The sequence below is a fragment of the Papio anubis genome, chromosome 10 (assembly GCF_008728515.1).
Source record: "Papio anubis isolate 15944 chromosome 10, Panubis1.0, whole genome shotgun sequence".
Classification (NCBI taxonomy): Eukaryota; Metazoa; Chordata; class Mammalia; order Primates; family Cercopithecidae; genus Papio; species Papio anubis.
Window position 1 is genome coordinate 70,154,589 of NC_044985.1, and position 144,179 is coordinate 70,298,767.

Here is a 144,179-nt window from a genome sequence, read left to right on the forward strand (position 1 = left end):
TAAATTCAGTATAGTCAGACCTTGAAATCTATCTTTGTCACTAATTAGCAGTATGACTTTGATCTTGGCCTTATAGGTATATGAAGATTAAGTAGGATAATATATTAACAGTACCTAGTAGACTGCATAGAGCATAATGCTTGTTAACCATGTTAATTTTGTTGCTTCCTCCTTTCTCCCTTTTCAAGTTTATACAACCTTGCTACATACAACATCAAAATTTCATTTATTTTAAAAAATATTTATTGATTACACACTATATACCAGTTTCTCTGCAAGGCCTTTGGCATAGAGCTGTATACAAACCCAATGAAGTCCCTGTTTTCATGGCATTTACACTTTAGTGGGAGACAAGAGTCGTGTTTTACCTTCAGTGTATTGGTCAGGAAAGGCTTCTGTAATGAGGTAAAGCTAAGAGTCGTGTGGAATTCTGGAAAGGAGCTTTCCAAAGAGAATGGCTAATGCATAGGCCTGAAGAGCACATTGGAGCATCAGAACTTAATACTAAGTACGGTAGTGTATTAGTCAGGGCTTTCTAGAGGAACAAAACTAGTAAGATAGATAGGTTATATAAAGGAGAGTTTATTAAGTAGTATTAACTCACACAATCATAAGGTCCCACAATACACCATCTGCAAGCTGAGGGGCAAGGAAGCCAGCCCAAGTCCCAATGCTGAAGAACTTGGAGTCCAATGTTTGAGGGCAGGAATCATCCAGCATGGTAGAAAGATGTAAGCTAGGAGGCTAAGCCAGTCTAGGCTTTTTACATTTTTCTGCCTGCTTTACATCCTGGCCATGTTGGCATCTGATTAAATGGTGCCCAACCAGATTAAGGGTGGGTCTGCCTTTCCCAGCCTACTTACTCAAATGTTAATCTCCCTTGGCAACACTCTCACAGACACACCCAGGATCAATACTTTGAATCCTTCAATCCAATCAAGTTGACAGTCAGTATTAACTATCACAAGTCCACCCCTTGTCAGCTTGAACCCATACACATCTCCTGAGATCATACATGATCTTCAAATATAGATAGTATATAATTATGCCTAATATAATACAACTATCCTTTGTACAACCAGAAATGCACCAATCCCCAACCCAAATGCTATTACATAAAGTTCACCATACTTAAATGCTGATGTGAAGTCAATAAATCTTACATCGCATGATAAAGGCAAAAGGAAATAAAATGAAGATATTTTCTTAGTACAAGTGTATACATGCACAAACATGTTTTTAACAAAAGAAAGGGGAAATACACATAACAATTACAGTCCTCATTTCTGCAACTGGCCACATGGTCACAGCTGGTATTGATGACTACCTCCTTCTACTACCAATTCTGTACTCCCTTTGCCTTCACCAAGCACCTCAGTAGTTGTGGGTTTTTTCTTGGTGGAGTGACCCAAACCTTCATTCCTGAAGGGTCTGGGCCATTTGTCATCCTGCCTGGATTGGGCTGTTGCAGTTTCCCGTTGACCTTAATCACAGGGCATGGTAATACTAAGAGATGCCCTAATGGATATCCTGTATTTCACACATACTCTTCCTTAACCTCCACTGTGGCATAGTAGACTGATTTCATCTTGATAGTCTGGGTCAATCTCTCCACCCAGCACTGTAAGTCTCTTCCTAGTCTGTTGACTTAAAGGCAGGAGAAGCCCAGTGTCTTGGGTGGCAATCTTAACTTCCAGTTTAATGGAATCGTTGTTGTGTCTCCTGGTGGCAGTGTTCCTTCCTCTGAAACTAAGACCTCTAGGCCAGCAGAACATAATGTCAAGGGAACAACAGGATGCAAAAATTTTGCTGGTGGATCACTAGGGGCGATGGTGAGTGGTGCCACTTCCACTTCCACATTTTGATTCCTGGACCTGTGAATCCTGGTTGTGGGAGAAACAGTACCACATATTGGATGCTGATTCAGAGCATACATGGCCTTCTGGAGAACTCTGCCCCAGCCCTGCAAACTATTGCCTAGTTGGCATTGTAATCATCACTTCAAAAAGCCATTCTACTGTTCTATCAAGCCAGCTGCTTCAGGATGATGGGGAACATGGTAAGACCAGAAAATTCCAAGAGCATGAGCCCACTGCTGCCCTTGTTGAGCAATAAAGTGAGTGCCTTGGTCAGAGGCAATGCTGTGTGGAATACCGTCATGGTAGATAACGCATTCCATGAGTCCACAAACGGTAATCTTGGCAGAAGCACTGCATGCAGGATAAGCAACTCATATCTGGAGTAAGTGTCTATTTCAGTGAGGACAAACCTCTGCACGTTCCATGATGGAAGAGGACCAATATAATCAACTTGCCACTAGGTAGTTTGCTGATCACCCCAAGGAACGGTGCCATATCAAAGGCTCACTGTTGGTCTCTGCTGTTGACAAATTGGGTACTCAGCAGTGGCTGTAGCTTAACCAAGTGGTTAACCAAGGTCAGCTAACCAAGTAGCTAACCAAGGTCAGCCTTGGTGAGTGGAAGTCCATGTTGCTGAGCCTATGCGTAACCTCCATCCCTGCCACTATGGTCAATTTGTTCATGCGCCCATTGGGCGATGACAGTGGTGGCTGGGGAAAGAGGCTGAACGGTATCCACAGAATGGGTCATCCTATCCACTTGATTATTAAAATCTTCCTCTGCTGAGGTCACTCATTGGTGAGCACACACATGGGATACAAATATCTTCACAGTTTTTGACCAGAGAGGTCCACCCACATACCTCTTCCCCAAATTTCTTTGTCACCGATTTTCCAATCATGCTTCTGCCAAGTCCCTGATCACCCAGCCAAACCATTGGCTACAGCTCATGAATCAGTATATAATCACATATCTGGCCATTTCTCCTTCCATGCAAAGTGCACAACTAGGTGCAGTGCTCGAAGTTCTGCCCACTGCGAAGATTTCCCTTCACCACTGTCCTTCAGGGATGTCCAAGAAAGAGAATACAGTGCTGTAGCTATCCAATTTAGGGTGGTGCCTGAATATCGTGCAGAACCATCTGTGAACCAGGCCCTAGTCTCTCTTCCTCTATCAACTGATCATAGGGAACTCCCCGTGAGGTCACTGGTGCAGGCTCAGGGAGAGAAGGCAGGGTGGCAGGCATGGAGACAATGGGCATTTGAGCCACTTCCTCATGTAACTCACTTGTGCCTATAGCACCTGCTCAAGCCCAATCACTTATATACCCCTTGCAGTTGATGATGGAATGCTCCTATGCATGACCCATTTTATCGCTAGATGGGTCAGAAAGCACGCAGTTCATGATAGGCAATTCAGGTCACACAGTGACTTGAGGAACCACAGTCAAACGTTCAGTTTCCACCAAAGCCCAGTGACAGGCCAAGAGCTGTCTCTCAAACCTCTGAGGTAGGACAGTAAAGGTATATTGCTGCCCTTGCCAGCTGAAGACAAATTGCTTCTGGTGGGCCTCATGGACAGGAATGCAGAAAAAGGCATCGGCCAAGTCAATGGCTGCATACCAGGTACCAGGAGATGTGTTAATTTGCTTAAGCAATGAAACCACATCTGGTACAGCAGCTGCAATTGTAGTCACCACTTGGTTAAGCTTATGATAATCCACCATCATTCTCCAAGATCCATCTGCCATCTGCACAGGCTAAATAGGAGAGTTGAATGGGGATGTGGTGGGAATCACCACCCCTGTGTCTTTCAAGTCCTTGACGGTGGCACTAATCTCTGCAATCCCTCCAGGGATGTGATACTGATTTTGATTTATGATTTTGCTAGGTAGAAGCATCTCTAATGGTTTCTATTTGGCCTTTCCCACCACAGTAGCCCTCACCCTACCAGTCAAGGAGCCAATGTGGGGGTTCTGCCAGCTGCTAAGTATGTCTATGCCAACTATACATTCTGGCATTGGAGAAATGACCAGAGGATGAGTCTGGGGATCAACTGTAGGTAGGACCTGAGCTAAAACTCCATTAATTGCCTGACCTCCATAAGCCCCAACTTTAACTGGAGGACCACAATGATGTTTTGGGTCCTCTGGAATCAATGTCAGCTCAGAGCCCGTATCCAGTAGTCTCCCAAATATCGGATCATTTCCCTTTCTCCATTGCACGGTTACCCTGGTAAAAGGCCAGAGGTCTCCTTGGGGAAGGCTGTAAAAGAGATTAATAGCATAAATTGTCAGTAGTAGAATGTGATCCTTCCTTGAGGGGACCTGACCTCCCCTTCTTTCAAGGGGTTCTGAGTCTATAAACTGTCTCAAGTCTGGAAATTGATGGAGGGGCTGTAATTCTCTGTTTTTATAATTCAAATTAGTCTTTTGTCTATTTGACTTGGAAGTTTTCTGCTTATATAAGTAGGAATGCAACATGCCTCCTATCAATTTCACTTCTAGGAACACTGTGATTAGCCAATGCCAGAGCTCTACATGAGTCAGACTATTTTGATTGCTGCTTTGCCTCTGGTGTCCATTACAGTAGTTATGCCCACCTTGCCTTTGACAGTTGAGCGCTGCCACTTGGCCATTGCCACCTTGGGATCCAATTATTCCCATTGTATTTAAATTTTATAGTTGAATGACTGTGGTTCCCACTGTTAGATCTGACATACAGTGAAGAACAATTACAGAGCTCTTCAAAAATGCAGGTGCTGCCCTTACAAATCTACTTCACAAAACACTGGTCAGAGTATATGTTCTTCACCCTCCCAGCTGGGATGAGTAGTTCTAAAGTGACTAAGCCACTCCACCATCCCAATCTCCCTAAGCCTTTGGGTTCCTTCCTCTACATTAAACCAAGGGAGAGCAGGTATTTCCAGCTAGCTCACAGTGGGCCATCTTTCAATCCATATTTCAGCTAACCAAACAAATTAGAACCTTTAACTCCTCAAGCTGCAACATTAAATGCAGAGTCCCTACTTCGTGAGCTCAAATCAATAAATTCAGCCTGATTCAACTTCAGGTTCCTTCCACCATTATCCCACACCTTTAATACCCATTTCTACGCCTGTTACCCAGATTTCTGCTTATTGAAATAGAAAAATCAAGCAGTTCTTTTCAAGTGTAGCACATCTCCTCATGGGTCACACTGTGAACCTTATCTCTAAGGGCCTGCCAGGACTTTAGTCTAGTTATAGTTCTAGAAGCAAACAGGGGTACTGGTGGTGTCTCTTGAGGAGAACCAACATTAACTTGCCTGGCAACTGCCTCAGGGGAGGCCATCACTGTTGCCTCAGGCAGCGCAGGGACAAAGGTGGAAAGGCTGATGGCAACGTGGGTCACTGAGGGGATATTACCACTACTGGGGATGGGGAAACTGTTTCTTCTGGGAAAAATAAAAAAAAAAAAAAATTCATCAGAATTTACAAACTCAGTGTCCCAGCTTCATCAGGGTCCTCCCACACATTCCCATTCCAAGTTGCAGGGTCCCATTCTTTTCCAATCAATACCACCACTTTAACAGTAGACACCTGGCGAGGCTGTGCATGCTTCTTTCGTTGCAGGTCAACCACTCACCTGATGAGAGCTTGTGCCTGTTTTTCTACAATTTCAGCTCTTTCTCTACAGGAGATAAGACTCCTGCTTAGGGAAATCTTAGCAGATTCGAGGCTCAGGATCTGCTTCTGATGTCAAGAGTTACAATCCCTGAGTTCATCATTTTCTTTTATCACTTTGTCCAGTGAACTTAGGAGCAACCAACCAACTTCATCACGTTTCTAGGTTCTCCAACTTGGCCAACGTTATTATGTATGGAGTCACTAAACTCCTTGCCTCTCATAAGCAGTGAATCCGGAGTGTCAAATGCATTTATTTTGCATAACTCTCTCAACAGTTCATGTCGAGGACTATCAGTGCTCTCCATAATATTAGAAGTAGAATCCTTAAGATTTTGGGGTCAGTTATATTAAGCAGCCAACTCCAGAAACCCCAAAGCCAATGAAAGAACTCCATCCTAAATATTCTGTTCCTCTAGAACCACTTCTCTTACCAAAATCTGTATTAGGGTTCTCTAGAGGGACATAACTAATTGGAGGGACATAATACACACACACATATATATGAGTTTATATATGGGATATATATATATATTATATATGGGAGTTTATTAAGTAGTATAACTCATGCAATCACAAGGTCTTACAATAGGCCATCTGCAAGCTGAGGACAAGGAAGCCAGTCCCAAAGCTGAAAAACTTGGAGTCTGATGTTCAAGGGCAGGAAGCATCCAGCACAGGAGAAAGATGTAGGCTGGGAGGCTAAGCCAGTCTAGCGTTTTCACATTTTTCTGCCTGCTTTATATTCTAACCACGCTGGCAGTTGACTAAATGGTGCCCACCCAAATTAAGGGTGGGTCTGCCTTTCCCAGCTCACTGACTCAAATGTTAATCTCCTTTGGCAACACCTTCACAGACACACACAGGATCAATACTTTGCATCCTTCAATCCAATCAAGTTGACACTCAGTATTAACCATCATTGGTAGTATAACCAAAATCCCCAGTGGAAGACAGAGACTTAGATGAGAATTCCTTATTCATAAAACAAAACTTCAAAAACTTGCTTTAAATTACTGACTGAACCTATGCCTTACAAGACACTGTTGGCTTAGGATGAGGATTGCCTAGTGACTACTGGTACGTCAAGCCCCTCACCCGTTGTGTGACTGATTTGCAATCCCCAATGTTATAACAGAAAAGTAGCTAGAGCTACTGCTATATCAGCCTGCTAATATCAGTCTCCTTCTTTTGGGCTTTAGGATGCAGGGAGAAGCATTTCCAAACCTCTCTGCAAAAAGTTGGTGAACACATAGGAAAAAATAGAGAAAGTCCAGGCACGGTGGCTCACGCCTGTAATCCCAGCACTTTGGGAGGCTGTTGGGGGTGGATCACAAGATCCAGGAGATCAAGACCATCCTGGCCTACATGGTGAAACCCCGTCTCTACTAAAAATACAAAAATTAGCCAGGCATGGCAGTGCATGCCTGTAGTCCTGGATACTTGGGAGGCTGAGGCAGGAGAATTGCTTGAACCTGGGAGGCAGAGGCTGCAGTGAGCCCAGATGGTGCATTCCAGCCTGGGCAACAGAACAAAACTCTGTTAAAAAAGCAATACACAAAAAAAAAAAACCCCGAGAAAATATCTTTTAAAATCTCCCATCACCTCTTTCTCAGTTGTTTGTGCTACAGCAGTGAAGGCAGGTTGTGGGGAGCCTGCTGCCACGTTGTGAGACGCCATGTGCAGAGGCTGACATGCTGAGGAGCTAAGATCTCCTGACAACAGGAATGTGAGGGAGCCTTTTTAGAAGCAGACAGGCCAACTTCAGCAAAGCTTTAAAGACTGCAGCCTTGCCACCAGATTCATGACCCTCAGAAACTGTGAACAAAACTCTAAAAGTCTTTCCAGCTGTGGTAGGACTTCTTCTTCTGGCAAAAATATTTCCTCAGGGTTGTAAACACTCACAAGTGAAATATTTTGTCACTCAGTAAAAGGACCAGAGGAGGAACTGCCAGGGGACAAGCAGGAAAGTGAGGTCCTGAGAGAGATGGGTGTGAACTCTAGGACAAAAGATGCTACCACAATCTCCCCACTTCCAGAGTCAGATCATTCTCCCGGACACAGAATAATGGTTAAATTATAAACACCCACCCGTACTTAAAACCCTTCATTGGCCCAGATAAATGACCTTCACCTTCAGTATTCTGGGTGACCCACCTCAAGGCCCTCTTTGACCCTCACCTCAGGTCACACTCTTTCCCTCATGCTTACTCTATCTAAATATTTATAAGTCTAGCAAAAACGACTCTGGGCCCAAAACAAGGTCAAGAACCATAGTCACCACAAACACAAATGTTTATGCAACCACCTTTAGAGGAATGGCCATGCACATCAGACATTTCTTCTCCACCACTAACTGAGTTTTTCTTCCTTGTCTGCCTTCCACAGGGGCTTCCACTTCAGAAAAACATACATCTTTCCACTACCCCTCATATCCATGTCTCAGTCACAACCTCTGTGATACAACACACACACACACACACAAAACAAAAAAAAACTGAGTAAATTACTCTGAGTTGTAAATTTTCACCTGCAAAATGAGAACTTACTAAATTTAAATAGAATAATATTTTTCTCTCTTCTATCTCCTTGATAGTCACTAACATTTAAATAATGCAACTGTCTTTGCAAGCTGTAATTTATTGACAGCAGTGTGCCACACACCACTCTCCTTTTGTGTCTGGAATTGGGTGGTTTTTGGTCTCACTGTCTTCAGGAATGAAGCCACGGACCCTCACGGTGATTATTACAGTTCTTAAAGATGGTGTGTCTGGAGTTTGTTCCTTCTGATGTTCGGACGTGTTCAGTGTTTCTTCCTTCTGGTGGGTTCGTGGTCTCACTGGCTTCCGGAGTGAAGCTGCAGACCTTCCCAGTGATGTTACACCTCTCAAGAAGGCGCGTCTGGAGTTGTTTGTTCCTCCCATCCAGAGTTGTTCATTCCTCCTGGTGGTTTTGTGGTCTCACTGGCCTCAAGAGTGAAGCTGCAGACCTTCCCAGTGAGTGTTACTGCTCATAAAGGCCACGTGGACTCAAGGAGTGAGCAGCAGAAAGATTTATTGCAAAGGGCCATACAACAAGGCTTCCACGGTGCAGAAGGGGAGGCCACACACTTGCCGCTGACTGGCTTGGGCAGTCTGCTTTTATTCCCTTATCTGACCCCACCCACATCCTGATGATTGGTCCATTTTACAGAGAGCTGATTGGTCTATTTTACAGAGAGCTGATTGGTCCATTTTACAGAGAGCTGATTGGTCCATTTTGACAGAGTGCTGACTGGTGCATTTACAATCCTTTAGCATAGACACAGTGCTAGACAGAAAAGTTCACCAAGTCACCACTAGGTTAGCTAGATACAGAGTACTGATTGGTGTAATTTACAAACCTTGAGCTAGACACAGGGTGCTGATTGGTGTATTTACAATCCCTTAGCTAGACATAAAGGTTCTCCAAGTCCCTGCTAGACTGAGAAGCCCAGCTGGCTTCACCTAGTGGATCCCACACAGGGGCTGCAAGCTGAGCTGCCCGCCAGTCCTGAGCCGCCACAGGCACTCCTCAGCCCTTGCGCGGTGGATGGGACCTGGCGCGGTGGATGGGACCTGGCGCCACTGCACAGGGGGCGGGGCTCACCAGGGAGGCTCACCGTGCAGGAGCCCACGGCTGCGGGGAGGCTTGGGCATGGTGGGCTGCAGGTCCTGAGCCCTGCCCCGCGGGGAAGCAGCTGAGGCCTGGCAAGAATTCAAGCACAGTGCTGGCTGGCCGGCACTGCTGGGGGACCTGGCACACTCTGCAGCTGCTGGCCCAGGTGTTAAGCCCCACACTGTCCCGGGCCAGCGGCATTGGCCAGCTGTTCTGAGTAAGGGGCCCGCCAAGGCCGCGCCTCTGCCCATGGGAACTCGCGCTGGCCTGTGAGCACTACGTGCAGCCCCGGTCCCGCCCATGCGGCTCCCTCCACACCTCCCTGAAAGCAAAAGGAGCCGGCTCTGGCCTTGGCCAGCCCAGAGAGGGACTCCCACAGTGCAGTGGCGAGCTGAAGAGCTCCTCAAGTGCTCCCAGAGTGGACACCAAGGTTGAGGAGGCACTGAGAGTGAGGGCTGCTAGCACATTGTCACCTCTCACTTTCACCTCATGACATCTCTCTGAGGTAGCTTCATTATCACCATTTTAAGGATGGAGAAACTGAACCTAAGAGAGGTTAAGTACTTAGCCCTAAATAATACAGCTACTAAATGATAAAGGTGGTATTTGAATTCACAACTCTCTAACCCCAAGCTTCTAAGCTGAGACTCTTTTCTACAAGCTTAGTAGCCAAGATCATTCCAGCCATGACTTCAGCCCACTTGCTCTCTACTGCACTTCCAATTACAAAACAAAGCACAGAGCAGGAACAAAAAGTTAAACTTTGGATAATGATGTAAATTGGTTCACTATGATGACCATAACAGCTACCATTTTTAAAGCTATGTGCTGGCCCTATGTTGAAAACTTTGCTAACTTTATCTTATTCCATCCCAGCCATAACATGTGGAGGAAGGTACCACTAGACTCTTCTCAGTAAAAAGAAACTTAGACTCTTTGAAATGAACTAGGAATACAGGTTTCTGTTGAATTAGAACTAAAGCTTGAAACAGCACCAAAGCAGGCAGGTAATCCAAGATCACCGTGTTCTACAAAATTCTTCATGGCATTAACAATTGTTACATACTTCACAATGGCCACCTTTTCTGCCAGTGCAGTTAGTTAGACAATCTGTTAAAAGCGCAAAGAAAGACAATGAGCCCAAAGGAGCCCTTTGAAAGTGAAATCTCACTCTAGCTACTCTGGCTCTGCCAGTGAGAAACCAGCTTGATGTGAAGCCTGGCCAGGCAGCTGTCCAACACCTGGCACAGCTCTGTACAGCACTTCACGGCAAGGCAATGTCCAGCAGCCCCCCAAAGCAGGGCCCTGGCTTCAGGAGCCCAGATGGAGCATTGGCAGTAGTCAATTCATATGCAGTGAGAGACAGAAGAGACATGGATGATTGTTGGAATAAAAGGAAGATAAATAAAGACAGATAGCTACTTCTGGCCTTCTCTCCAAAAAAATTTAAAGTGGCTTAAATTTATAAAACACAGCAAGATAATATGAAATAGAAGAAAGTGAAAAGAAAAAAGAAGAACAACGCTACCAATAGACCAGAATCAGACATCAGAATAATGTAAAACTGCATCAATTTCTGAGCAGTTTTTGCAAGGCCACAGATGTGGCTCTAAGCTTTCTGGAACAAGGCAAAGAAGAAAATCTGATTCATGCCTTAATTAATCATTTCTCAGATAAAAACAGGTGCAGTGCATATGAATAATTTGAGCAACAGAATTAAGTAATATTGGATTATAGCCCAAACTCTAAAATAAATATCCTACTGACATGAGTGATTTAATATAAATGCTTGAATAAATAAATAAATAAATAAGAACAGAGAAAAGCTCCAAATTATTTATATAGATACTCCACAATCCAGGAGATGGAGCACAACTCTTCACTGTGTGGAATGCAGATAGTTACTTCCTTTCAAATTAAAAAACTATTTTAGAAACCTGGCAAAAACTACCACAGCCAGGTGATAAAGGTCAATACCAATGGTAATAATTATGTTGATAATATGCACCCTTGAGATGAATTGATTAAAATGGTGCTTTACCTCTATGATCTTCCTCCCAAAACAAATAACCCCAGGGTAATTATGAACAAAAATCAAACAACTTCCAATTAAGCCAGATAGGGTGGCTCACACCTGTTATCCCAACACTTTGGGAGGCTGAGTCAGGAGTATCACGTGAGCCCAGGAGTTAAAGACCAGCCTGGACAACATAGCAAGACCCTGTCTCTACAAAACAATAAAAAAATTACCTGGGCACAGTGGCATGCTCTTGTAGTTCCAGCTATTTGAGAGGCTGAGGTGGAGAACTGCTTGAGCTCAGGAGTTTGAGGCTGCAGTGAGCTATGACCACACCACTGTATTCCAGCCTAGGCAAAGAGTGAAACCCTGTCTCGAAACAAAACAAAACAAAAATTCCAATTGAAAATCATTCTACAAAATATCTAAACAGTACTCTTCAAAACTGCAATAGACATCAAAAAAGAATTTGAACAACTGTCATAGCTAAAAAGTTAACAAGTACTTTCAAGGGCGTGGAAAAAAGGGAACCTTGGGCACTGTTGTTGGAAATGTAAAATACAGCCATTATGGAAAAGAGTTTGGAATTTTCTCAGAAAACTAAAAATAGAATGATCATGTGATCCGTAATCCCATTTCTGGGTACATATCCAAAGGAATTGAAATCAGTATGCGAAGGAGATATTTCCACTCCCATGTTCACTATAGCAATATTCAAAATAGCTAAGATATAGAAGCAACTAGGTGTCAATCATCAGAAAAATTGATTTTTAAAATGTGATATATATACACAATGGAATACTATTCAACCTTAAAAGGGGGGGAAATCTTGTTATTTGCAACAATGTGGATGAACCTGAAGGACATTATGCTACGTAAAATAAACCAGACACAGAAAGACAAACACCACATGATCTCCCTTATATGTGAAATCTAAAAAAGTTAAACTCACAGGGGTAGAAAGTAGAATGGTGGCTATGAGAGGCTGGGGGAAGAGGTGAATGGGGAAAGGAAAGATGTTGATCAAAGGGTAAAAAGTTTCAGTCGGACAGGAGGAAAAAGCTTTAGTGATTGAATGCACAGAATGGTGACTATAATAAATAATGATGTATATTTGAAATTGCTGAAAGAGGAGGTTTTAAATGTTTTCACCACAAAACGTAAGTATATGAGGTGATGGATTTGTAAATTAGCCTGATTTAACTAGTTCACATTGTAAACATATATTAAAACATCGTATTGTACTCAGTAAATATATGCAATTATTATTTGTCATTTAAAAATAAAATTAAAATGAGGAAATCAATTAATCTTTAAAAAAAAAGACTGCCACAGCCAAGAAGAACCTAAAGGACAGGATGACAAACTATAATGTGGTATATACTGCATGGGATTCTGGAGCAAAGTAAAGGCATTAGGTAAAAACCTAATTAGGACATTTGAAGAAAGTATGGACTTCAGTTTATATGAATATATCAATGTTGTGTCATTAATTGTAACAAATGCACCATAGTAATATAAGATGCTAGTAACCCTGGAAACTGAATATGGCATATATGGGATTCTATCAATCTTCATATATTTTATGTAAATCTAGAACTGTTCTTAAATAACAGTTTATTGCAGGGAAAAACCCTATTATGCCCCACAATTCCACTCCAAGGTTTAAACTAGGTATTTACCCAAGAGAATTGAAAACAGGTACTCAAGTGCATGCACATGTTTATTCACAGAAGCACTATTTGCACTAGCCAAAAGGTGGAAACAGCTCACATGTCCATCATCAGATGAATGAATAAACAAACTGTGGTCTGTACATACAATGGAATACTACCCAGATATAAATAGAAGTACTAGATACATACTATAGCAATGAACCTCAAAAACATAATGCTAAGTGAAAGAAGCCAGACACAAAAGGTCACATACTATAATGCCTTTGTTTACATGAAATATTCAGAATAGCTATATGTACAGAGACAGAATACAAATTGATGATTGTCGGGGACTCAGAGGAGAGGAAATGGGGACAAAATGCTTAATGGATATGAGATTATCTTTTGGAGAGGTAGAAATGTTATATAACTAGATGGAGGTGGTGATTATACAACACGGTGAATGTACTAAATACCATTGGATTGCTCACATTAAAATGGTTGATTTTGTTAGGTGAACTTCACTTCAATGAATTTTAAAAAGAGAGAGGGGAACAAATATTTTCTACCTCAAAAAAAAACCTCAAAATATTCTAAAACATATGAATAAATATTTAAGGAAAACAGAAAACAAAATCCACAATTGCAAAATAAATTATTGCAAGGAAAACAAATTATTAGAACCTTTATCTGTGAAACAATACATTCACAGAGATTAACACAGCAATAATCTCATACAAAAATAACAAATTATGAAACAAAATAAGATATAGCTGAAACAACCAAATAGATATGAAAAAGAATTAATTAAATGTCTTCAAAGTTCAAATATAGTCATTGAAATAAAAAATGCAATCAAACTTAAAAATAAACTTAGATAAAGAGACAATGGGGAATTCACCCAGAACTTGGAAAGATAATGAAAATAAAGAGCAAATAAGGAACAAGAAAAATAGCTCAAAGGACCTCAGGTGTGTTTAGTGAGAGGTTCAGGGAAAAAAAAAAAAAAAAAAAAACAGAAGGAATGGTGAAGAGGCAATGATTAAGAATATTCAAGAATGAAAAACTGAAACTCTCAGATCAAAAATTAAATTTGAATATTATGTTAAAAAATAGATGTATTATAGTGAAATTTCAGAACTTCCTGACAGAGAAAAACCTAGAATAAGTCAAAGAAGAGACTATCTACAAAGGAATGACAGTTCAGCTAAGAGCTGACTTATCCACAGCAATTATAGCCACCAGAAGTTTGTAAAGTAATATCAGCAAAACATTTTAGAAAAATAACTGAATGCTATACATATCATTCAAAGGTAAAGGTGAAATAAAGACATTTTCATATGCAAAAGAGTTTAATGGTGCTTATTATCTACAGACCTTCATATACACACATAATAAACACTGTTAAAAGAGTAGGCACCTCATCCAGATCAGTGATGAGCCCAGAGGGCAAAGTCTTTTAAATAAGGGGCTGGAATAAAACAACACTAAATACAGAAAATAATTTTTAACAATAAGCTAACAAATTGTACCAACTACTGACTATAATATCAAATGACAGCTAATGATGGTTGTTTTTTAAAAATTGGAACTAAAATCTTGATAATAATAAAATCATAGAAATAAGTCTAAGTAAATCTATTAGTAACTTCAAAAATGTAAGTGGATTAAAATACCCAAAAGAAGAGAAAAAACTATTAGATTTGATTTTTAAAATACACCCAGCTATAGCCTAGTTACAAGTCTTAAATAAAACAAAGGGTTGAAAATAATGGAATGATCAAAAAATTATCAGGTAAAATGTGAGGCAAAGGGTTTAATAAGGATAAATTATTAAAGGAACACAATAACATCAGTATAAAATAACATGAACTTGTATTTTTCTACATCAGACAGAATATTGTAGGCTATGGTACAATAAGTTATACTGGCTTCACAAACAAAAGGTTTATTTTTTCACTCACACAAAGTTCTAGCCAAATTTTATACCTCTGCAGACCAGCAGTTTTCCGTGTGGTGACTCAGAAGGCCCTGTTGCGGGAAGTCAAGGACCTGGAACGGAGGGACCAGCTGAAGCCATGGCAGAAGAACATAAATTGTGACGATTTCATGGATATTCATTAGTTCCCCAAATTAATACTTTTATAATTTCTTGCACCTGTCTTTACTGCAATCTCTGAACAAAAATTGTGAAGATTTCATGGACACTTATCACTTCCCCAATCAATACCCTTATGATTTCCTATGCCTGTCTTTACTGTAATCTCTTAATCCCATCATTTTCATAAACTGAGGAGGATGTATGCTGCCTCACAACCTTGTGATGATTGCATTAACTGCACAAATTGTTTGTAGAGCATGGGTGCTTGAACAATATGAAATCTGGGCACCCTGAAAAAAGGAACAGGATAACAGCAATGTTCAGGGAACAAAGGAAATGGCCTTGGACTCTGACTGCCAGTGAGCTGGACAGAACAGAGCCATATTTCTCTTCTTTCAAAAGCAAATAGAAGAAATATCGCTGAATTCTTTTCCTCAGAAAGGAACATTCCTGAGAAAGAGAATGTGCCCCTGAGGGTAGGCCTTTGAACGGCCCCTGTAGGGGCAGCCACCTTTTATGGTCAAAGCCAAAGGGATGAAATAAGCCCCGGTCTCCTGTAGCACTCCCAGGTTTATTAGAACAAGGAAATTCCTGCCTAATAAATTTTGGTCAGATAGGTTGTCTGCTCTCAAACTCTGTATCCTGATAAGATGTTATCAATGACAATGCATGCCCGAAACTTCATTAGTAATTTTAATTTTGCCCCGTCCTGTGGTCCTGTGATCTCGCCCTGCCTCCACTTGCTTTCTGATATTTTATTACCTTGTGAAGCATGTGATATCTGTGACCAACACCCTATTCATGCACTCCCTCCCGTTTTGAAAATCACTAATAAAAACTTGCTCATTTTACAGCTCAGAGAGCATCATGGAACCTGCTGACATGTGATGTCTCCCACAGATACCTAGCTTTAAAATTTCTCTCTTTTGTACTCTTTCCTTTTATTTCTCAGACCAGCCGAGATGCTTAGGGAAATAGAAAAGAACCCATGTTAAATATCGGGGGTGGGGTTTCCCCCAAAAAGCCCCAGCAGTTTCAAACTTGTGGTTCAAACATCTCAACATACAGCTTCCTTGGTTGCCAATTGCCAAGCAGTTGGCCAGAACTTGTCACATGGCATGACTCAACTGTTTAGAGAGCTGGCAGATGTGATGAAGCACATGCTTATTCAGTAATATTAAATGTCTCTGTCACAGCAAGTAACAAAATGTTGTTAAAATTCATAATATAAAACTGGATGATGATACAAAGAAAAATTAACAGGAAGCAATCCTAATGAAAGCGTTTTAATCTATTTCTAGTAGAGGAAAAATCAAACAGAAATAAATGATATGTTGCTTTTAGACGTACACATATATAGCAAAATACTGTTCTAAAAAATGCACATAAATGCTAATCAACACCTTCATTACAGTGGGTTGCTTCTCAGGAAGAATTAAGAAAAGCAGAATTAGAAAAGGCTACACAACAAGTTTCAACATTACTTGTAATACTCTATTTCTTCATAGATATATGTATACATGATACTATTTATACTATTCTGTATTACTTTCTATATATTTGAAATAGTTCATATTAATTTTTAAAATAATAACTACGCAGCTGCAATAGTTGTCTATGATGTAAGAAATTATCCCAAACATAATAGCTTAAAACAACATACATTTATTATCTCACAGTTTCCATGGGTCAGGAGTCAGGGCAAGGCTTAGTTGGATGGTCAGATTCTCACAAGGCTTCAAAGTGCTGGCCAGTCTGAGGCTCAGAAACCTCTTCCACAGTCACCTGATTGTTGACAGAATTCATTTCTTTGCACCTGTTGAATTCATGGTGACTTGCTTTTTCAAGGTCAGCAGGGGAATCTCTGACTTTAGTCAGCTATATTGAGTATAAAGTAACATAATCATTATCTTTGCCATATATTGTAGCCTAATCAAGAGAGTGACTATATCATTATATTCAAAAGTTCTTCTCACACTCAAGGGGAGATTATTTAGAGCATATATACCAGGAAGCAGGAATCCTGGGAGCCATCTAAATTTCTACCTACTACAGTTCCTTAAGAGTCTCATAATACAGTGGAAGACATAGACATAAGGACAAAGGTTTAAAGCAATGTGAGATAAGCTATATTAGATACGTGTCTTCTTTTGGGTCCCCCAAAAGTTGACCTAGATAGAAGACCTTAGGTGCAGTATATTTGACATGATTCCAGGATGTATATGTGAGACAGGGAATGGAGAAAGGCCAATATAAACAGTTCGTTAACGAGCAGGTTACCACTATGGGCACTGGGGCTAAATCCCACTGTGAACCCTCTAAGAACCATATGAAACATGCTTCATATTTATCTCACCGGTAGATGGAAAGCCTCAACCATTTTATCTACTGACTCCGGTCCCCTGTTGGCTGAGGCTCTCTCTCACTCTTCTAGGTTGTCACTGTGCATGGTAAGTTTCTATGGTGCCAGATAAATCCTTCATAAAGTGAAGCACAGAGGAACAGATGCTTAAAATGGGAACTGGTCAGCATGTCAGAAACTCTACCGCACATGCAGGGATCTCAAAGCTGCACATGTAACAATATGGGGTGAGACATTAAAAACATCTATCACAATGTGTATATTAGGTAAATTAAGACTTGCTGCTATAACAAACAAACATACAAATCTCAGTGGCTTAATATGATGACATTTTATTTCTCACATACAATTCAATCAATAGGACCGTGAAGCTTTGGCAGGGTGAAAGAGTGACTGAAGTGCTCCTTGCAAACGTTCAGGAACACTGCTACCTGCATCTTCAATACATGGCCCCCAAAGACTCCTTGTCTGTATAAGCAAACGACTAACAGACAGGAGAAGAGAGAGAAGTAGATTGTGTGGAAGAAAAGTTTGAGATGGCATGGCTTCACTAAAGCACAAGGGAGCTTGGGTAACATAGTCTAGTTGTGTGCCTTTTCGAAAAAGAAATAGATCAGTTGAACAGGTAGCATTTGCTATCCTGTTCACGTATGTCAAAGCATATATGACTTTTAGGTTAAATCTTGAAGAAAGATGTGGTAATTAATTTTGTGTATCAACTTGGCTGAGTCATGGAGTGTCCATATATTTGGTTAAACATTATTCTGTATATGTCTGTGAGAGTAATTCTGAATGAGATTAACATTTTAATTGGTAAACTAAATAAAGCAGATTGCCCTTCCCAATATGGGAGGGCCTTATCCAGCCCACTGAAGGCCCGAGTACAACAAAGAGGTAGAGTAAGAAAGAATTTGCTCTTTACCCAACTATCTTTGAGTTGGGACATTAGTCTTCTCCCTTGGCACTTAACTTAGACTGAAACTTACACTCCATCAGCCCTCCTGGATCTCAAACCTTCAAACTCAGAATACAACTATCACCTGCAATTTGTTGACTGCAGATCCTAGAACTTCTCAGCCTCCAAAACCATGTGAGCCAATTCCTTATAGTAAATATATATATATATCGATATACATAAATCTTACTGATTTTGTTTCTCTGGAGAACCCAGATTAATACAGAAGGTTAAAAATGTGTCATAGAATTAACAAGGAATAAAAGCATTTCAGGCAGAGCAAAAAACAACACGGACAGAAGAACAGCTTAGAAGAACCCAAGCAGGTTCAGAGAACTGAAGTAGATTTGTTTTGACAGGACCCATAGCAGGTGTAGTTATATGAAAGAAGAATCTGGAAATGTGGGCAGGAACCTGACAGTAAGACTCCTGATTTTACACTGTGAAGGAAATGAAAGGCTAGAGAATTTAAAACAGAAGTATACAGCATTTTCTGATACTACTTTAGGAACCTCAAGAAAGATGCTGTGTAAGAGCAAGCAAAAGGATTTTCTGCTAAATATTGTTAAACATCACCTGTCTTGAGCTCTAGGACATTTAACAAGGAAAGATGATGCATTCAGTCAAAAGTGCATGAGCCTGAAGTCAAGCAGGTTTGAGTTTAATGGTACCTGGCAAGTTTGTTATGAGAATCAAAGGGTTTGTATGTAGAGCTTTTAGCACAATGTATGACAAAAAGCATGTGCTCAAGGAAAAAAAAAATAGTTCCTTTCTTCTCTGAGCAACAAAATAAATAGCATGAATTTATCTCAGAACCAGAGGGAAAAAAAAAAAAAACTGAATTAGTGGAAACTCTGACTTTTGGACACTGCTTGATATTGTTAACACTGTTTGTGAATAATTATGCCCTGTAAAAGGAATAACCAAAAAACTTTTAATGTGTAGCCAAGATATGCCGACTCAGTAACCCCAGCCCAAGTGCTTACTGGTGTATACCAATTAGGTGTCAAAAATGTGCAACAGACTATCTAAAGGAGGGTAATAATATTAAGCCCCAACATTAGTATTGAGAAACACTGACAATTCATAATAGTCATAGTAAAACATAGCAAGGAAATACTTTCACATTGAAATTATTTAACTCTACATTAACCGGCTGCCTAAATATATTTCTTATGTTCTATTCACTCTTTAATGAAATGTGTGTCTCTTAATAAGCTTGCATTTCATAATTAGATACATAATATTCATGCCTTGTGATTTCCCCCACAGAGAATTTCCAATGTATTAATTACAATTTTTAAAAAACCCAATTTATTCTGTGTGTTTAGTTTCTAAACATATTTTTAAAAATTTATTTAAGGCATGAACAAAATTCCATACAGTGAAAATCTGTAGGAGAAGATAAACTTTATTTGATAATTCATGACCCAAATGAATAAAGGGTGTTTAAAAAAAAAAGAAAGAAAAGAAATGCTAACTCAAACTTTTAAAATGAATAGCGTCTTTTTGTATAAATCACTTTTGTGTTACTATTATGCCACATTCTTATTTACTTTTACTCTGCTTACAAAATATTAGATAATATAGTTTCTTTAAAAACTTCCAATCCCAGGAGCAGTGGAGCCCTGGTTCTCAATCTTGGCTGCACATTTGGAATCATTAGGGGACCTTTTTAAAAATACTCATTACCTAGGTTTCACCTCAGATCCATTGTTAAAAAAAAAAAAAAAATTGAGAGTGGAACCTAAGCACAAAAATTTAAAAATCTCCAGAGATTATAGGGAAATGTACAGCTTGCATCAATCCCTATTCACACTGCCACTATACCATTCAGGCCTTCAGTATCACATACCTGACTCTTTCAAGAGCCACCTAACAAGTCTTCTCACCATCCTACTTCACCATTGTCAGATTAAAAGTACCCTTAAAATGTACTTATCAAACCTAACATGCTTACTGAGGGTCTTGTTAAGATTTTAAGATGAAGGCTCTAATTAAGCTGATCTTGAGTGGAGGCTGACAGTCTACATTTCTTTCAAGTTCCCAGGTGATGTTTATGCTGCCAAGCCACAAACAACAAACCGTACTGATTTATGTTTTCCAGTCATAAAGAAAACTACTGGTACCACTTCCTAATTCTAGATACTTTTTCAGCTTTTTTTCTTTCTTTTTTTTATTTGACTTGGCATTTTACATTTAAAAAGTAGAATTTTTATCTTGCTTTTTAGTGAATATTCATGTTAGTTAATACGTTTAAGTAAAGACATAACATCCTTGAAGGCTTTAAGCCCTTTGACAGCTCATAGGACAAGTTAGATGTATAGTAAAGAAATCTGTTTCCATATGGACAGACACAGTAAGATTCAGTATTTTGACCCCTAGTAAGTTTATAGTCATATAACTAAATATATGCAGTGTTGGCAAATACCACTAAAATATTTATTTAAAACTACCATTTATGGTGGGTATGGAAAAAAAGGAGCTATTATAGAAATAGAATTGCAAGATTAGAAAAACACATTCTAGTTGACTTAATCTGAATTCTATAATTTTCTAAGCCACCTATAATTTAAATTTTTAAAAGAATTTCTCATAATAGTCTAGAAATTAGCCATGCTATCTAATAATACATTACCAGTATTTTGTACTTATTTTAAACATATAGACTATATTTAACATAGACTATGCTAACTATGGTTAACAATACCGTACAGTACCCTTAAAATGTATTAGGGGGATAGGTCTTCTGTTTTGTGATTTTTACTGCAATAACTAAGTAGGGGTCTTTACCTATAGGCAAAGCCCAAAGAGGAGGCCAATATATTTGAACAATGGCAGAGTCACTGAAATAAGCAGATAAACTCCTAAAATGATACTCTTTTAAAAGACAACACTTACTAGAAACATATAGACTAAAAAAAAATCCTTAAGGAATGATTGATAAAGATTAAACTTAGTATAATGAGAAATTTTCTTCCTTTATGGTTGTCAAAAATTCATAAAAAGAAAATGTTAATAATTTGTGTTCTCAGGCCTTTGAACTCAGACTGAAACTATGCATTAGCTCTCCTGTGTCTCCCGCTAGCCAAAAGCCAATCTTGGAACTTAGCCTCCATAATTGCTGAGCCAATTCCCTGTAATAAATAAATATGTTCCTGTAATCCCAGCACTTTGGGAGGCCGAGACGGGCGGATCACGAGGTCAGGAGATCGAGACCATCCTGGCTAACACGGTGAAACCCCGTCTCCACTAAAAAAATACAAAAAACTAGCCGGGCGAGGTGGCGGGCGCCTGTAGTCCCAGCTACTCGGGAGGCTGAGGCAGGAGAATGGCGTGAACCCGGGAGGCAGAGCTTGCAGTGAGCTGAGATCCCGCCACTGCACTCCAGCCTGGGCGACAGAGCGAGACTGCGTCTCAAAAAAATAATAATAATAAATAAAAAATTTTAAAAATAAATATGTGTGTATATATCTATATATATATATACACACACACATGCTTGCATGACTGAAACTTTATACCCATTGAGCAACATATTAGGGTTCTCCAGAGAAACAGAATCAACAGTACACACACACACACACACACACACACACACACACATAGCTCAATGTATTAGTCAGTTTTGGAGAAATATAGATCATGTTGTGTTCCATTTAAAACCTATTTATTGATGTAGAACATGGAATGTGTCAAAAGTGTTTAATTGCTCCCACTCCCTCCTTTGTATTTTATGTATCATTATTGTGAAGAAGGGGTGGTAGAAAAAAGGAGGAGGAGGAGAAGAACTTTGGGTATATTACAAAGTCAATGTGTATGTGTATACGTGTGTACTATTGGTTCTGTTTGGAGAACCCTAATATGTTGCTCAATGGGTATAAAGTTCCAGTCACGCAAGATGAAACAGTTCTAGAGATCTGCTGTAAAAATTGTGCTTATGGTTAAGAATACTGTACAGTACCCTTAAAATGTATTCAGGGGATAGGTCTCGTGTTTTGTGATTTTTATCACAATAATTAAAAGTAGGAGTCTTTACCCATAGGCAAAGCCCATAGATGAGGCCAATATATTTGAACAATGGCAGAGTCACTGAAATAAGCATAAAAACCCCTAAAATAATATCCTTTTAAAATACAACACTTACTTAAATATAGAAGTTCCAATGTTTCTAGATTATCCTATTACGGTCATGCATTGCTAAATGATAGGGATATGTCCTGAGAAATTAATTATTGGATGATTTCATATTTGTGTGAACATCGTAGAGTGTACTTACACAAACATAGATGGTATAGCCTACTACACACCACACACCTAGGCTATATGGTATACACAATTTTTCCCAGGCTACAAACCTGTACAGCATGTTATTATGTGGCATATGACTATACTTTGCTGGTATTTAAGTTGTACTTTACTATTTGTAGGTTTCATCACTAGAAACTAAGGAGCCTACATGGACTCTAAAAAGTTTTAAGACTGGATTTTTAAAATGGGTATCAACTACTAAACTGCAGAAAGTGTTGTTGTAAGCAGGCAGCTGCCATTCTCTATTTTAGGTAACAGTGCCAGATCCAGTGTAAATATCATGAGAGTTGCAGTTGTAATATTTAGAATTATCACCAAAGTCACAAATACATCATAAGCTGTTACACCTGGGAAACTCTGAAAGTGTAACCTGAGAGTCTTTCCAGCTTGAAATGAATTACATGAAATGAAATAAATTACCAATATATCCCCAGTCTAAGATTAGAAAACTCATGAATTACTACACCAGAAGAACCCTCAAGCCCTAGATATTATTGTAAACATCTATTTTGATATTATGCATAGAACTATTTATAATATCAAAACAATATGATATTTGGAATTTCCCCTCGTAATTCCAGTATTCATAGTAGTTATAATTTGCTTCTCAAACTACCCTTGAGTAAAAACACACATTAACATGATCATAATGAAGTCACTGGAGGACTACGGTTGCTTAGGAACATTAAAAAATCTAGCATAGATTGAGAATTTATTATCATATGAGCCATTGAAATTAGCAATTGGGTGCTTTTCCTTTGATTAGATGTTATATATCAGTCTGGCACCTCTAATACTTCCCAGTTACACTGATAAATGAAATCAATTTTATATTACATTATTCAGTATCTGCTGCTTTGCTGCTTATTTCAGGTGCCCTTATAAACCTGAAAATACAAACTATGGAAATGTAAAGACAACATACCAAGTGATTGGTTTTCTGTTGTAAATATTTTTACTATATTCTAAGCTTTGCTAATTTTTGTATTGTTTTTATTTCTGTATTTCAAATTTTTTCAATTTGAAATAATTACAGCATCACAAAGAGTTGCCAAAGTAGTACAGAGAGGTCTCTTGTACCTATCATCCAGATTTCTCTGATGGCAACATCTTACATTACCCCAGTGCATTTTCAGAACCAGGAAATTGATGGTCCAATACAGTGAACTGGACTACAGATCTTACTCAAGTATCACTAGTTTTTGCATGCATTCATTTTTTTGTTTTTATCTACAATTCTAAGACATTTTATTAAATGTGTTTATTTGTCCAAATGGCCATGTGCTTCCAGTTCTCTTTGTCACATTTCCTCCTTATCAGGGAAAACAAGGAATTGATATATTTTTCAAAGGCTATTGATGCAAGAGCCCATACTCAAAGAAAAATAGCTTGGTGATTTCTGATCACTAACATGATATGTCTGAGCAATTTACATTTACAGTTGTAGAAATAAATGGCTTGCATTTCAGATTTTCATGAAAAAGATAAACCTGCTTACTCGGAATTTTATTATGTGTAGCATTAGTTTGCAACATCTTAATGTGAAAAATAAAAAAAAAAACTATTTCAACTATTTGTTTTGTCAGCTAACCTTCACAGTTGTGTACCACATCATTTTTCTCAGATTAGCTCAATGTATTAGTCAGTTTTAGAGAAATATAGATCATCTTGTGTTCCATTTAAAACCTATTTATTGATGTAGAACATGGAATGTGTCAAAAGTATCTAATTGTTCCCACTCCCTATTTTGTATTTTATGTATCATTATGATAAAGGGGTGGTAGAAAAAAGAAGGAGGAAAAGAAGAACTGTTGGGTATATTACAAATTCAAATTCAAAAAACAAAGAGAAAATAATGTTTCCTATTTGATTTCAAACACAAGATTAATTATTAGAATAAGATAAAGAATAATGTGACATACTGCTTGGAAATTTAAGAGCGCAAATCAAATATAACTCCAGATGTAAGCCTAAAAATGACTTTCTCATATTATACCTTAAAACTTTTATAATAATCCAGAGAATATATCATATTATTATGACATAAAGTGATTCATTCTTATCTCAGGAGGGTATAATGTCATAAACAATTTATTTGCTCAGTGTATTAGTTCGTTTTCATACTGCTAATAAAGACATATCCGAGACTGGGTAATTTAGAAAGGGAAGAGGCTTAATTGACTCACAGTTCAGCATGGCTGGGGACACCTCAGGAAACTTACAAATCATGGCAGAAGGAGAAGCAAACATACCCTTCTTCAAATGGAGGCAGGAAGGAGAAGTGCTGAGCAAAAGGGGGAAAAGCCCCTTATAAAACCATCGTATTTCTTGAGAACTCACTCACTATCACAAGAAAAGCATGAGGGTAACTACCCCCATGATTAACTTACCTCCCACTAGGTCCCTCCCATGATATGTGGGGATTATAGGAACCACCAATTCAAGATGAGATTTGAGTGTGGACACAGCCAAACCAGATCAATGTCCTAAGACTGGATGAAATGACCTGGTGAATAAGTAACTAGAGAAAGAATGAGGGACAATAGAGATGTTAAAACGAAATAGCCAGGTGCGGTGGCTCACGCCTATAATCCCAACACTTTGGGAGGCCAAATCAGGCAGATCACTTGAGGCCAGGAGTTCAGGACCAGCCTGGCCAACATGGCAAAACTCCTTCTCTACTAAAATACAAAAATTAACTGGGTGTGATGTCACATGCCTGTAATCCCAGCTACTCAGGAGGCTGAGGCATGAGAATCACTTGAACCTGGGAAGCAGAGTTTAAGGGAAATGGCTGTGCTTTAGTTAGGAGTAGGCTGAGGCAGCCTTCTGGTGCAGCATGACTCAGCGGGTTTGGAGCACAGGCACACAACCTTGCACATTACGTAATCACACCACGTGAGGCACATAGACAATCATCTACGTGAGCTCATGCTTGGCTCAGAGCCACTATTGTCTGTAAAAGGTATAACTACCCTGCTGATGCTGTACATACACCTTGCTCACACCCAGAGAAAGAGTAAAGCCATGTTGAAACTATCTACAATTCCTCGAATGTTCTTCCAGCTACCCACCACTTGCCTACCAACTTCACTCAGACTTCAGTTAGAATCTGACAATTGGCATCACAAGCAGGATCCTGAGGTGAGTGAGCCTTCAGTCCCTGCTGCCTCTGGGTGGGTCAAGTGGCTGCAACATGAGCTGTGGTACCCAGTGGCAGCTGTGCTGCTCAGATGGGCTCTGGTAGAAACCTGGGCAGTGGTAGATGGGTCCCTCATGAGCATGGAAAAGGCACTGAAGCAGCCAGAAGTGCACAGCACCAAGAAGGAGCGAGCTTTTGCCGGCAGAGTTAGATGGGCATTTTTTACTGTGCTACAAGAAGTATACACCAAGTTCCCGAGGGATGCAGCACAGGTAAGGGCCCTCCAGGTGCAGACATGGAGCCTGGAGGCCTGGCTACACAGCTCAGAAAAAGAGTTAAAAGCTTCCATGAATGGGGACTTCCAGATGCAGGCAGGGCACCTGGAGACCTGGCTACAGAGCTTGGAAAAGGAATTTGAGGCTGCTGTGAATGCAAGCCTGAGTCCCTGGTCTCAACCAGAGATTCCCACTCTGATACGGAGGAGGAAGAACCCCCATTGCGAGTTCACCCAGTGGTCTGTCAGAAGGTAGATCATGAACAGCCATTGGGGCCCCAAGAGCAGGCTCAGGGACCCAACACTGTAATGAAACATACTTCATACACTGCCTTTACCCCAACTGAGTTGTGGGAATTAGGAAAGCAGTGCCTCCAGGGTCTAGGGGAACCTCTGCCTGCATGGATGCTTTGTTTATGTGCAAAGAGAGCAGATAGTATCTTCTGTTCCACCTCTGAGATGGAAAAGCTAACCTCGATTACGATTCACCCGTCCCTCCATCAGCAGTTGCAGGTGAGCAGGAGGTTGGCGCAAGGGCAAGATGACCACACCCTGATTGAGTGACTATGGGAAGCCATACAAACTGTGGAATGACACTGGTAAAATACCCAAAATCGTGACTAAATGGCAGTCATATGCCGATTTTGTGCAAGTCACTGGGGAGATGGGTATGTGGCAGGCTATGTTTGACCTGAATACCCATGGGCCAGATGATGAACATTTTGCCTCCCACATGAGGGATCTCGTGTTGGGTTCCATTCCCCCGCGTGCCTTTTGCTCCCTAGCTGCTGTCCTCACCCCATATGTAGGGTGCTGAATACATGACGTGATCACTGCTATGGAAGCTCTCGGGGAAGCAGAAGGCCATCGGTGGGACCGAGGGATCTGTGCAGTAAAGAAGGGGAAGATGTCCCGCTTGTGGGGCCCCCCCATCCCATGGGAGAAAAGGGAGTCCCAATGAATGGCATGCTCACAGATGTGGATAGATGTGATTCTGGCCAGAGTCGACCAAGAGAAAATCAATAAGCAGCCCAATGAAGTACTCTTAACTTTGTGGAGACAATTGTCCCTGCAGCACCAATTGCAGAAAATGCCCAAGGGGAAGGACATTTCTGTGTGACCCGGTCCCTCCTGGGAGCTTCAGCTCAAAGACTACTTCCTGCAGCCAACCAGAAATGTAGAGCCTTTCCTGTTTGATTATGGAACTGGCCAAGGTGCCCGGCTTGGGAGGACACCAGATGACTAGAGGCCACATGTGGAATTAGCAATCCACTGGTTCCCCACCAATGTACAGTGGGTGCTGTTGCTGGTGGATACTGGCGCAGATCGCAGGCTTGTTTATGAGAAACCAGATAAATTTCTGGGCAAACCTGCTTACATTGACGGTTATGGAGACTGGTTAGTAACAGTGAAACCTGTATCTCTGCACTTTGGTATCTGCCATTTGGCTCCCCATTTAAATACTGTGTATGTCTATCTCATACCAGAATACATTCTGGGGGTGGACCATTTAGATGGCCTGGTGTTACAAACCATGACTGGGGAATTCAGACTCTGAGTGTGTGTGATGAAGTTGGTACTGTGTGGACATACACATCGCCAGCCTCAGGTCTTGCCACAAACCCAACGAGTTACATCCACCCAACAGTATCATTTGCCAGATGGGCATACAGAGATAACTGAGACAATTAAAAAGCTGGAGAAGGTGCAGATAGTGCGAGGAACCCACAGCCCCTATGATTCTCCAGTGTTGCCAGCTAGAAAGACTGACGGAACTTGGCAGATGACGGCAGACTATCGGGAACTGAATAAAATAACACCCCCTTTGCATGCAACTGTACCATCAATCATGGATTTGATGAACCATATGAGAATGGAACTGGGACCATACCACTATGTAGTGGACTTGTGGACTTGGCCAATGCATTTTTCTGCATTGACATTGCTTCAGAGAGCCAGGAACAGTTCACTGTCACATGGGACAGGCAACAATAGACTTTCACAATGTTGCTACGGGGCTCTGTGCATAGCCCCACCATATGTCATGGTCTCATTGTCACAGATTTAGCCACCTGGCAATGTCCAGAAGGGGCCTGCCTATTCTAATATATTGATGATATTGTGTTAATCTCTGATTATCTTGCATCCCTTTTGCAGCAACATTTGGTAGCATGTGGTTGGACTGTTAATGAATCCAAGGTCCAAGGACCTGGATTATCTGCCAAATTTTTGGAAGTTATCCGGTCAGGTAAGACAAAGGCCATCTGAGAGGCTATCATTTATAAGGTTCAGACATATCTCCGGCCCTCTATGGTGAAGCAGCTGCAAACTTTTGTGGGCCTCCTGGGATACTGGTGGACATTTGTGCCCCATTTAGCTCATATGATAAAAACCATTGCATCTGTTAACAAAGAAGGGCTCTACCTGGGATTGGGATGATGTGGCTGAGACCACCTTCCTAGCAGCCAAGTGGGCTATTCAGCAGGCACAAATCCTATGGGTAGTTGACCAGGGGTGCCCGTTTGAGCCGGATGTGCATGTGACCACAGATGGTTTTGGTTGAGGCCTGTGGCAGCACACAGAGTGGCTGAGAATGCAAGTAGGCTTTTGGTCCCAACTATGGAAGGAAGCCGAGCTCTAGTTTTCCTTGACAGAGAAACAGCTAGCAGCTGTATATGCCGCCCTTCAGGCTTATGAGAGTGTGACAGGATGGGCTGCAGTTGTCATGTGGATGACTTACCTGGTAGCGGGATGGGTGCATTCATGGGTAACGACCCCCTGGACTGGGATGGCATAGACATCCACTTTGGTGAAGTGGGCACCTACTTGGAGCAGTGGAGGACAAGTCCCTTAGCAGCAGAGTTGCAACAGATTTTGGGACCTGTAGTCCTAATGCAAGATAAGGCCATGGGACCTGAGCAGCACCTAGACTCTGAGCCTTCACCATTTAAGGAAGGGCGTCCCCCCTTCCTAATAGGGCATGGTACACTAATGGGTCTAGCCAAGGTGCTACTGTTGCTTGGAGTTGCAGTCCAACCAAGTATTGACATCATATGCTTTGAAACCAGGTATGGACAAAGTAGCCAATGAGCTGAACTTAGAGCAGTATGGATGGTGATCACCAAGGGGGTGACACCTATGGTAATCTGTACCAATAGCTGGGTGGTCTGTCAAGGCTTAACCTTGTTGTTAACTACCTGGAAAATACAGAAGTGACTAGTCGGCCACCAACACATCTAGGGCCAAGCCATGTGGCAAGACCTCTGGGAAATGGGCCATCAGAAAGATATAACTATTTATCTTGTGTCAGGCCATATGCCTTTGGCCACCCCCAGCAATGATGAGGCAAATGCCTCAGCCAAGGTACGATGGTTAGAGTCAGTACCTACATGAGATGTGGCCTTGTGGCTACACCGGAAACTTGGACATGCTGAGGGTAAATTGATGCAACAGGTCAATAAACGTTGGGGTCTGTCCCTGCCCACACAATATATTTGGGAGGCTTGTCAGAAATGCCCAGCTCAGGCATACCCTAAATGGAGGCAGATGCTCAGTGTTACACAACAAGTGATGATAGGGAAAGTGCCCTTGACTAGATGGCAAGTATATTACATAGGGCCTCTGCCAAAGTCACAAGGGTATACTCATGACTAACAGCTATGGTCACAGCCACAGGCCTGTTGTTCACCTACCCTTGCAGGGCGGCTGACCAACAGAGCACCATCCAGGCCCTGCAACATTTATGTGCTATGTATGTTCGCCCTCTGGTGGTTGAGAGTGATAGGGGAACACATTTCACTGGACAACAGGTACAACAATGGGCACAACAAACAGACATAAAGTGAGGATTCCATGTGCCATACAACCTGCAAGCTGTGGGTATGACTGAGTGATATAATGAGCTCTTGAAGAATGAGTTGTGCTTGCAAGTCACAACCCTATCTTTGTGGGGCTGGAGTTCCAGACTGGACCCGGTGCTCGAAACCTTGAATGAATGGGCATGGAAAGGCGGCCTGGCCCTGCCCCCATTCAGTTGCAGGTAGGTACCAAGGATGACCTCCTCCGACCAGGTATAGGGACAAATGGTAACCTGTTGTTGACCGTCCCAGTGCCCTGAAGGCAGGAGAACAGAAAACCTGGCTGTGGCCATGGACCCTCCAACCACCCCCTACCCCCGCAGCCAATGCCGGTGGTTGGCCACTGTAGCTCCCTGGAGGAGGACTTACAATATGACTTGCATGTCACTCCTTGGGTGTTCAAAACAAGCCCCACACAGTTGACTGTTCATAGTGGAACGGCCAGGGAAGGAACCCTCCTCCAGGGAATATATGTACTGTCGGTGTGGCATATTATGAGCTCTCCTGTGACTTTGACCCAGATACAGGACTCAAAGGAACCATGGCAAGCTGAGAAGGTGTGGTACCATCGCCCAGGGCAAAAGCCCTGGGTGGTTGCATTGTTATTCAGGGATGAAAGATTAGCCTCTATTTTGCCTGAGAGATGTGATTTACCTCTGTTAGTATCTGTGCCTGCGCTGTGATCTTGACCATAAGTTAACATGCTCCAACTGCATTATGGACTGCGCCCACACCTACACTGAGGTGACCAATGTTTCCAACAGATAGATCTGCACCGCCCTTCCAGCAGCAGCTTCTGTGATGACTTACCTTGGCACATACAATCACAGTCTGCAGATAACACGGCTGGAGACTTGGGGTCCGATGGCCGACACCTGGAACACAACGCAGCAAGGTTTGAACAAAGGATGCCGCAAAACCCATGGTGCACCTGCCCCCCCTTGCTGGCCCATAGTGTTTATGATGGGTGAGGCTGGCTAGTGGGGGAACATGTAGTACCCCTGGCCCAGGCACCATAGTGCATAGAGCAACATTGGGTAATACCACCGTGGGATGGGTACCCATCACAGCCTGTGAAAACATAACACGTATCACCACACGGAAGGTGTGGTAGAACAAGCAGCCTCACTAAGGTCGGTTCCAATGGACTTTATGCCCCCTAGGGGTTTATGGGTCTGTGGGGACACAAGGTGGCCTTACCTATCAGCGGACTGGACTAGACGTTGTATCTGGGGGTGTCCTTATGTACCTGCCACTGTTCTCCCCATATTGTCCAGACACCCACATAACCAGGAAGCACTGCACTCTTGGTTTTTGCAAGTTCGACGAGCACCCTGGTGGTTCTACTCCTTGGCAATGACTATCTCTGGAGTGGGTGTCATAAGCAAAAGTTACTGCTCTTGCAGAGCACACCACTCAGGCTCTGAATTACACCCAAGTGGCCCTCCTCCTGTTAACACTTTACTGGCCAGATCAGAAAGGTGGTGTTGCAAAACCAAATGGTCTTAGACATAATAACTACTGCCCAAGGAGGCCCCTGTTCCCTTTCAGGAACACAATGTTGTACCTTTATCGCTGTCAATTGGCAAACATAATAGCAGTCCTGCAACAGTTCTCACAAGAGATTAATGGAGTCAAGAGCCTTACTGATGACCCTCTGCAGAGATGGTAGGCACCCTTAGGCTCTGGCCTACAATGGACCCTAATAGTCATAAGTAGCATATCTGGTTTCCTAGCAGTGAGCTGTTGCTCTCTGCATTGTTGTTGTGGGTTATGGATTCAGGGCTCTGCCTTATGGGCCCGTGTCCCTGCCCAGAGGATGCCCTCAGCCTAGGGGGTGGAGTGTAAGGGAAATGGCTGCTCTTTAGTCAGGAGTAGACCGAGGCAGCCTTCTGGCGCAGCATGACTCAGCAGGTTTGGAGTACAGGTGCACAACCCCACACATTATGTAACCATGCCACATGAGGTGCATTAGGTGATCACCCACATGAGCTCATGCTTGGCTCGGAACCACTATTGTCTGTAAAAGGTATAACTATGCTGCTGATGCTGTACATACAGCTTGCTCACACCCAGAGAAAGAGTAAAGCCATGTCAAAACTGTCTACTATTCCTCAAGTAGTTTTCCAGCTACCTGCCATTCACCCTGCCAACTCCCCTCAGACGTCAGTTAGAACCTGACACAGAGGTTGCAGTGAGCCAAGATCATATCATTGTACTCCAGTCTGGGTGACAGAGTGGTGGTGTATTTACCAGTACTTGTCTATGGCTAATCAGTTAAATCAGCTCATTCATTCATGAATGAGGGTGTGAGCAATAACCTTCTATGAATAATTGATAGTCTCTTTTACATGGCTACAAACTATATCCCATGTAAGAGAGATGCCCTTTCCAAGTGCAAACCATAGTTCTCATTATGTAATCCTATAAAAGTAGTAAATGGGTCAGTGAGAATCTATCACTATCAATCTCCATATGCCTCCATGTTTGAATAATGAGAGCCTATTCTCTATATGCTCAGCTGTGTCCACTCCCTGAATCACAGAAAGTCTTGTTTAATCAATTGTGTGTAGGAGTTTCTTCTCCAATAGCAAATTGGATTTAGAAATAGGTGTATGGTTCCTCTCCATACTCAGACTGATGTACAGGAGATGTGGGGGAAATGCAGAGTAGAGAGCATGAAGAGATATGGAAACATAGATTTCAATCCCGAGTATTAAAGTGAGCATTAAGTAGCAACCTCACTATCTACTCCTCAGCCCAGGTGAATCTCCATGCCTGAAAACTGAGCCCAGATCCCTCCAGCCAGGTAACAGAGGATATGCACCTTCTTATCTAGTTCCTTCTACCCTCTTTTCCAGCCCCCCAATCCACACCATGGAAGATTCAAAAAATGAAACATTCATTCTACACCTAGTTTCAATACTGAATATCAAACCTGACCTACCTCAATCAAAAATTGTCTTACCCCATTCCCCAACCCATCCCTCTGCCTCTGATCATTTCAGTTTCTGGCTCCTTCCAAAGGGTACTAGCCTATACACTCTGGTTTTACATTTCTTCCTCATAGCCACCCACTTCTACTGTTCCATCTCTATTTTTCTATTCCTTTCTCACTACACTAAACTCACTTCCTTTTTCCCATGCCCATCTTGTTGCTACAACAATCATTTATATTGGAAATAAATAGGTCGAGGTCCGTTAGTATTAGTTTTGTGCCTACCCTTCCCTCAAGCCTTATAACCTTCTATTCACTATCTTTTCTTTTGCCATACTGAATAACTTGTGAGTTGCTAAATTTGTCATGTTGTTTTTCAGTCTTTTGATTCTTTAAAAAGGTATGCTTTCTTCCTATTATGACATTCTCTGCTTCTTCATACTTCTAAAAAAGAAAACCTCAAGTCTCAACTCTCCTGGGAATTCATATTTAAATATCCAGACTGGTGGTTCTCAAACTTGGTCTCACATCGCAATCACTTAGAAAGTTTTAAAAATAATATTGGGTCCTGAGTCCCATCCTCTGAGATTCAGATTTAACTGGTGTTGGGTGGTGCCTGGAGACAGAGATTTTAGCACCTCCCCAGTGATTATAATGTGCGAACAAGATTGAGAACCACCACTGCCCTAAGTGATATGAATGCCCATCTTCTGTAACCTGTATCACTTTACTTGTCATTATCAGTACTTTTTTCCTTGCACATTGAGTTGTCTTGTAGCAGGATGAGCTGCAGACAAAACCCCTCAGACAACGGGTTAAAGAAGGAAGAGGATTTATTTGGACGGGAACATCGGCAGACTTGCATCTCAAGAACCGAGCTCCCTGAAGAAAGAGTTCTTGGTCCTTTTAAGGGCATACAACTCTAAGGGGTCCACGTGACAGGGTCATGATAGATTGAGCAAAGCAAGCATGGGGTATGTGACTAGATGGGGGTGGTGAGCAAGGCAAGTATTTCTCCATACCATTGTCTGTGATCTATAGATAGCACAAGTGGTTAGGGTAGGGGTTAATCTTTAACCTGCAGTCCCGGCCAGTGGCACCAGTCTGTTATTTTTCAGTTTTTACTTCCTCCTTTTCTTTGGAGACAAGGCACAGTAGGAGAAATGGTCACCCTCCCCAGTCTATGCACCATATTTTATTAGGTTTTATTCCCCAGTGCCTGCATTAGAAAATAAAGGAATCGGGTGGATCACGAGGTCAGGAGATGGAGACCATCCTGGCTCACACGGTGAAACCCCGTCTCTACTAAAAAAATACAAAAAACTAGCGGGGCGAGGTGGCGGGCGCCTGTAGTCCCAGCTGCTCGGGGGAGGCTGAGGCAGGAGAATGGAGTAAACCTGGGAGGCGGAGCTTGCAGTGAGCTGAGATCCGGCCACAGCACTCCAGCCTGGGTGACAGAGCAAGACTCCATCTCAAAAAATAAATAAATAAATAAAGGAATCTTCAACACATGGCTTTTGATGAAATGAAGGAACAAAATTATTTCCTGTTTATAGATGAATGTTGTTGCTGCTAAATGAGATAAATACTGAAGTATCTTGAAAAAAGTCACATAAATTGAGAAGAAAGAAAATAGTACAGTTAGAGATAGGCACAAGATGCCAGGCTGATGACGTGATGCTTAGAGCAAGGAAAAACTTGAAATGATACCTGAGCTATACACAAGGAATCAGCAGATCTTTTACAAAAGTAGCAAAATAAGATAACTGACAGCCACACTTTCTCCCTTGTGTCCTAAAAATGTCAACATAAATGAATATCTAGAATGGCTCCAGTACCTGCTGTTTCACAATGCTGATGATTTGGTAACATGTCAGCACTTTTCAACTTTATCTTCCCCATTTGATCTCAAATCACAAACTTTTTATTTTTTAAAGTAGTGGAATGTCCTTTATATTAATGAAGCACCTGGACTCCTCTCATTTTATTATCCGCACTCCATTTTCTTAATCATTTGAAGGCAAACATGAGAAGATTAAAAAGGCAAAAAAAAAAAAAAAAAAAAACAAGTATAGTAAAATAAGCACGAGAATAAATCCTGATGAGCATTGAGAGACTGGATATAATACATAACATTATTTTATTGGGACACTGTCCAATTATGATATGTTTAACCTTGGGTAAAGAGTAAATATAAATTCAATGATCAGATTGTTAGGGAACTTACACCAGTTTTGCAAAAACAAACCAGGACAACCTGAATTTTAGGTTCATACTTAGGTGTTATTATAATAAAATTTAGTTGTCATTAACTGTATGATGGCAATTATAAGAAATCAAAGCATTTGTAGTACATATTATTTTCAAATTGAAGGAAAGGAAAAATTTGTAAGAAAAGCTGGCCCTACCATCAAAGGTACAATCCCCAAAGCTGTCAGTAAGAATTCAGCAGAATTCTATGAGCTTTCAGAAGACCTGGAACTGCAACTGCTGATTTCTAAGATCCCTGTTTTATATGAGTATATGTATATTAGAAAATTGGCCATGTTGCAAATAATGCTATTTATGGTAAGGCTTTAGGAAGTATGCTATCATTCTGAAGCTAAAAAAGAGAAAGGATTATTTTTCTCTATTTAGGTCAAAGTTGATTTGTTTTGCTCTTTTCTGTTTTGGTATAATCAGGTATTATTTTTGTTGTTGTTGCTTTTTCTTTGGGCTTTTGAAAATAGCAGATGAAGACAGGTATATGAATTTGTGTTACTATTGCTGACTCTCTAGCAGGCAATTTCCATTTAGGAAAAGGAAATTATCTTGCCAAAAATAAATCCTGAGGATGGAAGCTTATTCTGATGCTTGAAATCACAGACAACAAATATTTACAGGAACCAATAAGGTAATATAAAGAAGAAAAGCTGGCCACTAAGACAACAGGAAATGCTGGGAGCTGAAGACAACTGCCAATCTCACGTCTCATATAAACGAATTCAGATTTATTATTAATATGATCATTATAATCTTGTTGGCCACCATGTGGATCCTACTTTAAATATTTTATATAAGATTCTTCCATAAAATAAATAATTCTTATAATAAAATTGTTCAAAATATCTCACACGATAAACTTTTGTTTAGTCCTAAGCAAACTACATCTATTGGCAAAATCAGTTCCACAGCTGAAATAACTGAGCACACAATTACACAAAATTTTTTTCTTGTTGCAACATGTTTTCTTAGATTTACCCATTATCTAATATACTTTTCAACTAGAAGGCAAGAATAAAGAAAATTTAGAAACAGAAATAAATATTTATCACATGCTAACATTCCTAGGCTGTATACTAAAATTATTTCATATATTAGCTCATTTAATCCTCACAATAAGATTATACAGTACATTTATTAATCCCAAGACACACAGAATTGAAAGTAAAGATATAAAGTGACTTACTTAAAAAACACACTAATAAATAACGAATTTAGGACTGAAAGTGTTTTTCTTATCGTTTTTATGTCTTATCTCGTCTCTTTCTACAACATCATTTTAAAAAGCTATCCTTAATAAAGTGTTGCAATTTTCATGATGACTTTCACATTGTTTGAAAAAGGTACATAAAAATATTCTAAACTTTATTGCCCAAAATAGTCTTCACTGACATTATATTTGATAATTTCTGTGTAGAAACACTAACCAGTGAAATACTTTTATAATATATCAAAAAACTTCATTTTTCAACTGCATTGACAGAAAGCAAGCCAACTTTAATTAAAAATGTGAAATAATTTTACTGATGGAAAATCATAATGATGTTCTCTTGTGAAAAATAACTAAGAGCAACATTTGGCATCACAGATACTCTGTCATAAAAATTTTGCATTAAAACATTATTCTAGAAAAATGGGTATTTGTCAATCTCATCTAAATATCAAACATAGGAATAATCCTCAAATCAATTAAATGCTGCTGACTTAAAAAAATTATTGTAGCACATTGCCAACTCAGAATAAGATCCCAATGTCATTGCAATTATGCCTGAAAGCATCTGGACAATGTACATTTCAATGTGTTTAAAAGCCTATTAACATTTTTATTGCAGGATGGCATGACCTCAATCATTCAGTTAGGCTTTTGAGCAACCATTAAGAGATGTCTCTAGAACATGTGATATGGTTTGGCTTTGTGTCCCCACCCAAATCTTCTCTTGAATTATGATGCCATAATCCCTAAGTGTTGTGCGAGGGACCTGGTGGGAGGGACCTGGTGGGACGTAACTGATTAATGGGGGCAGGTTTCCCCCAGTGCCGTTCTCGTGACAGTGAGTGAATTCTCACGGGATCTGAAGGTTTTATAAGGGGCTGTCCCCTTCAGTGGGTACTCATTCTCTCTCCTGCTACCCTGTGAAGCGGTGCCTTCCACCATGATTCTAAGTTTCCTGAGGCCTCTCCAGCCATGCAGAACTGTTAGTCAGTTAAAACTCTTTTCTTTATAAATTACCCAGTCTCAGGTATTTCTTCATAGCAGTGTGAAAATGGACTAATACAACATAGGTTCTATTTCACACTTGAAAATAAGTATTTTTAAAAATCTGTTTCATTATTTTCTCTGTGAGAATGACTGAGTGTCCAAGAGGTATTCCTAAATGAGAATTTAAGGGCATGGAAAGAGAAAGTACATACACACACACACACACATACATACAACTGTTAAATGCAGGAGTGAAAACGATCTCCAAATAGCTTTAAATAGATAAAATATGCATGTTAGGAGAGCAAGAGTAAAGAGTGAGCACTATATCACTTGTTTCCTGGATTTTAAATACCTAAAACACATAAGAGGAGTGTTTAAAATACTTCAAGCACGTGCATAAACACATACACATTCTAAAAGCCTAGAATGTCACCTTCATCCTGTCCTTTGCCATAAGAAACTGACCTTTGCACCAATCTAGTTTCCTAGCCCAGAGATAGAAGGGAGAGATATCTCAGCAAAAGATCAAAGCAGCATGTATTTTCCCCCCATCTCGTTAATTGGATGTTACTTAAAATGAACCTCTCTTCCACTTCCTGTGTTCTCTAGGGTTAACAAGCTTTGTGACAATGACAGCAGCCAATCCCATTCTTCCTGCTGCCTGAAGTCCAGACAATAGCTAAATTCACTGCACCTTTCTCACTTGCTAGAAGTTACGGAGGCATTTATTATGCATTCATGAATAGACCAGTGCAATAAGAGCAGTTGCTATTGTGAGTAGCAATTCCTGCCTTTATGAAAGAACTATAGAACTGACTCACACAAAGAGACAGATTGGCATGTTCAGGATAAAGTTGTGGGAGCCAAGCCCCACGACTGCTCCCAATGAACCTCAGTCCTGGAATTCACACCCCTGTGTTTTTCCCTACCACACTGGGTAGAACTGAATTGTGATACCAATAGAATATTGCTGAAATCACAGAGTGTGATGTCTGAGGCCAGGTCACAAAAGCCTTCTTTCTCCTGCATTATTCACTTTAAGAGAAGCTGCTCCTCATGCATTTGGGGGAAACTCCAATAGCCCTATGGAGAGGTCCTTAGAGCAAAGAACCTAAGCTTCTTGCCAATTTCCAGCACCAACTTTTCTGCTATATGATTGAGCCATCTTGAAAGAGAACCCTCTAGCTCCAGTCAAGCTGTTAAATGACTGCAGCTTGGCTGACATGTAACAGCAACCACATGAAGAAACTGAAGCCAGGACCAACCAGCTAAGCTGCTCCTGAATTCCTGCCTCATAGAAAGTGTGTGAGAACATAAAGATTTCTTGTCATTTTAAGTCACTAAATTTAGAGGTCATCATTTTTGCAGCAATAGGTAACTACTTTCAAATTGTATTTTAAATCTATCCTATGCCTTACCCATTTCCCCATCATTTCTTACTCCACTACCTTGCCTATACTATTAATCGTCCCTAATCTATCCTACCCCTAAAGTTATTAATGAAAGTATAAATCTGTTCCTGTTACTACTCTTTTAGAAATATCTCATGGTTGTCAGTAACTTTCAAGGTAAAATTCAAACATTTTTACATTATTGCAACCTGGGCACAATTTAGCTTTTCAGTTTCATCCTCCATGACTCCTTCAACATATTCTTTAAATTTGTTTATACCAAACGACTTCCCTTTTTCCAACCATGCCTTGCACTTCACATCTTTTACATTGCTCCCTCCATTCTTCACCTGAACCATTTTTGCCACATATCTCTCCTTAGAAAGATCATTTTTTAATATTAAGGGACAATTGTTACATCTTCTCTAGAATCTTCCCAGATACTTTCCCCAATATAATTAGTTGTTCACTCATTTGTCTTCCCTCAGTACACTAAATATAATGGTGGTAGAGTAAAAGCTTAATGCATTACATTGTGTTATGGTGATTGGATGTGTTTTTACCTCCTCTATCAGACTGTGACCTTCCTTAGGAAAAAGAATCCTGTTTTAGTCATCTTTCATTCCCAAAGTTTTGACATGCTAAATGAGACATAGTAGAAACTCAATCAATGTTTGTTAAGTAAATGAATAAACAAATAGGTGAAAGTTAGAATGTACTATCCTTCTCTTCTTTCTTTATTCATTTCCTCAACATTAAATCGAGGAAATTTAAAATTCACGAGGTCCTATTTAATTTGGCCACAAGGACCTATTTATTTTACTTTCAGATTGTCTCCTAAACCCATAATCTTCGCTCTCTCATATTTCCCATTCCCTTGCTGGAACCATTGGCTGTAAAGGAGCACAAAATTGTAAATGATCGCAATGAAAAAATGATTTTCAATATTGTTTAACTCTGTATGGGAGTTAGGTCAGAGAGGCAAAGGGTCAATGCCTTAACACTGACACATAGGTGGGTCCATAGTTAGCTGCCAAAACTAAAAAAAGAATAAAATAACCATTAGAATGTCAGAATAATATTTTTGTGGCCCATAGAAGTTCTGGATTATTCAGTAACTCAATAAGCAATTGTAGTTTATGTTTAGTTATTCTAACATATTTAAGTTTCTTTATTTCTCTATCTAAGTTGACAATATTATGATTTCTTTAGAAACTATCAAAAACCACCTTTTTGATCATACTTCAAGCCAAATCAATTGACTTGCCACACTTTAATAAACTTAACATTCGACAGTTCATCATAATTATTTGTGTGTTTTTGTAAATTTGTGTGTGTGTCTCAGACCTTTAAATACATTGTGTATTGATAAAAATAAGGTCATAGGCTGGGCATGATGGCTCATAGGTATAATCCCAGCACTTCAGGAGGCTGAGGTAGGAGGATTGCTTGATGCCAGGAGTTCCAAACCTGCCTGGGCAACATAGCAAGACCTCATCTCTACAAAAATATTTTTAAATTAGCTGAGCATGGTGGCACACACTCATAGTTCTAGCTACTTGGGACACGCTGAAATCCAGCTGGCCCATCCACTACATACTGAAACTGTTGGACTCATTGCATAATGGACTGTTGCAATTGGTACTAAAGACACACAAACACAAAAAAAGAGCATTTATGTAAAGCAGATTTAAAACAGACTTTTCATCAAATGCCACACTCATTTCTAAAGTTTCCCAAAAGAGTTAATTGTCTACCTTTAATTAATTAAGAAAATTAAAGAGAAATTGTTCGACTGACTTAACCTATCTAAGTAGTCAATAAACAAAAAATAAAATCCTGATCATGCAAAACAATATCCATTTATTCAACCAAAAATTTGCTTGATATTTTTAAACTTGTTTTAAATAGCATTTTCTGTTTACATAGTATTATATTATCATAGTTCCAATCTACATTTCTGAACTGTTGAAGAAAAATATAAGAACAGTCATATTTCCTATGTAATATTCTCCTACATTTTGTATAGAATTCTAGGTGTTAAATTCTATGTATACTTTCTGCTTCCAACTATGACTGAACAACTGGCACTGGATTAACTATCCAGCTTGAAACAACTATAAAACTTTGCAAAATATATGAAGCATCAAAGTGAGATGTTTGACAACAGGTAGCAGAGAACTGTAACCTGTGACATTAGGGTAAGTCATGAGGTGAGTCCCACGATCACCTGTGGTTCAGTCTAGAGGCACCTTCCAAATCACTGCACAAAGATGTGAAGCCCCAGCAGAGCACAGCAGTTTCCTTTTTGTGCAAACTGACAAAGCACTTTGTAAAATCTATATGAAAATACAAAGAACTCAAAATAGCCAAAACTATCTTAAAAAATAAGAACAAAATTGGAGTATTCACATTACCTGATTTCAAAACTTATTCTAAAAGTTACAGTATCCAAGACACAATAATGTTGCATAAGGATAGGCTAATAGGTCAATGAAATAGAATTAAGAGTCCAGAAATAGACAACAATTATATAGTCACTTTTTACAAAGACACCAAAAGGAAAGTCATTTCAACAAAAGGTATTGGAACAACTGAACATCCAAATAAGGGGAGAAAACAACTTCAAATATGTCTCTCACAATACTCAAAAATAATTTGAAAAAGACCATAGGTTTAAACACAAAAGCTATTATTGAGTTTTAGAAATTATTTAAATATTTTGATTAAATCATTTTTAAATCTATGTATGGTATATATTTTCTCAAGAGTGTAAATGCCTACTTATTTTCATAATGGTGTTTCTTTGATGAGCATAAGTTTTCAACTTTTATGAAGTCTAACTTATCACTTTATCCTTTTATGGTTTGTGCTTTCTATGCCTTGTGTAAGAAATATTTGACCCCAGAATTGCAAAAATATTTTCCTATATTTTCATTACATTATAGAGGCTCAAAACAGATGGCTATGTATAATGACTTCTCTGGTATCTTCTTAAGAGGGTATTTTTGAAAATGAAGAGTTTATCAAAGGTTGCTGAGAATATTGACCTCCACGTCTAGACCAGACCACATACACAGGGGCACAAAAGACAGTTACAAATATCAGTTTTCTGTTACTTTAAGTATTATGCTTTAAAGTTTAATCCGAAGGGGAAAATAAACTTTGTAGTATCTTGCTCAATTTCTTTATATACCATGAAATAGGCAATATAGAATATTCAAAATAAAAGTAAAAACAATCAAAAACAAAAAAATATATTTGACTCACATGGCATTCTGTTGGCAAAGAAAATTGTGTTAAGGTTTATCAAATTTTCCCACCAATATCGTATTTTCAATCCAGTACCATGCTCAAGTTATGGTAGATCCTTATGTTCCTGATGTGTCCTTTATCTAATTATTTAAATTACATTAAAAATGCCCAAATCTATTCAGTCATACAAACTATATTTTCTATGAGTTTTAAGGAAAGTATAAACATATACAACTTTACGATCACATCAAATTTCAATCAACTAAGATGTAATCAAAAGTATAATTTCAGTTAATCAAAATGACTTGTACTTAAAACCCAAAAAGCCAGGCAGGGTGGCTCAAGCCTGTAATCCCAGCACTTTGGGAGGCCAAGACAGGCAGATCACTTGAGGTCAGGAGTTTGAGACCAGCCTGGCCAACATGGCAAAACACCGTCTCTACAAAAAATACAGAAATTAGCCAGGCATGGTGGCATAAGCCTGTAGGCCCAGCTACTCGGGAGGCTGAGGCAGGAGAATCGCTCAAACCCAGGAGATGGGGGTTGCAGTGAGCCAGGGTTGCGCCACTGCACTCGAGCCTTGACAACAGAGCAAGATGCTGTCACAAAACACACAGACACACACACACACACAAACACAAACAATAAAGTATGTATTTTATTTCCCCAACGAAGAGTGTTTATTAATGACTAGTATCCATAAGAAAAGTTTTCTTTAAAATCATAAACACTAAACTGTTACATATACTATTAATTTACACATGCACACTATTACAAGTACTCATTATACGTATAGTATTACATATGTTTACTAGTAAAAGTATGGAAAATTCATTCTGGTTATAGAATAAAGAACAAAAAGAGTTTGAATTCACTGAACATATACTGTGTGTCTCTTTCAAGTTATGATGTGTTATAGCCTGATTGACACAATAGTGATAGACTAAGGGCACAACTCCATAAGAAACTATGGAAATTTGCAGGAGCTTATTCATTCATGTATATCCATCTAGTGGTATATAACCTTTGTATTCTTGATTGCTGACTCGGCAGAAAATTAGAGTGTTACTTAAGCCAAATTAGAGTCACCATGTGTACCAATCCATAAACTTGGACTGGCCTTTGAAATATGATCCAGCTAGTAAGCATCCAGACTTGTATTAGATCTGGGGAACCCAAGATGAATAAGACACAACTTAAACCCTCTAAATGAAGTGGCTCTCATATATTCTGACTGCAACCAATTAAACTGGGACAATGACCCACAGCTAATTTATCTGACATTTGATTTAAAAACAAATTTTGGGAGCATTATGTACTAACATTCTTCAGCAAGAGAGCCATAAATAATTCATTTTACACAGAATCCATTTGTGCTTTTAAGTCTAACTATTGCAATATTATGGATCAAAATTTTTGCTAATGCTCGTATGCATTGCTGCATTCTATAGGATTAAGTAAATCACTCAAAATTGGTAAATCATTGATAAAATGACATTAAAATATCAATGATTTATAATTTAAACCCCAAAATAGTATTAATTTAAAAACTACAACTAAGTGATGATAAAATGGTAAAAGTATCCTTTCTGGAATTACTGAGAATCACAACTAACAATCGTGTCTTGGGAAAAATATAATTCTAAGACAATGTAATATGTAATAATAACATCAAAAAGTTTATGATACAAATGTCAGTAACCCTTATAAACCTTTTCATAAAATACCCTTTGCGTTTATCCATTTAACAAATTTATTGAGATTCTTACATGTACTAGACACTATACACTATACTCGGTGCTGGGGACATAACAGCAAAAATATAACAAATATAAATGATCATGCTATCGAGGTACATATGATGAGAGGAAAAATAATCAACCAATCAATCATAAAGAAGTAAGAAATGAAACATTATGAAATTATATATATATATATATGTAGAGAGAGAGGCTTTATGTATATGTATGCATACATATATATGTATGTAAACACACACACTAAGGGACTTTGGCTTAATTACAGGGTCAGATGAACCCTCCTGAGGAAATGGTCCTTGTGATAAGATGTAAAAGTTAATTGAAGAAGAAGATGGAGCCGGGCACAATGTCTCAAGCCTGTAATCCCAGCACATTGAGAGGCTGAGGCAGGCAAATCACTTGAGGCCAGGAGTCTAAGACCAGCCTGACCAATACGGCAAAACCCTGTCTCTACTAAAAGTACAAAAATTAGCTTGGCATGGTGGCACACGCCTGTAGTCCCAGCTACTTGGGAGGCTGAAGCATGAGAATTCCTTGAACCCAGGAGGCACAGGTTGCAGTGAGCCGAGATTGCACTACTGCACTCCAGTCTGGGCGACAAAGCAAGACTCTGTCAAAAAAAAAAAAGAAAGAAAAAGAAAAGAAAGGAAAAGAAAAAGAAAAAAGGTTACATTCACTTAGAACATCAGAAAGAGCATGTGCAATATCTGGGGTAGAGCCACCTTGGGGAACACAATAAAGTCAAGGAAAGCCTGCATGGCTGCAGGAGGCAGTGACAGGCAAAGCACAGTGTAGGATGAGAATGGAAAACTGGATTAGAAAGACAATATGCAAGGTTTGTAGGCTTTTAAAGGATTAACATCTAATAAAATGAAATGTTTCAATTTAGCATTTAGTTGACAGAATATCCTGGTGAGATTGTGAGTAAGCTAGAGAAGAAATTAGCACCTACAAGAAATGCTTTGTGTCTCCCTTTTGGGGAGATGGTAAGTATATTTTTATGTTTAAGATATAGTTGCATTATGCTGCATGACATAGTTATTATTCTCTAAATGTGTATAGTTCAAATTTGGATGATGTGGACTCTGCTAGATAATGTGTGTTGATATTCAAGGGAATAATATATAATCCCAAGGGCCATATAAATATAATACATATTGCATGTTTTAAAATATACATTGATGGTGTCATGATGTGATCAAAGATATTCAAAGTCATCCTTGCCTTTCTAAGTAAATACTTCCCTGTAACACAAGAATTAAGAGCCTAAAAACTGTATTTGTCGGACATTCTTGCAAGAAATTTTCTGGCTTAAATTCTGCCAACAAGATGCACTCTCATAAAATGTGGAAGTTTGAAAAGAAAGAGAAGTATTGTCCACCTCCAAAAGCAATGCATAAATCATGTCTTAAACTATGAACAAGACTTGAGAGCAGGTAGCTTATTTCGGAGTTCATCCAGAAGCAGAAGAAAGTGGAAAAGTGACACAAGGAAGGGAAGAAAGCCAATAAAAGGACATTGACAAATGGATTACAGCTGTAGTCAACTGAGGCTCAATCTTGCTGGAAACCCTTGGAGGGATTATATAGAATATACTTCAGAATTGTTCCACTGAGGGTAAGGAGCTGCCACGTTCATCCACCAACTTCTGATCCTCAGTGGTTGAAGGTTGCTCCTGGGGCATTCACTTTCTGACACTCATGTTCTGACTTACATGCAGCATGTCTATACAGTCACATAAAGCCCTCAGACAGACAGACATAGCTTCTGAATGCATAGGAATTGATCCCACAAAGCTTCAAGGGGTATTTTAGAGGGACCAAGATCTATAATGAGTACAGAGCTCTTAGGACTCACTTCAGCCCTGCAGGAGGTTGAGATTATTGGCATTAACTTTGTGATTCCTGCATTTCTGGGTTTTCTAAATACTAGAGCACTTTCTTCTGATGTTTCCTGCCTCTGATTTCCAACCATGCTGTGTCTAATTTCCTGTATTAAATACCTTCTACCTAAAGTGGTTTCTGTTTTCCTGACCATGCTAGCTGATATGGGCAGGATAGGAATAAAGATGTGGAGATACTCAAGAAATATTTAATACCTAAAAAAATCACCTCGGCCGGGCGCGGTGGCTCAAGCCTGTAATCCCAGCACTTTGGGAGGCCGAGACGGGCAGATTACGAGGTCAGGAGATCGAGACCATCCTGGCTAAAACGGTGAAACCCCGTCTCTACTAAAAAATACAAAAAATTAGCCGGGCGAGGTGGCAGGCGCCTGTAGTCCCAGCAACTCGGGAGGCTGAGGCAGGAGAATGGCATAAAACCCGGGAGGTGGAGCTTGCAGTGAGCTGAGAGATCTGGCCACTGCACTCCAGCCTGGGCGACAGAGTGAGACTCCGTTTCAAAAAAAAAAAAAAATCACCTCAGTCAATAATTACATGAGGGAAAGGTGAAAGAGGAAAAATCTATAATGATTAACTAAAGTAGAATAGAAGAAATACGTTTGTTCATATTAGAATGCGGGGCAAGGTGAGGGAAACAACTATTTTTCAGATATGTAGAGTTTGATGAAACTTCAATACATTTAAATGGGAATTATATTTATGAGGCAGTTTGATAGATGTATGAATCTGCATTTCAGAAGAGATGTTGGGTTGGTGTCATAGATTTAGAAATCTGAGTTCCAACAATATTTGAAACTAGGTAAGATTTCCTATGAAGACTATTTAAAACAAGAATAGATACAAAAAAATTGAAGATGCAAGTGAGGGAGTGCCTGGGGAGGAAATTGAGGAACTGTCAGTAAAACGTAAAAAAAAAAAAATAGAAAAGAAGCCAAAAATAAACGTAAAGTAAAACGTAAAAAAAAAAAAATAGAAAAGAAGCCAAGAAGAAGAAAATTTCAAGACTGACCACAGTATCAAATAGAGCAGATCTGGGGGGAAAAAAAAAAAAAACCAGAGCGAGAGAGAGATTCTAAAGTATCCTTTGAAATGGACAACGGTTAGATCATTGGTAATTGAAGCAAAAGCATTCTTAGCGGTATAACTGGAACAATGCTTGACAGAAATAGGTTGAAATTTTTAAATTTAGCTGTAACAGCAAGAGAACAGGGAAGTTACTAGAAAAAATACACATATGTGTAAATGTATGTATTATGAGTTCTATAACAAATTTTTATGTTATTCACTTACCTATCTGTATATTCAACTTCATAAAAACACTATAAATACAAATACTTATTAACTTTTTAAATATTTATTCAATACTGTTTCAGGTTTTTTTTGAAGACTTTGTTATTTATTTTACAAAAGAATCATTTTGTCTTCATTTATATCTGGGTAGTCATTTTAAATGTATAAATTTTCCTTACATTTAAGTAATATTAAATAAGTTTGTTCTTTCTTACATACTCTAATTATTTAGCTTCTATGCTACTTCCATGTTGAAAGTGATAAAGCTTTTAATACACGAGAGCTGCCTCCTAGAAGCTCAGAAATGCTTGTGTTAATTGAGAATTTGTCAGTATGTTACCCCTGGATGCACGTGGATAAATCATACTGGTATTAGTAGGATTACAATAATGCAATGCAATAAGCCTTTACAGCTCTTTATTTTTAACACAATTTATGGCTTGTGGCACACAATACTACTTAAAATGTGAATTTAGAAAATCCTATGCTAAGCACACTGGAAGCAGCATTTTTTTTCCTGTTTTAGAATTTACATCTGCAGTACTCAAAAAATTCCATGGGTCTGTCATCAATAAACAGTACTAGATTATATGCTAAACACCAGAGATACAAGGATAAGAGAGATATGCCTTAGGACTTTTTTTCCAAACCACAGCTTGACACCAATTAGAGATTTGTTAAATCAGTATTTTATGTTGCACTGATGTTTCTAATGGGATGGAAAGGATGGAATGACATGGAATGGCATGGAAAATATTTGCATACATTACCTATTACAAATATAAATATTATTTCATGAAATTGAATTTCAGTTTTATATATTACTCACATAAGGATGTGTATGGTGATAGACATGCAAATAGAGCATTTCAAAGTAATAATATAAGTGCCATGATAAAAGGATATTCTAGTCATATATAAACTAGAGAAAAGGGATTTAACCCAGCCTGCAGAGACACAGGAATCTTTAAGAAGGAAATAAATGCAGTATTTACCAGTTATACTAATCAACATCAGGTTATTCATTAAATAAAATCCTAAATGTATTGTGGAAGAACAATTTGAAGTGGTGCTATTGGAAATATTTTTATGCCTTGTAAAATTCTGTAAAATACTGCTTAGATATTAAGACTTCACAAGCTACAATGGCATGTCCATTAACCCCACTGAAAAATAGTTATAGCCAGTTATGGTGGCTTGTGCCTATAAATCTTAACACTTTGGGAGGCTGAGGTGGGAGGATGGCTTAAGAACAGGAGTTCAAGACCACCCTGGACAACATAGTGAGAGCCTATCTAATCAAAAATAAAATAAAATTAGCCAGGCATGGTGGCTCAAGCCTGTAGTCTCTACTACTCAAGAGGCTAAGGTAGAGGATCGCTTGAGCCCAGGAGTTTAAGGCTGCAATGAGCTATGATCACAGCCCAGATGACAGACCAAGACTTTTTCTCTAAAAAAGAAAAGAAAATTCAACAAAATACTAATATAATAATTTTTTCCACAATTTTTGTTTTACAGTTCACTTTTCTTTTTTTTTTTTCTCTTTTTTTCTTTTTTTGAGACAGAGTCTCTTTGTCGCCCAGGCTGGAGTACAGTGGCACGATCTCAGCTCAATGCAACCTCTACCTCCCGGGGTCAAGCGATTCTTCTGCCCCAGCCTCCCAAGTAGCTGGGATTGCACCTGGCTAATTTTTGTACTTTTAGTAGAGACGGTGTTTCACCATGTTGGCCAGGCTGGTCTCAAACTCCTGGACTCCGGTGATCACCCATCTCAGCCTCCCAAAGTGTTGGGATTATAGGCATAAGCCACCACACCCAGACTAGAGTATACTTTTCAATTTATAGTTACAAATACGTCTTGAAAGAAATAATATGTTACTCCTATTTGGATTTTTTTCAAATTAACTTTTTTACTATTTAAAGTTGGTAGCTACATATTAGGAAGAGGAAGCATAAATACTGAATGCAGCATACATATTTGAAACATTCACATTAGGCTTCAGAACATTTTCACCAATGTTCTGTGGAACAATGGACATATTCTATGTTTAATGGACACACTCACCTTGATTCTGTCTTTGATTTTTTTTTACAATTCTGCAAGGCCTCTGAGTAATGGAATGTTACAGGTTTCAATAACCAGTTACATGGTGATGATTCTCAAGTCTATATTCAGCTCCAGGTCTGTATTTTCCAGCATTGAACAGCTCCTTTTGTATATTTCACAAATACCTCAAAATCAGCCATCTTCTAAATAAATTTATTATTTTATACCAAAAATAAGATTCCCTATGTACAGTAGAGTACATAACCAGCTAAGCGGTTAGTAGCACCATCATCTAACTAGTCACTTGAGCAAGAAAGCTAGTAGTTATCTGAGATTCCCTCCTCTCCATTATATTACCATTTTCAATTAATTAATAAGACTAGAGGATTTTCCAAACTCAGTTTACCACTCCCTCTTCTTTATTCACCTTCCACTGCTTTAGTTCAACTCATCACTTACACAAATTTAGTATCCTCCCTACCTCCCATCTTCTTCTCTAACTCAACCTCTTCTCTGCTGTCAGAGTAATGTTTCTATAACAGAAATTAAACTACGTCATTCATCTACTTAAAATTCTGTAATGGCTCCTTATTTCTGACTAAGATCCCTAGTATATAAGGCCCTTCTACTACCTACTACCTTGTCCTCAAAGACAGTAATTCCATCTTAACATCATTAAACTGCAGCCCAACTGTTTAACAAGCTTACTGTTAGGTAAGCCCAACTCTTTAACAACCTTACTGTTGGTACCTGCTTTCTAGCCACAACTCCCATAACCCTTTCTGCCTCACATGATGCACATCATTTTCTAGCAGGACTAAATCATCTGCCAGTGCCAGAGGACATAAATCTATCTCAAGCTGTGAGATTTTCACAGGCTGGTCCTTTTCCTGCTGTTATAGGTGTCTTTTTGCAATCCATGCTCCAAGACTCAGTAAAATGTTCCTACATGGTTTCATGCTTTTTTTCCTATATTTTTTGGATTTTTTCCCAAAATTTCCAACTTTTCAAGAAAAAATTAACTGTCGCCTCTTCTGTATTCCTGTTGCCCTTTGTAGATTTATTATACTTATTAGAAGTATTTTATTAAAATATAGTTTTCATTTGATTATTAAAACACTTATAATATTGCTGTAACTGCTCAGGTTTTTAACACCACCCCTAGATATTGAATCTTCAAAGTTCAGGGTTCTATTCTTTTTATATTTCCAGCATCCATCACAGTCTGGCTCCCAGGAAGTGAACTTAATAAAGGTCTGTTGAATAAATATAGCAACATGAGACAAAAATAATATCATTAAGTGATTGGTTGTTACTTTAAATGTTCTCCTCTGAAAAGACATTATGATTAGGGTGTGTGATCATTTGGCTACATCCAACTTAATCTTGGAGATGATCATTGTTGTCATATATTTATATGCAATCAAAACATTATGGTTATTAGGTTGCTTTTGTCTTTTCCATATCGGAGAGACAAATTTCAACGTTGTCAGGATTTTTTTGTACACCACACCATGCACTTTGCAGTATGGAATATTCTTTTTCAACCCCTAAGAGCAAGGGGTAAGGAGGTGGACATAAGAAAGGCTAATTTGGTATGAATGGATTTTGGGACAATTATGCCTCTCTCCATGGCTTGGTTAACAGGACCCTCGACATTTCACTCATGATCCATTTATCAGACTGTAATTTCTAGTATTCACTTTCTTCCTTCATGAAAATCCAAACTGTTTATCTTTAGTTGCTTACCTTAAAAATAAAAGTTGCTCAGGCTGGGCATGGTGGCACACTCCTTTTTTGGAGGAGCATTTTGGGAGGCAAGGTGGGCAGATTGCTTGAGCCCAGGAGTTTGAGACCAGCCTGGGAAACATGGAGAAACCCCATCTCTACCAAAAAAACAAAAAAAAATACAAAAGTTAGTCGGCCTGGTGGCATGCATCTGTGATTCCAGCTACTCAGGAGCCTGATGTGGAAGAAACACCTGAGCCTGGGAAGTCGAGGCTGCAGTGAATTGTGACCGCTCCACTGCACCCCCAGCCTGGGTGATGGAGTAAGACCCTATCACTAAATAAATAAATAAACTAAAAATTTTTTAAGTTGCTAATCAAATAGGATTGGACCACAAACCCATGAGTGAGCCCAGCTAGCATTAAGTAGACCCAACCAGCCTACCCATACATTCGTAAGCAAAAAATCAGTACATGTTTTATGTCATTGCTCTTTTGTGGTTGCTTATTTCATAGCATTATTGTGGCAATGGATAGCTGAAACAGAATCCTAGTTCAGAAAGTCTCCAGTTAAAATATACCAGTAACAGGTAGTTGTGAGAGTTTGCCAGTCCTTTAGTATCAATTTATAGCAATCTTTGGAGAGATGTAGATTTGCCTTATCTTCCACTGATGGGAGACCAGGCACAGTAGGCAGTATAAAAAGAATTAGATCTGAATGTCCGGAAAGCAAAGTTTTAGCTGTGGCTGTACTACTAGGTAATAGGGACCTTGGACAAGTTAAAATAAGATAATATTAAGATTACAGTTGTTCCCAAATCTGACTATAAAAGTACTGGAGAAGTTTTCCTGTGACATTATTTTTGACATAAATTCCCAGTAGTTCAGAAGTGGTACTAGAAAAAAACTTTTAAAAATTGGTTATCTGTAAGATTAGGGGTCTCAAATCCTCAGTTGTATTTGCAAGTTATTTTTATGGGTCATTCCAGATTATTTTTTATCACTCTTTTCTTTGGTGAGCTATTGGTATGAACAAACTTACTTAGAAAATAAGTGGTGCATTAACACCAAAAAATGAATAAAGCCCCTCTCTAATGATGAATTAACCACTCCAATGTGAAAAGGTCTATGTATTTTCTAACTAAAATGGTATTTACAATCTACAGTCTGGTTGTGGTAAGCAGAATTCTAAGATTTCAGGTCCCTGGTATATACACACACCTCTCATTCAATCAAACACTAACCTAGGTGCTAGTGTGAAAGCATTATATAGATGTAATTAAGCTCCCAAATCAGTTGACCTTAAAGTAGAAAGATTACAATCGCAGAGTCTGGCCTAATCACATGAGCCCTAAAAAGGAAACAGGTTCTTCCTGATAAAAGAGATTCAAAGCATCAGAGGACTCCATGTCAGGGAGATTATCTAATGCTGGCTTTGAATATAGAGGGGGCCACAGGGCAAAGAATGCAGGGGGCCTCTAGGAGTGGAGAGCAGCCCCTAGATGACTGTCAGCAAGGAAATGTGGACCTCAGTACTACAACCATAAGAAATTAAATCTTGCCACAACCACATGAGCTCCAGACAAGGCGACAGCCAAGACAACATCTTGATTTTAGCTTTCTGGGACCTTTAGCTAAGCGGTGGTCAGACTTCTGACCTATAGAAGTATGGGAAAATGGCTGTTTTTTCAAGCAGTAAACTTTATGGAAATTTGTTGTACAACATTACAAACCTAACACACTAATATAAAGGATTCTGTATTTGAATTTTGGAATTTAGGAAAGCTGAGTTCCTGCATCCGTTACTATAATTGATTAGACAGCCTAAAACAAGACAGTGGCTTTCCTTAATGCCTTCCCTTAGCCTGAAGAATCCCATAACAAAGCAGCTTAATATTCCACAATGTAATATATTCAGAATTTAAATACCTCCTTAAAACAAATGTAGAAATAAAATATTCACTTTATTTGCTTTTCTTTTCTTACATTGTGAAGAATCCCTCCAATCTGTCATAAAAATGACTTGATTTTAATTAGGAGTCTAACAAAAAAAGTAACTATGATATTCCAGAAAAAAACTCAGTCATCAGTTCTGACAAATACTCTATTAATAAATGATGTTATTAATATTTTATGTATTTAATTTTAATGCTTCTGAAATAATTATTGATATTACAATTTATTCTTTAAGTCTATTATTCTATAAGTAAATCTAGGTTAATCTTCTGGCAGAAACCACGGCTCTGAACTCAGTGGAAAAAAAGTAGAGAGAGAAATCTATTCAGTTTACCTTGTAAAATACTCTGAGCAATCTCTTTAAAGCACACATACAAAAATTCGAATTTAGAATTCAGCAATTTAGAATTTCAGTGATTTTCATTGAGAATTTCAGCAATTTTCATTCTTTTAATAATTGCTTCAGTGTTGATGTTATTAAAATAAAGTACCTGCATTTGCCATGATGAAGTATCAACACAAGTCATTTGTTTTACAAAAGGTATTGGCTGCCATCTCTTGGATTATGTGAGCATTGTGCTTCAAAAAGAATAAACAAATTAAACCCTCAGCCTTTGCAAAAATTTCTTCACAAAAGAAATCCAAAAAACGTGTAAATAGTTGAGCAGCAAACAAATATTAATTACATGTATTTGATTATTTCACTTTGAAATATGACTTACGTACGTGGTTAATTTTTCTTGGCTGTGTTTTTAAAAGGTTTATTCAAACAGAAGGCAAATAAATGTATACATTATCCTAATTTTAGATTTTATGTTTTTATTTAAAATATTATTTGCACACTTTCACTTAACGATTTTTCCATCTTCTTCTACAGTTATGGCTACAACACTAGTCACTTCTCTCTTTAATACATGAGTTAAGATGCCAAGTCTGATTCCTTTCTTCTGAACCTAATTGACAGCACAAATCCTTCAGAGATAAATAATTATGGTTTCTCACTAGAATCAAGTTTATTATCATCTTACATACCATGTGGTTGAAACTAATAGGACAAAGAGAAAGCTTAATTATTGATATAATTATTGATATAAAACTAAACTATACTCATTTTAGAGAAGTTAGTGATAAAAACTCACATTTCAATCTTCTCTCCATTCATGATTCATTCTGTATGGCATCTATACATACTTTCTTAAATTTTATAAATTAATGATTTTCTAAAAGAAGAAAGTATTTGAGAAGACTCAGTCCCTAAATTATACTTAATTTTACCTAGAAGATACCTAATGTGAAAGACTGTAAAAGTTAAAACCAAAAAATATTAAAAACAAAGGCAGCTTTTCTGTCATATAAAAGGAAATTGTATCACAACCTACAAATAAGCAAATGTAAATTAATAACTGTGATTAAATGCAAACATTATACTCCCATCAGAGCTCACTGTGTATGTAAGAAGTAGAAACCTCCTTTGGCAATTAGTAGATTGCAATAATAGTGTGCAGTTTTGTAACAGAACATTTTGTTACTTTTTAAACCTTTGGGTTTCTATTTTTAGTATATTCTATTAAACAATTTGAGATGGTAAAAAGAAAACCATTTAACTGCTTCTGAGGTTATGAAAACTCCTTGGGTATCTGAAATGATCTAACTTTAAAATAATTATTATTACTTTGTTAAGTATTGAGTGCTCATGTAATTCACAATTATTTGCCTTCTCACCAGGCAGATCATCTAGGATGAAATTACAGAAAAATTAAGGAATGGTGTATCAGATATACAAGTAGTTTTGAATTCAAATTTGATTATTTAAGTAGTAAACTTCACATTGCTTAATTTCTTAATTATCCAGGAAAAAATTTCAAGTGAAATACCAAATATGTGGAAAGTAGAAAACACGTGAATACAAAGAGAATCCTAACTCTTGTCACCAAGAGAAGCACGGGGTTGATGTGCTGCTTTAGAGCTGTAAACTTGTTGTGACACCTGGTGGATATTGTTGAAAAGGCACGTAATACAGCAAAAGAAACTACTGACAGAGCAAACAGACAGCCTACAGAATGGGAGAAAATATTTGCAAACTAAGCATCTTACAAATCTATAAGTAACTTATAAATAACTTAAAACAAATTTAGAAGAGAAAAATAACCCCTAAAAGAGTGGGCAAAGGACATGAAAAGACACTTCTCAAAAGAAGACATACATGCAGCCAACAAGCATATGAAGAAAAGCTCAACATCACTGGTCATTAGAGAAATACAAATCAAAACCACAATGAAATATCATCTCACACCAGTCAGATGGCTATTATTCAAAAGTCAAAAAATAACAGATGCTGGCAAAGTTGTGGAGAAAAGGGAACACTTACACACTGTTGGAGGAAGTGTGAATTAATTCAAACATTGTGGAAAACAGCATGGCAATTCCTTAAAAGCTAAAAGGAGAACTACCATTCCACCTAGCAATCCCGTTACTGGGTATATACCAGAGGAATATAAATCATTCTATCATAAAGACACATGCTCATTAATGTTCACTGCAGCACCATTCACAATAGCAAAGATGTGCAATCAACCTAAATGCCCATCAATAACAGATTGGATAAAGAAAATATGATACATATACACCTTGGAATACTATGCAGCCATAAAAAAGAATGAGATAATGTCTTTTGGGAAAAATAGATGGAGCTGGAGGCTATTATCCTTGGCAAACTAACGCAGAAACAGAAAACCAAATGCTGCATGTTCTCACTTATAAGTGGGAGCTAAACAATAAGGACTTATGAACACAAAAAAGGAAACAACAGACACTGGAGTCTACTTGACGGGATAGGGTGGGAGAAAGGGGAGAAGCAGAAAAGATAACTACTGGGTACTGGCTTAATACCTGAGTGATGAAGTAATATGCACAACAAACCCCTGTGACATGTTTACCTATGTAACAAACCTTCACTTGTACCCTAAAACCCAAAATAAAAGTTAAAAAAAAAAAAGAGAAAAGGCATGTGAAAGATAGCCATGTGCAGTTAAACTCAGCAGCCAAGAGCCCCCTTTGGCTATTGAGCACTTGAGGTGCAGCCAGCCAAAAATGAAGATGTGGTGTTCAAAGACCTTGTATTAAAAAAAAAAATACATAATATCTAATAATGTTTTATATTGGTTACATGTTGAGATGATAATATTCTGGCTATATTTATTAAATAAAATATATTAAAACTGATTTCACCTGTTGCTCTCTTTTTTTCCTATTTGGCTACTAAAAATTTTAAAGTTATATATATGGTTCACATTTGTGGTTTATATTTCTATTGGATAGTGCTGTGATAGAATCTAAGGCTTAAATATTATTAAGGTAAAAAATTTCTCAGTGTCTTCGTGAGAATAGGAAAAAAATGTATGTAATATATGATTAACATATGGTAGACAAAATTTTAACATGGCTTCCACTGGTCCACATCCTTTCATACCTCCCCACTGGGGTAGGCGGTTTCTGTGAATAGAATGGAATATCATTCCCTTCAATGAGGGTATATTGTATGGCAAAGGTAAAGGGATTTTTGCAGATGTAATTAAGGTTTCTAATTAGCTGACTTTGAGTTAATCAAAAGGGAGATTATGCTGGATGGGGCCTGGCCTAATCAGATGAATTCTTAAAAGACACTCAAAGCAGCAGCAGACACTCACCTATTGGCCTATAAGAAGCAAACTGCCATGTTGTAGGGAGAGCTACATGGCAAGGAATGTCAAACAGCCTCCAGGATTTGAGGAATCTGTCCTTCAGCTATAAGAAATCAAATTCTGCCAACAACCAGTGAGCTTGGAAGAGGAGGCAGGCCTCAGATGAGGCTGCAGCTCTGTCTGACAGGTTCACTGCAGCCTTGTAAGACCCGGAGCAGGGGCCCAGCTAAGCTGTGCCTGGATTCCTTACCCACAGAAACTGAGAGATAATAAGTGCATGACATTTTAAACTGCTAAGTTTGTGGTAATGTTTTGCAACAGTAGAAAACTTAAGATTTGAACTTTTTGTAACTTTATTTTTTGTGTTAGAATATCATTGGTTTTTCTTTCTTTTTTCATCTAAGACATATTCATCATAAGAAATCAAAATCAGCAATGAAAACCATAACTTTATTATAGTATATAGTTTACTATGGCATGCATTTTATCATAGCATACATAATGGAAACAGAAATAAAAACAAGGAAATCATATCAAATTTAATATAAACTTCTCAATTGAGCTGTGCTATGTAAATTATAATAGCTTCAACCCAGAGCTCTTTTGAATTTAAAGCAGTGATGCATCTTCTTATTTCTTCTTATTTAGTGCTATTCTGGCACTTAAAGTCAAGAGGCTTCTAATAGTGAAGAGACAAATGGGCACCAGTAAAAGAAAACCAGGACAAGTGAAGAGATAAAGCCAATCCCCGTGAGCTCATATACCTACTTTGGGACCTCTAAACAGATCTTCGAATGATCTAAAAATTAATCTAGTATCAGAGACTTCACTCTGCTCCCTTGAATTCCCAAAATTCATACACAGTCTTGACCCAATTTATCAAGTTGAAGATTAGTTCAAAGAGTAGTGATGTACAAAATGTCATGCCCTGTAGCTTTGCCAATGACTCTGGAGATGATGGCTGCAACTCTAGCTCCTTCAGTCAACTTCCTGTTCATCAGATTCACCATAATTTTCCTAGGCTCCTGAGCCTTTGCACTTACAGTTTGCTTTTCCTGGAATACATTTTTCATTGCTTTCACACCTGGAAAAGGCTACTTCTATTATGAACTTTTCTCACTTCCTTCTGTTGTCTCCTTGTATAGCTTTTGCTTTTTCCCTCCAATTAAGTGTTTCTTCTATTCATTGACACTGACTAGGAGAATAAATGTGGCAACATGGCTTGGTATTCTTGTGATTACCTATACTGACTTCATCAGAGTCAGTGAGAGTGCCATAGGTTTGTAGTAACCAAAAAATTCTCAAATGTGCAGGCTTAAATATATGTATCCATACAAAAACAAACAAAATCAAAAACTGCTCCTCTCTTTGCTGCTCCTGCTCCTGCTCCTCCTGCTGCTGCTCATCCTCCTCCTCCTCCTTCTTCTTTTGAGACAGTCTCACTCCTTCACCCAGGCTGGAGTACAGTGGCATGATCTCAACTCACTGCAACCTCTGCCTCCCAAGCTCAAGCGATTCTCCTGCCTCAGTATCCTGAGTAGCTGGGATTACAGGCACATGCCACAACACCCGGCTAATTTTTGTATTTTTGGTAGAGACACGTTTTCGCCGTGTTGGCCAGGCTGGCCTCAAACTCCTCACCCCAGATGACCCACCTGCCTCGGCCTCCCAGAATGCTGGTGGTATCACAGGCATGAGCCACCTCACCCAGCTATGTTTCTTCTCTTGACCAGGGATTGCAAAGATGCACACCTAGGCTTTCCTCATTTGCATGTTGTAATTATAGGGTGTTACACATCTCATTTTTGTTATACCTACCTGTTTCTGCTGATATTAGATCAATTGATCTATTTTCTCATATCCTTGCATTTTGGCTTCTTATTTTTGGAAGAGGCCTTTTTTCCCTTAAATTAGTTTTTACTATATCAACACATTTCCAAAATACTATAAGACCTACTTTTATATTAAATTAATATCTTGTTACCCTAAGGCAGAGTTAGTGGTTCTTGGCACTATAGTTTCAGAACACTTTGCAGAGTTCTGTTACAGAATTTAACATGTTGTATAGTAACTACTTCACGTCTAGATCTACTATTAAATTAAGAATAGGGGCCACACCTTATTCAACATTGCATCCCTAACCTCTAGCAGGCAATAAAATAAAACAAAATAGAATATACTAACAACTTGAATTAAAACCTCAGGGAGCTTCATCAAAACATTTAAAACAAACCTGCATTATTTCCAGTAGTAAACTTCCTTCCCTCTGCAATAAGCTGATTATTTCGTTGACTGAACTAGATCTACAATGGGGTGGTGTGACAAATGGGGAATTGGGGAAGGGAAGGGAGGCCTGGGTGTGACGTTACAATGTTTCCTGTAGTCTTCCCCCTGCCCTCCACACCCCTATGCCTAATCAACTAACCACTGTCATTGTCTAAGGTTTCAGGGTCAGAACCTCTTAAACAAGGTATTTAAGAAGTTAAGAAGTTGCCAAAAACATGACTTTCTTGGAGGTGAATTTGATGTTTTAGATTATATTTGATGTTTTAGATTATAGAAATTGAAAGTGAGAGTAGGTAAAAAGAAGAATATAGTTCTTAAGGGAAAGAAAAAACTAAGACTATGCTCCTATTTTCCACAGTGAAGGTCATAAGTGTCCTTGAGGTATTTTGGTTAGCTTCACTTCTCATTAACTGGTGATATTTATTTTGATAATTACAGTGTAGAAAGGTTTTTTTAAAGGGAACATTTTCTGACTCCTATATTTATCTGAGTTATTATCTTTCTATGAGCTTAGCTATTGTTTGAGCCCATCTCAGCCAAGTTTATTGGCAATTCCAGTCTATTTGCCAACAACTTAAGAAGCACTCATTTTAAACTAAAGTACACCCCAATCCTTAGATGAAATCCTGCCTCAGGTTCATAACGCCAAATCAATAGAATCATTCAAATCCAAGGTTAACTCTTATCTTGGAACCAAGCTCATTCCTATTGATTAAACTTTTATTTTTGTCTTATTATGAAGAACAAAAGGACCTTGGCAGTGGCCGCAGAAAGAAAGGTGCAATAAACAATCCATTTATGTCCCTTTGTAACATCAATTAATTCATACAATTTTGCTTTCAATTTTATTCCAAATATAATAGCATGTCTCTTTGTCTATAAGAATTATTTTTTCCCGATTGACGGAAAGTTTTTCAAATACCAACTATTCAGTGTTTTTAAAAAAATGCTGGGGGAATAAGAGGAATGAGAATAAAACAGACAGGTAGCACATGAAACAGTTATAGCAGATTTCTATAAAATTAGAGAAAAAAAAGTTTGTGAATGTTTAAGAATTAATCTGTTTTTCTGTATGGAGAGTCCTTAAATGGCTAAAAGCAGATCAATCATTCAATCTGGCAATCCCACTATTGGGTATCTATCCAAAGGAAAAGTCATTATATGAAAAACACACTTGCACACATATGTTTATAGCAGCACAATTCACAATTGCAAAGATGTGGAACCAACCTAAATGCCTATCCACTAATGAGTGGATAAAGAAAATGTGGTATATATGCACGATGGAATACTACTCAGCCATTAAAAGGAACGAAATAATGTCTTTTGCAACAACTTAGATGGAGCTGTAGGCCATTATTCTAAGTGAAGTAACACAGGACTGGAAACAACAACCATATGCCCTCACTTATAAGTGGGATCTAAGCTATGAGTAAATAAAGGCATACAGAGTGACACAATGGACTTCAGAGACTCAAAAGTATGAGGGTGGGAAGGGGGCTAGGGATAAAAAGCCACACTTTAGGTATAATGTGCACTACTCTGGTGATGGGTACACTAAAATCTCAGAATTCACCACCATATAGTTCACCCATGTAACAAAAAGCCATTTTGTACCCTAAAAGCTATTGGAAAAAAAAAAAAAAAAAAGCTGTATACCTTAAGTAAATACAATTTTGTTTTTTAAAAAATCTGTTTTTAAAAGAATTTTAGTTTACAAAACTTGGCACTAGCAAATGTTTGATGTTTTTATTCTTCCTATTTTTTCCTTGTGGACATTTTGATATCCTTTTTATTTTGTCTATGGTGACAAAAGCAAATATACAGGTAACCATAATAATAAAAGATTTATAAGAGCAAAACCAAAGTTTTTCAGAGAAGAAGAGATTCTGACTCAAGACTGCATTATCAACTCTTGCCTGAATTTCCAGCCTTCTGGTCTGCCCTACACATTTTCAGACTCATCAGCCCCCAAAAACACATGAAGCAATCCAAAACTAAAGAAACTAATTAATTAATTTTATTTCCCTGGAGAACCCTCATGGATAAAATAGGTATGAATGGTATTTTCAACTATAAACAGGTATGCAAGAAATATCAAATTTCTTTTATTTTATTTAAATCAAATTAATTCCAACTCCAAGTGCCCATCACACAGGCCAGCAGGAAATTCAACCTAGGTCCTAAGAGGTCACAAGCATCCTTTCATCTTGCATTATCATGTTCTCCTTTGATATCTCATTTTCCAAGGTCACTTAGTCCCTGCTATAATTTCAATAGTTGTACCCTCCAAAATTCATGTTGAAATTGAATCCGCAAAGTGGCAGTGTTGACAGGTGAGTCCTTTAAGAGGTGAATGTGTCATGAGGGCTCTGCCTTCATAAATACATTAATATATTCATGAATCAATGGGTTAAAAGGTAAATGGATTAATAGGTTATCATGGGATTGGAACTTGTGGCCTTATAAGAAAAGGAAAAAAGACCTGAGCTACCATGTTAGCACATTCAACACCCTCACCCTGTGTCACTTTGAGACTCTGCAGAGAGCCCCCACCAGTAAGAAAGCCCTCACTAGATGCAGCCCCTCAACCTTGGACTTTTCAGCCTCCACAACCATAAGAAATAAATTCCTTTTCTTTACAAATTATCCAGTTTCAAGTATTTTGTTTAAGCAACATAAAACAGACTAATACAGTCAGTCCCTAAAGGAAGACAGCTCCGCTTATCCCATGTCAAACTTCAGTGCAGGAATATTTGTCAAAGCAGGGAGTCCCGTTGCCCTGGGCCCAGGAGAAACACAAAGTTAAACCACTCAACTGTCTTGCCAGTTCCTGCGGGTACTGTCAGAGAATATAGCGTGGATCACCACTATTCTTGGTAGTCATAAAGCTCTAGTCTCAGTTTTGGGGAATTTATCTTCCCTCACTCATTTCCATCAAAGGAATTCAGCTTTCTCCTCTATCCTGAATATTTTTCAGAAGCTCTCTCCATTAAACAAAATCCAAGAAGGCAAGCTATTAGCAAGCAACATCTCCTTTCTATCAAGTAATAAAAATTTGTCTTGAGAAAGAAGACAGACAAAATTTTCTACCAGTAATGAAGGGGAGTATAAACATCAGAGGAACAAAATTCAATGTATCAAAAAATGATCATATTCAGTGGTATGTTAACCAACGAGTTCTGTGGGAAAGAGGAGGGAAAAATAACTCTAATTTGTAGGATTTGCCTGTTTCCATGTTGTAAATGTTCCCATTGCAGTTGATTTCAAGCTAACCATTTGACATCACTAAGCACAGAGTTGGAAAGAGATGTGCAGTAGCACATAATTATGTAATATTTCTACTACACAGATACAATAGACATAACCTCAAGAGCATGGATAATGCTGATATGCATTACCTTTGTTAACAATACAAATTATTTTCTTGTACATTTGAATAATTTAGTTTTTAAATAATGGCTTTTTCATGGCTGGGGCACACAATTTCTGAAAATTTATCAATCCACTTTTATGAACCAATACTAGCTACAAAAAATGTCAAAAGTCAAATGGTAAGCTACAGTACAACACTGATCTTAACCACACAATGAAAGACCACAAGCATGACTTAGACAAGAACACTTGCTATGCTCTGAATGTCTGTATTCCTTCAAAATACAGACATTTAAACCCCAAGCTGATGGTATTTAGAGGTTGGGCCTTTTGGGCAGTAATTAAGTCATGAGGTCTCTGCCATCATGAATGGGATTAATGCCCTTATAAAAGAGACTTCACAGAGTTGTCTGGCCCTTCCATCTCTTTTGCAATGTAAGGACACAGCATTGTGTCTTCTGCCATGTGAGGACACAACAACAAGGCACCATCTTGGAAGCAAAGAGCAAATTCTTACCAGAGGCTGGTGCCTTGACCTTGGACTTCCCAGCCTCCAGAACTGTGAGAAATAAATTTCTGTTATAGTCTATTATTTATAAATTACCTGTCTATGGTGTTTTGTTACAGCAGCAGCAATAGACTAAGACTACCTATGTAATGAAAATTGGCTCTGCCTCTGCAAACAAGGGAAGTAGACCTAAAGTTTTTTTTTTTCACCTCTTCAGGACAGACAGACAAACCTGGCCTGCTCAAATGAGAACAGTCACCCAGGCTATGAGATCAACTCGTTGCTTACCATTTATAACAGCTGCACTTAAACTTGTTCTCATGACCATTTTTTCTGAACTCTTAAAAATATTGGGAAACCAAAGAGCTTCTGTTTATGAGAGTTAATCTCTCAATCCTTGCCATATTAGAAATTAATTCTGAAAAGTTTCATTAATATCCATTTTAAAATAACAATAGTAAACCTATTAAATAGGTTGACATGTTTAGTACACTTCTATTTACATAATAGCATATCTTATGAAAAATAACTATATTTTCCAGAAAAGTAAAGTAATAAGAAAGGTAGCATTGTTTCACAATTTTTCTAATCTCTTTAATGTCTCTCTTAATAGAAAACAGCTGGAAAATGGATTAAGATAGTCTAATAGTCCATGAGGATCTGAATATTGTCCACAACTACTCAAGTGAAATTAGAAGTGGATCTTCCCCTATTCAAGCCTTCAGATAAGATCACAGCCCTGGCAACCCCTTGATTGCAGCCAGAAGTCACAGTAAGCCAAGACCAGATTTCTTTTTTCTTTTTTTTTTCTTTTGAGATGCAGTCTTTCTCTGTCACCCAAGCTGGAGTGCAGTGGCGCAATCTCAGCTCACTGCAAGCTCCACCTCCCGGATTCACACCATTCTCCTGCCTCAGACTCACGAGTAGCTGGGACTACAGGTATGCGCCACCACGCCCGGCTAATATGTGTGTGTGTGTGTGTGTGTGTGTTTAGTAGAGACGGGGTTTCACCATGTTAGCCAGGATTGTCTCGATCTCCTGACCTCGTGATCCGCCTGCCTCCGCCTCCCAAAGTGCTGGGATTACAGGCATGAGCCACCGCACCCAGCCAGACCAGATTTCTAACAGACAAAAAGTATGAGATGATAGATGTTTGTTGTTTTAAACCAATGAGTTTCCGGGAATTCATTACATTGTCATTGAGAACTAATACAAAAGGAATGGTTGCTCAACACTCATTTATTTATTCAATGAATGTATGGATTGAATGTGTGTGTACCAGTTACTATAAGAGGAGAGGAGAAGCAGATGTGACTCTGACATGGGCCCTCGACCCTTGAGGAACCAGTCTGATGAGGGAGATAAATAGGAAAATAGATGGCATACAATACCTATAATGCAAATATAGGAACAAATTATGTGAGACTATAAAAAGGAAAATAACTAACTCTATTTGAGAAGGCTTCACTACCATTTGGAATAGCTCATAAAGGTTGAGCACATTTAAGACTCTGGCAAGTGGCACTGATTCAATAGGAGCTGCTACTTCAGGAATCAAACCAAGGAGTCTACATGTAATCATTTCTGAACCACCTACATGCAGTTATTAGATAAAGCCATGAGAGGAAATAAGATTTCTTCAGGAAAAAAAAAAAACATATGGATAAAACCCAAAACTTAAGACTCAGGCAGGTAAAATATGAGAAGACAATACTTGATTGATTTGATAATAAATATGATGTCATGCAGTGTTTGCCAGAGACGACTTTGAGGGGGAAAAAAAAAAAAGGCAATTGAAAAATCTTGCTGAAGGAGATCATTTTAAGAATTGTTTAAATTATGTATAGAAAATGTCTGGCCATACAAATAAGAAAGAAAATTACTCCCCACTCCCTTTGGTAAAAACGATGAATCACAGTTCCTACATAGTAAAAATGATGTTTTTAATATTAAGAAATTTAACATCTGAAATAAGCAAAATTGACTGTTATGTCTTATTAATATCTCAAGTTAATATCGTATGCAAAAACTGGAGTTTTTTTAATAAATTAACTTTATGGACAGAAAAATACATACTTTTCTAAGTTAATTTAAAACTACAAAACAAAAATTTTTGCAGTTATAAGTTAATCACTTTTTTAAAAAAACAATTTCCCTAAGGTATATCGAGCAGAGTATCAAGAAGAAAGTTGATAAATACTGGTCAAACTGAAAACCAAACACTAGTAAAGTCTGTGCTACCTAATGATTTAAAAACCTGGACTTTGAAGTAGGAAGAGGGTCCTGGCTCTTCTACTTAAAAAGTGACTCTAGACAATTAATGTAAGCCTCAGTTTTCTAACAAAAACAGAGATTATCATAACTACACCATCAAAACCAGGTTTTCGGAACTCATATTAGGTAAGACGTGTGAATACACCTTGAAACATTTAACTCATTATATGATTCTTGTAGTTATCCAGGAAAAGATATCACAAATAGCCATTAAAACTATTTTTCATATTACAGCAATTTAAAAACTTCCTTCTATTTAACCGACAAAAAGTGTATCTTGATTTTTAGCCTTGACATATGGCAGTAAAACACGAATTACAAATTGGATTTGCACATAAATGTCAGAAAAACTTCCCTGATTTTTCATTGGAAATGTATTCCATTTGGAGGATCTGTTACATTTCCATAGGAAGTTAATAACTTGATCAAAGCCATGAAATAAGGTTTGCTGCATTTATTTAGTCTCCTTTTACACAATGGCTTTTCCAAATCTGTGTGTGCTACTTTTGCCCCACAATGTGAAAAGGAGACCATTAACTGCAGGATACCATTTGCTATGTAGATTTTCGGGTCTTGTTTGCACTTGATATTTGAATTAATATATCCCAATTCTCCCTCCAATTTACTTGTATGTTTATTGTAGCTGGTTAAAAGAAAAAAAAAAAACTGCAGGTAAGTCAGGTAATAAACTGTGAGTCAGCAGGCCATTTATCTTCTGTAATAAATAGGAGTCAGAAAGTCGCACAGAAAATCGGGCTATATTATTCAATAAGGCATTCGGTCATGAATCAACGTGTTACTTCCTCCACACCATTCTGCAGGCCTCAATGAAGTAACAAAAATGTTTTTCCTCTAATAAAAGTAGTATATTCCTTTTTTAAAAAGTCCTTTTCTCACAAGAACACATAGAAAAGGATATATTTAAATACATCAAAAACACCAATTAGGATGATTTTCTCTAGCAGTACTCAATAGGAGATGAAAGGAAAGGAGAGAAAAGGTACTGTGGAAAGATAGATCAAAAGGAGGGAAAGATGATTTTACATGGGCTCAGAATGCATCCCAGTAAGTTCATAAGTTACTACAATCCCTGCCCCCTTACTTTTAGTCAATGACCACTTCAAAAAATAAAAACAGTCAACTGTTGACAGAAACTCACCTCTGCTTATATCTACCTACAAATATCTATATTTTTGTCAATTCATACTCTATTTCCTCTTATCTCACAGAGACTGGTACTTTCTCCACTTTCCAAAGGAGAACACCTCTCTCTATGTTCTCTATCTTTTCTTTCACCTCCCTGATTGTGCTTTGTCAATAATTCAGTTACAATTTCTGCATCTAGGATGCCTTCAGCCTCTCAATCTATAAACACATTCAAGCTTCCCCACCATCTTAAATGTATCTTTTCCTACTTTTTGTCATTCCCACAATCTACTTTGTTTAACTGCCAATATCCTTAAGTCATTTATATTTACTGTTCCCACATTCTATTTGATTTTTCTAGCCATTATAATACGGCTTCCATCACCACCAACTCCAATCAAGTTGATCTCATTTAAGCCACCAGTGTCCTTCTAACCACACCCAAAGGGCTTCTTCAGTTGTATCAAGATCATTTTCCTGCAGCATTCGACACCATTTCTCTTCTGAAAACTCTTTCTTCTTCGTTTTCTCAACACAACTCTCTTTCCTTATCTCCCTTCTACTCCTTGTCTTTTCTTCTTCAGTGTCTTCATGTTAATTATTTATTACTGTGTAACAAATTATCCTAAGACTTAGTGGCTTGACACAAAAAGAATCAAATACCTAGGCATACAGCTAACCAGAGAGGTAAAGGGTCTGTACAATAAAAATTATAAAACACTGCTCAAAGAAATCAGATGTGATACAAATATATGAGAAAACATTCCACGCTCATGGATAGGAAGAATCACTATCATCAAAATGCCCATACTGCACAAGCCAATATATAGATGCAATGCTATTCCTATTAAACTACCAATGACATTCGTCATGGAACTAGAAAAAAACTATTTTAAAATTCATATGAAATCAAAAAAGGGCCAAAATAGCCAAGGCAATCCTAAGCAAAAAGAACAAAGCTGGAAGCATCATGTTATCCAATTTCAAACTATACTACAAGGCTACAGTAACCAAAACAGCATGGTACTTGTACAAAAACAGACACACAGACCAATGGAATAGAATGGAGAGCCCAGAAATAAGCGTGCATGCCTACAACCATCTGATCTTCAACAAAGCTGACAAAAACAAGCAATGGGGAAAGGATTTCCTATTCAATAAATGGTGCTGGGATAGCTGGCTAGCTATATGCAGAAGATTAAAACTGGACCACCTCCTTACACCATATATAAAAATTAACTCATGATGGATTAAAGACTTAAATGTAAAACCCAAAACTATAAAAACCCAAGGAGACAACAGCATTAGTCTGTTCTCATGCTGCTAATAAAGACAGTTTATAAAGGAAGTTTATAAAGGAAAGAGGTTTAATTGACCCACAGTTCCACATGGCTGGGGAGGACTCACAATCATGGTAGAAGATGAATGAAGAGCAAAGTCACATTTTATATGGCAGCAGGCAAGACAGCTTGTGCAGGGGAACAGCCAAACCATATCAACGACCTAGGCAATACTGCTTTGGACATAGGACCTGCAAAGATATCATGACAAAGACATCAAAAGCAATTGCAACAAAAGCAAAAATTGACAAATGGGATCCAATTAAATTTAAGAGCTTCTTCACAGCAAAATAAACTATACACAGAGTAAACAGAGAACCTACAGAATGGGTGAAAATATTTATAAACTATGCATTTGACATAAGTCTAATATTCAGCATCTATAAGGAACTTAAACAAATTTACAAGCAAAAACAACCACATTAAAAAATGGACAAAGGACATGAGCAGACACTTTTGAAAATAAGACATACATGTGGCAAACAAGCATATGAACAAAGCTCAACATCACTGATCATTAGGGAAGTGCAAATCAAACCCACAATGAGGTACCATCTCACACCAGTCAGAAGGGCTTTTATTAAGAAGTCAGAAAAAAATGCTGGTGAGGTTGCAGAGAAAAGGAAATGTGTATACACTGTTGGTGGGAGTGTAAATTAGTTCCATTGTGGAAAGCAGTGTGATGATTCCTCAAAGAGCTAAAAGCAGAACTATCATTCAACCCAGCAATCCCATTACTGGGTATATACCCAAAGGAATATAAATTGTTCCACCACAAAGACACACGCACGTGAATGTTCACTGAAGCACTGTTCACAATAGCAAAGACGAGGAATCAACCTAAAAGCCCATCAGCAGCAGACAGTATAAAGAACTTGTGGTACATACACACCATAGAATACCATGCAGACATAAAAAAGAACAAGATCATGTCCTTTACAGGAACATGGATGGAGCTGGAGGCCATTATGTTTAGCAAACTAATTTAGGAACAGTAAACCAGATACCACATGTTTTCACTTGTAAGTGGGAGCTAAATAATGAGAACCAATAGAAATAGAGGGGAACAACAGACACTGGGCCTACTTGAGATTGGAGGGTAGCAGGAGGGAGATAATCCGGAAAAGTAACTATCAGATACTATGCTTAGTACCTGGATGACAAAAAATCTATACATCAAACCCTCATGACACGAGTTTACCTGTATAACAAACCTGCCCATGTACCCCTAAACCTAAATAAAAGTTAAAATAATTTAACAGGGCTAGGTGCCATGGCTCATGCCTGCAATCTCAGCACTTTGGGAAGCCGAGGTGGGTGGATTACCTGAGGTCAAAAGTTCAAGAACAGCTTGGCCAACATGGCGAAACCCCGTCTCTACTAAAAATATAAAAATTAGCTGGGCTTGGTGGCTCAAGCCTTTAATCCCAGCTACTCGGGAGGCTGAGGCAAGAGAACCACTTGAACACGGGAGGTAGAGGTTGCAGTGAATGGAGATTGCACCACTGCACTCCAGCCTGGGCAACAAGCACAAAACTCCATCTCAAAAAATAATAGTAGTAACAATTAAATAGACAATAACTTAGTAGCTTGAAACAGCAAACATTAATTATCTCAAAGTTTCTGTTGGTCAGGAATTTAGAAATGTCTTGGGGGAAAGGGAAAACACGCTTCTGGCTTAGAGTCTGTCATGAGGTTACAGTCAGATAACGTCTGGGGCCATAATAATCTAAAGCCTTCAGTGGGGCTAGAGGATTCATTTCCACAATGGTTCACCCATGTGGCTGTTGGTAAAGGTCTTAGTCTGTCACTAGCGTTTTACAGATGTCTCAGTTCCTCACTGGCTATTAGCAAGAAGCCCTGGCTCCTCACCACATGGATCTCTTCACAGGCTGCTTGAGTATTTTCACAACATGACAAATAGATTTCACCAGATTGAACAATGAGGGAGAGGGAGACAGAGAGAGCGAGAGAGAGACACAGAAAGCAAGCAAGCGAGTGAGAGACAGAGAAAGCTACAGTACTTTTTATGCCATAGAAATTATACACTGTTACTTCTGCTTTAACTGTATTTATTGGGAGTAAGCCATTAAATCCAGCCCAACACTAAAAAGGAGAAGAATTAAGCTCCACCTCTTAAGAGTATCAATTAATTTATGAACGTATTTTATACTACCACAAACTTCTACATTTTATTTCCTGAATGTTGCTGTTACTTAAGGGTCTTACCTCTGTCCTCTTATCATCTTATTCACCTTTCCTGGGTGTTCTCAACTATTCCCATTGTTTCAATTGTCATCTACATTATAGATGAATCTAAAATCAGTTTCTAGCCTCGATCCCTTTCCCAAACCCGTATTTGTATTTTCAACTGCTTATCCTACATCTTCACCTAGAAAGCCAGTACAACCTGTCCAAAACTAAACTTCTGTTTTTCTTCCCCTTTGCTCCAATTTGGCTCTTTATATCTTCAACCCAATTACCCATGTTAGAAAACATGAATCATCTTCAATTCCTACTTCTCCTTCTTACCTCTCATATCCCTTGATATGGATTTATCCCTACTGTTTATGCCTTCTAAATAACTCTCAATTTATTTTCTTCTCATCATCATTAGCATCTTCGTATAGGCTGTCATCATTCCTCTCCAACTCTACTGCAGTAGCCTAATAATTGATTTTCCTGTCTCGTCTCTCCCCATTCTAATTTACTTTTTGTCAGATTTCTCTTGGCTAAAATATAGATCCGAGATCATATATCTCTATAAAAACCTTGAATAGCCCACCAATAACCAGTTTAAAGAGTCCAAGCTCTTTAAAATGATATATAAGGCCCTTTAAAATCTGATCCTAATATGTTTTAGCTTCATCTCGTCAAATGTCTCAACAAATTTTCACCAAATCATTGTCATTCCCTGAAAATGCCATGTACTTTCACACATTCACATATTTGCACATGCTATTTCCTCTGCCTGCAATACCCACTACTCTCTGCTCTGCTAGGGAAACTCCTATTTCCAGAGTTCAAACAGCACCTCTTTCACGAAGCTCTCTCTGACTTCCCTAGGTGGGAAGTCATTTCATCCACTATGGTTCCACATTATCTTGCATATACTGATGGCATATCGTTGTTAACCTATACTTCGTGAATGATTTTAGGACTGATTCAGTTTCAAACATTTTGTCCTTTTGTCTTTGTATGAACATGAATAAATGTTTCAGACTGTTTTCCATTATTTAATTCAGAAAATATAATTGCTAGTGACAACTGCTGGCCCCCTCCAGGACTTACAGAATAATCTGTTGCCAGAGAAGACCTGTCTCACAGAATTTTTGAAATCTATTCTGATTTTGTGTTGTTACTCTGCATCACTGAAGAAGACAAAGTGCTATTTCAAGTCCACAGCACACGTAAATATATTAGGAACGTTTTCCTTTCCACATTGCGCACTTCGTATTCCCCACTATTACAAACCCACATTCCATGATAAGCAGCTGAGGTATCAACAGGTGAACTCAAAGAAAAGGTGCCTACAAATGTATGCATACACCTAGTTAAAGACATTTATCCTTATAAGTGCCATCTATTAATTTTGTTCCTTTATTGTATAATCTTAGACTTAGGGACAAATAGCACATCACTATTATTATTGGAAAAATCCCCAGAAGTATCAGAGTGATCATAACCTCTTGGCACAGAAGCTTTTGTTAAATTCATATTCAAAATATAAGATAAATACCAAAACTATATATACTCTTATAGCACAAATGGGGCAAGAACTCTCAGTCAGCTCTAGTTCTCAGCCATCTTCTTTATTTTTTCTTTTCCGAGACCAAGTCTCTCTCCTTGCGCAGGCTGGAGTGCAGTGTTGCAATCTCCGCTCACTGCAACCTCCCGCTCCTAGCTAGCTCAAGCTATTCTCGTGCCTCAGTCTTCCAAGTAGCTGGGATTACAGGCATGTGCCGCCAGGCCTGGCTAATTTTTGTGGTTTTAGTAGAGACGGGGTATCGCCATGTTGCCCAAACTAGTCTCGAACTCCTGGCCTCAAGTGATTCACATTCGGCCCCGCAAAGTGCTGAGATTACAGGTGCGAGCCATTGCGCCCAGCAGCCATCACTCATTTTTAAAAGCACATTTATTGAGCTCTAAGAGACAGGTTGCATTAGGCACCTGATGAGGGCCAAGGTTCCTGCTCCCATGAAGCTTATATTCTGGGACAAGAGACACCCAAGTAAGAAATGAAGACATAAAAACACAAAGTAATTACAAATTAAGATAAATCTACAATTAAAGGAGTGAAATATGTGATGGCATAGGGTCAGAGGGTAGAATGACTAGGGTCAGAGGGTAGAAGTTGTTTAGATGTAGTGGTCAGGGATAACTGTTTAGAAGAATTGCCACTTGAGCTGGTATCTGTAGGATGAAAATGAGCCAGCCACGTGGAGACCTGTAGGAAGAATATACCCAAAAAAGGAACAACAGCAACAATACCTTAAATACAATGTCATAATTACAAAAAAGACCCTTCAAAAATGCCAGTTATCAGCAGATGACAGTATCCACATATGTAAGAAAAGTGTAAGAAAAGAAATATAGGTCAATAGAATTTGAAATATACACTTGTTTCAGATAGCCATGTCTTAAATTCGATGTCCAGTATGATTCATCCTAATTTGGAATAAGTAAGTAGCCGTATTTTTTAAGCCAACTCAAAGCAAAATTACCAGGCCCTGTTGATACTCTACTACCCGAAAGTTTCTTCTCCCTAGGGTCCCTGCCACAGTTGCCTCTTTTCACTTTCCTCCCTAAACTTATTTTTCTGTATTTACCTTTTAAACATTGTTCCTCACATTTTTATTCTTTTTTGACTCTCTACAATCTTTCTCAAAGTAATCCATTCCCATTGGCCCCCATGTTCTAAACTCTTCTGAGTTTACAAGTCAAATATATACCGTTGGATTTTGCCACATAAATGACCCACTAGGACCATAAATTCAGCAGAGCCAAAACTAGATATGTTATTTCTTGCCCTGGCCACACATTCCAATCATGGCCTACGTAACCTCCCTAGCACCCACATTGATCACTTGCCCATGCTTGCCACCTGGATCCTCTTCTACTTTCTGACTTCTTCCCCTCAGCTCCCACATTCAGTCACCCAATCTCTTGATTTTATATTCTCCATATTTACTGGAGTAAGCTCATTTAGAAATTAATGTATCAATGCTGAATTCTTTGCTTCTTTACACTATGACCTGAATTATATAGTAGTATCCACTAATTATGTGTTTACATGTCCCAAGTACTCTAATAAGGGACTTACATGCATTGTATCATTTCATCCTTCCAATAGCCCTATTAGCTAGGAACAGTATTATTCCTCATATATAAGAAGAGTAAAGCTTACAGGTGTCCAACAATTTGCCTAAAGTCACTTATATAAGTGGAAGGGAAGAAATTTAACCCACATATTTTGACTCTAAAACATGACCTTTTATACAGTGTGCTATAAAAAAGAAATAGAAAATTAGCTTTCATAAGAAAAAATAAGAAACTAATTTGATAGTTCTTTTAGGAACAACTTTCCCACTTCAAAGGTTTTAAGATTCAAGGATAAATGACACTAAATCCAGCTATAAGGTAAGATGGTATTCAATCCATTAAAACAGTAGTTCTGAAATGTTTTCAGGTAGCAAATACCTGGAACTTGCAGTGTTATATGGGAAAATTTAAAATATATTAATAAACTTAATTTCACCAAAAAGACTGTAACATAAGACCATATTTTACATAAATGTCCCCACATTATTTTGAATATACAGGTTTTTCAGTTACATGAAATATATGATCCATTACTGTTTCTTTTTTTTTAAGTTGCTAGCTGAAAAACGCTAGCAATCTACTAATTTTTTAAGAATGACTATGAGGGAAAAAAGCTTAAAATTGAAAAAAATGCATATTTTTCTGTTAACTAGAAATACATCATCATTCAATTTAGTCGATCATCTTAGTCCAACCTACTGAACTCTTTCATATGAGCATAATTTGAGAACCACTGAAATAAACATTTATTAAGCACCTATATTTAAGAAAATATGCAATGTGTTATGGGAAAACAGAATAAAATATCATGTCTCAGTTTACAAAGTTACCGAGAAGAAAAAAAATTCCTTACAGGGTTTTGATTTTGTCTTCTAAGACTATATAAATGTATGAAAAATGTTTATGCTTATTACAGGAAAATTAACTATTGTAGCTATAGAATAATCATCAATGCAAATTAAAACCTATATATATGTCTATGGGAGGTCTTCAAAGAAGTTACAAAATAGGGGGACACTATCAAATTCATATATTAGAAAATTTACTTTTGGAGTAATGTGTTGTGAAGAAATTATAATTGCTAGTGACAACTGCTGGCCCCCTCCAGGACTTCCAGAATAATCTGTTGCTGGAAAGACCTGTCTCACAGAATTTTCTATGTATTACCACACATACTGGTATGTAATACTGGTAATACCATACATTGAAGAAATTAGATCAAGAGAAACAAGAGGCACTTGCAATAGTCCAAGTAAAAATGGGGCCCTGAAATAGGATAGTGAAGTAGGAAGGAAATAATTTGAAAGAGGATCCTTAAGACGTAGAATCACTATGACTTGACTTGACTGGATTTGGAGGTTGAAAAAAGAATCAAAGATGACTCACCAAAGTTTCTAGTTATGATACCTAGATGGAAGGTAGATAGGTTTCTTTTTGGGGGGGTCCATGTGTTTGTGCTTGTCTCATACATAAGACTCATACTTTTCATAGTCTCATACATAAGACTATGAAAAGTTCTAAGGCATATAAAATTAGCGAGGGAATATGAAGGTGGGGAATAGGAAAAGCTGGCCTAAAATGAGGAGTAAGAACTGAAATAACAGAAGATAAAAAGCAGATGTTATACGCTGAGGAAGATGTGGAATCCCTTATACTGCATTTAGAAAGACATAAAAAGCCATTAGAAAACTATTACTAGGGAAATGACATGGTTGATTTAAATCATTGTTAATAATTTCAGTGTCAATGAGGCAAAAAATATTTGGAAATCGTACATCTTGGTTTCTTGACAAATGCCATAATAACTATTATCATAATGGCACCAAGAAATATTTCAAATAGAAACAGAGAATTCACCCACTTAAGTCACCCACTTAAGAAAATTTTGTGTCAGTGTAGGCTGGAGTGAAAGTTTACAGTATTGAAATTCAAACTGACAAGGTAAAAGACATTTTATATGCTTTACTGAAACATTGGCAAATCTTTTGTAATATCTTAATTCAGAGGGAAAAAAAGTATTAAAGGAGACTGACTACCTGTCAGAATTTTGAAGCATTCACTATTTAAACCAAAATACTTCCTAACATGTACTGCCTCAACCCATAAAACAGATCAACAATTTATATGGCAAAATTAGGCCTGTCCTTATGACAAAAATGTACTTAGATAAACTAGTAGTCTTGTCTCTGCCCACCACCCATAGCATAGTTTGGTCTGTTATCAATGAGTCTGTCTTAGTTTACTGGGGCTGCAATAACAAAGTACCACAGACTGGGTGGCTTAAAAAACAGAAATTTATTTTCTCATAGTTTTGGGGGCTAGTACTGTGAGATCAAGGTGTCAGCAGGTTTGGTTTCCTCTGAGGCTTCTCTCTTGGCTTGCAGACATACCTTCTAGCTATGTCTTCAAATGTGTTTATGGAAATATTCCTCACAGAATCTATAGGAAGCTTGGAAAATCAGGCTTGGAAAACAAAAGAAGCAAGAAATAATAGCAAAGAATGAAGTAAGGACATATATGGATCTTGCCACACTGGCCTGCCACCACTGGACTGGTAATACCATACATGCATTCTAATGCCCTGAAAAATTCCTACACTTTGAAAGGTAGTCTTTCTCATTTTCTTGAGATTAAAAGCCCTAGGCATAGGGCTTCCTTCTGTAAGAAGGGCTTCCTTCCTATACAGAAGGACATTAGAATGCTGGATAGCAAACAATAATTTCTATTCAGTACAAAATCTACTGCCTAATCTATTACATCTGATACATTCCAATAGATGTAAAGATATCCAAATGGCTATATCCAAGGCAGTAAATTCACAGCCTGTCCACCAAATGAAAGCAGTCAGGTTTGGCAGTTTTTCTTTTAGGTCTTTTATGGTGGGTATTTACCTCAGATTTAACACTGTTCCCACAACTTCCTAATGTATTTCACTCATCCTGACGCTCAAGTTTATAGCCCTGCTTTCTTGGGTATTTGAATTGTAACCCTTGGACTATGCCTTCTAAGCACTGTTTTGTGAAAGTTTCGTTTGAATTGTAAGGTCAATAAAAATATCAGTAGAAAACATAAAATTCCCAGCCCTGCTTCCATTTGCTATTTGAGATCAGGAAAAACCATTTACCTTATTTCAAAAACTAGTGAACTCAATGAGTTGGACTTCGTTATTTCTAAAATGTATGAAGAAATAATGTATGAGGGAGAGTGCTATGAGAGCATGTACTATATTCAGAAATGTGTATTTTCCATTTGAGGCAAGAAAGGATCTTTGTTCTCTACCAGGGCCACACTTCAGAGGAAAAAAACGAAAGCAAAGGTCACAAGGAGGCAGAGGAAGCTATGAATCATGAAAACTGGAGCCATTATCATAACATTATGAGATTCTAGATTTTTTGTAACTTCCCCGTATTTGTTACTTATAATTCATTTGCCTCATAATAATCAGTACAATTACTCAAAATCAAAGACCCAAAGGGTATCTTTGAGGCACTAAAAGTAGGAAGTTAAGACAACTACATTCCATATGCAAACAAAGTCTCAAAGGAGACCATCTCCAAATAATCAAATGCATTATAATACTAAGTAAAGAGGGAGCTGGCTGCATCCCTTCATCCTCTGACAAGAACCATGACAATAACAAAAAATAAAGATGAAAATATGTAAAAGAGGGGGGAACCCATTAACCTGCAATAGGAGCCCAAATGAAAAACATTGTGTCTACACACACCTATCATTCTCGACACAATTCTTTTTAGTAGCTATCACATTTCTTCTACACACACACGCACACACAACATACTTGGGGTTCCTTGACATTATCTTACGTAGAAAATTACTAAGCAAATAATCAATTTGACTAAGTAGGGGGGCTTATCGTTTTCTCCCTATTCGAATTAATGAAAAAGATAAAAAACTTTTATCTATAAAGATGATTCTTGGTTCCACAATGCTTCTTAACAGAAATAAAAAATAATCATTTTTAAAAATAACAGCTAAGCATTGTACATTTAAAAAAAACCAGTATTTTGGTTTGTACAAGTATCAATGGGTCCCATTCATCATTTAAGTACCTTTTCAAACAGGATCTAAGTTTGTAATGTTAGGTAATAGGCATATAGGCTGAAGCCAGACTGCCAAGATTACAATTTCTGGCTCTGTCCTTAGTATAACTTTGGGTATCTTTCTTCCTTTCTCTGCTTCATCTATAAAATGAAAACAGTAACAATTCCCACCTAAGTGTCGTTGTGATAACTAAATGAAATAGTGTGTGTAATGTGCCAAGCAATTTCTGGAGCTACCAAGTACTTTAAGTTCAAACTAAGTTTGGTTACTTTCACATTATAAAGGAATTTTTAGGAATCACCTAGGCACTCTCCTAAAGTCTCAAAATAACTTAATACAGTACTTCTAAGGAGTTCAAGTGCCTCCTTATCTGGGACGCCATCTCAGATGCTCTTCAAATGAAAGTTAACTTTTTCCATTTTTTTCATAATCCTTCACAGGAATCTGAAGTACACTGCACTCACGGGCCATTCAGCTCCGCCTCTCCAAGGAACAAGAAGGTAACTGAGTCACGTGGTCACGGAGCAACCCCGAGTCCCTGCGGCTGCTCAGTAGTCACTCAGGATGGGGATGGTACAGGGGACCATTAACTGAGCCGGCAGGAAAAGTTTCCAGGTGAGGCGACGATAGACAAGAGTTGCCCCATGGTAAGCGAAAGTTGACTGAGAGGAAGCACAAACGCATGGACTCAACCAGCTTGCCCAGATTCATCCTCAGGCCTGTTGCCATCTGGAAAGGGCCTATCGGATGCGCGACCTCACGTGTGACGCGTAGTCATTTTCCCACGTCCCGTCCCTGCCCCCTCCTTGTCGGACTCAGTGGATGCGCACGCGCAGCTCCGCTTCCGGGAGCCGCTCCTCGCTACCCACTATGCTCTGCGACATCGACCTGTCGCAAAGGCCGCGTTTGCGGGGCGAATGAGCGACTCGCTTTCCGTGCGGTGCGGCTAGTGAGGCCCCGGTCCTCCTCCTCCTGCCGCAGGGCCAGAACCCCTGACAGTATTCAGCTGCGCTTAAGTCTGGCCGGTGTCATCTGTCTCCGCAATGCCCCCGAAGAAACAGGCTCAGGCCGGGGGCAGCAAAAAGGCGGAGCAAAAAAAGAAGGAGAAGATTATCGAAGTGAGTACCCACCCCTCCCCCACTCGTGCCGCGAGCCCTCCGGAAAGCCACTTCCCCGCTCCGGGCTTCCCTGGGAGCTGGCTCTCTTCCTCGGGCCACGTGTTCCTCCCTTAAGGTTTGTGTGGCCCACTGTCCCTTCTCCAGCCCCTGATGACGCTAGCTGTCTCTCATTACTATAGTGACGCTGCTGGCGCCCCCGCACCTGGGCTTTGCCTCTCCGCCCACACGCCCGTGTTCACCCACCCATGCACCCGGGTGCTAAATGACCCCTCGGGACTGCCACAGGGTTTTATCCTTCGCTAGTCCTCTCAGAATTGAGGAGATTTTCCAGGGTTGTGTGTGAAGAAATTCGCTGAACGGTCTTGGGCCAGCGTTTTTCTGGAAGACCGACTCATGACGAGTCTTTGTGTTCCTTATTTCTTTACCCGTCACCCAGGGGTGGTACTGTGCTTTCGAACCAACAAATTACTACTTGGTGGCTTTTTCGATCCACCTCTGAACTGTTTGAAGTCCCATAAAGAATGGAAGGACTTTCCATCACAACCCAGGGTCTTGAACGCAGCGCTTGATACTTGTATTCTGAAGTGGATTAAATAGAATAACGCCTTAAAAGAGATTAGGTTTCAGTGTCACTAATTGTGTGACACTGTTTGAGATATGTGTGTGTGTGTGTGTGTATACGTATATACGTATACGTGTGTGTGTGTGTATATATATATTCGTTTAACATATTGAGCCTGTAGCCCTTTAGTGGCCAAGGAACCCTATTGACGTTCTTACATGTTCTGCACTTGTTTTCCAACAACTGAATTGTGAGTTTCCTTAAAAGATGAACCATATTTGACATTACATAAACATACCATACAGACCCCAACGAGGTATTTCTTCCCTCTATTTCTGCTATTAAGCCTCCTCATAATTAAATAGGACCTCTTGTACTTTGAATATAATTAGAAAAAGCTATGACCATTTCACCGCATAAGGTGTAAAGTCTGCTTATTGGATTTAAGAAAATGCTTAAGAATTTCTTTGGTCAAGTTCAACTTTGAAGCAGAACTGGTATTCTTATTGCTAATTTGTCCAGTTTAAAACTGTCATGAAGTACTATAGCCAGACCCTTACAAACAAAATATTACCTTCACATCTGTGTTTTCTATTACCTTATTTGAACAACCTGGATTTGTGGCACTTAGGTAAATTTCAGGGGTTTCTGATCGGATGGCATTCAGTTTTATGAAAACCAAGTACCTTTTAGGGATGTTGTTTTCCTTGAGTTTGGACCATGGTACAAAGTAAGACTTCCATTGAAATTAAATGTTATGTAACAATTTAGACAATTTAAATTATACTTTATGCATTGTAGGGCTTTCTCTATATCTAATTGTTTTATTTTTTAATTAGTAGAACTAGTATTTTTATTTTAAGGAATTACGTGTGAAAGTTGTTTATAGTATCCATCAACTTTTAAAATGATGCTTTTGTTATGATTCTAGTCATCTTGTGACAGTTATTTTTTAGGTAAAAAGAAAGCAATTTTAGTTTCAATAATGAAGATATCGCCAAAGAGAAATGCAAAATAAGACAACTGCACTTTTTAACTAAAAATATCCTAACAAAGTGGTGAAAATAAGCCTGATTCTGTGTTTTCCACATTTAATACAATGTTTTTTAATTTATTTTTTGTTGAGGTATAACTTATGTAAAATAAAATGTATAGGTTCTAGATGTATAGTTCTATGTGTTTGAGGAATTTATTCACCCAGGTAACTGCCACCCTAATTAAGACTTGAGACATTTCCATCACCCCACTAAATTTGTTTTGTGCCTCTATTTAATTCTTTCCACTCGTGCAGCCACTAATTTTTTTGACAGGATAGATTAGTTTTTACCACTCTAGGAATTCATATAAATTACACAGTAGGTAGCCTTTGTGTCCTTCTTTTTGCTTTCACACCACGCAGCGTTTCTGAGATCTATCCATGTTGTGTATACTTCTAGTATGCTCCTTATTGCTGGAAAGTATTCTCTTGTATGAGAATCATTACAATATGTCACCTTTTGTGTTTAGTGTCTCTCTCTACTTGGAAGAGCCAAAAGATACTATAATTGACGCTTGAAGAACAAACTTAGGATTTCAAATTGGGTTAGAGGCAGTGTTGGTTAAAATCTTGGCAGCCAGAATGAATTATTTTGTGGCTAATGGAGTCATCTGTAGGGACCTCAACCTTGGGGCATACGCTGAGTTGGCATGAGAGTGTCCAATCATCTGTATACATTAGAGCTACAGGATAGGCATCATTAGGAGATCTGGGTGCTGTGCCTGTATTTCTCTTGGAAGGACTGGTCTTGACTACACCCTCAGGTAATTGCAATTGTTGAGCTTCTTGCTTTTGCTGAATATGCTTGCATTTTGCTTTCTTGTGTTTTGTACTATCATTCTTTAACCTAACCTGCAGTACCGTTGGACGTATGTCTTTGAGGCAATTTCTTTCTGAAGACTGAGATTTGGGTATGGGTTCTTAGTGAACAAGATGTTCAGATCTTCTGTTTGTTTCTCAGTGATCATAGTTTGTTTCCTTTGAAATGTGTCTGCTTGCCTTTAAGAAGGTCCTCCTAGCCTGACATCTTGTAATCTATATGTTCTTTTATGTTCCGGTCCAGGGACCTGATGGGCTTTTTCAAAAAATATTGCAATAAAGTTTTTCAGACTCATGTGCAACATTAATATTTGCTACTACTGGAGAGGTACAACAATATTTTGAATTGTAGTGTTAAGTTACAGCATTTGTGAAATTAGATTTATAGAGACTATTCTGTTAATCCAGCCTGGTTAGGAAATGTTGTAGTCTGCTTCATTAGACAGGCAACTTTTTTTTTTTTAACTTCCCTAAAAGCCTAGCACGTCTCAGTGACTATTCCAAGAAGACAATTGATCTCTGTGGCTGTTATAATTTTGGAGGGGGAAATACTACTTTTTTATAGTCTGTTTTGACATATAAAGACTGATACTTATTTCAGAATCTGGTTAACTTTAGGAGGTTTTATAGCTGTATGACCTGAAATTCTAAATTGCTCAAAATTAATAGTTAACTAAAACATGTATTTTTAAACAGCATTTTTCAATAGACTTGAAAATAATGGTTGCCCTACCTACCTCTTTCCTCTTCTGTACCTGTTCTGCTGCCACCTCTATGGACCCTCACTGTGCAAAAATCAACATGCAGGTTTTGGGAACACTAAGGAAGTAAAAAAGACATCAGATAGCACTAGCTTTGGAGTCAGAGACCTGGGGTTGAGTCCCATGTTTCAAATTACTAGCTCTATATTTTTAGACAAGTTACAAAATCTAACTGGACTGCAATTCTCATCTGCAAAATGCAGCTAGTTCCTGTGAGTTAAATGAGATAATACATGTAAAGTGCCTGCCATATGGTGTGTATATTCAGTAAATGGCAGCTATTCTTATTGCCTATTTTGATAGTGTATTCTAAATAAAAACTGGGGGAAATAATCAGACCGATCTGCACTGTTTATACAGTGTTTAGTTCTTGCCCATTTTTAAATACTGCCTCCATTTTTTTATTTGCCTCTTCAAATGCCCCAAAACTTTATAAATTCATTTGTATTATTAATGCTTTCCGAAATGAATATGTCAAACAAGATTATGGTTCTGTTAGAAATTAACACATTAGTCCGAAATGGCATATGCCGTTTTCTTTCTTACAACTAAAATTTAGTGACAAATGGAGTCAGCATTGAGCAATAGAAAGTTTGAATATGGAAAGAGGGAAATAATCTTGGGCTTAGGGCAAGCAAATAAATGATACCCAGCTAAGAACTTGTATCAGCAAGGAAATAGTAATAGGGTCCTATAGAGACAGGATCCAAGTGTTGTGAAGGATGGAGCAAGAGAAATTGGTTGCCAGTGTAGAACAGCTGCCAACAGCCAAAATCAAATGTTGATTACTTGAAGGTGGATTAACCAGTTGTGTAATATGTATTGCATGGATGGACAACAAAAATACATTAGCGCATGTGGGAGAAAACTAACGAGATAAAACAGTGACAGCCTCTGCCTACCCGAATGTCCCAAGAGGTGGACTCCCATTATCTTGGAGCACTATTCAGTGTGGACCTGCCCTTCCGCTGCTTCCCTTTTCCAAACATCTTATTTAGGGAGTGGACGCTGGCCTGTAAAAGGAATGGGATTACTTAGAGATGGGAGGGGAGTTTTAAGAGAAGCCTGGAATTCACTGAGTGTTAAGGCTCTTGGAGCCTCAGGAAGTCGTCCTTTTCTTACTATCCACTTTCTAGACTCCCCTGTATTCATTTCCCAAGTTGTCTTCTGAAACACACATAAAACACAAAGTTCCTTTACTATCACGTTAACTTTTGAGACCTTATTAATCCAATGAGGACCATTATTCCCCTAGTTTTATTTTAACTGTGGTTTGGGTTGACTGTAACCTTCTTTTTTTCTACCTTATAGTTCAGATTAATCTTTAGGTAAGGCTCTGTCCTAAACTCAGGAAGAAGCCTTTGAACTTCTCCAAATTGCAAATCATTCTGTTTTCAAGAGGTGCTATTGGTATCTCACATCTGCAGTGTGATATTTAGAAAGCTTATTGAGCACCAGCCAGCTCAATAACTTAACAAGGTGTCTCTGGGAAGTAGTTTATTAAAAACTGTAGAAAGAACAAGGAATTTGCTTGGAGTGAAATATACCTAGGTTCAAATATCATCTGTGACTTAATAGTTAACATTTACTGGGCCAGACAAGGTTCTCAGTGTTTGGGGAGAAGGAGAGAAGAAAAACAAGCCAACTACAAGTGATAAATATACTAGCTCCTTTGATTCTCTCAGTGGGATACGTATTATTACCCTTTTTACAGTTTTAAAAACATGCGTAGAGATTAAATAACTTGCTCAGGTTTACTAACCTGGTGAGTAACTATGCCAGGGATTCTAACACAGGAAGTCTGCCTTTAGAGTCCTTGCTGTCCACCACTGTCTCTCTGAGGTAAATCTTTTAACTTGCACAACAACCCTAAGTGAGACTCACTTTACAAATAAGAAACTGTGGCAAAGAGGGTAATTTACCCAGCTCTGTTTGGGATTAAAATTTGGGCAGTCTGGTTCCAGAGTTTATACTTCTAAATCTTTGCACTATACAGCCAGCCCCTTATTAATGACTTAACTTCAAATGAATTTATGATTTCTGAGTTTCTGTGTATCATAGAATTGTTGAGAGGATTCAATAAAGTATATATTCAGGGGTTATGTTTAGTGAATGCTAGATGAATAAGTAGTCCCCTTTCTCTGTGGAAAAATGTTAATTTCTGAGCTCTAACTTAAAGGTGAACACAACTCACTTATTATCTCTTTAAACTGGTCATTTATGTGCCAGAGCAGTGTAATGAAACCTGAATTTTTTTTTTCTTCTGGGATCTGGAGTTTATACACCTTTACCAGTAACTGCCATTGTGAGTACTTTCTTTTCTTACTGGCCAGGTCCCCTTAGGGGACTTTTTTCTTTCCTAAGTCTATCTGGCAGTATCTACTTTGCTATTTGGCCTTATTTATTCATTGTTTCTTCTCTGTAATTACAAGTGGAGCATGGGTTGAACCCGTTTATTTTCTCTGGCAGAGCACCTGTAGATGCTGTTTAATCCTGATCATATTTTTTTCTAGAGCCTCCTCTGCCTCCCGTGAGAGCTCACTTTTTGTAAAGGAAAAGTATGGCATTTTATACTTAGTTGCTGCACTGTGTTCATCTGTATATATCACATTATCTTGACCATCTTTCTTCAAATTGAATTGAGTGTTAAACTTTATAGAAACAAGGGAAGCCATCCGTAAAAGGCTCAGTGCAGAGACATCCAACTTGTTTGTGTGCATCCTACCTTTTTTCATACACATAGGCTGCAGAAAATTCATGGAGAATTTTGTATAATACCATGTTGGGATGTTAAATCATGAAACAAGCATTTAAGTAGAGGAAAGCAAAGTTTTGGTATATGGAGATAGATGTCATTAATAAAGAGATATTTCCCAATGAGAGATAACCATTTAGAAGCAAAACCCTCTGTACTTTTTTGTTTTAAGACTATTGAAAGGTCTTTTACTGATTTTGAGGTTGCTATAAACATTATGTCATGTTGGATGTTTTTAAATACTAATTGTTTCAGTACTATTGTTTTCTATTTCTAGCTTGTCCACGTGGTGGTATTTTGTTTCTATAATACTTTCTACTCATTATTACTTTTTCCTTTCCCTTAGAAATAATAGCAAAATAAAGGCTGTAAAATGGCCACTTAATTTGTTTCATACTAAAAGGTCTCAGATTACTTTGAGAAGACCTTTTTGCCTCTTCTTCCTCTCTAAAACCACCCATAAACAAGAGAATGAGAAAGAAGTACAAATTCTATTTTGAAATTAGAAGACATCTATAATCTTGAACCTCAACATATGAAGATTGGCAGTGGATGGATCAGTTGGTAACTGACTTAGAGCAGAGCGGTTATGTCTGAGTGCCTGTCTAGGAGTGTGCCAGTAAAAATCAAGTGCATTTCCTCTACAAAATTATGAAAAAAACCTCAGCAATGGGAAGCACTAGGTAATACAGAAGGCAAGAGGCTGAAAACTAGAAGTTAAAAGTGTTAGGAGTAATTAATAATTCTTACCTACTACAACTCAGCCAGGTGACCACCTCTGCAAGAAACAGGAGGTGTCTCCTTGGAGGTAGGGGGTGGCGGGGAACAGGCCTCTCTGCTTCCAAAACACTAAGCACAGAGGAGGTGGGATGTGAGCCTGAAAATGGAAGCTAGTAAATCTGTATGGTAAACTGAGACCCCTTCTACCTACTCTCTTCTCCTGTTTACAGTTAACTTACTACCCTCCCAGCTAGAGGATCTTTCTCCAGAGAATCAGAAAAGACCCAGAAAAAAAATATTTCAGATATTAGCATTTGTTTATTTCTTGTCAGGCTTGTCACGCATTCACCTTAGGGAGAAGCTCACTAGTCAAGCCTGCTTTATGGGTTTCTTAGGGCTGCTGTAACATGACTATAAACTGGGTCACTTAAAACAACAGAAATTTATTCTCTCAGAGATCTGGAGGCTAAAAGTCTGAAATTAGTGTCAGCAGGGCCATGCTCCCTCCCTCTGAAGACTCTAGGGAATAATTCTTCCTTGCCTTTTCCTAGTTTCTGGTGGCATCTGGCAATCCTTGGCCTTCTTTGGGTTATATAGCAGTGTCACTCCAGTCTGTCTGCCTCTGTCTTCACATTTCCTTCTCTTTGTGTCTGTGTGGTTCTTATTAAGGCACCAGTTACTGGATCCAAGTCCTACCTTAATCTAGTATGATGTCATCTTAACTCATCACGTCTGTGAAGACCTACGTCCAAATAAAGTCAAATTTAAGGTCAGGTGGACTTGAATTTTGGGGGGCATTCCAAAATTCAGCCCACTACAGACCACTGCCCCCTTCCACACACACACTTACTCATACTTGTGCAATGGCGTCTAAATGTTTTTGTACTGCATACTTATTTTTTTTTATATTTTTCTCCCCCCAACCCCATACTGCATACTAACTAAATATGAGTAGATAGCCAAGGATCACCATTAGTGCTTAGCACATAATGAGCATTCCATAAGTGATAGCTGCTGTTATATTGAATATTACCAGGTTATTGTATTAATATTCCAGATTTAAAGAAAATGTTGCTTTTAGTTTACATACTTTCAATATTTCCATCTTAGCAATAACTAGAAATGTATACATTTCAGTAGTTTGATTCAATTTATTAAATTTATTTTTGAGAGGATAACATTTATTAACTAAAAAACCAGTCCAGAACTGAGTGTATCTTCCTTTTCTTATGTAGTAGTCCCAAACATGTGTTCAGTATTGTATAGCCTCTCAAGATACCCTGAGTAAAAATGGATTCTGCTGCAAAGGAAGATTTGGAGGTGCTGCATATTATATTCCCTCTGATAAGGGCTGTAAGATACCTTGTGCTTAAGAATTAAGAATCCTTTTAATCAAGCATTTTCCTAAATGTATTTAACTGTAGGACTTCTTATCCCGGTATAAGAACTTTGCACATCCCATAGAACTGATAATCCAAAACAGGCTTTAGAAAAAGCTTCATAGAATAACAGGTTTATTGATGATAATGGTGAGTACGTATTGAATTGTAAAGAATCTGGGTGATGATTAAAGGTCATATATTGCCTTGACTTGATGTTCAGTGTTTTGCATGTTTTTATATTAGTAAAGAATAATTATCAATAAATAAAAGAATAATTTTTAGGTATCATTGGAGGAAATATATGGTAACATAAATTGCTAAGATATTTCTGTGCTCTTTCTCATGTAGGACAAAACTTTTGGTTTGAAGAATAAGAAAGGAGCAAAGCAACAGAAGTTTATTAAGGCTGTCACACATCAAGTTAAATTTGGTCAACAAAATCCACGTCAGGTAAGTAATTTAAATTTCCATATCTTTTTGTGAATGTAATATTAATACAGCCTCTGTTTCAGATAAAATGTCTGGTATTATTATATAATTGTATTTCAAAACAGAATCCTACTCGAAACGTTTTTGCATCTTGGCCTTCCTTACCTGCAGTACCTCTTGGATGTTGTCCAAGCCATTGTGATATAGCTCTCATTTATTCTAATAATGACTGCATGCCATTCTACAGTACAGGTGTGTTATATTCATCCATTTCACTATTCATAAGTGATCACTTTGTTTCCAGCTTTCTTTTTTTCTTTTTTTTTTTTTTGAGACGGAGTCTCGCTCTGTCGCCCAGGCTGGAGTGCAGTGGCGCGATCTCAGCTCACTGCAAGCTCCACCTCCCGGGTTCACGCAATTCTCCTGCCTCAGCCTCCTGAGTAGCTGGGACTACAGGTGCCCGCCACCGCGCCCGGCTAATTTTTTGTATTTTTAGTAGAGACGGGGTTTCACCGTGGTCTCGATCTCCTGACCTTGTGATCCACCCGCCTCGGCCTCCCAAAGTGCTGAGATTACAGGCGTGAGCCACCACGCCCGGCGTTTCCAGCTTTCTGACGCTAAGACCACCTCTAGAAGAAATACAGGAGTTCTTACATGTGTTTGTGCTTTTATTTCTGTGGCATAAATTGTCTGGTAACAGACTCCAGATCAAGGGAAATGGATTTCTATTTTTAATATTATAAATTTGCCAGATCACTTTCCGTAGAGGCTGTAGTACTTCACATTTTCATTTGTAGTACATGAGCAATAGATACTAACGTTCTTTTTAATGTGTTCCAATCTGATAAGTATAAAGTGATATCTTAGTGTTACATTGTTTCTCTCACTACTAGAGAGTGTCTTTTGTATACATGTTAGCTGTTTGAGTTTGCACTTCTGTGACTTGCCTATTGAAATTATTTGCTTTATTGGTTGTCTTTTTCTTGTCAATTTATGAGATACCTTTTGTCTGCGTTGCAGATATTTGGTGATATTTCAGTTATGTTTTGCCATGCACCAATTTTTAACTTATATGTATATATAGAGTTTAATATTGCCAGTTACATCGCTACCTTTTTAAAAATATGGTTAAAAGGTCTCCCCTGCCACTGGATTCTGTGTGTTTTTCCTAGATCATTTCTAATTATTTTATTTTTATAGTCTATATTTCATCATATAAATTTATTTTATATATCTTAAAGTTCTCACTCTGTTGTCCAGGCAGGAATACAATGGTGTGATCTTGGCTCACTGTGGCCTCCGCCTCCTGGGTTCAAGCCATCCGCCCACCTCATCCTCCTAAGTAGCTGGGAACTACAGGCGCATGACACCACACCTAGCTAATTTTTGTGTTTTCTGTAGAGACGGGATTTCGCCGTGTCACCCAGGCTGGCCTCGCAAACTGCCTGCCTTGGCCTCCCAAAGTGCTGGGATTACAGATGTGAACCACCATGCTCAGACTAAGTTTGTTTTCTTTTAAATGAATAGCTGCTTACACCAGCATTATTTATCCCACTGAAATACCACTATTGACGTACAGTCATAGTCATACGTTGTTTAGTGATGTGAATACAGTCTGAGAAATGTGTCGTTAGGTGATTTAGTCATTGTGCAAATAATATAGAGTGTACTTACACAAACCTAGATATTACAGCCTACTACACACCTAGGCTATATGATATAGCCTGTTGCTCCAAGGCTTTTAACTTATAAAACATGTTACCGTACTGAATACTGTAGGCAGTTGTAACACATTAGTAATGATTCGTATATCTGAACCTAGAAAGATAGAGTAAAAATATGGTATTATAACCTTATAGGATTACTGTCATATGTGGTCCATCATTGACCTAAACGTCATAATGCTGTACTTGACTGTACATTAAAGTCTCAAGGCAAGTCTTTTCCCCAAAGTGGTATACCTTTTCTATTTTTCCTGGTTGTTCTTAGGCATTTGTTCTTTCATATGAATTTTAAAATGAGTTTATCCATTGGCAACTCGTTTGAAAAAAATGTAGCCCCTTTTTCTTCAGGTTCTTTAGACCTCTCACTTCTAAAGATTTCATAGACATGGATCTGTATTTTTTAAAGTACATTTTTTCCACCATTTCTATATCCTTTTCATTAACTTCTGGAAACACATTTTTGTAATGTAGGAGAGAATAAAGAATTTCTCATGTGTTTACAGATTTTTTAAAAATCTGCTAATATGTATTTGTGAGATAAATAAATTTCTCTTGCTCATGCTGTCTACAAATCAGTGACCCAACACTTTCCTTTCACATCCATTTTCCCAGCTTGATTCTAGAATCTAAAACTATTGTTCTTCCAAACTGCTAACTTAATAGCCTGGTTTAATAAAAATTAATGTTTAGACCGTGGCTGGATGCAGTGGCCCCCGCCTGTAATCCCAGCACTTTGGGAGACCGCGGCGGGCAGATCAGCTGAGAATTTGCAGTCAGATAGACTTGGGTGTGAATCTTCCTATCTTTTTTGTTACATGATCCTTAAATAGCAACCCTGGTCTTTATATACATTGTGGAAGTGCAGTTATTCCTTGTTGGATTCTTCTGGTGGTTAAATAAGAAAATAATGTAAATTTTCTGGTGAATATAGATATCAATATGTAAGAAGAACTCACTTTCTTCACTTAGCCCCTTTTTCAATCCTGTTTCCTCTTCCCCAACTTTTTCTTCTAGTGGGAAGTGTTTTGAGTGGTAATATTAGAATTCATAAACCTGGGAAAGTTATTAAATTTGTGTGCTGGTAGTTAGCTTTGATAGTATATTTAATATTATAGTTTTGATACTTGCGTGGATAACTGGACTTTTATCTGTGAACGCGGGATACCTACCCATCATATATAACATCGGAAATGAGCAGTAGTGCTGCTCTTAAAGCTGGACAGGAGGTATCCTGGTCTAGGCCCTGTGATATATGTGTCTTCTCCAGACCGCTGTCTCCCCTCAGGTAAGGAGTCACTGAAGCCAAGGGGATGTACCTACCCAGATTTTGCAACACCTCTTCCTACAACAGTCTGACCCTGGTTTATCTGCCTACAAAGGCCTCTCCACCATGCCCATCTCTGTCTAGGTACATTGTGCTACCAATATGTCTGAGGTAGCCAAAACAACAGCATATGCTAAGGGTTTGAACAGAGCCTGCATCCATACCCTTTCCTTCCTTCCTGCACCTTTACCTCTCCCTACACCCAAAGTGGAATGAAATGGGGTAGGAAGAGGAGAAAAAAGAGCCCCAGGCTGACTCTTGTGTTACTGCCGTGCTTCAGTGTGGAACTCCATGGAGTCTGAGCATTTTAAATTTGAACCTGTCCTTCCAGGTCATAAGGTATATTTGTGAAGTAGGATTACAGACCACATTTTACTCATCATGAACGTGATTTCTAATTTTAAATATTTAGATAAATGGCTTGTAGACCTCCATTGTATTCTTGCTCTGGGCCCCACAAATGTTTGAGATGGGCCTGATGAGCAAAGGATACTTCTATTAAAAATAAAGCAACTTAAATTTTTTCTTTCAAAACATTTTTTCTGTTTAAACACATCCACCATATAGGGTCACATTCAGCATTTGGGATGCCTTTGACCTAATTATAGCATTTGGCCATTCCTTTCCTTAAATTTCCTCTTTCTTGAACATATTTTGTCCTGGTTTTCTCTCTGCTTCTTTGATGTTTCTAGGTGCTTTTATTGGGCTTTTTAGGTTCTTTTGTCCCATTTCATGTTGATTTTCTTCAAGGAAGTGTCCTTTGCTCTTGCCACATTTTTATGCTGTCCTTGAGTAATATACCCAAAGTTTTAATTGTTATCTGTAAGCTGCTATTTCTAAAGTCTTTATCTCAAAGCAGACCCTCTGATTTCAGTGGAATCAATATGCATGTCCATCTGCCTTCAAAAGATCTCCGCCCAGATGCTCTGTAAGCATCTTGCATTCTGTATGTCTAAAACTAAGCTCATCTTCACCTCTTACCCTGAAACCTGTTCCTCCTGTATTCCCTGTCTTGTTTAACAGCACTAACCATATACATGATAATCCTAGATTCCTCCCCCTTTATACTTCATGTTCAGTCACAGTCCTATCAGCTCTGTCTCCTTTTCTCCATCCTCACCAGTAATGCTCATTTTAAGCTCTTGTGTTTTCTTGTGTGCAGCAGTTGCAACAGGCTCTTGCCTTTATTCTTGGATTCCCAGTCTATCCTCCACAAAACTTGCTCTCTTGATATTTTATAAAATGTGACCTGATCTTGTTACTGGCTTACTTTAAACAGTTGAGTGGAACTCTGTTCAATCTACTGATACAATCTAAGCATCTCATTGATGTTTTTCATACTTTGCCCCTCTAGTCCCTGTAACTTTGCATTGGCTGGCCCTTTCTGTATTTCTTTCCTTGCCCATCAAGAAGAATTCATTTATAAGGTTATTGGCTCAATTTTATTTTCTCAGGTATATGGGCATTCTTTGTTCCCAGAGCACTATATATTATGTTACAGTTGTTGACATGTCTGTCATCCTGCTAGTTTCTGAGCTTCTTTAAATAAGCATCTTTGTCTTTTCATTGTATTCTCTGTCATCTAACATAGGACCTGACATATAAATGTTTGGATGAATCCTCTAATCATATTAGGTATGTAAATCGTGTGCCTGGAACTATATTATATGTCATGTTTTGTTTTGAGTTGTTTTGTTTAATATCCTACATTGACCTAACCCAGGGTTTTTCCATGAGGGCACTATATAGGTTTTGGGGTGGTATAATTCATTATCATGTGGGACTGTACATTTCAGGATGTTTGTTTCTCTGATCTTCAAAATGAACCTGTACATTTCTGGGTAGTGGGCTGTTTTCACAGAAGAATATTGCAGGTGAAAAGTATTTGCTAAAAATGCTGGGCATGTAGTAAATGCTTAATAAATGCTTGTTGCTGTAAGCTTTTGCTTTTAACTAGGCATGGTACCATCATTACAATTTTGTTTAATAGTTTAACCACAACATTGAATAGACACTGTAAGGCCATTATAACACTGTTATTAAAAGGTAAGGACTATAAATATGCAAGTGTCTTGTTATATTAATGCTAACTGTGCAGTAAAAACAATTTTGTAAACAATCAAATTTACATTTTAAACCTGGGAATATTATAGGTAGCACAGAGTGAAGCTGAAAAGAAATTGAAGAAGGATGACAAGAAGAAAGAATTGCAGGAGCTAAATGAGCTGTTCAAACCTGTAGTTGCTGCTCAAAAAATAAGTAAAGGTAAACTTTAAATTTCAGAAGTGTGTTTTTTATCAAATGTGGTTTATGCTAAAAACTGTTTATTTTGATGTTATTTTCTTTAGATAGTAAGACAGTTGTGTCTGCAATGAAAATGTTAGTCCCTTCATCAAAATTACCTATGTCAGTGGGTTGCTTATGGTTCCTCTGTATATGTTCACATCAGTGTCATTGTACAGCTGAACTGCAGCCATGCGCCCCACACTTAAGGCAAAATTAGTAATTTAACAGACTGCTAATTGATTTATAACATTCAGTCTTTGGTAGTAGCCAAGGCAAAGCCGTAGTTGAATAAACTGTATGTCTCAAGTTTTTGGCACTGTTCTGCCATGTATGTTCATTCCTTTTTTGCCTCTTTTTTTTGAAATGGAGTCTTGCTCTGTCATCAGGCTGGAGTGCAGTGGCACCATCTCGGTTCACTGCAACCTCCGACTGTCTGGTTCAAGCTATTCTCCTGCCTCAGCCTCCCAAGTAGCTGGGATTACAGGCACACACTAACATGCCCAGCTAGTTTTTGTATTTTTAGTAGAGCGGGGGTTTCATCATGTTGGCCAGGATGGTCTCGATTTCCTGACCTCATGATCTATCTGCCTCGGCCTCCCAAAGTGCTGGAATTACAGGCGTGAGCCACCATGCCTGGCCTCCTGTTTTGCCTCTTGCCCTATTGACATCAATTAGACAAAGCCTGTGGAATATCCTATGTTCTTGTTTGGTTTCCCACTCTCTGTCACCTTTTATAGTCAGAATAAAAGAAACAAAAGTAGACATAAAATGCTACAAAAAGAACTTTAAAGAAATGTCTTGCTAATCACCCGTAAGTGCCATTTTCCTTTCACATCAGTGAATGGAAAATAAGTTAACCAAAATTAATCATATTTCAGGTAGAATCCATATTTTACAGTCTGGCAGGTTATAATACAAATACCATATACCATTTGACATAGGTGCCGATCCCAAGTCTGTGGTATGTGCATTCTTCAAGCAAGGACAGTGTACTAAAGGAGATAAGTGTAAGTTCTCTCATGACTTGACTCTGGAGAGAAAATGTGAAAAGCGAAGTGTTTACATTGATGCAAGAGATGAAGAACTTGAAAAAGGTAATTTTTTAAAAAACATTATCTTAAAAATAAATGTTTAATACTTTTGGTTTGTTACTAAGATATTTATTAAATGAAGAACATTTCAATCTTAATAGACTGTGTTTATAAAGAATAATTAATTGGGTTTATTATGTTTTATAAAATCTGAAAATTACCATAATATACCCTTTAAGTAAATGAAGATACTTTAAAAAACAGTGATTTATTTTGGATTTGTCTGTCACTGTTTCCTTCAGTACTACCTTCTCAATTTGTCCAAAGTACTTAGGAAGCTTTGGTGAATAATTTTTTTTTTTTTTTTTCTGAGATGGAGTCTTGGCTCTGTCACCCAAACTGGAGTGCAGTGGCATGATCTCAGCTCACTGCAGCCTCCATCTCCCAGGTTCAAGCAATTCTTCTGCCTCAGCCTCCCGAGTAGCTGGGTCTACAGGTCCACGCCTCCACACCCAACTAATTTTTATATTTCTAGTAGAGATGGGGTTTCATCATGTTGGCCAGGATGGTCTTGATCTCCTAACCTCATGATCCACCCACCCTGGTCTCTCAAAGTGCTGGGATTATAGGTGTGAGCCACTGTTCTGGCCTTGGTGAATAATCTTAAACTATTCATTTCTGCCTTTGGTGTTTTAAGAAAACCATGAGGCCAGGAGCAGCAGCTCATACCTATAGTCCCTGCACTTTGGGAGGCCAAGGCAGCAAGAATCACTTGAGCCCAAGTGTTGAAGACCAGCATAGGCAACATAATGAGACCCCATCTCTACAAAAAAATAGAAAAATTAGCCAGGCATTGTGGTGCATACCTCTAGTCCCAGCTACTTGGAAGGCTGAGGCAGGAGGACTTGATCGAGCTCAATCAATCGAGGCTGATTGAGGGAGGTCAAGGCTTCAGTAGACTGTCATCATGCCATCACACTCCTTCCTGAGGAACAGTGAGAACCTGTCTCAACAAAAAGAAAAGAAAAAGAAAAATATTAAGCCATGAGTCTTATAACACATCATTCATGTCTAAGGAGATACGTGTTGTGAGAGTAGTAGATTAAATAACAGTATTTAATCTTCATTTCTTTATTTAGATACTATGGATAATTGGGATGAGAAAAAGCTGGAAGAAGTAGTGAACAAGAAGCACGGTGAGGCGGAAAAGAAAAAACCAAAAACTCAAATAGTATGTCCTTTTCTTGAATTGAGTTGCTGTGATATTTATCATTAGGGAGAATTATGTGGCAAGGTATTTGCTGCTATTTTCTATTAGATTATTCTGTAAGTTACTGGAAATTTTGATTTCATCAAGATAAGGTACATGAAGCTTTATTTTTGGAGTTTACAAGTTAGATTTTGTACATTCTTGTTCAGAAATAGCTGAACAAGAATAAAACTATGTTACTGAAGTCCTTTAAATGCCTTTTTTATTTTTATTATTTTTTTTTTTTTGAGACAAGAGTCTCACTTTGTCGCCCAGGCTGGAGTGCAGTGGTGCTATCTCAGCTCACTGCAAGCTCCGCCTCCCAGGTTCACGCCATTCTCCTGCCTTTGCCTTCCAAGTAGCTGGGACTGCAGGCACCTGCCACCACGCCTGGCTAATTTTTTCTATTTTTTAGTAGAGACGGGGTTTCACAGTGTTAGCCAGGATGGTCTCGATCTCCTGACCTCGTGATCCACCCACCTCGGCCTCCCAGAGTGCTGGGATTACAGGCCTTAAATGCGCCTGACCTTAAATGCCATTTTCTGAGGTGAACTTTCTCAAATATGGATAAACAAAATTACATACCCAGACAAAAATCCCTATTTTTTTTGCATAGAGTGGAAGGAGGCCTGTTAAGCTAACCCACTTAATAATTTATTTAGTTTCAATAGGGATAAATTTTTAAATGTTAAGTTTTAAAATATTACTATATATGAATTCCAGAATGAATTTTTGGTAGGTAGTGGCTCTAATTCCAGGAAATGTACCATTAAAAATTGGTTCTTTATATCTCAAACTTTGCATTTATGTCTATATTTATAGTGTAGTTACAGTGAAAAGTCTTGCTGTGCTAGAAAAATTCTAAATACTACGTTAATACACATCTGTTATGTTTGTTGTAGGGGGCGGATACTGTTTGTTAATTTTCTCTTACTTGCAAAGCTTATTACTTGAGGCTTAAATACAATTGTATCTTCCATCCATGTTGTGAAGGATGACTCTCTTTTGTGTTCCTTTCGTACCTTGCTCCTGTATACTGCTTGTGATTCGTTTTTATTTAGGAAAGATCAAACCAAAGAAAATTATTTATTCGATTTATTTATTTTTTATTTTATTTTTGAGACAGAGTTTGGCTCTTGTTGCCCAAGCTGGAGTGCAATGGCACGATCTTAGCTCACTGCAACCTCTACTTCCTGAGTTCAAGAGATTCTCCTGCGTCAGCCTCCCAAGTAGCTGGGATTACAGGCGTGTGCCACTATGCCCAGCTAATTTTTTGTATTTTTAGTAGGAGTTTCACCATGTTAGCCAGGCTGGTCTTGAACTCCTGACCTCAGTAGGTGATCCACCTGCCTCAGCCTGCCAAAGTGCTGGGATTATAGGTGTGAGCCGCTATGCCCAGCCTGATTTTATTTTTTTATAGCCAATTGTATATTCTGATTTGGGGGTGTATATTTACAAAGGGTAACTGAAACAAGTCATTTTTGTATGATTTAGAGTTTAGAACAAATGAAAATTTTGTATAGATTCCCCTTTAAGGGAATTTGTCATTGTTTTAGGTATTTTAAGATAAACATATGTTGCATTTCTGTAGAGAATAGAAGCTAGACAGAGCACCCTTATGTACAGAAATGAATAGAATGTACTTGTGTAATAGAACATACTTGTGTCTATACTTGTTCCATATACTTAGGCATTTACCTTGGAAATGGCTTACACTGAGCCACCGCTTGTGAATAATATTGTCTCTATAGGTGTGCAAGCATTTCCTTGAAGCTATTGAAAACAACAAGTATGGCTGGTTTTGGGTATGCCCTGGAGGGGGTGATATTTGCATGTATCGTCATGCACTTCCTCCTGGATTTGTGTTGAAAAAAGATAAAAAGAAAGAAGAGAAAGAAGATGAAATTTCATTAGAAGATCTAATTGAGAGAGAGGTAACTAGTATCCTTTTCCTACCATAAAAACTGAAAGCAGTATGTATTGTGAAATTCTAATACTTACCACTTGGGGGCAATAGCCTTTTATGAAAGGAAAAAATATATATATTGTGATCTATTTCCAAAATTGCCCTACTTTAATTATTCTTGTATATGTAAAGTGTTAACCTAGCCATAAACATGAGCCAATCATGACATTAATTTTAGGATTGTGAAACAATTTTTTAAGTACTAGCTACTGGCTTATCAAATTGTTTCTGTGAGATTGAGTTACTAAAAATGCTTAGTTCTCAGATTGATTGAATTTTTGTAGTTTTAGATTTTTTGCCCTGTTGTCTTTTTTCACTAGTATTTTAGTTATTAGCATATGTATGGAAGAAGACAACATTCTAGTTTTTAAATTACATGTTTTATCAGCTCTGGACTCAAAACACTCTGCTTATAGAAGGGAATAAGTCTGAAGAGGATATTCAGCACTTGTCTTTGGCTTAGTACAAAACACAGTTTTTATTCTATGAAAATTTTGAGATTATTAGAAACATTAGATTTAGGGTTGCATATTAAAAACTATCCATTTTGCCTTATTTAGTGTCTCAGTCAGGATATAACGTACTATAATAGAAAAATAGACTTCAGAGTCAGGTATATTTGAGATCGTTTGTGTACTGGTTCTCACACTTGTTAGCTATTCATCCTTGGTAAATTCCCCATTACCCTTTGTTCACTTATTTGTGGGGATCCGTGCATTAGCATGTATAAAGCATTTAATACCTGGCAGGTGTTCAGCAAATTATTTGTTCTATATATTTATTATTTGATTATTGGCCCTGAGAAGCAGGTGTTTTTTTGTTTGTTTAGTTTTATTTCTCATCTCCTCAGAAACACAAGTGAAACTTGGATATTGTTATAGTGCTTTTTATATTATTTTCAGCAATTGATTCATGTTAAAACAATTTCTTATGACGAGTAAGTTTTACTCATCTTCAATGTTGAGAAGAAATCTAGCTCAGAATAGTATATTTTTAGTGTTTGTATCTCTGGATACTCATTTTGCTCATTGCCATGTAAAGTAAAAATATACATATATCAGCTTATTCAAATGTAATATATTCAGGATAGTCATGGGCAAGGAATTAATCACATTAAGAGAAACTGCTACTAAACACTATTTGAGGTGAATTCTGTGGAAAAAAAAAATTAACTCTTTATTGTTGCAGCGTTCTGCCCTAGGTCCAAATGTTACCAAAATCACTCTAGAATCTTTTCTTGCCTGGAAGAAAAGGAAAAGACAAGAAAAGATTGATAAACTTGAACAAGATATGGAAAGAAGGAAAGCTGACTTCAAAGCAGGGAAAGCACTAGTGGTATGTCTCAGACTCACCCAAACTGATTCTTTATTCTTCCATTTTTAATTTTCTGTGTCATGCAATATTTTGTCCCTATTTCATCAATGACAACGAATGTTTAGATTTTTGACCTGAGTTGATATATTTGTGTGTCTGAATAGATCAGTGGTCGTGAAGTGTTTGAGTTTCGTCCTGAACTGGTCAATGATGATGATGAGGAAGCAGATGATACCCGCTACACCCAGGGAACAGGTGGTGATGAGGTAAGAGGAAGCTTTGTGCCTAATCTCCTTATAGAAACAATAAATATTACCACAACATGGTTAAGAGCCACCAACATCAGAGCCACGGTGCCTGGGTTCAAATCCTTACTCCAACCATGGGAAATTAATACTCTAGGCCTCCACCCTCATCTGTAATACGGACATAATGATTATCTCTACATCATAGGGAGTTTGTGAGAATTAAATGAGTTCATAAATTAGTAGTTCTTTATACAGCTTAGAATAGTGCCTAGTAGGTGGTTGAGTGCTATATGTATTACCTGTAAAAAGTATGTTTTGTCCTCTCTCTAAAAGAAAAAGTAATTTTTGTTTAATATTTTATGTTTAAAGTTATGGGACAAGTGCACTAATTTAAAACTACAGTGTAGGGAGCATGAGACAATAGCACAGTCATTTGGTTGTTGACAGATTTAGTAATAACAGATAAGTTACTATTCATTTTTTGTGTACTTACAAAATTCTGGCCTCTGGGTTGAAAGAAAAAAATCGTACTCTATATATAAAAATGTGATGGCAGAGGAAGAAGTTTCATATACCACCTTGCTATTCTTTTTAAAAGAAACTTAGGAAAAATAATTTTGACAATAGATCTTTTGTTTTTGTTTTTTATAGAGACGAGGTCTGGCTTTGTTGCCCAGGCTGGTCTCAAACTCCTAAGCCCAGGTGATCCTCCAGCTCGACCTCCCAAAGTGTTGGGATTACAGTTGTGAGCGTCCACACCTGGCCAGTAATTGGTCTTTTTTTTTTCACTTGGATCAGTGATAATTTTGGCTAATTAAGATAAATGTCAGGAGTAAAAGAAAACTGTTCTTATTTGTAACAACTTTCTTTTCTATATGTTGTTAAAGGTTGATGATTCAGTGAGTGTAAATGACATAGATTTAAGCCTGTACATCCCAAGAGATGTAGATGAAACAGGTATTACTGTAGCCAGTCTTGAAAGATTCAGCACATATACTTCAGATAAAGATGGTAAGTATGCTAACTTTTGCCTAATTTTAAGAACTAGGAAATTATCTATAGGGGGTTATACCAGACTTGGCAAACTTAGATGTGTGCAGGTACCAGACTGGTAACATAAATGTGTGGTTTGATCATATTTAAAAAGAGTAATAAATAGTAAAAGGCCAGACATGAGCAGCTGGGTATATATTAAAATCATTAATGGAAACTAGAAGGAGACATAAATGAGCTTGGAGTTAAAGTCAATGAGTTCACTTTGAGACCTCATGAGTTTGAGATTTTTTGATTATCAAAAGTGTACTGTCTGGGATATTGTATAGACATGAACACCCTGCAAAACATCAGTGTTTTGGGGTAGGTAAAAGAAGAAATGCTAAGGAAAGACATTGAGAAGGTCAGAGAAAAATTAAGAAACAAGTTTCCAAAGAAGCAAGTAGGATGAAAAAGAATATAAATAAGTTATAGTTGTAATTGGTTATAGGAATAAGGTGCCAGTTTCATTGAGACTGCAGTGATAACAGTGAGAAGAAAAATGAATGCAGTCCTCTCTGTCTTAATGTTTAGAGGGAAGACATGGTCATGGAAGGGCTTTTTAGGATATGGAAAACCTAAATGTATCTGTAGGTCAGAGGGAGAGGATCTGGTAAGGAGGAAAAGTTGCTAATAAAAGATCAGTTATAGAAGCAAGACATGAAAGTATAAATAATGAGTTAGGTATGAGAATGGAGGGAAGGCTATCTAGGATTGTTGGTATAATTTATGTCTAATTGTGCCTTGAGTTAGGTACTTAAAGAAAGGGGTAAAAGTTTGGGAGAAAACGGCAGAAGAAATGCCCATTAAGGCAAAAGCTGAGACAGAAAAGTCTGAACCTTATTTTTACAATAAAAGCACACAAACTATAACTTGAAAAACCAGCTTCCCCTCCCAAGATCTGAGAGTGTTAGCAAACCACTGTCTTGCCTGTATTCAGATTGACTTGCTCTTTGTAGAAGTAGGGGCTTTGGTGACAGTAGGCACAACTGCAAATAATTCAGAGATTATAAAATTCCCAAGACTTTGTCTTCAGAGATGTTTGAAATAGCTAAAATCTAAATTAGGCTGTTAAAAAATGTCTGTGTAAATGTTGATGGCATTGAATAAGAAAAGGCAGCATTTTTTTCCTCTCAGTTATTTATAATCTATAAGGAAAAGTAGCTGTGTATAGCACTATGTTTTTTCTTAACAATTTGATTACATGATGAAGATTTTCTGCTGTCAAAATCACAGCATTACAACAGCGTGATTTAAATACTATTTGCAAAACCAAAAACCAAGTAACTGCTTATATTACAAACACTTTTTGTTTCCATAACCATTTATTCAAATAAAATATTATATGGAAATTGACTATTTAAAATCTAATTGCTAGGTTATGTCGGGAACACAGAGGTGTAGAAGATTGATCCTGTCCTTAAATGTATAAACCATTAAGTAATCAAATGTCTACAGTGAAAAACAGTATTTTATACTAGGTATAGATAATTGGCACAAATAAGCTCAGAAAAGAATGATCAGTTCTTGCTGGAGTAATTCTAGGGAAATGGCTTTCATGGAGAAAAGGAAAAGAGGAAGTGTAGTATGAGTCTGTGTTGTCTATTGCTAATGTAGAATGTTGTTTTCTGCTTCTATGCCTTACTGATTCCAGTTTTTATTTTTAGAAAACAAATTAAGTGAAGCTTCTGGAGGTAGGGCTGAAAATGGTGAAAGAAGTGACTTGGAAGAGGACAACGAAAGGGAGGGACCGGAAAATGGAGCCATTGATGCTGTTCCTGTTGATGAAAATCTTTTCACTGGAGAGGATTTGGATGAACTAGAAGAAGAATTAAATACACTTGATTTAGAAGAATGACATCAAACACGTCGCTGAAAAAATTAAGTCAGCTCAGCATGAGTTGAAATTGACTACATTAATTTCTTTCCACCTAGAATCAACAGGATGTTTATTTCCTATGCTGATTCTGGAGGAGTTAACCTCCTGCGAAAAAGGAATATTGTCCTTACGTCTTCTCTTCTGACTTTGGCTACATCTCATAGTAAGTTCAGAGTAGTTCATGATAAATTGAAAATATAATGGTCATTGCAGAAAATGATTGATTGTTGTAACTGTCCACCCAAGTAAGAAGTGTATCTGCTTTTCCATCTTTGGTTTTCATTTGGGCATGTGCTATTACCAGAAACAACAAACTTACATTTAAAATACCCTTCATTTGACACAGTTTTTAATGAGTGATTTCATTTCCTTTGTATTTGTATGTTTAGAAGACTGCCTAAAACATCAACACTGTACTTCATAAAGGAAACTGCATATGCAGATTCAGTATTGTATATCTTTGGACAATTAGATGGACATTTAAAATGGAACTTCTTATATCTGACAGGATCAGCTACAATGCCCTGTGTTAAATTGTTTAAAAGTTTTCCCTTTTCTTTTTTGCCAATAAAGTTGTAAATAAAGACCATCATACATTAAAATCCAAATATGGGCCTTTTTTTAAGTTTTTCTATGAAAAATTTAACATTTCTAGCTTGAGGATTTAAAATACCTGTTAATAGTATCACATAAGGCATTGTTTCTTAATATTTACTACAGAAGCATCTAGAGTACTTGACAGTACTACAATGAGTTTAATAACACAAATACTAAGCTTCCAAAAAGACTATAGGTGATGTTATATGAAAGAGTAACTTCGGAATTGATACAACATCAACCTAATTAAATATCACCTGCAGTTGAATCAAGTACTGCTTTAGAATCGTTGTTGAGATCCATGGTGTTAAAATAGTACATACTAATGTAAGTATAAACAAATTCACCAGAAAACTTTGGGCTGAGGGTCTTTGGCACTAAGATCCCCTGAAAAATTAGGGTGATAATACATTTAAAATAGACACAATTTGCTCATGACATATTTAATACTAGCTACACCTTTTTTATTGTTGTGTATTTTCAAATAATATGCTGCTTTTGTTATTTGCGAATATAAATGGATTTTAAGACAATTAAGATAACAGCACTAAAATGTCAGGTGAGCTGGGCCCTAATCTCATTTCTGCCTTAGATAAATTATATGATTTTTAAATCTCTGAATCTTCGTTTCTTTATTTGCGTATTAAAGTTAAGACTCAATGATCTGGCCAGGCATAGTGGCTCACTCCTGTAATCCCAGCACTTTGGGAGGCTAAGGCAGGTGGATCACTTGAGGTCAGGAGTTCAAGACCAGCCTGGCCAACATGGCGAAACCCCATCTCTACTAAAAATACAAAAATTATCCGGACATGGTAGTGCATGCCTGTAATCCCAGCTACTCAAGAGGCTGAGGCAAGGGAATCGCCTGAACCCGGAAGGCAGAGGTTGCAGTGAGCCAAGATCATACCACTGCACTCCAGCCTGGGCAACAGAGCAAGACTCCATCTCAAACAAACCAAAAAAAAAGACTCCACGATCACTAACGTACTTCTAAGTTGTGAAACCTAAGAAATTCATGATTGCAAATCTTGTCAAGTGATAAATTCAAAGTTGATAAAGAAATTGACTTCCTAGTTGTTTAGTACTATATAACTGACAGTTTTTAAATACAGAACATCAGGAGCCAAGTTTATTTCCCAACTACAATGAAAGTGTACTTAAATACTTCATATATATATTTTATATATTTTTTAAAAAGCTTGAGTTTTAAAGTTTATGTTCATGAAAGATTTGTTCCATTGTTTTGTAAAAGTTTAAATGGTACTTACTGCATTATTTAATAATGAAACATTTTCAGAATAGTCTAAAGAGCTTAAACCTTTTTTCTATTTTGAAGTCATCTAAAACATTTTCTTAGATTTTATCTTATAAATAAAAGTTAAAATCCATTTACTTTAGACCAAGCTTTTCCAACCTGAAGCCTTGTGCCACATACCGCCCAGAATGGCTTTGAATGTGGCCCAACACAAATTCGTAAACTTAATTAAAACATGAGGTTTTTGTTTTTAATCTCAGCTATCGCTAGTGTTAGTGTATTTTATGTGTGGCCCAAGACCATTCTTCCAATGTGGCCCAGGGAGGTCAAAAGATTGGACACCCTTGCTTTCGACCTTAAGTTTGGGGGCTTTTTTTTTTTAAACTGTATATAAAGTAGGGCCATATAAACAAAAGGATGCTGAAAGATTTTAGGTGTGTTTAAAACATTACTATCTTACAGCAAATAATGTGATCTCAAAAGTCAAGGTGTTTTTTAGTAAGTATCGATATAAAGCAAAATGGTTCAATGTGGAGGTAATTTTTTATACCTACAAGTCTTTAATTACTGGGTGGCCTTGCTCTATCTTGCCTTGAAATTTCTTCCATTATTGAGACAATACATGCACAGAGAATGTCAAAAGTATTTTAATCTGAGAGAATCAGAGTGCAAAATTTAATCTGCTTCTAAAATTATAGTACATTTCAGAGGTTTATAGAAATAATTTTTGTATTTTCAATGTAGTTACTCAATATTGGTACAGTTAATTTGAAATTGGCTCTACTTTTCAAACCCATTTATATGTAAATAACCATTACAGCCTATAGTGATCCCATGTTTGCCAGTCTTTCTAATTCAAAATACAGTCATGTGTCACATCAGTTGCCTCTGCACTACATGTACAAAGGTGTCCCATAAGATTATAGTAACTATATTTTTACCTTAACCCTTTGTATGTTTAGATACACAAATACTTACAATTGTGTTATAATTGCCTGCAGTATTCAGTACAGTAATATGCTGTACAGGTTTGCGGCCTAGGAAAATAGGTTATTTCATATAGCCTATTGGCAGGTGTGGTAGATGGTAGGCTATACCCTCTAGGTTTGTATAACTATGATGTTCACACAACTGAAATCACCTAACGATGGGTTTCTCAGAACATATCCCTTAGTTAAGCGGTGCATGACTGAAGTTACATTGTGAATTTTACCTTATCTTTGCACAGATGGTTTATCAGATGCTGTAAGCCCATCATACATGGACCGATATAAATGGTATAATTGTACAGTATATTTTTAATGTGTATTATTCAGCGCTGACCATTAAATGATTCAGAATGTGATAGCAGTGAGATTACAGGATCAGATCATTAAGAAAACATTGCATCTATCAGGTTTTAACGCATAAAGTGGACAAAGGGAACTTACGGCAGACATTCATACAGATAATTAGTAGTATTATTATATGAGTTATCTTGTTCTGGGTAGTTAACTTTGTATAAAGAACTTTCAGAATCACAAACGAGATTTCTCCCTATGTTAAGTATAAGACTGTAATACTGATACAGATATATATCCACATACACTATTATGTTAATGCTTCTAGGTACTTACCACACCATTCATATCATATGAACTCAGATATATGTTGTAATAAATTCGTTTCAAGGAATACCAGATGAGAGGATAAACTACCAAAATCTTGTGTTTTGGGGTTTTGTCTCTTTTTTTTAAGCATGTGTCTTACTGATGATAGGTAGGTTCTCTGAGAACAAACATAACACTTTACTTTTCAATTGTAGAAATTACTGGAAGGTGAACTCTAACTAGAATTTGACAACATCTGCAAAATTTTATAATATCTCTAGAAACAAACCCAAATGAAATAATAGTGCAGAATGTATTTTCACATTTTCTCCTTTTAATGTTGTATTTTTTAATTTACTCTTTGTTAATATCGAAAGAAGAGAAAAGGAGATTAGTTTTCATTAATTTCATTAATATTGTGTGCTTTGCCACACGTACAGCACTTGTATTGGGCACTACAGATAGCATGAACTGTATGACAGTTTAAGACATGGTCTCAGCCTGATTTGAGTATACATTTTAGAATGAGAAAATCACAACTATACAAGGCAGAACTAGTAAGTTCCTGACCATTAACAAAGATGCCTTTTCAATTAGACTTTCCAGTATTTTACATTCAGTTTCATTGAGTTTTTTGTGTTTTTTTTTTTTTAAATAAAGATTTTCTTTGTGAAGATAGTGTGATGGACATTTTTCAGACAAAGGTGGTTATTTTGTACTCAGTCCCCAGAGGCATACATTTCTGTTACAGCTGATCTGGTTTTCAAATGTAAAATTACCTTGTCCTTATGGGACTTAAGTATCAAGACTTAGTTTCCTTATTCCTATGTAGTTAGCCTTATAAACCAAAAGACAATGAAATACTACTTTTTTTTGCCAGTTAATCTCCAGGGTGTTGTCAAAGGACCATATATCAGCTTCATTCCAAATGTGTTTCATTCCACCTGTGACTCCTTTAAACTATATTTTTTCTAAGTCTTAGGAAACTGTATATTTCAGTGACAAAGGTCATCAATATGACTTAAGAATTTTTTATGTTACCATATTTGATGATTATGTATTTTGAATTATCTTTTTACAGCATGTATGGAAATATATCAGAGAATGTATAATTAAAAGAATTTAAAATCCCTCAAGTTAGAAATATAGTATATAATATAGTAATTATGTGGATCACTTCATGATTGTGCATTATTGTATATATTGGACATATTTCACTTAAAAGAGAAATTTAATGCATGAGAAGTGGAATCCAATGTGTTAGGAATCTTCATCTGTGAATTTTTACACTGTGCTGAATAGGTACTGAAAGTAAAAATTTTAGCAACTAAATCTGCCAGGTACAATCACACGTGCCTGTAGTTCCAGGTATTCTGGATTCAAAGGCGGAAGGATCACTTGGTCCCAGGAGTTTGAGCCTGCAGTGCACTATGATTGCATCTGTGACCAGCCACTGCACTCCAACTTTAGTGAGACCTTATCTCTTTGAAAAAAGCAGGGAAGGGGATGATTAAATCTTCTTTGATAATTAATTTTGAGAATATTCGATTGAAAAACTAGATAATTTGTGGAGATACGTTGTCTGTCAGTTGTATACAGACTAACTACATTGGTGATTCACTCCATGGATCATTTTCTTCAGATACGTTGGGAATTATTATATACTCCTACACTTAGGGCACTAATGACTCACCATAGAAGGAAAAGAAAAATTTTAATTTACGTATAAAAAACTTTTTTGATTGAATAGATAATTGTGTATATTTGTGGTTAATTATTTTACACTCTGGACCTATTTCTACCCATGTAGGGAAGAAACTTAATCACTGATATCTTCAGCCTGTCAGATACCTACCACTGATATCTTCAGTCTAGTTTTAAGAAAACCTAGGACTAAGAAGAATTATATAATCAAGTTCAAGCTAATCATGGCCATTTTTTAATTACCTGACCTTTTTTAATACTTTTTCCCAGAGCAACCTTCTAAATGGAAGGGCAAAGCCTCAACTATCTACAATGCAGCTTTTAAGGACTCTTAGATGTATGAAATGCCTTATGTACAGGAGATTCCATCTATGCCTTGACACCCACACCACTCCCACCCCTGTTCCTCTTTCAAGAAGGTTTTTGGCAGCAAATAATTCTCTTTATTTAATTATTATATTTAAATATTTTTATATATTCACATTAGGGATAACAACTAAGAAAATTATTTAATTGGCAGGTTGATTAGGTACTTGTCGATTGACGACATGTATAACAGTCCAAATGGTATGATAGGTGAAGCCAGTGCAGTAGCACATGCCTGTCATCCCAGCACTTTGGGATTGCTTGAGCCCAAGAGTTCGAGGTTGCAGTGAGCCATGATTGCGTCACTGCACTCCAGTGCACTCCAGCCTGGGTGACAGTGTGAGACTCCATCTCAAGAAAAAAAAAAATTGTATAAAGGGTGAAGGTTTACCCTTTATTAAAAAAACGAAAGCAGAATCAGTATTAGAAGAGACAGAAGTATTAACACAGATGAGTTGTCTATAAGAAGATGAGAAAAAGTGAGCTACCACCTCATAATGTTTAAAAGGCTGCAGGGGTATTCACAGGAACAGTTCTATAGCATGCTAATGATTATATACCTCTGTGTACATATACAGCATGCTACTGTACAAAAATAATACTATCTAAAAATACAGGAATGCAAGGAACAAGTGAGTATCATTTAAAGAATCAGTTCTCTTGATAATCCATTTGCACAAAATCAAAGGTTTCTTCTGGGAAGTACATAAATGCACTTTTCACTCTATACATGCGAGTGTCATGTGCATGGAAAAGAAAGGGAGAATCTCAAAGACTTCTATAGCTAGAGATGACAAAATATTCTTGATACTGAATAATCATGTTGAATGCCTTTTAAATCTCTCGAATGCATTAGTGTAAAATATAACAGTTTTAAAAGGTAGCACAGTTCCCTTCCACACAGAGTTCGCTGACCTCCCTCTTTCAGAATTGCAGAATATGGCTCACCAGAGAGGCATGTGGCAATTAATTTCAATCAACTATTGCTAATAAGGGATAAACTACAATAAAATCCTCAAAATTAAGAGCCAAATATTCTTTGTTCAGATGTTGTTCCCCCTCCCCCAGTTTGATTATGTAATCTGTACAATTATAGGAAGAAATACAAGATTAAATAAGGTGAACTTCTGTTGAAGAGAGAATACCAGATAGTACACTTCTTTTGCTGATTTTTTAGAAATACTGAGTTTGAATTTTCAAAGGAATGAAATTTAGCATAAGATGGCCATACCAAAAAAGTGCTTGCACCTGAAATTTTTCATGTTAAACTAGAAGTGCTATGAAAGTACAGTATAGAATATAAGTTTTATTATGTTTAGAAGAGTATATTATACTTATTAAAAAGTCATTTTTAATCTTTTTACTGAATACTTAAATGTTCCAAAAATGATTTTCAGAGCATTACTGGACATTTTAATTAAAAAGAACTAGTTAGTATGAGGAGATAGAGACAATGGTAAATATCTACTACTACTCCCTGCCCCCAGCAAAAAAAGTGCCATTCAGGGAGTAGGAAACAGCAAAAGTGGAATTTAAGTTTTCCTGAATGGATTTAACCTGTTAGCATTTAAAAATAGTATTTTGTGGTCAGTCATCTTAAGCTTGTCTTTATTTTATCTATATGTACATAGTTTTTATTAGAAATAACACGCATTAAAATTTAACAGAAACTTTGTATGCTGCCTAGAACTGTACTGGTTTATTAGAAGTCAAATACAAATAGAATTTTCTTTAAGGTTTCAATAAGATTCTTAAATGTATAATGTAATGTATTACTGCTCATTCTTCTTAAACAGAATTGCCTGCTGCTAACAGTTTTGAAAAGATTGTCCATCTTTTTCATCTCTTCCCTTTGATAGTTGAAGATCAGAAGACCAAATGCAAAATTCACTGTCAGAACTTGTCCAGAGGCAAACAGTAAAAGCATAGGAAAAATATTAAAGTGAGCCAATAGGATTTCAGAGGCCTAGACAACAAACAAGGGCGGCTAACAGGTTTATACTTGCACTGACATTTTTATATCTGACTTAATCGCATAAGTAAATGAGAATCAACATACTTGACTGTAGAAATGAGAATGAGCCCTCTATGAGAAACAGAACAATATTTTGGATTTGTTTGGCAATGGTTTTTACATGGAAATTTTGGCCACAGTTTTAAGTGAAATATATTTTTCTTTTTTAAAATGGGAGCTTATATGGTGACTTATTAACATCTAAAAATGTAAAACCAAATTTCAAAGAGGTAAATTGAGAGATATGTTTGATTAATTCCTCTGGTAAAACAAAATAGCTTTTGATAGATCTTTACTAAACTTTTTAAACAGCTTTAAGGTGTATTTGACACAATAAACCATACATATTCAAAGTGTACAATTTGGTGTTTGACAAATGTATTTACCTGTGAAATCGTAACAAGATATAATCTACATACTCATCCCTCCCAAAAGATTTCTTATGTTCCTTTGTAATCCTTTCCTCCCCAAACACCAACCACCCACCAACTCCAGACAAGCACTGGTCACCATAGATTAGTTTACAGTTTTTTAATCATTTTATATAAATGGAATCATATAATATATACTTTTCATTTTACTTTTACTCAGCATAATTATTTGGAGATTTATCTATGTTATTGTAGATATCAGTACATTCCTGTAAATTGCTTAGTAATAGTATTTTGTATGGATCTGACACTATCCATTCACTTGTTGATGGACTTGTGTTGTTTCCAATTTGGAATTATTACAAATAAAGTCAATATGAATATTCACATACAAATCTTTGTATGAACATATGGTTTCATTTCTTTTGGGTAAATTGTAGGAGTGGAATATCTGATTCATATGTTTTCTACAAAGTGGTTGTGCTATTTTATATTCCCAACGGCAGTTTTTAAGAGTTCCAGGCTGGTGCAGTGGCTCATGCCTGTAATCTCAGCACTTTGGGAGGCCGAGGTGAGTGGATCACATGAAGCCAGGAGTTCGAGACCCACCTGGCCAACATGACAAAACCCCATGTCTACCAAAAATACAAAAAATTAGCCAAGTGTGGTGGTGCAACTGTAATCCCAGCTACTCCAGGTGGGGCTGTGGCATGACAATCACTTGAATTAGGAGGTGGAGTTTGCAGTGAGACAAGATTGCACCACTACACTCCAGCCTGAGCAACAGAGAGAGACCCTGTGTCAAAAAAAGTTGCAATTGTTCCACATCCTCAGTAACACTTGATCTGGTCAGTTTTAATTTAGATCTGTAATCCATTGGGGTTAAATTTTGTATATAATCACAGTTTGGATCAAAGTTCACTTTTTTCCTTGTGTTAATCCAATTGTTCTATAACCATTTGTTGAAAGGACTATCCTACATTATCTTTGCACCTTTGTCAAAAACCAACTGATTATCAGTCAATAGTGCTTTGTTTTTTTTTAATTCTGTTTTGATTCATTTTTGTATTTGTCCATCTTTACACTAACATAAGTCTTGAAATCTGATAGAATGAATCCAACTTTCTTAATCTTTTTCAGAGTGACTCTGGCTATTCTAGATTCTTTGCATTTCAGTGTACATTTTAGAATCAGCTATTGATTTCTACCAAAAGAAACTACAAGAATTTTTATTGAGTTTGCATTAAATCTGTAGGTCAGATTTATGGAGTTGACATCTGATATAGTTTGGCTGTGTTGCCACCCAAAATCTCATCTTGAATTGTAATCTCCATAATCCCCACGTGTCAAGGGAGAGAACAGATGGAGGTAATTGAATAATGGGGCAGTTTCCTCCATGCTGTTCTTGTGATAGTGAGTGAGTGCTCATGCGCTCTGATGGTTTTATAAGGGGCTCTTCCCTCATCGCTGGGCACTTCTTCCTGCCGCCCTGTGAAGAAGGTAACTTGTTTCCCCTTTGCCATCTGCCAGAATTGTAAGTTTCCTAAGGCTCCCAAGCCATGCTGAACTGTGAGTCAATTAAATCTCTTTCCTTTATAAATTACCTAGTCTGAGGCAGTTCTTTATAGCAGTATGAAAACGGACTAATACAATGTCTCAATGTTAATATTGAGCCTTGTGACCCATATGTATATTCAAGTATTTAGGTCTTTTAAAATCACTCCAGCAATAAATGTTTTTTTTTAATTTCAGTTCACAATTATTTGTTGTTAGTATATGGAAATACAGTTGACGTTTGCATTTTAATTTTATCATGCTACCTTGCTAAACTCACTTACTCTAGTAACTTTTTTGTTGATTTCACAAGATTGTCTTCTACATAGACAATCATGTCCTCTGTAAATAAAGATGGTTTTCTTTCTTTCCAATCTGAATACATTTTATTTCTTATGTTATTGCATGAGTCAGCGAACTTATAGACGGTTTTATTCTTTATGCACTGTCTATACCTGCTTTCATGCTACAATGGCGGAGTTGAGTAGTTGCACAGAGACTGACAGAAAAAGTTGGTCAAACTCTGCCTTACTGTGCTGGTGATGAGAGCAAACATTCTTGCCTTGTTTGTGATCTTAAGTGGAAAGCATTCAGTCTTGCATGATTAAGTAATGACAGCTGTATATCGTAAATGCAGAGGAAGTTTTTTTTCTGTTCCTAGTTTACTGAGACTTAGTGGGGGGTTGCTTTGTATTTTGTTTTAATCAAGAATGGATTTTGGATTTTGTCAAATCTTTTTCTAACTCTATTGAGGTGGTCAAATGGCTTTTTTAAAAAACTTACTAATATGGTGAAAACAGCCTGAATTCCTAGGATAAACCCCACTTGAGCCTGATACATTTTCTTTTTATATATTGTTGGATTTGATTTGAAAAAATTTAGCGTACTTGTTTCTATGTTCATAATTGATGAATTAATCTGTAGTTTTTGTATCAGGATAATGCTGTTGAAACCAGCTCTGTAGTCCCATAGACAGTTATTTTTGGTTAAACATAGAAATTGACCCTTCTGCTGTTAAAGCTTGAAACTTATATAGGTTGGTGCAAAAGTAAATGTCGACTTTTGATCAACCCGAAGAACCAGCTTTTGGTTTCACTGATTTTTCTGTATAAATTTGCTGTTTCACTGATTTCCCCTCTGATCTTTGTTTCTTCTCCTTACTTGGGGTTTAATTTGCTTTTTGTTCCTTAACCTAGAAGTTGAGGTTATTGATTTGATCCTTTTTCTAAAATAGGCATTGAGAACTACAGAACCCCCAGCTAATTCCTCACAGCTAGATCCCCATGTTTACCCAGGTAGCTTCTGTTTTTAGTCAACACTAATTTTAACAGAAATAGCTTTACTAATATTGAGAAAGTTAAGGTTTAAGACAACCTGAAAAGAATAATCTGATTTTTTTCTAACAAGATTCTTTTTTAATGGCCAAGATGAATGATATTTTAAGCATTTGAGTAGAAATTCTTTATATATGAATGGCTGTTGTAATATAAATGTCAAGAACTGTAGGAGAAATTAATAAAAAGGTCTGTTGAATTGCATAGTGTTTTTGTTGTAATACATGTTTCCTTTGACTTCACTGTTAAAAAGATGTATGGGTATTTAAAGTGATTCCATTAAACAAGAAAGATTCCCCCAAATATATTGCTCTTATGTTGAAGCCACAGTAACTACTAACAAATCATTTAAAACCCTGTAGAACTTTATAGGGGCTGAAATATGCAGTGGATGACCTTCTCAGAAAAGATACAGATATATCATTATGTCTCATTTTTATTTTCATGTGTTCAGATTAAAACTATTGCTTTAAATTGGATATTAGAACTCAAGAAATATTGAGACATGTTTGACCACTTTTGTTTCCTTGGTTCATTTGCTTGTCCATACCCTGAAGATTACCGTAAAAACAGGAAAAACATTTTGAAATGACAACTTGTTCAAAATCTAAACTTTAAAAACTAAGCTCTAGAAATTCAAGGAATATAATAAGATGACATTTTGTTTTGCCTCAAGCCCTGAACAGATCATTGGTATAATCATTTAGCTAATGTCAAACAACAAGTGTCTGGCAAGAGTTTCGCTAGAGTCAACTGTCAACTCTCTACAGCTTATCACTGAACTAACAAGCTTCTCATGGTGACCATATTAAAACTTACCAGTTTTACATTTGAAAGACCCAGTGTCAACCTGGAAAAAATTGCTTGCATCGATGAGTAATAAATTCTGCATTTTGCACATTCTCACAACTGCCTGAATTCATTTCACAATGTTGGCAAAGAATCTGAATTCTTAACTGTAGTATACATACATATTTCTCTTCCAAGCAGGTATTAAAAACACATTGCTTCTCAGAGAGTTATAGTTGAGTTACTGCACTATGTCTTTTTGACAGTAGTTTTAAGGTTTGGAATATATTGGAGTTGCTTGAAAAGATTCATTATCCTGCTCTATTAATGTAACCCCAGTGGGCTGAACCATTTGTATTCAGATACATGGGGAAATATGTAGTCTACTTTAAAACTTTTTCCACTGAAAAAAAAAGAATTTTGTTAAATTAGGGGAAAAAATAGGTAAATAATTGCAAAGTTAGTGTTTTCTGTTGAACTGTAGTAAATTATGGATGTTATTGGTACTTACTGAAGCATCAAAGTTATTTTAAAAAGAGAGACAACCACAGTAAGCATGCCAGTACTCCTACTGCTTAATTTCAACTTCCCAGACAGTTAAGTGAAGTTTTGTTTTGGATGTGCTTCCATACGACTTTGTTTTCTGGGCAAAAGAATATGAATTTGCCTTATACAATTTTAATATATTTTTTTTTTTAGATGGAGTCTTGCTCTGTCACCCAGGCTGGAGTGCAGTGGCGCAGTCTTGGCTCACTGCAACCTCTGCCTCCTGGGTTTAAGCAATTCTCGTTCCTTAGCCTCCTGAGTAGCTGGGACTACAGGCATGCAGCACCGTGCCTGGCTAATTTTTGTATTTTTAAAGATGAGGTTTCGCCGTGTTGGCCAGGCTAGTCTCGAACTCCTGGCCTCAAGTGACCCACCTACCTCAGCTTCCCCAAAGTGCTGTTGTGAGCCACCGAGCCTGGCCTAAAATTTTTAAATGCACTTTTTTTTTTCATTCACAGCAGCCATTAAATTCAAAATGCTTTTTTACATAGATAAATTCCATATAGTAATTTTAAGGTGTACTTTGCCTTTCCTGGGTGAGAGTTATATCTCTAAATAAATGAAACTGTAAGTCATGGGCTTTCACATGTGAACACTAAGTGACTTGGCAGTGTACTATGTGGTTGTGAATAAATACACTGATAAAACCAAGATAAATGCTGTTTTTCAGTCTTCATGTCATCACTGATGAGAGAACCCTTAGCATGACAGTCTAAGGCAAGTTATGCGGGAAACAATAGCGTTATTACAGATGTGCTGATGTACAGGAAAGTGACAGAAAATGGAGACAGCTGAGTGGCCCACATCACTTACTGCTGTATTTACCTTCTTGTATCAATCCATCTAGTCTTGAACTCAGATTACATTTATAACATGACCCTCAGGAGTTCACATTCACAGGAAAAATGGTGATGAAAATGCCATGAAATGATAAGCAGGAAGCACATTGTGAAGTTGCCCTTTCGTATCCTGGCCAGCTCCTGTCAAACACAGCATTCCATGTGAACCATTGGTAATTTTCACTGGCTCAAGATGATCAAGTAATTATAGAACTGTCTTTAACCTCATTTGGTATTTACACATTGAGGGTTTTTCTAAAGAAGTGTTCCTTTTCCTCCGGACCTCTTTGCCATCTTTGATTATTCTCTATCCCTTGGCAGTCTCATTCACTTTCATGATTTAAATAACTGCTTCCATATGAACAACTATATCTTTAGCCTCACATGTCCAGTAAGCTACTGCACAGCTCAACATGAATATCCACCAGTTCTTCAGATTCCAAACTAAAGTCGTTATTTTCTTTCCTAAATCTTTTCCTCCTTTTTCCCCTTTCTTTTTTACCTATTATTGAGATTTTATTGTCCAGCCAAGTGGACTAAAAAATATCTATTGGTTATTTTGCCAGACCAAGATTTCTCCCACATCCGTCCTCTTTTCTATTCATATGGCCACTATCCTATATTACTCAGGCTATCATCTCCTTTTTGTAATTAGTCACATGTAATTTATCTTAAAAACTGAAACATTTTTTGAGTGTGGAAGGGACACTATGGAGAGTGAAGAAAACTCTTTTAGTACTTATATTAACTGGTATACATTGGAACTGTCCTTTGCAAACTTGGGCATATGGTCACTGTACTTGTAATTAATTTAACCTGTTTCCTTTCCTTCCTGTAACTGATCCATCCAAGGCATTGCCAGATTTATCTTCTTAAGCATAGTTTTAATCATGAGGTCTCCCACTCCATAATTCTTTAATGGCTCTAAATTGCCTACCAAATACAATCTAAATATTTAGGCCTGATCTTCAAACTCTTCTTTGGTGGCCCCATTTTCCCTCCCCTACCTTCTTACTTCTTTTCAAGTAACTCACAATGTAATGCTTAACTTTTTTGATCCTGAGTTACCTCATTAGTAAGGTAGGGATTAAAATGTCTCTTCCTCAGTTGTGAAGCTGTAATTATATCTAGAGAAGGTAGGTTGGTATATAAGTACTTAGCAGCAAGTACTTAGTACATAGGCACTGAGGTATTAGTAGCTATTATCACATACACTGTAGGGTTGTTTGTTTGTTTGTTTTGCTTTGTTTTGTTTTCTGAGACAGACTTATTCCGTCACCTGGAGTGCAGTGGCACAATTACACCTCAGTGCAACCTCCAAGTCCCGGATTCAAGCGATTCTTGTGCCTCATCCTCCCGAGTAGCTGGGATTACAGGCACTTGCCACCACACCCAGCTAATTTTTGTATTTTTAGTAGAGATGTGCTTTCACTATGTTGGTCAGGCTGGTCTCAAACTCCTGGCCTCAAGTCATCCGCCCTCCTTGGCCTCCCAAAATGCTGAGATTACAGGCATGAACCACCACACCAAGCCCATACACTGTAGTTTTCTATGCCTTTTCTATGGGTTCCTGCTTCATGAAATATCCCTTTTGATAGTGTTCACATTCCTAAATCCTTCCTATCCTTGAATGTTTTGAAGATGTATTCCCATGAAGACTTTGATTCCCCGAAACTGGGGATTCAAAATTCACATGGCAATTAAGACTCTGTTTCTCTACCTTCTTTATGTATCTTGGCTCTTATAATAAGAATGTTATTTTCTTGAGAGTAGGAACTCTGTCATTCTTTGATGGTGCCCTCTTCCTTAGTGCTGTACATTTAGGCAAAGAATATTTGTTAACTTTTTTTAGTTTTTTAATTAATATTTTTAATATTTGTTAAATTTTTTTCATTAAAGGGACCATTCCTTTGGAAATATTAAGACTCTGAGACTTATGGTACTGCCTTTGCCAAATATAGTATATCCATACAGTAAAATACTACACAGCTGTTTACAAGAATGAGAAAAGATTTTTCCATGTACTGACAAAGATGACCATGATGTTCTGTTTAGTGGTTTTTGTTTTTTGTTTGTTTGTTTGTTTGCTGGTGACGGAGTCTCGCTCTGTCGCCTAGGGTTGAGTGCAGTGGCACCATCTCGGTTCACTACAACCTCCGCCTCTGGGTTCAAATAATTCTCCTGCCTCAGCCTCCCGAGTAGCTGGGACTACAGGTGTACACCGCCATACCCAGCTAATTTTTTGTATTTTAGTAGAGATAGGGTTTCACTGTGTTACCCAGGCTGTTCTCAAACTCCTGAACTCAGGCAATCCGCCTGCCTCGGCCTCCCAAAGTGCTAGGATTACAGGCGCCACTGCACCCGCCCTTTTTCCCTTTTTTTAAAGATAAGTATGGCTGGGTGTAGTGGCTCACACCCATAATCCCAGCATTTTGGGAGGCCAAGGCAAGAGGATCACTTGAGGCCAGAAGTTTGAGACCAGCCTGGGTAATGTACTGAGAACTTGTCTCTACAAAAAAGAAAAAAAAAAAAAAAAAAAGCCAGACGTGGTGATTCATGCCTGTGGTACCAGCTACTTGGGAGCCTGAGGCAGGAGGATCACTTGAGTCCAGGAATTTAAGGTTATAATGTGTTGATTGCACCTCTGCACTCCAGCCTTGGCAACAGAGCAAGATCCCTGTTGCACCTCCCCCCAAAATAAATAAATAAATAAATAAATAAGCAAGCAAGCCTATATGAGAATCTCATGCATGTGTGACTGGGTGCAGTGGCTCACACCTGTTATCCCAGCACTTCGGAGGCTGAAGCAGGAGGTTCACTAGAGCTCAGGAGTTCAAGACCTGCCTGGGCAACATAGAGCCCATCTCTACAAAAAATAAAATAAGCCAGGACTTATTTTGGTCCCAGCTATTCAGGAAGCTGAGATTGGAGGATCGCTTGAGCCTGGGAGGTCCAAGCTACACTGAGCCAAGATTGCACCACTGCACTCAAGCTAGGTGAGTGTATACTGTGTATGTGTGTATGTAATGAAAACAGATCTAGAAGTTATAGGCCTGTTAACCGTAGTCGTCTTTGGTGTTTGTAGGGCGGAAGAGGTATAACTACAGAGAATTTTATTTTCATGTTTTTATTGTTTTTAAATTGTAAAAGACAGCTAACAAATTTACCACCTTAACCATTTCTAAATGTACTGTTCAGTAGTGTTACGTATATTCACGTTGTTGTGCAACAGATCTCTAGAACTTTTTCATCTTGCAAAATTGAAACTCAAAACTCATAAAACCCTAATTTTTCTCCTCTTCCCAATCCTTTGGCAACTACCTTTCTACTTTTCATTTCTATGATTTTGACTACATTAGATACTTCACATAAGTGGAATAATACAGTATTTGTCCTTTTGTGACTGGCTTGTTTTTCCAGTATAATGTCCTTGAGGTTCATCCACATTGTTGTATGTGACCGTATTTCCCGCTTTTTAAAGGCTGCAAGGTATTTCATTGCTTGTATATACCATGTTTTCTCTATTCACTCATCTCTCCAACATTTGGATTGCTTCCACCTCTTGGCTATTTCTGCAGTGAACATGGGTGTGCAAATTTCTCTTTAAGAGCCCGCTTTGAATTCTTTTTGATATATACCCAGAAGCGGAGTTGCTGGATCACATTCTATTTTTAATTTTTTGAGAATTCTATTTTTAATGTTGTATTGTCTTTTATAATGGCTGTACCACTTTACACTCCCTACAACAGTGCACAAGGCCTCCAGTGTCTCCACATCCTCCCCAGCACTTACTTTCTGTTATTTTGATAGTGACCATCCTAAGGGGTGTGAGGTTATATCTCAGTGTGGTTTTGATTTGCATTTCTCTCAATTAGTGATGTCAAGCATATTTTCATATGCTTGTTGGTCATTTATAATAGAGAATTGCCTATTCAAGCCTTTTGCCCATGTTTTAATTGAGTTATTTGGTTTTTGTTGTTGAGTTGTAAACGTTCCTTTTATTTTCTGTATATCAGTACATTATCCAATATATGATTTGCAATATTTTCTCCCATTCCATACCTTGCCTTTTTACTCTCAGTTATTTCCTTTGATGCACATTTTTTTTACATTTGATATAGTCACATTTGTCTGGTTTTGGTTTTGTTACGTATGCTTTGGATGTCATATCCAAGAAATCTTTGCCAAGTCCGGTGTCCTCGAAGCTTCTCACCTATGTTTTCTTCTAGGAGTTGTATAGTTTTAGGTCTTATCTAGGTCTTTAATTTCTTTTGAATTAATTTTTGCATATAGTGTAAGGTAAGAGTCCAACTTCATTCTTTGCATATGGTTATCCAGTCCTCCCAACACCATTTGTTGAAGAGACTGTCCTTTCCCCATTAGGTAGTCTTGGCATCCTTGTCAAAAATCACTTGGCCATATACACAAGGGTTTGTTTCTGGGCTGTTATGTTCCATTGGTCTATATATCTATTTATGCCAGTACCACATCATCTTGATTACTGTTGCTTTGAAGTAGGTTTTAAAATCAGGAAGAAGCGTTCTCCAAATTTGTTCTTTTTCAATATTATTTTGGCTATTCATGGTCCCTTGAGATTCCATATGAATTTTAAGATTTTTTTTCTGTTTCTGCAAAAATATTCCCTTGGGATTTTTTTGTTTTTTAGTGGCAGGATTTCACTATGTTCCCCAGGCTGGCCTCGAACTGGGGATAAAGTGATCCACTTCAGCCTTCCAAGAATCTAGGACTAAGGCATGTGCTACAACACCCAGCTTGCCATTGGGATTTTGATAAATAATGCATTGAATCTGTAAATGGCTTTGGATAGTATGAGCATTTTAACAAAATTAAAGTTTTTCAATCCATGAGCATGGATGTCTCTCCATTTTATCTTTTTTGCTTTCTTTTAGCTATATTATATAACTTTGAGTATTCAAGTCTTTCACCTCCTTGGTTAAGTTTATTCCTAAATATTCTATACTTTTTGATGATACAGCAAATGGGACTTGTTTTTAAATTTCCTCTTTGGACTGGTTATTTTTAGAGTATAGAATTGCAGCTGGCAGGCCGGGCATGGTGGCTGACGCCTGTAATCCCAGCACTTTGGGAGGCCGAGGCAGGCGGATCACCTGAGGTCAGGACTTCAAGACCAACCTGACCAACAGGGATAAACCCCATCTCTACTAAAAACACAAAATTACCTGGGCGTGGAGGCGCATGCCTGTAATCCCAGCTACTTGGGAGGCTGAGGCAGGAGAATCGCTTGAACCCAGGAGGCAGAGGTTGCGGTGAGCCAAGATCGCACCATTGCACTCCAGCCTGGGCAACAAGAGTGAAACTTCGTCTCAAAAAAAAAAAAAGAAATGAAATGAAGCTGGCTTTTATATGTTGATTATATATACTGCAAATTTGCTGAAATTATTAACGGGGGTCTTTTTGGTGGTATCTTTATGGTTTTCTAAATACAAGAGAATGTCGTCTGTGAATAGAAATAATTTTACTTCTTCCTTTCCAATATGGATGCCTTTTATTTCTTTTTCTTGTCTAACCGCTGTGACTAGAATTTTCGGTACTGTGTTTCACCTATTCCTAGTTTGTTGAGTATTTTTATCATTAAAGGGTATTGAATTTGATCAAAATTTTTCTCTTTGCTTAAACCCAGGAGTTTGAGGTTACAGTGAGCTGACTGCGTCACTGCACCCCAGCCTGAGTGACAGAGTGATACCCTATCTCACAAGAAAATTTTTTTAAGACTTCTGCATCAATCAAGATGATTGTGTGGTTTTTATTTCTCAGTCTGTTAATGTGTGGTGTATTACATTGATTGATTTTCATATGTTGAATTAACTTTCTGTTTTACACATGCCTATTTGGTTTATACCATTTTTATAAGGAGTGTGTATTCTAAAATACAAAATTATGTTTGTGTAATATTTGCATATATACATGACAAGATTAATATGTTTACTGCCTAAAAATGTATTAAAAGCTTAAAATAAAATGTTTTGTTATATAAAATTTGAAAAATATAGAGAGTATAAAAAAGAAAAGTTACCAAATCGCACAACTCATAAACACAGTTAATATTTTTCCTCCATTGTGATTGGGAATTTTTTTGTTCTACATTATAGTATTACTTTCCTATCTTAAAAACTATATTGAAATCATTTTAATAAGTTGAATGGCAGAAACATTCATGGGACTATGCCTAAATTTCTAAAATATTTACATAGCATGAATATAAGAAATATATATTTAAATTTGCATTTTATTGTAAATATAATTATACAAATGAGATATTATAATTAATTACTGGATATTTAAAGTACTTTGAAGGGTTTTTTAAAATTTGGATTTTGTTAATTATTAAATTTAGATTTGATTTTCCTTTACTTGGAGCTCAAACCCAGTGGAATTGAGGAGAAATAACAGTCACATAAGGAGCAGTAGTAGTGATGATATGGAGGAAGAGGAAGAGGAGAGGAGGAGAGCAATTTATGTCTACTGAGCACTTACTATGTCCCAGGCATCATGCTAAATTCTTTACATGATAATCTCATGTATTCCTCACAATAATCCTATGATCTGAGTACTGTTATACCTAATTTACATAAAATGTAAATGAGGCCCAGAAAAGTTAAGAAGATTACCCAAGGTACAGAGCTAGTAAGCATCTGAAGCAGAATTCAAATCCTGATTTGTCTTAAGAGCTTTGCTAAGGGCATTATTTTATGAGTAGCTCTTTATTCCTAACCTAAACTTTGAATACTGTGGGGCTATTATAATTACCAATATAAAAATCAACATTACTGTGATTTAGTTGGAAGAATATCTGAGTCTATTCAGCAACTCATTTCTGGGCAATGGATCTGCAATATTAATTAATTGAATCAAGGCATAACAGATCCATTCAAAATGGATACCGATCTCTCTGTGTCAAAAAAAGATTGTGAAATGACAGCAGTGAACTTCTAAAGCAGGCCGCTTAGCCATTAAATGAATCCATTTGTTACATTCCTATATGTACTCATTCCTTGTTTCTCAGTGTGACATCCTTCTAGCAATCCTTATAACTAGAACTTTTTAATTAGAATGATCAAAGTGCCCCATCAATAATGTACTGCCATTATACATAATGTTAATGATGTGAAGCTAACGTGCTTGCTTCACATGGAGAACTTGTTGCTACAGAGAGCAATTTACTTGAAATAATTTTAGGAGCAGGGATCAGTATGGAAACTGGCCATTTGGGTGCTGTGTCTGCTTAGCAATGACTCCAGTTTGTTTTTGGTTTTGTTTTTTCAAACATGGAGGCAAAAAGTAGTCAAATCCCTACAGTTTTGTTCCTTTGTTAAGCATCTCAACTTATTTCCTTCATTTATTCAACAAACTCTTGTGCAGCTACTATATGCCAAGCACTGTGCTGGGTACTGGGGATAACAGGAGAAAAAAAAAAAATCCTGTCTCCAGGAAGCCCTAGCCTAATGAGGAAGACAGAAAACTAAATGGTTCTAATACTGTGTGATAGAGAGATGCATGTGTGCTATGAGAGCATGTAAGAGGAGCATCTAACCAAAGCAGGAGCAAGATGGAATAATGCTTTCACTAAAACTTGAAGTGCAAGTTAAAATTGCCCAAATGAGTAAGTGAAGGTTGGTGTTTGAGCAGCATTAGCAGAGGTACAGGATGTGAGTGAGCCCAGCTCATGTAAAGGCCATGAAACTAGTTCAGTATAGTTGGAACATGAAGCTAAGGAGGAGTGGTAAGAGATTTCTGATTTAGTAGTTGAAAAACATTCTAGACCTAAGGAAGCAATAATTAAGAGTTTCAGAACTCCAAAAGCAAGCTTTCACAGTCAAATAATTATTGCTAAAATTAAAGGAATGTTTTTGTCTTGGCATTCCTCCAAAGTGATCAAATTATTAGATGCTGCTAAGGCTTTTAATGATAAACAAATGTCATGCAGTTTTCCTTTAGATAAAGCTAGAGAGTAAGATAAGAGGTTCTGAGGTGGCTTGCGCAGAGGAATGAAGACTATAGCAAAGCTCATTCCTGAGATATTTCAAGAAATAGCTCACACAACAAAGCTAGTGAGCTCCTGCTTCTTAAAATCCAATAGTGGCTAAGAAGCCCCTGCCACTACTGAGTCCTCAATGTTGCCAGAAATGGTGATCTTTAGCAAAAAATTTCATCAAACCCAAGCAATAACTGAGTTAATTTTATTGACTATTATGCCATCAAAAAGGGCCAGATTTTTAACCCCAAAATGATGTTCTCCTTGCTTATATATCCCACCTTCCCTAGCTTCCTCTGAATCTGAATGAATTACTCATCAATAACTTTCAAATATAATTATTATTAATAATGTCTTGTTTTAATATGCTTATAATTTGATAGGCATTAGCCAAACATAGAACAAAAGTTAGATTTAACTACATTGACCAAGTTCTCTCATATTTATTGACTTAGATAACCCAGAGAAAAGAATTAAACAATACTAATTTACATGATAAATGAAAATTTTAAAACAGAGTAAGCTATACATGTCCAGTATTAACACAGAAAATGGTGTGTGTGTGTATGTGTGTGTGTGAGAGAGAGAGAGAGACTGTCCTGCTGTCGCCAAGGCTGGAGTGGCATGATTACAGCTCACTGCAGCCTCAACCCTCAACCTCCTGGGCTCGGGTGATCCTCCCACCTTAGCCTTCCAAGTAGCTGGGACTTACAGGCTTGCACCACCACGCCTGGCTAATTTTTGTATTTTTTTGTAGAAACAGCATTTCACCATGTTGTCCAGGTTGGTCTCGAACTCCTGGGTTCAAGTGATCTGCCACGTCGGCCTCCCAAAGTGCTGGGATTACAGGTGTGAGCCACCAAACCCAACCTAGAAAAATTATTATTTAATTATTTCATATATTCAACATGAAAATGAAAAAACACATTTCCAGTGTTTACCTCAATTCCAAATTAGTTTCTATCAACTGTCTAGGTCTTTCAACCATTACCTTAGGCTTTTCTTTCTAAAGAATAGCAAAATAATATTGGAGCTTAATATTTCCCACTAAAGTGGAAGATGTTCCTATAAATATGTTTTAGAGTTACATGTTTGAAAATGTATCTCAACATATTGTATGTAAGGACAGAGAAACGTTTTTTCTCTCTCTTTATACTCTTCCATGGATGCTGCCCAACTTCTGCACAGACCACAAACTGACAAAAGTTGTATGTCCCATAACTGTTAAAGAATGCAATTATGTAGTAGTCATAATTCCTTGCTTATTAGGGTCCCTGAAAATTGCCTCACATTCAGAACAAGCATAGATGCCCCACCCAAACTCCAGAAACCATACAAGTAAGGCAAGGCTGCCAGAACTGGTAAGGGTTTCTTGAACCTGGACACTCAAAAGCCCAAAGTGGATGAGAGAGTATAAAAGTGCAGACAGAAAGGCCCTTTTGGTCTCAGAAGTAAAAATTCATAGCCAGTGTGTCATCTTCCTTCTCCTGCAAGAGTATTGTAGTCTTGTTTTCCAAGTGTTTTTCCCATCTATGTACAGACACTGCTGTATGTGTGTATTGAAAGGTATGGTTGATTTGGAATTGAATAACCCTTTTCTTGGAAACTTCTAACTGTATGACATAACACCATGAACAACTTCCTTATTATATGAAAGGATAGCACAGTGACACACTAGTGGCCCCAAATAGAGAGTGACTACTATTGCAAATTGTTGAGAGAGCAGAAACAAAAGGCAAAAGATTTATATAGATTACAACATGTTCTTGACACAGCACAAAAGTTGAATGGAGGTGAGGACAGTCTCAGCAACAAATGAATTAAACATTGAATCTAAAAGGAAAACATGACTATCAAACTTAAAGTAACAGAATGTCAACAATAAACCTTGCAGATCAGCTGTCCCAATAAAAAACCAGAATGTTGACTTTTTAAACACATATGTATCCAGAAGAATTATTGGGAAATTATTGTATCCATTTCTAAGTATCTCTAAGTACTGGGAATATGTATTTTGATACGGATTCAAAAAATAATTAATGTGTAAGACAAACTATTTTAGAAGGTATTTAAAGGATTATATTTAGGTTGGTTAGGCAAAGGACTGAAAAAGAATACCCTGCCCTTATTTCAATTCTTCTTGCCCTGTGAAGGAGTGGAGCTGGCCAACTTAAATTATTTCTTTGTGCCCAGGATATAACTCATCCCAAGTAGCTTTTGAATTTCCTGGGAGCTCACAAAAGAAGAGGGGTCCCTGAAGGATTTCTAGGGCTATGAAATCGTTTGAGTACACCATGCTCTCTTTGTACACAGTATCCAGCTGAGTTCAAAGTACAAATAGGCACTTAGTAAACAATGTTGACTTGAATGAATTAACTAGATTTTTTTCCCCCGTAGCTTAAGGTTAATCTCTCCTGAGACAGTATCACATTGTTTTTCTTGAAATATTTCTAATATGATACAGTTTAAGCCCCAATCTATATCATAATACAGTGAATAATCATAGTTTCTTCGACATACACTATTTCAAAATTCTTTGCCCCCTGAAAAGTAAGTTCAGGGAGACCCTTAAACCTCTCCTTACCCTAGATACTAAATTTCACTGCTTCTGGCAAGAACAGATGGGTTAATGCATTCTATTTATAGTTGATTCATATCCTTCTCCATCATAGAATGGATTCCAGGAAAGAGGCAGGATATTGTAACTGTGTGCAGTAACATTTCATAGTTCTTTAATACACTGGAAGTGCTGATGGAAAATTTCTTCCCTTCCTCATATTTTTGTGAAAGCCTAAGTTGCAAGATTTTAAGCTGGATGGTAAGAACACAGTTACATATTATCACGCTTGACATTTGCAGACTGAAAAGAACTCTTTTTTCGACTTGGTTTCTGGCTTCACTCACTGACTCAATAAACAAGACTTATTTATTGTAGAAAGATTTAAAGACCAAACCCAGCATGGTAAAATGGCAAGAGGATGGGTCTCAGAGTAACACAACCCTAGTCACAAATCCTGACTCTTTCCCCTTAATAGCTGGATGACCGTAACCTTCTGACCATCCTCACCTGTAAAATGAAGCAAAAAAGACTCGCCCTGGGGATGCTGAGTTTTGAAGAAGAAAATGTATATGAAGCACTTAGCACAAAGCCTGAATGTTCATAACTTTCTCCTCCCTTTTCTTTATCTCCTTCCCCTCTCTTCTTTCACTTCTTTTGATGTTGTACAATATAATCATGTTTCCAGAAGAAAAGATTAAGCCATGAATTTCTTTATCCTCTATTTACACAAATTACATGTTTCTTTCTAATATGAATCATTATGCAATTCTACCACATTAAAATAACAACCTATGATTAAAATATACTACTACTAATGATATTTTCAATGTATATCACCTCCCAAGTTTGAAGAACTTGCTAAATATTATAATAAACTCTAAAGGTCATGATTGCTTCCTGTAACTGAATCTATCAATAGGCAAGCCTTGATCTATGCTCAGAGGATCTCATCAAGAAACTGAATATGTAGTTTTTGCTTAGTGCACAGGCTGCGTTGTCCCCTCATGGCCCTTATGATGCAGGAGAGAGAGGAAAATTCTTTGAGAGAGACACTGGAGAAAGCAAGAGAGGATGAGCAGATATTTGGGCAGATTATCTTGTGGGAAGAACATACCAGAAAGAAGGAAATCAAATGCAAAGGTAATGGAGCAAGGAGTATACTTGATATATTACACACTAATATAATATTTTTGCCATTAAAAGTGATGCCAAAAAGAGCAATTACTTTTGCACCAACCTAATATAACACACTAGTGGCAAATACACTAGCAAGAAGGCTAATATGGCAGAAGCAGAGTGATCACACAGAGTGGTAGGACATGAGATCAGAGAAAGATCAAAAGGCCAGTTAACATAGGGTCTTATAGGGCATTGCATGGATATTGGCTATGGCCCTGCATAAGATTGGAGGATTTTGGAAAAGAAGTCACATGATTTCACATTTTATAAGAATTACTCTGGGTGCCATGTTAAACTAGACCACAGAGAAACAAGAGAAAGCAGGGAGACTTGTTAGTACATTTGCAATAAAACGGGTGGAAAATAGTTATACCTTGGATAAGGATGTAGTAATGAAGTTATTGGAAAGAATTTGAATTCCAAGTATATTTTGAAAGTAGAACCACTAGGATTTTCTCATAGACTAGATGCGGTATACGATAGGAAGCAATAGTAAGGTATGTGAGAAAAGTCTGCAGGAGGGTGAGTTTAAGGGAGGACAATTGGAAGCTTGGTTTTGTACTTGTGACATTTATGGTGCCTATTAGACAGCTTACAAGTTTATAGCTGATTATATAAAGTACTTACTCTGTCCCAGACAGTTTTAAGTGCCTAATCAACATTAATTCATTTAATCTTCACTACAGCCAGTAAATGAGGTATTTTGAATTGATGTGTCCTCAGTTCTTAGTAGGATTTAAAAATCACAAGACTGAATGAGATTACCAAGAAAGTAAGTGTAGATGGAGAAAAGAAGACCAAGGACTGAGCTAGAAGCACTCTAATGCTTAGCATTTAGGGACATCAGGGGACACCAACAAAGGAAATCGAGAAAGAGTGGCCCATAATGGAGGAGGTGAATGACTGTCCGAGGAATCAAGTGAAATAAGTTAATCAGGAAAGATGAAGCATCATGGTGCCAAAGCTACCGATATTTCAAGTAAGATGAGGACTTACTTGAGTATTGCCCACATTTCAGTGGAATAGTGAGGGCAAAAGCCTGGTGGGAAGAGACTCAAGAGGGAATGGGAAGAGAGGAAATAAAGACAACCAGTGAGCATAGGCAACTCGTGAATTTTTCTGTAAGATGCAGCAGAAAAATGAGATGGTGACTGGAAGGGATATGAGGTCCAGGAAGGCTCTTTGTTTTGTTTTGTTTGTTTCTGGTTTTGTTTTATTTTTTAACGACTTTATTTTTCAGATCTGTTCTAGATTCACAGCAAAATTAAGTGGAAGGTACAGAGATTTCTCATATACCTCCCTGCTAAGCCCACATGTGTGCAGCCTTCTCCACTATCAAAACCCTGCACCAGAGTGGCACATACGTTACAATCCATGAACCTGCATCGATACATTATCACCCCAAAGTCTATAGATTACATTAGGGTCCACACTTGGTGTACATTCTATGGGTTTGAACAAATGTATAATTACAGGGGATTTTGAAGGGGTTGTCTGTTTTTGAAACAGGATATTTTTCTTTTACCCACCCTGCAGTGTAGTGGCACAATTGTGGCTCACTGCCGCTTTGAACTCTTGAGCTCAAGAGATCCTCCCACCTCAGCCTCCCGAGTAACTGGGACTACAGGCATATGCCACCATGCCCAGATAACTTTTTTTTTTTTCCAGTTTTTGTAAAGATGGGGTCATCTCACCGTGTTGCTGAAGGTGGTCTTACACTCCTGGCCTCAAGGGATCCTTCCACCTTGACCTCTCAAAGTACAGGCATGAGCCACCATGCCCGGCCAAGTGTATAATGGCATGTATCCACCATTATAGTATCACACAGAGTAGTTTTACTTCCCTAAAAATTCTCTGTGCTCCTCCTATTTATCCGTCTCTCCCACCTAACTCCTGGCAACCCCTGATCCTTTTATTGTTTTCATAGTTTTGCCTTTCCCAGAATGTCATATACTTGGAATCATAAAGTATGTAACCTTTTTAGATTGGCTTCTTTCACTTAGTAACACGCATATAAGTTTCCTTCATGTCATTTTATAAACTGATAACTCATTTTTTTTGGCATTGAATAATACTCCATTGTCTGGATGCACCACAGGTTATTCATCTATTCACCTACTGAGGGACATTGTGGTTCTAATGTCAAAATTCAAAGTTTTGGAAATTATGAATGAAGCTACTATAAACATCCATGTGCAAGTTTCTGTGTGTACGTGAGTTTTTTTGTTTTTTTGGTTTTTTGTTTTGTTTGGTTTGGTTTGGTTTGGTTTTTTGAGATGGAGTCTCACTCTGTCACCCAGGCTGTAGCACAGTGGCGTGATCTCGGCTGACTGCAAGCTCCGCCTCCCAGGTTCACACCATTCTCCTGCCTCAGCCTCCCGCATAAAGTTTTTAACTCATTTGAGTAAATACAAAGGAACACAGTTGCTGGATCATATATGTTTAATTTTATAAGAAATTGCCAAGCTGGCAATTTGTCTTCAAAGTGGATGTACCATTTTGCATTCTCACTAGCAGTGAATGAGAGTTCCTGTTGCTCCACATTCTTGCCAGTATTAGGTGGTGTTAGTGTTTTGAATTTTGGCCACTCTAATAGGTGTATAGTGATAGCTTATTACAATTTGCAGTTTTCTAATAACATACGATGTGGAGCATCTTTTTGTATGCTTATATGCCATTTATATATCTTCTTCAGTGAGTTGTCTGCTCAAGTCTCTGGCCCATATTAAAATTGTGTTGTTTCTGTTGAATTTTCAGGATTGTTTGTAATATTTGGGTCAGGTGTATGGCTCTCGAGTTTAATCCCAGCACTTCGGGAGGCTGAAGTGGGTGGATCACCTGAGATCAGGAGTTCAAGAACAGCCGGGCCAACATGGTAAAACCCCATCTCTACTAAAAATACAAAAATTAGCCAGGCGTGGTGGTGGAGGCCTGTAATCCCAGCTACTCAGGAGGCTGAGGCAGCAGAATCACTTGAACCTGGAAGATGGAGGCTACAGTGAGCCCAGATCACACCACTGCACTCCAGGAGCCTGGGCGACAGAGTGACAGTTTTGTTTTGTTTTGTTTTTCCAAAAAAAAAAATTGTTTATATATTTTGCTTAATAATCCTTTATCAAATATATCTGCAAACATTTTATCCCAGTCTATGGTTTGTCTTCTCATTCTCTTGACAGTGTATTTCATAAAGCAGAAGATTTTAGTGCAGTCCAGCTTACCATTCTTTTTTCATGGATTGTACCTTTAGTGTTGCATCTAAAAAGTTGTTACCATACCCAAGGTAATCTAGGTTTTCTCTTACGTTATCGTCTAAGGCTTTTATAGTTTCACATTTTACGTTTGGTGTATGATCTACTTTGATGTAACTTTTGTGAAGGGTGTAAGGTCAGCGTGTATATATATACACACACACACACACACATATGTATATATATTTGCATATGGCTCTCCAGATATTTATTTATTAAATAAATTTATCGAGCCATTTATTGCACCATTTATTGAAAAGACTATCTTTGCACTATTGTACTGCCTTTGCTCCTTTGTCAAAAACTAGTTGGCAATGTAAAAGTGTGTATGTGGGTCTATATCTGGACTTTCTCTTCTGTCTCAATGATCTATTTGTCTATTCTTTCACCAGTACCACACTGCCTAGATTACTCTAGGTTTGTAGTAAATCTTAAAGTCATTTATAATCAGTGCTCTTTGTTCTTCTCCTTCAATATTGTGTTGGCCATTCTGGGTCTTTTGCCTCTTCATGTAACTCTATGGTCAGTTTATCAACATCCAGAAAATCTTCTGCTGGGATTTTGATTGGCATTGCATTTAACTTATAGATTAAGTTGAGAAGAATTGACATCTTGACATATTGAATCTTCCTGTCTGTGAACATGGAATGTCTATTTATTTAGTTCTTTGATTTCATCAAAGTTTTATAGTTTTCCTTGTACAGATCTTTTGCATATTTTGTTAGATGTACTCCTATGTGTTTCATTTTTGGGGTGCCAATATAAATGGTATTGTGTTTTTATTTTACCTATTTTATCTATTTTATTTTTATTTTTATTTTTATTTTGTTGTTGTTATTGTTGTTGCCCATGCTGGAGTGCAGTGATGCGATCTCAGCTTACTGCCACCTCTGCCTCCTGGGTTCAAGCAATTCTCCTGTCCTCAGCCTCCCTAGTAGCTGGGTTTACAGGTGCCTGCCACCTCACCTGGCTAATTTTTTTATTTTAGTAGAGACAGGCTTTCATCATGTTGGCCAGAGTGGTCTCGAACTCCTGACCTCAGGCAATCCACCCACCTTGGCCTCCCAAAGTGCTGGGATTACAGGCATGAGCCACTGTGCCCGGCTGGTATTGTGTTTTTCATTTCAAATTCCACGTATTAATTACTGTTATGTAGGAAAGTAATTGACTTTTACATAATAACCTCGTATCCTGCAACATTGCTATAATTACCTATTAGTTCCAGGAGTAGGGAGGAGGTTTGTTGATTCTTTTGGATTTTCTCCCTAGACATTCATGTCATCTGCAAACAAAGACAGTTTTATTTCTTCCTTTTCATTATAATACTTTTGTTTCCTCTTCCTGTCTTATTGTTTTGTTAGAAGCTTCCAGTATGGTAGTGAAAAGGAATGGTGAGAGGGGACATCTTTACGTTGTTTCTGATCTTAGTGGGAAAGCTTCAAGTTTCTCACTATTAAGTATGATGTTAACTGTAAGTGTTTAATTTGAGGAAGCTCAAATTGAGGATCAATTTGAGGAAGCTCCTCTCTATTGCTTTTTTGCTAAAAGTTTTTGTTTGTTCGTTTGTTTGTTTGTTTTGTTTTGTTTTGAGATGGAGTCTCATTCTGTCGCCCAGGCTGGAGTGCAGTGGCCTGATCTCCGCTCACTGCAACCTCTGCCTCCCGGGTTCAAGCAATTCTCCTGCCTCAGCCTCCTGAGTAGCTGGGATTACAGGCCTCCACCACCACGCCTGGCTAATTTTTGTATGTTTAGTACAGATGGAGTTTCACCATGTTGGTCAGGTTGGTCTTGAACTCCTGACCTCGTGATCCACCCACCTCGGCCTCCCAAACTGCTAGGATTACAGGTGTGAGCCACCGCGCCCAGCCTTAAAAGTTTTTATTATGAGTGAGTGTTGAATTTTGTCTAATGCTTTTTCAGCATCTACTGATATAATCACGTGACTTTTCTTCCTTAGTATGTTGATGTAATGGATTATATTAATTGATTTTCAAATGTTGAACCAGCCCTATATTTCTAGGATAAATTCTTTTTGGTTATGGTCTATAATTTCCTTTAATACATTGTTGGATTTGATTTGCTACATAATTGAGCACGTTATTACTATTATTATTTTGAACAAACTGTATTTGTTAGATCAATTAAGAATGAGAAAAATAAAAGTTTTAATTTTAACTATACTTACTCCTTCTCGATGTTCTTTCTTTTTCTTTTTCTTTTTCTTTTTGACATGGAGTCTCACTGTCACCCAGGCTGGAGTACAATTGTTTGAACTCAGCTCATTCCAACCTCTACCTCCCGGGTTCAAGCGATTTTCCCGCCTCAGCCTCCCAAGTAGCTGGGGTTACAGGCATCTGCTATCATGCCGGGCTAAACTTTGTATTTTTGTAGAGACAGGGTTTCTCCATGTTGGCCAGGCTGGTCTTGAACTCCTGACCTCAGGTGATCCACCTGCCTTGACCTCCCAAAGTGCTGGAATTACAGGCATGAGTCACCGCACCCACATCTCAGCTTCTGACTTATATCATTTTTCTTTTTTTCTAAATAACTTCTTTTAACATTTCCTGCATGGCAGAGCTTCTAGCGACAAATTCCCTCAACTCTGTCTGAGAAAGTATTTCTCCTTCACTTTTGAAGAGTAATTTTGCAGAGTATTCAGTTTTAGGTCAGTGGGTTTTTTTTTCTCTCAACACTTTAAATATTTACTCCACTCTGCTTGCATGGTTTTTGGGGAGTCAGATGTAGCTCTTATCTTTGCTCCTCTATAAGTAAGATATTTTTTTCCTCTGGCTTCTTTCAAGACTTCTTTTTAAACTTTTGATTTTCTGCAGTTTGAATATGATATGTCCAGTAGTAGTTTTTTGGTTTTTGCTTCTTTGGTGAATGATGAACTGCAATTCTGCTTCTTTAGATCTCAATAAAAGTGGAGGAAACTCCTTTTAATTTTAGGGAACCCCTTTCATCCAAAAGAACACTGTGGAATTTGATTCAAACCCAAATGAGAAAGAGGCAGACTTTAAACACATAATCTCTCACACTTCAATGATGAAAAGAGAAACATGCCAAGAAAATGACAAACACTTAATGCAAATCAGAAAATTCTGCAACTTTGTTGAAAGTAGTCTCAAATTTTTCTGCTGTAATTGGTTTAGTGTTGCAGGATTGGCTATAATCCCTGCTCAAAATCAGCCTTAGAGCTGTTTTTGTACTACCAGTTTCAGAAGTCTAGAGTTACATGGCGGCTTGCTGCATATCTTAAGTGTTCCGTGTTCACTGGCCACAAAATTACTTCCATATTCTTATTCGCAATCTTTTGTCAGAGAAAGTGCAGTTTCAGTGTTTGCTGCTTTTACAGAGTTCCATAAGAATTTCTCTATTTTCTTATTAATTCATTGACTCTCATATTTGTCAAGAAGATCTTCATTTCCTAAAGTATCATAAGGCTCTCTTTTAGAGAAGGGAGAAAATAATCTTTTTATGAGGCAACAAGGCATTTTTTGGTCATACAAATGAGTAAGTGAAGTCTAGTGCTTAAAAGCATGGCTCTGCAGCCAGACTGTTCAGAATCAGCTCCCACCTTTCTTCACTACTGTGCATCCTTGGAATTTTCTCTTGGTTTCTCCTCTGTAAAATTGGCATAACAGGTTTGGGTGTCAGGATTAAATAAACATATACATTATAAAATTTGTAGGACCATACTTGACAGAATATACACTCAATAAATATTATACATCACAACTAAGTAAGTAACACATGAATGGATTGTAGTATTTTGTAGTTTTCTTCCTAAGTGTACCTTGCCTTGGGATTCAGCATGACTAAAACACATTTGCATACCCACATCCTTTTTTACCTTTTTTTCCCTTTATTTCTTGTGTGGGATTTTTTACTTTTTATTTTTATTTTATTTTATTTTATTTGGCCTTTTCGCAAATAATCCTGGGCTTGTCCCTACAAAAACTAAATGCCCTGGGTTTGTCCCTATAGAAACTGTCTGTTATCTTAAGGATAGTTCAGTGTTTGAGGGGTGAAAAAGACAAAGCAGAGATGTCTCGGGTAAGATCATGAGTTCATATTCTCTGCCATATGTTGGTTGGTTTGTGTTGAGTTAGGGTTGAGTTAGTATGTATAAAGTGCTTAAAACAATGCCTGACTGAAGTGTTTGTTTTCCATTAGGAGAGAGGGAGAGAGAGGAAGAAAGTAGCACAGAATCTGAGAGAGAACTCTCTCCAGTTATCCGAGTCATTACCAAATCCTCCTAACTAGCTTGGGGATGCATCACCCTTTCTCCAAGTTTCCTGAACACACAATGCTGTCTCCTGATACAGGAGCCCTGTGAATGCTTGTTGTTCTGCCTGGAATGCCCATCGCCAACTCACCCACTCTTTCACCTTTTTTTTTTTTTTTTTTTTTTGAGACAGAGTTTTGCTCTGTCGCCCAGACTAGAGTTCAGTGCTGTGATCTCGACTCACTGTAACCTCTGCCTCCCGGGCTCAAGCAATTCTCCTACCTCAACCTCCCAAGTAGCTGGGATTACAGGCATGCACCACCACACCCGTCTAATTTTTGTATTTTTAGTAGAGAGCCTGTTTCACCACGTTGGGCAGGCTGGTCTTGAACTCCTAACCTCAAGTGTTCCACCCGCCTTGGCCTCCTAAAGAGCTGGGATTACAGGTATGAGCCACCGCGCCTGGCCTACTCTTTCCGCCACCGCGCCTGGCCTACTCTTTCCTTTACTTTTTTTTTTTTTTTTTTTTTTGAGATGGAATCTCTCTCTGTCGCCCAGGCTGGAGTGCAGTGGCGCAATCTCGGCTCACTGCAAGCTCCGCCTCCCGGGTTCACACCATTCTCCTGCCTCAGCCTCCGGAGTAGCTGGGACTACAGGCGCCCGCCACCACGCCCGACTAGTTTTTTTGTATTTTTAGGAGAGACGGGGTTTCCACCATGTTAGCCAGGATGGTCTCGATCTGCTGACCTCGTGATCCACCCGCCTCAGCCTCCCAAAGTGCTGGGATTACAGGCATGAGCCACAGTGACCGGTCTACTCTTTCACTGTTTAACCGCTGCTCCTCCTTCAAATCTTAGCACAGACATTGGTCCTTCCTGAGAGAAGGTTTTCTTTGACTCCTAAGTCCTTTGTTGTAAGGACGCTTCATAGGGCTTAACTTTGTCTGAGATTGTGTTTATGGTTATTTGGTTAGTCTGTCTACTTGTGGTTAGTCTCACACATGCTAACCAATCTGTAAATATTTATTAAATAATAACTCAATATTTGTCTCATACTCACAATTTGAACATTTTCTTCTTCTCCCTAACTTCTTCACCATGAACGTCTGAACAGTGACTTAAAGAAGTAGCCGCAGGAGAAAAGAGTTGGGGGCTATTTCATCATGTGGCTACATCATCTCATGCTTACATCATTTCATGGCTGTATAACTCTAGGGCAAACGCGAAAAAGGCATATATCTTTTCTTTGTTTTTTGTTTTTTGTTTTTTGAGACAGAATCTCGCTCTGTCACCCAGGCTGGAGTGCAGTGGCGCGATCTTAGCTCACTGCAAGCTCCACCTCCCGGGTTCACGCCATTCTCCTGCCTCAGCCTCCCGAGTTGCTGGGACTACAGGCGTCCGCCACCATGCCTGGCTAATTTTTTGTATTTTTAGTAGAGACAGGGTTTCACCGTGTTAGCCAGGATGATCTTGATTTCCTGACCTTGTGATCCGCCCGCCTGGGCCTCCCAAAGTGCTGGGATTATAGGCATGAGCCACCGCGCCCGGCCTTTTTTTTTTTTTTTTTTTTTTTTTTAATTTGAGACAGAGTTTTGCTCTTGTTGCCCAGGCTGGAGTTCAGTGGCGCAATCTCGGCTCACTGCAACCTCCCCCTCTCCGGTTCAAGTGATTCTCCTGCCTCAGCCTCCCAAGTAGCTGGGATTACAGGCATGCACCACCACCCCTGGCTAATTTTGTATTTTTAGTAAAGACAGGGTTTCACTATGTTGAACAGGCTAGTCTTGAACTCCTGACCTCAGGTAATCCATCTGCCTTGGCCTCCTACAGTGCTGGGATTACAGGCGTGAGTTACCACGCCTGGCCATAAATCTCCTTTTAAAAAGTGTAGGATACAAGAGTTGGAAGTGTTCTTACAGACTCTGTAGTCCAAATTCTTTGGTATTGACAACACAGGAAAATTCATCATTTAGTGTTTGGGTTTGAGGACTTTATCCAGTCACCTTCTAAGCAACAACTCCATATACAAATAAAAAATGTTTTTAAACTATAAGAGCTTAAATGTGACTCATCAACATCTGCTTTCATTAAATATTTTTCCCTCAGAGACTAAAACCACTTACAAAGTTAGAATAATACTTGTAACTTAACACATGGCAAAGGACAAGTCTTTTATGCCACTTTCTTTGTAATTCTCTCATTTTAAATCTTAAATGACTTTCCTCATCACAGGACTTTTGTGAAGAATGTTTGAAAGGATCTGTTGATTCAAAGCTGCAGAACTGCTTAAGTTTGCTTTGATAAGGGAATAATCAAACGCACATCTAATTTAAGTGGAAAACTACTATATTTTGATATTGTAACCTCAATATTAGAGGATTAAAAGAATTCCAGGCTGATGGGAGAAAACTCAAAAGTTTATTTTGGTCATCTTTGTTTTTAGTCTCCCTTCTTTCTTCCTAAAACAGAGAAATTTTGCCTCCTCACTGCCCAGAGCCTTCCATAATAGTTCTTCAAATAGCAGGGCCCTATACTGTTTTTCATACTTTGCTTACTTTATCTGTACATCTCATTCCTGCTCTGTTCTTTCTCTACTCAATTAAAATTAAAAAAGGAAAAACATTTCATTAAAGAACATAATCGTTGTTAATGTGTTAATAGGTTTCAACAACATAATAATACTCTTCACCAAGTTAAAATCTCACATTCCAGAAAGTCCCTCAGGAATGACTAATCTGGGGGATTCCAGTCATGGCATCAGACTCATGGGTTGAAGTATATTTTAGCAGTTCAGGCTTTCTCTCTTTATTCTTTAAATGACACTGTATAAAGAGCTTCCTGTAATTGACTTTGGGCAAAGTAGACTCTGGAAATCAAACGACCAGTTACTGCCAGTTAAACAGCCTAAGAATCCAAGAGGACAAAAAGTTTTGTGCAAATTAAAAGTTGTTTCCCTTGTTGGAGACATCTTCAACAAAGCTAAAGCAAAGGATAGACGAAAATAGCAATCAAAGGATTAATATTCAGACTATATAAGGAATTTCTACAAATTAAGAAAACATAAGCAATCCAGTAGAAAAACAAGCAAAAGTGATGAAGAGGAAATTCATTAAAAATTAAATGCAACTGATCCACAAACATTTGAAAAGATACTCAGCCTCATTTGTAACCAGAAAAATGCACATTGAAAAAACAATGAGACATGGTTTTTTGTGTACCAGATTAGCAAATATTTAAAAGTTTGATATTATCAAAATATGAGTAGGAAGTAAGGGAATCCTTAGAATTTTTTAATATACTGCTAGTGAGAGTGTAAAGTGATAATGCCATTTGTAAGTATCTGCAATGTTTAAAATGTGTGCTCTTTGAAAGCAATTCTATATCTTCCTATTCATGCTAGAAAAATACTTCACATATGTATAATGAAGCATTTCTAAGGGTGCTAACTGCAGCATCATTTGTATAACAAAATATGGAATAATACTTCTCTGCTGCCTTATTCTCCAAACTGAAATCAATAGGTGCTAGCACCCTCACCTTCTAGAGGGATCTACTAATGATCCCCAAAACTTGTTCCCCAAGGATATCTAAAACTGTAGGCATAATAAGAAGAGCATGACAGAACATAGCCCAAGAGGACCAGCAAACAAGCAGAGAAATAATCTGAGTCTTTCAGGATAGCATTAAGCCAATGGCACTAAACTTTGGAGCCATTCTACTCCATTCTACCTAAAACGAATTTCCTTTTTTAAGGTCGTCAATGTCTGTTGCAGGCATTTTTATTAGGTTTCTAGCCTTCTTTACCCAGTCATCCACTAACCTCTAAACCTGATACCTTCTTCATAGACTTTTATGCCCCACTCACAGTCATTCTCTGCACCTTAACCCATGTCACTCTCCCATGGATAAACACTGACATATGAATCATGAAGATACTGAAAGTAACACTAAATAATAAAAACTATACTTCGAGCCCTTATTAGGTGTCACATGTGAGACGCTTTACATATATTATCCCATTTAATCCTCACATCAGTTCTAAAAGCCGGGAAATAATATGACCTTCATTGTATGGATGAGAATCAGACATGGAAAAGTTTAGGAACTTGCACAGAGTCACCCAACTAGAAAGTGGTAGAGCTGGGATTCTGACTGCAAAGCTGATGTCTGTAAACACTGGGTCATATTCCTACACAGTCTTTCCTCACTGCTTTCTGGACTTCCTGAAGCAGACCTCCACCTGTAGGCAAGACCTACCCAGATTTACTTGATGTGGTTTCACTTCCAAGATTTTGATCTTTGGAAATCCACAGTCTGACTTCAACCTCAAATCCTCCATTTCTTCATCATCACTGAACTTGTTTTTAATCCTACTGGTGTTTGCTTGTGTCTTGAACTCTCTCTTTTCTTCAGTTTATCCTCCCTTCTCTGAGTTTATTTTTAATGTAAATAATATGCTTATTCCTGACAGTAATACACTCTTCACCGCCTCACAGCATCCCTTGCCATTTTTCTTTTCTCTCATTCCTGTCTTAGCATTTTCAAGTTCAATATAAAGAAAATATGCTTTCTCTACTGTCACTTTCTGGACATTTAACACTCTTAGGGAAAATGAATATGCTGGCTCTACAGCAATTTAATATGTCTAATTTTACTAAGCTCTCATTACTGCCCAGAAATTATTATATTCAGATACAGTCAACTCTCAACCTTCCATGTGGCCCTCCTGTCCTTCAGCTCCCACCCAATTTCTGGTTATTTCTCAAAATATACCAATCACTTTCTCATTTCCCAGTAAGACTCAAGATATCAGATGTAGACTTTGTGCAGCTTCATTCTCTCCATCTCAGTATCTCTTGGTAATTTTAGTCTGTTCACCCCTTTCCTTTGCTCATGCCTCTAATGATGATGGAAGTCCTCCCTTTATGAGGTTCAACCTGGGCTCTATTCCTATTCTTCTTCACTTCCTTTAAGATCTTATGCACCAAGGGCCTCTCTTGATGGTGTTTTAATTTGCTCTCTGTTTGAGTTTCTAAAAATATTCTCTCTCCTTATAAAGATCCTTCCTTTGACTTGCTGCCCTCTCAAGTTACTGCCCTGTGTTATTTCTTCTCTTCTTTGGAAAACATATTTAAAAAGTAGGCTACCATCATAGCTTCCATTTTTTCCTACTACCCACTCATTCCTCAGATCCTTGGAATTTTAACTCCACCCTTGGTTCTCTTTCTAAAACTATTCTCTCAAAGGTCACCAATTACCCCATAATTGGCAAAGCCTACATTTTTTCTCAGGCCTTTGTGTACCACTCAGCATTGTTGAACATTCCCCTGTTTCTTGTAATTTCTTCCTTCCTTGGTACTATGACTGGTATCATTCTGGATCTACTTCTGGATCACCAATCTTTCCTAATGTGTCCTTTCCTGCCTTCTCTTCCTTCTTCCATCTGCAAAGCACAGATACCTAGTAAGGCTCATCAGTGCACCTTTCTCCCTATACTTGCTCAGGATTCTTAAGTATCTATATGCATACCATTCTAAATATACCTAAGGTTGTGTGCAGGGGCTCATGTCTGTAATCCCAGCACTTTGGAAAGCCCAGGTGTGTGATTCACTTAAGCCCAGCAGTTTAAGACCAGCCTGGGAATACACACTGAGACCCTGCAACTACAAAAAATAAATTAAATTCATTTAAACTAAATTTGAAATATAGATATAATTAAATATATATATATATACTTAAAACCCAGATACCCCTAAGTTCCTGAAATGCGTAGAAAACTACCCTCTATATATCTTCAGTTTATATTTTAAAATAGCTATATCTAGCTATCTAATATCCAGTTTTCTAAGTGAGATAGATACTGACAAGATTCTTTAAAGAACCCATAGTGAATAGAGAGGTGACAGTGAATTATCTATCTAATATAATTGTAGTTGTAGTAGTAGTAGTAGTAGTAGTAGTAGTAGTAGTAGTAGTAGTAATTATAGCAATGATAGCTAACATGTATTGAATCTTGGAATATATGCCAGCCATCAGGCTAAATGCTTTATATTTAAGAATTTATTAAGTCTTCACAACAACTTTATGTGGGAGTTACTAGTACTAGCCTTTTAAGAGATTCTATACACAGATTTCTCACAAATCATTACAACCACCATTACAGTAGTTATTCTTATTATCCTCATTTTGAAGATGAGCAAACCAATGCTTAGAGAGATTAAATATCACACAGCTAAGTGATGGAGACAGTATTTGAACCTGTGTCAGTAAGGATGATGACGATGGTCATAGTTAACCATTTCTTAGCACCTACCACATTCCAGGACTGTGCAAGGTAAGTACATGTGTTATCTAACCTTCAGAAATCTATGAGGTTTTCCTTCTGACATAGTAGGAAACTCAGGCTAAGAAAGGTTAAATAAATGTTCTAGGTTATAGAGCAAATAAATTGCAGAATTTGTGGGGTGGATATTAAAAATGGCAAAAAGAAATTATTTGCAATTCTTGCCACAAAGAGTTACAGTCTATTTCTGCACCACTAGAAGGATAGAATGGAGCCAGAAGTGTCTAGAGTTATTCATTTGAATGTCCCATTGGCATTTCATACTCAATATCCAAGTCTGAACTAACTGTCTTATCACTTGTGTTGGTTAAGTTTATATGTCAACCTGACTGGCCGTAGGATGCGCAGAGGAGGCATTACTTCTGGATGTGTCTGTGAAGGAGTTTCCAGATTAAATTACCATTTGAATCAGTAGACTCAGTAAAGTAGATTGCCCTTCCCGATACAGCTGTGCATCATCCAATCCACTGAGCATCTGAATAGAACAAAATGTGGAGGAAGGAGGAATTTTCCCTTTTGCTTCCTGCCTGTCTGCTTGAGCTGGACAACTCATCTCATGTTCTCTGGTCCTTGGACTGGAATTTACACCATCAACTCTCCTGGTTCTCAGACTTCCAGACTTGGAATGAATTATACCACCAGTTTTCCTGGTCTTCAGTTTGTGGACCTTCTCAGCCTCCGTAATTATGTATGTATACACGTGTGAGAAAGAAGTAGCAGACAAATGTCTGTAAACAGATAGACACATATCCTACTGGTTGTGGTGTTTCTCTGGAGAACACTGACTAATATATTCCCCTAAAGTAAATCTATTTTATGTGCTTTATTCTGATATATCATGGTTTAGAATTAGGGTACTGAATCTCGACACCAATTACTCTCATCCCCCAACCTTTTTTTTTTTTTTTTGAGGCGGAGTCACAAACTCTATGCCGCCCAGGCTGGAGTGCGGTGGCGGATCTCAGCTCACTGTAAGCTCCGCCTCGGGTTCCACGCCATTCTCCTGCCTCAGCCTCCCAAGTAGCTGGGACTACAGGCCGCCACCTAAGCCCGGCTAGTTTTTGTATTTTTAGTAGAGAGCGGGGGTTTCACCGTGTTAGCCAGGCTGGTCTCAAACTCCTGACCTGTTGATCCACCCGTGCCAATACTCCCAAGTGCTGGGATTACAGGCTTGAGCCACCGCGCCTGGCTCCCCCAACCTTTTAATTAAATCTGTGTTATATACCATTCCCTGGTTAATATCCATTAAATGCAACCCTAAAGTTAGTTCTCTGTTCAAAATCTTTCTGTGACTTTCCATTACCTCCCTCCCCTAACATACATACTCATGCTTTTCTGCCTTCGTGGCATTGCACTTTGCTTCTCCCACCCCATATTAAATATTATCTGTTTTAGTCTGTTCTGTGCTGCTATAACAATACCACAAACTGAGTCATGTATAATGAATATAACTTTATTGGATCATGGTTGCAGAGGCTGGGAAGTCCTAGATTCAAGGACTGGCATCTTGAGAGGACTTTCTTGCTGTATCATCCCATGGCAGAAAGGCAAAGAGAGGGCCAAAAAGACCAAAAGGGGGTTGAACTTACTTTTATAATAAGCCCACACTTCCAGGATAATGACGTTAATTCATTCCTGAGGTCAGATCCCTCGTGACCTAATTGCTTTCAAAGGTCCCACCTCTCAATACTGCTGCACTGGGGTTTAAGTTTCCAACACGTAAACTTTGGGGGACACATTCAAACCATAGCATCATCTCTTCCATGAGATTTTTTCTTTTTTCAAATTGATACCTAATAGATGTACATACTTTCAAGGTATATATGATATTTAGATACATTCATATAATTTGTAATAATTGAATGAGGGTAATTGGGATATCCATTACCTTAAACCTCTATCTTCTCTTTATGCTGGGAAAATTCAAATTATTATCTGCTAGCTATTTTGAAATATACAATAGATTATTGTTGACTATCGCCACTCTACTTATTTATCAAACACTAGGTCTTATTTTTTCTATCTACCTGTACTTTTTTCTTTTTTCTTAAACAGGGTCTCACTCTGTCACCCAGGCAATGGCACAATCATGGCTCACTGCAGCCTCAACCTCCTGGGCTCAAGGGATCCTCCTGCCTCAGCCTCCCAAAGCAACTGGGACTATATTCATGCACCACCATGCCTCACTAATTTTTTTCTAACTCTTTGTAGAGATGGGGTCTCACTATGTTGACCAAGCTGGTCCTGAACTCCTGGCCTCAAGTGATCCTCCCTGTTTGGCCACCCAAAGTGCTGAGATTACAGGAGTGAGCTACCACACCCAACCACTACTGTAATTTCGTACCCATTAATCAACCTCTCTTTATCCCCTCATTAGTTTTTTCTTGATGCCTCTGCATGGCAGTCATGTCTTCTCTCTTTGAATTTTTCATAACACTTTGTTTTGCTTTTCTTGTTTTAATTATTCATCTTGTGTTATAGGTATTTATGAAAAGTCATCATACATTTTACCAGATATCAACCTCTATAACCAAGAGATGGTGTCTTAGTCATTAGTGTCATTAGTCATTAGTATATTATTTGTAGTAACCTCTCAGAACCTTACACACAATAGGTTTTGAAAATTTGGAAACCCAATTAATAAAATATTATTTTTCTTCTAAACCCAACTGAGGAAAACATATTGAAGTCAGATTTATAGAGAAATATCAGCTTTATTACTGATTAAAAAAAAAACTCAATTGGAAAATGTGATTAAATGACTTGATATTGTAACTCTAAAATAGTAGGCTTATCATCTACCCTGTCATGGAAGAGCTAGACAGGCCAAAGTCTTCCCCAAGGGCTGGGCCTGACTGCCTAGTGGAGACCCAGACCAGAATGTACCTGGTCAGCACAATGACAGATCCACTGACCACACAGCCCAGTTCCTTTTCCCAAACCCATCAATCAAATAAGTCATCCCTCTTCCAGAAGAGAAGTGAGTGACAGGGAAGAGAGATCTGAGGTATTGATCCAGCTGAATTCTCTCCATATAGAAACATGAGGATTGGCCTTGATGAAGATGGTGAAAGCTGAAAGGACAGCCTATCTTCAGCTAACAGCCAACCACATTTATGGAACAAGGAATAGATAAAAAGTGATTTAATCTAGAGATATACATTAATATAATAATGATGAGCGTAATGGTGCAACATAATTTTACAGTGAGTTAGGGCATCTTTCTAAGCCTTTTCATTGTATTAACTCAATTATCACCCCTATAATGACGGAGCATGTACTATATTATTATATCTTCACTTTACAGCAAAATAAACTTTGATAAAGAGTTTAAAATTTATCCAAGTTCACACAGCTAGTAAGTGTGAATTCAAAAACAGTCTTCTTCTAGAGCCACTGTAAGCTGAAAAATATTAATGATTCTTTTCAAATGTCTGTGCTGTGTAAACCTCCCCAGCCCACACACCACTTACCTGCCCCCAGCAATTTCAATAACTCAAGGTTTCTCTTTGTCATAAATAGGTTATTATTGCTTTGAAAGTTTTCAAATGAAGAGTGTCTGTTATTGTGTGATTAAACCTTAGACAGTTGCATCATTAATGAAAACCCCAGATTGCTTTCCAGAATCTAGATAGCCTTCTGAAAGTAACAAATAGTATCCTCCGGTTCTATTTTCATTGACTGTTTTCCATCATAAAATGTGTATTTATTTTATGTGATAAAATTATCTTGTCTACAGATGCCTCTCTCATTCACCAACCCATGTAGTATTGGTTTTATTTTCTAAAAAGTTCAATTTACTACTAAGACACTTTGCTTAGCTAAGAAAACACGGTAGAGGCTGTGTGGAATGAAGGTATTAACACAGGAATTTAAAAAATCCCTTGATGATTACATTCCGGCCTGGAAGACTGAAATGATTGTCTCTTAGGACACACTGAATCAGCACTAATCAAAAGCGATGTGTTATGAAAAGAAATAGGTACATGCGATAGTCAGTTATCGGGGGTGGTTGCTAAGTACGTTAGCTGCCACCAGTACAAAGCTCCAGAAATCCACCCTCACGCATGTCTAACACCAGATAATAAATGCCCCCAGCACTGGTGCAAGTCGAGGATATGTGATTACATGCACTTTAGAAATCCCAGAGTACCCTGACTAGGGTAGGGTAGAGTAGGGGAAGCAGGATAAGGTGGGGAGAGAAACACACACAGACATTTTTATAGTGCCACAGTCATTCAGTTGCATTTTGATAGCTACTTTAATGAAAAGTTTAAATTATCTTTGGAATTTGGATAAAATCTGGGCAGAATCCAATATGCCTTGCTACACTTTAAGAGCCTCTCCTCAGCCACAGTCAGGGCCTTGGACACCCCATAAGAAGTCAGGAATTTCACTTAGCTGCTCAGGGAATGTCTCTTTGTCTGCCCTCAACCCTTCATCCCTGGTTCCATTCACTTTATTTTGGCAAATGCAGTGTCATTATTATTCATGAGTAACAAGGGACCTACATAAAATAATTATAGTTTCTACCTTCATTAAAGCTGCAGTATTAAAAAGAAGGATAATACATTTTTCTTTATAGTACTTATATAGTACTTAGTGCACAGTAATTGTTATACAGATATTAGTAACAATAATAATAATAATGTTTCCTATTTTACTTGCCCAGAATTAGCCTCTTTGCTTATTTATCTTAAACTCATGCCTTGGCTGAACTCTGGTTTTTGCCCCTTGGCACTTTTTTGTATCCCCCATGTTTTTCAGATAGCTGGCCAATTTTTGTCATTTTGTCTGTGTTCTCTCTCCCTGTCACTCACACACACACACACACACACACACACACCTGCCTTTAGGATCAGAGGTCAGGTTCAGTGCCTCAGATTTAAATAGATACTTCTCAACATTTAAATTGGTGAGTTCACAAGATGAATAAAAGACTTAAATGTAGCCCCTAACACTGTAGAAACCCTAGAAGACAACCTAGGCAATACCATTTTGGACATAGGTCCTGGCACAGATTTCATGACAAAGACACCAAAAGCAATTGAAACAAGAACAAAACCTGACAAATGGAATCTAATTAAACTTAAAATCTTCTGCACAGCAAAAGAAACTACCAATAGAGTAAGCAGACAATCTACAGAATGGGAGAAAATGTGTGCAAACTATGCATCTGACAGTCCAATATCAAGCATCTATAAGAAACTTAAAATTTACAAGCAAAAAAATAAACAACCCTATTAAAAAGTGGGCAAAGGCCATGAACAGACATTTCGCAAAAGAAGACATACATGCAACCAACAAGCATATGAAAAAAAAAAAGCTCAACATCACTGATCACTAGAGAAATGCAAATCAAAACCACAATGAGGTACCATCTCACAACAGTGGAAAGGCTTTTATTTAAAAGTTAAAAAATAACAGATGCTGGCAAGGTTTTGGAGAAAAGGGAACACTTATA

The 144,179-nt window shown here is 37.8% G+C and overlaps 1 protein-coding gene and 2 long non-coding RNA genes across 6 annotated transcripts; 2 read left to right on the forward strand and 1 right to left on the reverse strand.

The window, feature by feature from the left end:
• Positions 1 to 12,134: 12,134 nt before the first annotated feature.
• On the reverse strand, positions 12,135 to 77,246 carry LOC110740913. 2 transcript variants are annotated; one of them, XR_002516191.2, is made up of 4 exons: positions 77,019 to 77,246; positions 30,643 to 30,707; positions 16,595 to 16,809; positions 12,135 to 14,900 (listed from the first exon to the last, which is right to left on the reverse strand). It is a non-coding gene; the product is annotated as an uncharacterized LOC110740913 (long non-coding RNA). The 2 variants fall into 2 exon arrangements; XR_002516190.2 differs by lacking the exon at positions 12,135 to 14,900 and having other exon boundaries at positions 16,574 to 16,809.
• LOC108581359 lies at positions 38,532 to 77,062 on the forward strand. 2 transcript variants are annotated; one of them, XR_004176593.1, is made up of 4 exons: positions 38,532 to 38,609; positions 61,508 to 61,690; positions 63,024 to 63,182; positions 76,995 to 77,062. It is a non-coding gene; the product is annotated as an uncharacterized LOC108581359 (long non-coding RNA). The 2 variants fall into 2 exon arrangements; XR_004176594.1 differs by lacking the exon at positions 61,508 to 61,690 and having other exon boundaries at positions 38,541 to 38,609.
• On the forward strand, positions 77,151 to 100,797 carry ZC3H15 (zinc finger CCCH-type containing 15). 2 transcript variants are annotated; one of them, XM_017946702.3, is made up of 10 exons: positions 77,151 to 77,169; positions 86,056 to 86,157; positions 91,338 to 91,449; positions 92,412 to 92,564; positions 93,641 to 93,732; positions 95,502 to 95,684; positions 96,905 to 97,051; positions 97,195 to 97,296; positions 98,166 to 98,289; positions 99,978 to 100,797. In XM_017946702.3, the coding sequence occupies exons 5-10, from the start codon at positions 93,646 to 93,648 to the stop codon at positions 100,166 to 100,168; spliced, it is 834 nt and encodes a 277-aa protein (XP_017802191.1). In that variant the 5' UTR covers positions 77,151 to 77,169; positions 86,056 to 86,157; positions 91,338 to 91,449; positions 92,412 to 92,564; positions 93,641 to 93,645; the 3' UTR covers positions 100,169 to 100,797. The 2 variants fall into 2 exon arrangements, with proteins under 2 accessions (XP_017802191.1, XP_003907753.1); XM_003907704.4 differs by lacking the exon at positions 77,151 to 77,169 and adding an exon at positions 77,367 to 77,672.
• Positions 100,798 to 144,179: the final 43,382 nt, after the last annotated feature.

Bases quoted from the DNA above. Each gene is read 5' to 3' on its own strand.
- ZC3H15 (XM_003907704.4), top strand. From the start codon at position 77,598: ATGCCCCCGAAGAAACAGGCTCAGGCCGGGGGCAGCAAAAAGGCGGAG. The intron at 93,733-95,501 runs GTATGTCCTTTT...TTGTCTCTATAG, and splicing joins AAAAACCAAAAACTCAAATA to GTGTGCAAGCATTTCCTTGA. The intron at 98,290-99,977 runs GTAAGTATGCTA...TTTTATTTTTAG, and splicing joins ATATACTTCAGATAAAGATG to AAAACAAATTAAGTGAAGCT.